Genomic DNA, 126,349 nt, shown 5'->3' on the forward strand with positions numbered 1-126,349 from the left:
AAGCTCTTGCTTCCTTATTCCGATAAGCAATAAGGTGGTTTTTTCTGTAGCCGGAGTAGGGTAGAGTTCAGTTCCTGGTCAGAGTGGCCTGGTCACAGTGGCCTGAGATGGCTGCCAAAGCTACAATGGCAATAGTTGTGCCAATGTTAAACTTGAATGGCCCTAATTTTCTCAGCCTCCATTCTCATGACTTAAGTCTTAGTGTTCAATGTGATACTATTTGGAGGTGGTGGCCTTGGTAAGTGATTGTCATGAAGGTGGAGCCCTCATGATGGAGATTAGTGCCCTTATAAAGGAGGTTGGAGGGAGCTCCCTTGGCCCTGTGCCTTATGAAGACAGAGGAGGAAGACGAACACTCATGAACCAGGAAGCAGGCCCTCACTGGACACTGAATCTGCCAGTGCCTTGACTTTGGACTTCCCAGACTCCAGAACTATAAGAAATAGTAAGACAATTTATCAAGATAGCTGATGCTATGCTCAATATGCAATATAATTTTATTTCTATAAGCTATAAACAGGAAATGAAATTGATTTTTAAAAATAACATTTAAAATAGATAGAAAGTACCAAATAACTGGAAATCAATCTAATATATATCTTGTAGGACCTTGATAGGAAAATTTTTAAAATACTGAGTTAATCAATTAAAATATCATTTGGAAAACTCAGTGTTATAAATGTCTCTTCCCTACAAACTATTTATAGATTCAATGCAATTCCAATCCAAATCTTTGTGTTGTAAAGCTTGATAAGTTGATTATAAAAGACCCATGGAGCCCTTTCCCCTTTATTCTTTCTCTTCCCAAAGATTCCAGTTCAAAAGCGTAGAAACAGAAACAAGGAGCAGTGGTGTCCCAGAGTGAGGTGTTGGAGCCTGGCATAGAATGGGGAAAGTATAAATGTAGGAGGGTCACCCTACACAGTGTTAGAGCTCAAGACACAGCATCCCTGAAAGGTGAGTAACTTCAAATGAGGTATCACAGACTTCACAGGGTCAGGAGGCATCTGCACAGGGAAAGAACAGACCAGCATGGGTTTTCAGAGCCTGTGAGTGTGGCATGTCATCTGCAGAAGTGGCCTGGCACAGAGTGTCTCAGAAAGGAGGTATTTATTTTTAATTTTTTTTAATTTATTTTTTATTGGTGTTCAATTTACTAACATACAGAATAACCCCCAGTGCCTGTCACCCATTCACTCCCACCCCCCGCCCTTCTCCCCTTCTACCACCCCTAGTTCATTTCCCAGAGTTAGCAGTCTTTACGTTCTGTCTCCCTTTCTGATATTTCCTACACATTTCTTCGAAAGGAGGTATTTAGATGCCTCAAAATACTTCTCCCTAAAATGCTAATTAATTGTAAAGTACAACGTTAACATTATGGAGGAGAAAACTGAAGATACTACTCCAGCAATCAACATCACCAACAATGGGACAAATCAAAATTGTAGGTCACATGATACAATGCAATGAGAAGAGTAGAGGACCAGTTCAGTCATGCTCTTGCTAAAATATATGATCTGAATTTTATCATAAGGAAATATAAGAAAAACCCACATTGAAAGACATTCTAGGGCAGCCCGGGTGGCTCAGTGGCTTACAGTGGCTTACCACTGCCTTTGGCCCAGGGCACAATCCTGGGGACCAAGGATTGAGTCCCACATCAGGTATGGAGCCTGCTTCTCCCTCTGTCTGTCTCTGCCTCTCTCTCTCTCTCTGTCTCTCATGAATAAATAAATAAATAAAATCTTGCTATAAAGGATACTACAGACAAATGTCAAAGCTTTAAAAGAATATGAGGTTTGAATGATAGAGGGTATAGTTCATATAGCAATTGCACAACTGGGTATTTATCCCAAAGATACAAATGTGTGAAATGAAGGGGCACCTGCACCCCAATGTTTATAGTAGTAATGTCCATAATAGCCATTCTGTAGAAGGAGTCAGGATGTCTTTCAACAGAGGAGTGGATAAAGAAGATGTGGTATATATACACAATGGAATATTACTTAGCCACCAGAAGGGATGAATACCTACCATTTACATCAACGTAGATGGAACTGGAGGGTATTATGCTGAGCGAAACAAGTCAATTGGAGAAAGACAATTATTGTATGGTCTCACTCATAGGCAGAATATAAGAAATAGTGCAAACTGAATGGGGAATAATCAGAAAGGAAGACAAACCATGAGAGACTTAAGTCTGGAAAATATATTGAAGGTTGCTCAAGGGGAGGTGAATGGGGGGCTGGGGTAACTCAGTGATGGCATGGAGAAGGGCACGTGACTTGATGAACACTGGGTGTTATACACAACTGATGAGTTATTGAAAACTACATCTGAAACTAATGACCCTTCTAAATGTTGACAAATTGAATTTAAATTAAAAAAAAATGAAAAAAATAAGAAAGGAATGTATACTTAACATACTTTGAATGGGTGTACATACATGCAGATTTTTAAAAATACAGTACTGTAAATGCATTTTATCTTCTTTCTGATTTTTCTAAATAACATTTTCTTTTCTCTAGCTTACTTTATTGTAAGAATATAGTATGGAATATATATAACACACAAAACATAGGTTAATTGATTGTTTTGGTACTGATAAGTTTTCTGGTCAACAGCAGATTATTAGTAGTTAAGTGCTTGGGGAGTGAAAAGCTCACAGATTTCTGACTACAGAGGATCAGTGCCCCTAAGCTCCACATTATTCAAGGGTCAATTCTATTAGTGTTGATTTTCTGATTGGCAGGGTTGTACGGTAGCTATGTGGAATGTACTGACTTGCAGGATAAAAATGCTACAGGAGTTGGGCATAATTTAACAATTTACTTCCAAAGGTTTTTGGGGAAAAGTTCTTTTTCTTTATTTTTACTTTTCTCTAATTTTAAGACTGTTCTCAAAAAGTAAATAAAAAATAAACAGAAAAGGTAAAAAGCCTTAGGCAAATCTTATCTCACCATGAGGAAAGAGCTATGAATAATATTTAAAATTAAAATTATACACAGGATTTATGGCATTATAAAAATTGTATTACATGTACCATTGGTGATAGCCTTAGCAGCAATATATCAAAATGATGTCTGTCTAAAGCCATAGGTACAGTAATAGAAACTGTAAAATACAAAAAAGCTATCAGTTAACACCACTGAAATATTGACAACTTGGTTGTTTAGGTGCTATTTAAAAGGCTGGTACTTGGGCAGACTGAAGCATGCTAGTTTCCACGTACAAAATATGCTTAAAAGTTAATTAGATGCCAAGAAACAGCTTAAAATAGTATATAAACTTTTATTACACACGATACAAAAAACATTTTCCTTTAATAAAGATTTTCGTACATCAGATATTTACTGGGAAACAATTAAAATGTTATATTAAATATCTAGGTAATAAACTTTTATTATAGATCTTTCAGATCATATAATTTTTCTTTAAAATCTCTACATATTCTTGTGATGCTTGCAGTACTAGATGTTGATTTAGATTTGATTCATCAGTAGATCCTAAAGAAAAGGATCTACAGGATCCTGATTCAAGTTCACCAGCAGCTGAAAAGAAAAAGGAAGATTTATATTCTTTATCTGAAATACTTTGTAGTTAACCACAAGTTAGTATAAAAAAGTTGGAATCTTATGAATGTTAAAAATGAAAAATATCTACATAAACTACAATATAAAATACAAGATTACTATTAAATATAGTTTGCTCACGATTGCCCACTGAATTAATTACTACTGTGGATAAACACTAGAGCTTCTGGTTTTCTCATTACAAGATGAAATTGCAAGACGATGACACAGTCCACCCCTGAATAATCATATACTATAAACTGAAAAATCAAACAGGCAATTTCTAGAGTCAAATATACCATGACAGGTTTAAAACAAGACATTATAAGAACACATAGAAGGGACATCCTGGTTTTCTATCAATGTTGTCTGCTTTTCAGTGAAGGGAATAGGTAAGCTGATACCTGAAAGATTACTCTCTGCAAAGCAGCAGAGTAGGGTAATAGCGAGAGAAGGCTCAACAATGTGGCAAGAACCAAATTGATTTGGGTGTTTGTATTCCACGCTAAGGAACTTGGAATTTTACCCAATGGCAAAACAAGTGGCTGGAGATTGAAATGTCACCTGTCAAGGGACAGCTATATGAACTATATAATTGCTTAATTAAGTATTACTAAGACAAGTCTGGTCTTTTTGGTCTTCTACCACTAGCAGAAACAAGAATTTGAGAACACCCACATTCAGATTGACAGTTCCATAGCGATGGCACAAGTGAAGGAAGATTACAGCCAAAAGTGAGAACAGGCACATAGACTTTGCAGATTTTTAAAAAGGTGTGAAACATGATGACCAAATGAAGAATAAATCTGTTATTCATTATGTTCATGTTTGACATTTTTTATTAGATATATACAAAAATTTTAACATAGAACCTATTACCTAAATAATGGAAAGGGATGCCATTTACTATTTGTAGTTTATTTCAGAAATTAATGACTATCTAAATTCGTAAATTTGGCAACATACCTTCTTTTAGTTCTCTAGTTATATTTTCTTCCAACATCTGCTGCATCTGAAATGTCAAATATTACTTATAATGTGCAAGTTAAACAAGAGATATTATTGTAGGAATTATATTTTGCTTATGAAATGTGGTCTGGAAATAATACTTTTAGAGAGTAAAAGTTACAGATTGCTTAAATAGAAAGATAATCACATAAATAAAATAAATCCCTACTTATTTTAATCTGGATAACTGAGAAGAGACATGTAATGCTATTTAGAGGAATAATAAAAAGTACAATTAATATTGATCAAACTGAATATACAAAATTTCTGGAAGAAGAGGACGATGGTGGAGGAGTAGGAGACTCTAGTTTAGTCTGGTGCCTGGAATTCAGCTACATAGCTATCAAATCATTCTGAACACCTGTCAACTCAGAGAACCAAGAAAAGAATTATTGCAATTCTACAAATAGAACAGTGACTTCTTTCTGCAAGGTAGGAGGTGTGGAGAAATGAATCCCAGGCATATATCAGAAGATAAACCATGTGGGCAGGGAGCCTTTGGAAGCCAGAAGCCAAGTCCTAGAAAGTGATATAGCAGCAGAGTGCACAATCAAAACTTTTAAGAAGTCTGTTCCAGTGAGGACATCCCTGTCTGAGAGGTGCTCAGGTGCCAACAGGGGGCAGCATCCTAGGTGGGACAGACAGTGTGGTCTCAGGATCCCCGGGTCACAGAAAGAATGGGGGCACCTGAGTATGGCAGTTTCCAAGGCATCTGAGTGGGGAAGCCAGCTGCAATCAGTGAGCTCAGGAGTGGGCATTCAGCTCAGTGTTGCCATAAATCTCAAACCGAGGAAGAGTCAGGTGACCACTTTCCAAGCAGGGGTCCAGAAATCAGCAAAACTGGGGGAAGACCTCCTCCTCCCCACTGGAGGAAAAGTGTGAATGGGGGCTACAGGAGTCTGCAAAGTTTGGAAAATTGAAAAGGGCTCATGTGCTTGAGACACAAATTCTGGTGCACAGGCTAGGTGAATACAGAGTGCAGACAGAAACCAGGGAGACACAGTAGGGAGAATAGGGAGTGAGATCTTTCAACTCCAGAGCTGGAGATTAGGAGGCTGCCATTTTCATTTTCATCCTCTAAAGCTGCCCAGAAAGCCTTCAGGGAACAAAAGCCACAGAGAGCAATCTGGAGCTGCTTACCTGGCTTGGCCCCCAGGCAAGGGTGGTGCAATCCCACCCTAAGCAAAGACACCTAAGAATCAGTGCAACAGGCCTCTCCCCCAGGAGGTCAGCAACAACATCCAGCTAAGACCAACTTTACTCATCATAGAGAGCTGCAGAACTCCAGTGCTAGGGGCAAAGAGTATATAGAATTCATGGCTATTTCTCATGACTCCTTAGTCTTTCTATTTTAATTTTCTTTTTCCTTTTCAACCAATTTTTTAATTTATCAACTCTTTTACTTATTTTTTAATTTACCTTTCTTATGGTTACATTCGATCCTTTCACTGCATTCAATATTATTCTTAAATATACAGAATTTTTTTTTTCTGTACCATTTTGGGAAGTAGTTTCATTCTAACAAATAGACTAACAATAGCCAAACTGTGGAAGGAGCCTCGGTGTCCATCGAAAGATGAATGGATAAAGAAGATGTGGTCTATGTATACAATGGAATATTACTCAGCTATTAGAAACGACAAATACCCACCATTTGCTTCAACATGGATGGAACTGGAGGGTATTATGCTGAGTGAAGTAAGTCAATCGGAGAAGGACAAACATCGTATGTTCTCATTCACTTGGGGAATATAAATAATAGTGAAAGGGAATATAAGGGAAGGGAGAAGAAATGTGAGGGAAATATCATAAAGGGAGACAGAACATAAAGACTCCTAACTCTGGGAAAGAAACTAGGGGTGGTGGAAGGGGAGGAGGGCGGGGGGTGGGGGTGAATGGGTGACCGGCACTGAGGGAGGCACTTGACGGGATGAGCACTGGGTGTTATTCTGTATGTTGGTAAATTGAACACCAATAAAAAATATATTTATTATTAAAAAAAAACAAAAAAACCCCCAAAAAACCAAATACACTAAAATACACCCAGAATCTAGTATAGTGCTCTATTCTTATCTGTCTGATTATATTCTTTTTAAAATCATTCTTAATTTTCATATTTACAGTTACATTCTAACCTTTCATTGCATTTAATTTTATTTTTGCATATATACAAGTTTTTCAAGCTTTACAATCTTGGGATGCAGTTTCTTTTAACAAACAGACCAAAATATACCTAGTATATAGTATATTGCTCTGTTCTGTTCAACTGGCAGATAATATCTTTTTATTTTGTCTTTTAATTTCCATTTTTACACTTACATTCTATCCTTTGGTTGTATCTAATTTTATTTTTGTATATATACAAGGTTTTCTTTCTGTACCATTTTGGGATGCAATTTCCTAACAAACAGACAAAAATATACATAGGATCCAGTGTACTGTTCTGCTCTGTTCAGCTATCTAATTACATTATCTCCTTTTAAAATCTTTTTATCGGTTTTGGGTCTCTTCTGAGTTGTTTAGTGTACATTTCTCTGGGGTTCTTGTTGCTATTTTAGTAGTTTGTTCTCTTGTTCATCTATTCTTCTCTGGACAGAAAGATAAGATGGAAAAACTCACTGCAACAAATGGAACAAGAGGCAGTACTGACTGCCAGGAACCTAATCAGTATGGACATAAGTAAGAGGCTGGAGCTAGAGTTCAGAATAATGACAATAAAGATAATAGCTGGGCTTAAAAACACACAGAAGGCACTAAAGAATGCCTTCTGGAGAAATAAAATAACTAGCATCTGATCAAGTTGAAATAAAAAAGGCTATTATTAGTGAGATGCAATAAAAAATGAAGGCCCTAACTGCTAGGATAAATGAGGCAGAACATAAAAATAGGGAAATAGAAGACAAAATAATGGAGAATAAAGAAGCTAAGAAACAGAGAGAAGAAACCACCGGATCATGACAGGAGAAATTGAGGGATGAGTGGTACCATAAAGCAAAAACAATATTAGGATAATTGGGATCCCAGAAAAAGGAAGTAGGGGGCAGAAGGCATATTTGAACAAATGAAAACAGAGAGACCTTCCCTAGTTTGGGGAAAGAAACAGGCATTCAAGTGCCAGGAGGCACAGAGAACCTTCTTCAAAATCAATATAAAACAGGTCAATACTTCAACATGTAATAGCAAAACTTGCACGTTTCAGAGACAAAGAGAAAATCCCAAACAGGGCTTGGAACAAGAGGACCTGAACTGACAAGGAGAGAAACATTAGACTGGCAGCAGATGTATCCAAAGAGACCTAACAGGCCAGAGAGAGCTGGCATGATATATTCAGGGTGCTAAATGAGAAGAATATGCAGCCAAGAATACTTTCTTTATCCAGCAAGGCTCTCATTCAAAATAGAAGGAGAGATAAAAAGCTTCCAGGACAAACAGAAACTAAAATAATTTGTTATCACTAAACCAGCCCTGCAAGCAGTAGTAAAGGGGGAACTTTAAGCAAACAGAGAGACCAAAAGTAACACAGACTAGAAAGGAGCAGAGACAATACAGTGAAACAGGGACTTTATAGGTAATACAACGGCACTACATTCATATCTTTCAAGTTACTCTGAATCTAAACAAGCCAGATATCCCAACCAAAAGTCACATGGTATCAGAGTGGAAAAAAAGCAAGAGCCATCAATATGTTATCTGCAAGGGACTCATTTTAGACACAAGACAACACCAGATTGAAAGTAGTGAGTGGAAAACCACTTTTCATACTAATGTATATATATATATATATATATATAAGCTCTGCTTTTTTTTTTTTTTTTTTTTTTTACCATTTTGGGAGGATGAATGGGAATGAATGGGAATGGGAATGAATCCTCCCTGCTAGTTGGGAGGATTCAACAATACATTAAAAAGATTATATCCAGTCTCAAAGACTGGCAATCTTTATATCAGATAAATTAGATTTTAAACCAAAGACTGCAATAAGAGATGAAGAAGGACACTATAAAATAATTAAAGGGCCTATTCAACAAGGAAATAAAATAATTATAAATATTAATGCCTCTAAACTGGGAGCAGCCAATTATAGAAACAAATTTTCCTTTAAGATTTAAAAGACAGAGACAGAGGTGGGGGACACAAGCAGGGGGAGCAGGAGAGGGAGAAGCAGACTCCCCATTGAACAGGGAGCCCAGTCAGGGCTCAATCCGAGGACCCTGGGATCATGACCTGAGCCAAAGGCAGACGCTCATCCGACAGAGCCACCCAGGCCATTTTATAGACCAATTAATAACAAAATTAAAGGAATACACTGATAGTCATACAATAATAGTAGGGACTTTAACACACCACTCACTGCAATGGCCAGATCATCTAAGCAGAAGATCCACAAGGACACAAGGGCTTTGAATGACACACTGCACAAAATGGACTTCACAGATATCTTCAGAGCATTCCATCCTACAGCAACAGAATACACATTCTTCTCGAGTGCACATGGAACATTCTCCACAGCAGATCACATACTGGATCACAAATGAGGCCTCAACTGGTACCAAAAGATTAGGATCGTCCCCTGCATACTTTCAGACCATAATGCTTTGAAACTGGAACTTGATCACAACAGGAAATTTGGCAAGAATTCAAATACACAGAGGTTAAAGAATCAAACTAGGGAATTAAAGCACAATTTTAAAAACTCATAGAAAGAAATGAAAATGGGGATCCCTGGGTGGCGCAGCAGTTTGGCGCCTGCCTTTGGCCCAGGGAGAGATCCTGGAGACCTGGGATCGAACCCACGTCAGGCTCCCAGTGCATGGAGCCTGCTTCTCCCTCTGCCTGTGTCTCTGCCTCTCTCTCTCACTGTGTGCCTATCATAAATAAATAATAAAAAAAAAATAAAATAAAAAATAAAAAAAAAAAGAAAGAAATGAAAATGGAAACATAACTGCTCAAAACTTTTGGGATGCAGCAAAGTTCATCCTAAGAGGAAAGTATATAGCAATACAAGCTTTTCTTAAGAAACAAGAAAGGTCCTAAATACACAACTTAACCTTACACCTAAAGGAGCTGGAGAAAAAACAGCAGATAAAGCTTAAATCCAGTAGGAGAAGAGAATAAAGATCAGAGCAGAAATCAATGAAATAGAAAAGAAAGGAACAGTAGAACAGATCAATGAAATCAGGAGCTGGTTCTTTGACAGAATTAATAAGATAGATAAACCCCTGGCCAGACTTCTCAAAAAGAGAACGAACCCAAAGAAGATTGTGAATGAAAGAAGACAGATCACAACCAACACCAGAGAAATACAAACAACTATAAGAACACATTCTGAACAACTGTATGCCAACAAACTAGGCAATCTAGAAGAAATGGATCCCTTCCTATCAAAACTGAAACAGGAAGACACAGAAAACCTGAACAGACCCATAACCAGCAAGGAAATGGAAGCAGTCATCAAAAATCTTCCAACAAACAAGAGTCCAAGACCGGGTGGCTTCCCAGGAGAATTCTACCACACATTCCAGGAAGAATTAATCTATTCTTTGGAAGCTGTTTATAAAAAATAGTAATGGAAGGGAAACCTTCCAATGCTCTCTGTGAGGCCAGCATTACTCTGATCGCAAAACCAGACCAAGACCCCACCCAAAAGGAGAATTACAGTCCAGTATCCCTGATGAACATGGATGCCAAAATTCTCACCAAGACGCTAGCTGGGAGGATTCAACAGTACATGAAAAGGATTATTCACCATATCCAAGTGGGATTTATGCCTGGGCTGTAAGGGTGGTTCAACATCTACATATCAATCAATGTGATACACTACAGTAATAAAAGAAAGGACAAGAACCATAGGATCCTCTCAAAAGATGCAGAAAAAAACATTTGCCAAAGTACAGCATTCTTTCTGGATCAAAACTCTTCACAGTGCAGGGATGGTGGAGCATATCTCAATATCTTAAAAGCCATCTACAAAAAGCCCACACTCAATGTCATTGTTAATGGGGAAAAACCAAGAGCTTTGCTGCTAAGGTCAGAAACACGACAGGGAGGTCCACTCTTACCAGTGTTGTTCAGCATAGTACTACCAGAAGTCCTAGCTTCAGCAATTAGACAACAAAAAGAAATAAAAAGGCATATGAATCAGAAAAGAAGTCAAACTCTCACTCTTCACAGAGGACATTAGATATCCCATGTGGAAAACCCAAAAGATTCCACCCCAACATTGCTAGGACTCAGACAGGAATTCAGCAAAGCAGCCAGATATGAAATCCATGCACAGAAATCAGTTGCATTTCTATACAGTAACAATGAGATGGAAGAAAGAGAATCTGAGGAGTCAATTCCATTTACCATTGCACCAAACACCATAAGATACTTAGGAACAAACCTACCCAAAGATGCAAAGGATCTGTACTCTGAAGACGATAGGACATTTAGGAAAGAAATTGAGAAAGATGTAAAAAACTGGAAAACCATTCCATGCTCATGGATTGGATGGACAATTATTATTAAAATGCTATGCTAGCTCAAGTAATCTATACATACATTCAATGCAATCCTTATCAAAATACCAGCAACTTTTTTTCATAGAGCTGGAGTAAATAATACTAGTATTTGTTTGGAACCCAAAAGACTCCAAATACCTAAAGGAATGTTGAAAAAGAAAGCCAAAGCTGGTGGCATCATAAGCTGGTCTTCAAGCTCTATTGCAAAGCTGTGATCAAGAGGAGATGGTCCTGGCACAAAAGCAGACACGTCGATCAATGGACCAGAAGAGAAAACCTAGAAATGGACCCTCAACTCTATGGTCATCTTCAATGAAGCAGGAAAGAAGATCTAATGAAGAAAAGACAATCCCTTCAGCAAATGGTGTGTGAAAATCAGACAGCCACATGTAGAAGAATGAAACTGGACATTTTCTTACACTGTACACAAAAGTAGACTCAAATGGATGAAGCCTCCAATTGTGAGACAGGAATCCATCAAAATCCTAGAGGAGAATGCAGGCAGCAACCTCTGTGACCGCGGCTGAAGCAACTTACTTGACATTTCACCAGATGCAAAAATGACCTACTGGGACTTCATCAAGATAAAAAGCTTTTGCACAGCAAGGAAACAGTTGAGAAAGCCAAAAGACAACTGACAGAATGGGAGAAGATATTTGCAAATGCCTTAGTAAATAAAGGGCTGATATACAAAATTTATAAAGAACTACTCAAACTCAACACTCAAAGAAAAATAATCCAATTAGGAAATGGGTAGAACAGATGTCTCCAAATACGATATACAAATTGCCAACAGACACATGAAAACATGCTCAACATCACTTGGCATCAGAGAAATACAAATTAAAATCACAATGAGATATCCTCTCACACCCTTCAGAATGGCCAAAATGAACAAGTCTGGAAATGACAGATGTTGACAGGGATGCAGAGAAAGGGGAACCCTATTTTGCTATGGTGGGAATGCAAGCTGGTGCAGCCATTTGGAAAGCAGTACCAGATGTTCCTCATAAAGTTGAAAACAGAGCTACCTATGTATGACCCAGCACTAGTAGGCATTTATCCCAAAGATCACTTTGTCAGTGATCTAAAGGGGCAAATGCACCCCTATGTTTATAGCAGCAATATTGACAATAGCCAAACTATAGAAAGAGATCCAGATGCCCATCGACAGAAGACTTGATAAAGAAGATGTGGTATACATAGAATGGAATATTACTCTCCTGCAAAAATAGAATGAAATCTTGCCATTTACAATAATGTGGATGGAACTAGAAGATATTATGCTAAGCAAAATAAGTCAATCATAGACAATCATCATGTTTTTTTGTCATGACACATTATCATATCATATGCAGACTTTAAAAACAAGACAGAGTAGCATAGGGGAAGAGATGGAAAAATAACAGATGACAGCAGAGAGGGAAACAAACCAGAAGACACTCTTTTTTTTTTTAATGGAAGCATTTTATTTTATTTTTTAAATAAATTTATTTTTTATTGGTGTTCAATTTGCCAACATACAGAATAACACCCAGTGCTCATCGCATCAAGTGCCCCCCTCAGTGCCCGCCACCCAGTCACCCCCACCCCCACCCTCCTCCCCTTGTACCACCCCTAGTTCGTTTCCCAGAGTTAGGAATCTTCCATGTTCTGTCTCCTTTTCTGGTATTTCCTACCCATCAGAAGACACTCTTAATCATAGGAAACTGTAGGTTGCTGTAGGGGAAAGAGTTGGGTTGGGTGGGTAAGTGGGTGATGGGCATTAAGGAGGGCATGTGATGGAATGAGCACTGGGTATAAGACGGATAAATCAATGAACTCTACCTCTGAAACTAAGAATATATTATAAGCTAATTAATTGAATTTAAATAAAAATCAGTAAATAAACAAATGGAATTAGGAATGTCAAATAATAGACATAACTTCTGAAGAATATTGTTTGATCTTATTGTTACAAAAAGTTTATCTTTTTATTTTTTAAAAGATTTCATTTATTTATTCATGAGAGACACAGAGAGAGAGAGAGAGGCAGAGGCACAGGCAGAGGGAGAAGGCTCCATGCAGGGAGCCTGATGTGGGATTCGATCCCGGGTCTCCAGGATCAGGCCCTGGCCAAAGACAAAAAGTTTAAACAAGAGTCATTTTACACTTAATGTAATACTTTATGATTTTCAGGAATAAGTGCCCTTTATGAAAGTTTGATCAGTTATTTGCTTTAATAAATTATTCCTCAGAATGAGCTTTCCACTTCTAGAAAAATAAAATCTTAAGGTATGTTGTATGCTCTATTTTCCAGCACAGACTCTTAAATACATAAAATGAAGAAAGTGGTACTATCATAAAATCATGTGGAAATTATACTGGCAATATTGAGTAAAAATATTTTGTTATCTATATGATGACTGATAGATTTCACGTGGACACAGATTTCAGAAAATCTGTTTGAGGACAGGAAAGAATATAAGCTAGGACCAGTTTTCAAACTTAGCTTCTCATTGATAAGTTTCTAGAATTAGAAAAAAGGAAAAGAAATTTTAATTGTAACTTTGTTTCCTTTCTATAAATTAGGACCAATTCTTGAAACATTTGACTTACTATACTTATAATTATCTACTTAATTATGAAATAATTGGGAATATTTAAAACTACTGTTGACCCTTGAACAACACAGGGATTAGGGGCACTTACGCCTTTGCAGTGAAAACTCTGTATGATTTCTGATTCTCCCAAACTTAATTACTAATAGCCTACTGGTGATGGGAAGCCTTACTGATAACACCATTCATTAACACATGGTGAGTACATTACATGTATTTTACAATATATTCTTAAAATAAAATGATCTGGACAAAAAAATGTTGTTGAGCAAAACATAAGAGAAAATACAGTACAATACACAAAGAAAGTCCATGTGTAGGCAAACTAGACGTGCACAGTTCAATTTCATGTTGGCCAAAGATCAACTGTATATTACAAATATTCCTGTCTAGAATGTTCTTGCTTAGACTTTTCTTATAAAAGGTATCCTGTCATTGAATGCCCAAAATAGTGTCTAAATACGGTACTAAGTGGTACCTAGGTGGCTCAATCAGTAAAGTGCCTGCCTTCATTTGCTTAAGGAACTACCAATGTAATGTAATTATCTTTTTCCCAAAAGCACCTTTTCTAAATATTTACTTCTTTTTTTTAAAAGATTTTATTTATTTATTCATAGAGACAGAGAGAGAGAGAGAGAGAGAGAGAGAGAGAGAGAGAGAGAGGCAGAGACACAGGCAGAGGGAGAAGCAGGTTCCACACCAGGAGCCCGACACGGGACTTGTCCCGGGTCTCCAGGATCACACTCCAGACCGCAGGCGGCGGTAAACTGCTGCACCACCGGGGCTGCCTTAAATATTTACTTCTGTGACCTTTGTTTATTTCCAAGTGAGAATTGAGTTAGATGGTAGAAATAGCTTGAAATCCACTAATAGAACATATTTGCAATTTTATTTATATTTTTCCATTTGCCAAAAACATAGGGGGGTAAGAAAATTATACACATAAAAACAACATACCAGTAAATTTTAATTCAAAGATTTATTAATTAAAAGGATTTTCTCATAGCAGTTAGTTTTCAAACTACCAATCATAGAAATCTAAGGTTCCATTGGGGACACTGTAGGATTGAGGCACAAAAAGTCTACAGCTATAGTCTCATCTCTCTTTTAGCTACACAGCTCCACTTGTCTCTGCTTTATATAATACAGTTTAATGCCAAAAAAAAAAATTATGTTCCATTCTTTGGAAAAAAAATTTTCCCAAAGGCATCAAAGACACTAATTTAGTCAAAGTCCCTAATTTTACATAAGAGATAAAAAGGGCCTCATAGAGATTGCAGTTTGCCTCAGGTCAAAAAAGCAGAGCTGCAGGCCAGGAATGTGCTTTCGGTCTTCCCAGGGCCTAGAGTTTTATGCCAGTTACTTCATCACCTTCAGGAAAAATACCTACATTTTTAACCATAACTGACAGTAAATGAACACATAAAAGTTTGGCATGTGGGTCAATAATGTCTAGGCATGAGGCACAAAACAGCTTTCTAATTAAATTATAAATTTTAAAGTCATGAATAAAAATAAAGCCATAGAAATGATCTTAACTCCTATTAGTAACAGTTAATATACTCCATTTATAAGCACAAATTTTTTAAAGCATAAGACAGGGAACCTGAAGGAGAAAATCTTTAGTTGAAACAAAGAAGCTGAAATGGAGAATATTCTTCCTTTAAAGAATTATTCATTTCCTCCAAATAAAACTTGGTTTACCAAAATCAATCAACAAATGAGTTATCTATGTTGTGGATTATTAAACACAAAGCAGGGATCCCTGGGTGGTGCAGCAGTTTGGTGCCTGCCTTTGGCCCAGGGTGCGATCCTGGAGACCCAGGATCGAATCCCACGTCAGGCTCCTGGTGCATGGAGCCTGCTTCTCCCTCTGCCTATGTCTCTGCCTCTCTCTCTCTCTCTCTGTATGACTATCATAAATAAAATACAAAATAAATAAAAAAATAAATAAACACAAAGCAGATTTCTCTTTACCATCTAATATACTCTGTCCAACTTCTCATCATTATGAGATTTGGTATGTACAAAAGACATGACTAACTTTAATTTAAATCCAGTCAGAAATCCAGGTAAACCATCATGACCCACAAGTGGACTTATCTCTACCTTCCTCAGAATAGGAAGGGAGATTTACCTAATGGGTGAATTGGGGAGAAGGCACTAAGCAGTACTTATGAGACTCCAAATCCCTTTTTGGAAAAGATGTGCTCACGCATGGTAACATGAATTCAGGTCTGCTCTCTTCTTTGTGGGATGGGCATCAAACATTTGTTTCCTCCATTAATGACTGTGTGGGGAAGTGCCTAATTTGGGATAAAGAATTGGGAAGCCCACTGTGGCTACATACCCACCCAAACCACATTCTCCAATCTGTTAGTATGTATTAGTAACAAAGCTAAGTTTAACTCCATCTGCCTGACTCCTGTGCTCTGAACTCAGAAAAAGAAGAGCACTGTCATCTGTCACCTACCCCACCACAGCTCCAATGAGAAAAATGACCACACAACACTTATAAAAATGTTTTCTAAAAAAAAAAAGTTTTCTTCTTGCTTGACTTTATAACTAACATTCATTGTTGAAAGCAATGTATTTTAAAGAGGGAAAATTTGGAAAGAACAATTTTAGAATAAAACAGAGAAAGTCAGACAAAATGAGGAGACAGAGGAGTATGTTACAAATGAAAAAATAAGGCCACGAGACAAAACCTCACAAAAATAACTAAATGAAACAGAGATAAATAGTCTACCTGATAAAGAGTTCAAAGTAATGGTCATAAAGATGCTCAGCAAACTTGGAAGAATGGACGGATTCAGTGAGAACTTCAACAAAGAGAAAATATAGAAGAGAACCAATTAGAGGAAAAGAATACAATAACTGAAATGAAAAATACACCAGACACAACATACAGCAGATTAAAAGATGTGAAGAACAGATCAGCAATCTGCAAGATAAGGTAGTAAAAATCATCTAAGCTGAAAAGCAAAAAGAAAAAAGAATTTGAAGAACTAAGATAAGGCAACCTCTGGGACAGCATCAAGTGTAATAATATTCACATTAGAGAGGTCCCAGAAAAAGAAGAGAGAAAAGGATGAAGAACTTATTTGAAGAAATAATAGCTAAAAACTTCCCTAACCTGGGGGAGAAATCAGGCCTCCAGGCCCAGGAAGCATTGACAGTCCCAAATAAAAGGAACTCAAAGAGGATCACATCAAGACACATAATTAAAGAGAAAAGGAGAATCTTAAAAGCAGAAAAAAGAGAAAAAAGAAAAGCAACTAGTTATATAAAAGCGAACCACCACAGGGATATCAGCTGATTTTTCAGCAGAAATTGTGGCATGATATTTTCCAAGTGCTAAGAGGAAAAAACCTAGGATATTCTTGGCAAGGTTTATAACAAGAACTGAAAGAAAGATAGAGTTTCCCAGACAAATAAAACTTAAAGGAGTTCATCACAACTAAATAGGCCTTATAAGAAATGTTAAAAGGACTCCTTTAATCAGAAAACAAAAGGCCAGGGTACCTGGGTGGCTCAGTGAGTGAAGAATCTCCCAGGACCCTGGGATCAAGCTCTGCAAGGGACTCCCTGCTCAGAGGGGAGTCTGCTTCTCCCTCTCCCTCATCCTTTACTTGTGTTCTCTCACTCACTCTGCTCTCAAAAAAAAATAAAATAAAATAAAATAAAAGAGAAGAAAGAAAGAAAGAAAAAGAAAGAAAGAAAGAAAGAAAGAAAGAAAGAAAGAAAGAAAAAAAAAACCACCATAACCAGAAATAAGAAAATTATAAGAGACAGTTTTATAGTAAAAGCAAACATAGAGTAAAGGTAATAGAGCAATCATTTTTATAAAGCCAGTATGAAGGTTACAAGACAAAAGCAATAATATCAATTACATCTACAGTAACTAGTTAAGGGATACACAAAATACAAAGGTGTAAACTATGACATCAAATATATAAAACAAGGCAGGGTGTAAAAATTCAGTGTTTTCAAAATCTGTTTGAGCTGAAGTAACCATCAACTTAAAAGAGATTGCTATACATACATAGGATGTTTTATATGAACTTCATGGTAATCACAAACCAAATATTTATAATAGATACACAATAAAGAAGAAAGGCACCCAAACATAATACTAAAAGTCATCAGAAGAGAAGAGAGCAAGAAGACAAGGAAGCCGAATGAAAGATCAAGACTGAGGCCTCATTTAACATGAGCCTATGCTACCTTTCTCTACATTAATAAAACTATGAATATACTATCGAAATCATAAGCCTATGTACATTGATTGAAATGGGTATTTTAATAACAATGATACACCATGGAAATGAGTTGCTATTTAAAGACTCCCTATCACTGTCATCTTAGTCATCAATCATTCAAGTGATGGCATCAAGGTAAATATACGTGAATTTCATTTTAAATATCCAAATATTTGTGGGGTGCCTGGGTGGCTCAGTCAGTGAAGTGTCAGACTCTTGATTTTGGCTCAGGCAATGAGACCGGGCTCCACTCTGAGCATGGAGCCTGCCTAAGATTCTCTCTTCTCTCTTTCCCTTTACCACCTGTTCCCTTTCTCTCTCTCAATAAAATAAAATAAAATAAAATAAAATAAAATAAAATAAAATAAAATAAAATAAATAAAATAAAATATTTGCTTGACTTACTTATTTAGAAAATATCTACATTTGCTCAACAAGCCATTTTGTAAAAATTGAAATAGAATATAAGTTAAAAAAAAAGTGTTATAAGAAAGCAATTAAGGATGTACTCTCATGTAAGAAAATGCTTTTATTTATTTATTCATGAGAAACACAGAGAGAGAAGCAGAGACATAGGCAGAGGGAGAAGTAGGTTCCCTACAGGGAGCCTGATGCAGGACTCAATCCCAGGATCCCTGGATCACGACCTGAGTCAAAGGCAGATGCTCAACCACTGAGTCACACAGGTGCCCCCAAAACATATAACATAAAAAGAAAAATCAATCTTTTTAGTGTTACAAGTTTATTTAATTCATAAAAAGGACTTACCATGGAATTGTTAAAATAATAAACATCCCTACATGGTTAAGCATTTGGATTCTAATCATTCACTATGTACAGGGGTGGAAAATTTGGGTTACAACAAGCTTTGAACTTCTTATAAACTATTGCTAATCAGAAAATAAGTTAAAGCATCTAAGTGTACTTCTGGTTAGTATGTAATAATATTTACTTTCCAAAATCCAATTTAACATAGCATTTCAAGAAATTTAAAATGGGTCCATTTGGAGGTGCCTGGGTGGTTCAGTTGGTTAAGCATTCAACTCTTGATTCCAGCTCAGATCATCATCTTGGAGTCATGGGATCAAGCCCCGAGTCAGGCTCCATGCTCAGTGGGGAGTCTGCTTGAGATTCTCCCCCTCTCTCTGCCTCTCTCCCTGCCTGGCCTGTGAGCACAGTCTCTTCTCTCTCATATACATAAAATCTTTTAAAAATAATAAGATAGACTGTGTTAGTTTAGTTGTATTTATTGAATAAAATTAATAATTGGTATCTCTTGAAAATAAGAGCTCCAGGAACTAAAAAAATACCATAAAATTTCTGTCCTATTTCCTTATTAGCACAAACAAGTATCACTTTTACTTACTGAGCATTATTCAGTTAACTCAGAATTTCACCAAAGTAAAAACAAAAATTTTATTGGAAATCTGAAACTCAAGAAAAGAAAAGATAATATAACTGACCTTGGTCAAGTAAGTATCAATGCTGTTATTTGAAGGGCGCGAGCTTGAGGTAGGAATCACTACATTTTCTCTTGGAGTAACATTTCTATCCAGCAGTAAACTACTAGTCAGATTTCCAACATAAGGCAGTTCCAAGACGGGTCTCATAGTAAGAGTGCTGTGGAAAGGTCTGTTCTGCTGTTTCTCCACCAGATATTTGGTAGTGATATCTGCCAGCCTCTCACTAGTCCTGTGAAGATTACACAACACAAATGCTTAGTGTTTCATTTTTCTCCAAATCATTCCTAAATGACCTGCATTTTTTTAAGTTTCCAGATAGTAAACAGAATGTGCCATTAAACAGTGTTTTAATGCTGAAAATGTGACAGAGCAGAGCTACTATATATAACCATAGGTTTAAAACTGTTCCAAAGGAGTATATATGATTCTAGGGATTCCTAACTAACAAGAAATTCAAATTAGGGGAGGGAAAGAAATGGCTGTCCGTGATGTACATGGATTGACAGGTAATACTTGCTACCTTCTGGAATGGCTGTAATTACAAGATTCTGGAGGATGCCATTACACATATTTATATCTAGTAAACCAGTTTAGAGACATAAAAATAAACCATCCCTCAAAGACATTTTCAAGATTGTGCTTTCACCACTCTTGTACATTTCACTCATTACCTCAGAGAAATTGAGTATTTGGCACCGAGGAATACCTCAGACCAATAATCTCTAGGGGCCAGGTTGATCACAGAGCTGTGATCAGAAAGGACTGAAACAGCTCCAGAGGCAATTAGCTGATAATAGTTACCAAGACCCTGGAGGTAGAATCTGCCCTTTTTGTCTTCCACACGCCCCCTCATGCCCACCATGATGCTATTTTTATCCACGTTGGGATTTATTTTTATTTATTTATTTATTTATTTATTTATTTATTTTTTAACATTTTATTTATTTATTCATGAGACACAGAGGCAGAGACACAGGCAGAGGGAGAAGCAGGCTCCCTGCAGGGAGCCTGATGCGGGACTTGATCCCTGGACCAGGATCACGCCCTGAGCCAAAGGCAGACACCCAACCTCTGAGCCACCCAGGTATCACCACTTTGGGATTTATACTGCCTTTCACCCGTATGTGAATCTTTCTGTATTTCACATGTACACCTTTATATAAATTAGAAAAGCTACAAAGGATAGTTTCCCTCCCCCCACCCCCAAGGCTCTCTAGTAATAATACCAAAGATACAATCAAGAAAGTTAATTTACCAATCTGCCAGGATGTGCAGTATTGGCACTTGATCTTTTGGGTTAAAGATGTAATCTTCTAAAAATAAACTCACTAATATTTCTATTTAGGGTAATTCTGACAATTTTATAATAGTATGCTGTCTAAATTATAAAGCTTTAAACAATTAGTTTGTAAAGACGATGAGACCAGATTAACTGAGAATATTAAGGGGGAAAAATAAAGTCATATAAAACCAAAAAAAAAAAAAAAATGGAGGAGAGAGGCTAACTGTCCTGGATGAATATATAAAGGTAAGTTTATTTACAAACATTATTTTCCAAAATTATACTATTCAGTTGGTTTTCACTTCCTCACTTCCTACTCATCTCATAAACCCATCTCCATAAAAATTATGCTTTAGAGACAAATTAATAAGCTAAATCTATTTTCTATGATTCTGTTTTAACTTACTTGCTCAGTTTATTTGTCAATGACATTCGAATTTTTGATTCTTCTAGGTAGAGTTGCCTGTATTTTTCCAATTCTGCTTTATCTTCTTGAGAATTTTTGATTTTGGATATTTCAGATTCTAGCTCTTTAATTCTGAGTTCCAGTTGACCTCTTATTGAAGCATTATTACTTTCTCTTAACTGTTCTAAGTTTTCTTGAGATGCTGCTTGTGTCTAAAGCAAATTAAAAGCACAGTTTTAAAACAGCTATAACCTGGAAAATTATAGTATATTTCTTTCCTTTAGCTGTGAGTCAATGATTCAGAGAGGAATTTGAAAAAAAAAAAAAAAAGTTAAGTGTAAAATATTTATCATCAATGTCACCTGAATTAAATCTGAATGATAAAAATAAAGTTCAATCATTCTTATATTAGTACTAGTGTGATCTGATAATTCAAAGAACAAGAGAATCAATTAAAAATTTTAAAAAGTGCATAATACAACCTAAGAATAACCCGATTCTTGATTTCTTCTCAGAGCATGTTCTCAGGGGTCCTGAGGCCAAGCCCAATGTCACAACCAGTATGGAATCTGCCCAGGATTCTTTCTCTCCCTCTGCCAATCCCCCTGCTCATGCTCAATAAATAAATAAGTAAATTAAAAAAATAAATAGAATCTTAAAAAAAGAAGAATAACCCAGGAATGGAATACGGAGCCCAGTGCAGGGCTTGATTTCACAAGCATGAGACCAAGACCTGAGCTGAGATCAAGAGTCTGCTGCTTAACCAACTGAGCCACCCAGACACTCCATGGTAAAAGTTTTAAATCACAATTTTTTTCTTTTCCTCTTAATAGTCTTGATTCATACAAACTGGTCTTAAAAATAAAGTGATTCTCAGGAGATCAATTTAGTGAGAATAATGATGAAAACAGAAATCTTTACAGGGAGGAACGAATGCCTCCAGAAATCTACCAAACAGATTGCTATAAAGGAAGCAGAGGCAGCATACACAATGCATATAACCAAAGTGTAATTTGTAGTGAAATAAATGCAAGCATATCACATACAGATTAATAAATTAATAAATTAACCTGTAAAAATAGATTGACTTCTTTTAATTTTTCTACTATAACCAATCTTGCTCTCTCTTCAATCTCCCGTTTATACTTTTCTACTTGACTGCGTTCTACCACATTGACTTCTAAATGACTTCTGAGGTTTACTACTTTTTGTTCCAACTTCTTTTTATTCTTTTCTAGTTTTTCACATTTCCTCTCTGTTGCTTTCATAGATAATAACTCTTGTTGAAGAACTTGATTTTTTGCGTCCAGGTGTAGACACCTTGAAGATTCAGTTTCCAGTTTTGCTGTAAGATCATCAATCTGCATGAATAAAACAATACAGTTTGGAAGTGGAGTGAAAATAGTTTAATTAAAAACTATAACCAACATTATTTTTAAACATTTTATTTTTAAGTCTCTGTACTGAACCGTAGGCTCAAATTCATAATGCCGAGATCAAGAGTCACATGCTCAGGCAGCCCTGGTGGCTCAGTGGCTTAGTGCCACCATCAGCCTGGGGCATGATCCTGGAGACCCGTGATCGAGTCCCACATCAGGCTCCCTGCATGGGGCCACTTCTCCCTCTGCCTGTGTCTCTGCCTCTCTCTGTGTCTCTGTGCCTCCCATGAACAAATAAATAAAATCTTAAAAAAAGAGAGTCACATGCTCTAAAGTGTAAGTCAGCCAGGTGCTCCCATTTTAAAAATAAACTCATTTGCAATAAAATATAATCTATATTGTAGTAGAGTCTTAAAATGTGAAACCTTGAAGAACTTAGAAAATTAAGAACAAAGTTAAAACCACTAGGAGTTACTAAAATAGATTTCTGCTATCATTGTCTTTGCCACACAACATTTGTACTTCATTTTATGCTTTTATTTTTCTATGACTGCTTTGGATATTTCCTCCATAAAATACCTGTAAGTCACCTCTTAGTAGAAACTCTCTTATACAGGCATTTAATTTAAATAAATTTTTTTTTAAATTTTTATTTATTTATGATAGTCACACAGAGAGAGAGAGAGGCAGAGACACAGGCAGAGGGAGAAGCAGGCTCCATGCACCAGGAGCCCGACGTGGGATTTGATCCCGGGTCTCCAGGATCGCGCCCTGGGCCAAAGGCAGGCACTAAACCGCTGCACCACCCAGGGATCCCTTAAATAAAATTTTAAAAAAGAAAAGAAAGTCTCTTACCCTTTCCCCCATCCTAACATGCCATACTTTTTAAAAATTTATTTATTCATGAGAGACATAGAGAAAGAGAGAGAGAGGCAGAGATACAAGCTCCACAGGGAGCCCGATGAAGGACTCGATCCCAAGACCCCAGGATCATGCCCTGAACCGAAGACAGATATTCAAACCACTGAGCCACTCGGTTGTCTCAATACTCCATTAATTTTTAAGAAGTTTTAGTAATATCATATTGACTTATGTAGGTCTGAGAAAATAAATGCTTCCTAAGAGAAGCCTTTGAAAATAAGACTCTAATTATTGAATCTATAATTACTGATTCTAATGCCACAAGCTTTTTTCTGAATTACAAATGATTTACACTAATTTGAATTGCACTCCCAGGAGAAATGATTCTCAGGGTTAAGAAATCACACCTCTCAGTATAAAAATTTAGTGAGATGAATCATATACTTTTGGACAAAAAAAAAAAAAAAAAAAGAATACCTAATTGAATAGTGTTATCTTATAATCCTCTGTTACTTCCCACAAAACAAGAGAACATACTAAGCAACAAAAACAACCAAAAACCTGACAGATTTTCACTGATGCTGAGTTGGGAAGAACTTCTTTCTTCTGGATATGATTGATAAGACAAGGTGAGTGGATGTGGCGGTTTTATAAATTTTTTGACACTTCTCCCATGATAATCCCACCCCTTAAAATGTGCTGACCTTAGTAACTGGTTTCCAGTGAATAGAATTCAGCAGAACTGCTGTGTAATTTTTAAGACTAGGTTAAAAAGTGTGATATAGCTTCCATTGACATTCTTTTTCTAGGGAAACTAACCCTTAGAATCTAGCTGCTGTGGGGAAGCCCAGGCCACCTGGTGTGTCTTCATGTAGACATTTCAGCTGAGACTGACTCAGCTAACATCCTAGCAAAAGCCAGCCTCAACGGCCAAACATTTATATGAACATGGTTTTAGATGATTCTAGTCCCCAGCTTCCAATCATCTCAGGTGATACCAAATGAAGAAGAAATGAGTTGGCCTTATTCAGCTTTGCCTAAACTAAACACTTGTGAACCAAATAAATGCTGTTTTGAGCAACTAGGTTTTGAGGTGGTTTATTATGCAGCAATAAATAACTGGCACAGATAACTGATATTAAAAATAGGGTGCTGCCATTAAAAAAAATTAAACCTAAACCTCCTTTGAACCAAGAGGTAGGTGGAACCTGAAAGGATGTAGAGAAAAGTAAGAATGAAAACCAAAAGAGCTTCCAAGAGACTGTTAGTGGAAACCTGATGGCCCTTGAAGAGGCTGACAGCAAGGGTTCTAGGTAATTGAAGAAAATGACACTAGAGGAAAAGTAACTCGTGCCACAAACCATTTGAAAGTAAAATTGATATGAAAGATAAACTAAAGAAGGTCTATTCAGTATGAAAGAACCAGGACTAACTGGGTTCAAATATTTTTTCCACATTTATAGCCTTTCCATATGCTGAATTGTCAAATAATGCTAAAATAAAGAAATGGATTCTAGGTCAAGAACAAATCCAGGAAAACATGGCCTATGGATGAAGCCAAGACTATAAAATGTTTTGTTAAGACCTCAGAAGGACTTAAGGTATGCCTCAAATTTCTTTAAGGATCTTAAGAGTATGAGCTTCACAGGAGACCTCAGGTGAAAAGTTTATCTCAAAAAGACCTGGGGGAGTGGCTTTTCTACTGACATAAAGTCCATTGATAGTCACAGAAAAACTCAAAAAGTTAAGAAAATTACAGCATCAAAAACACTGTTTGTGAGTCTGGACTAAAAGAGACCTAGATAGCACAGATTGAAAATAGGCCTTTGGGTCTTAGAAGTCCCACAGGGAGGAAGCAGGCTGAAAACACAGCTGCAAACACAAGTAATTTCTTAAGGACAGACAGCAAAGAGCCATGAAGAAAAATTTCCATAGTTAAGACTAAGTCCTAACTGAAGAACTGATAGCATGCATTAGGCTGCATTTCAAACCTGCTATGGTCTAGTGTGACTTCCATCTTCTTTCTGAATGTAAGAGTCTTTAGCAAGTTACCAGAATGTTGTGTTTTCAATAGTAGAGAACTGTCTCTTTAATTCTCAAGTCTTCATTCCTATTGAGAAGACTTGCACTCAAGGGACTACACAACCCCGGCACCTTATCCCTGCTGCATCTGATTAAGATGGCAAGATCTTGGACTCCATCCTGAACCCGATGCCATGATAACTGAGATTTGTCGGAGGTACTAGGAGGAGATGAGTGTATTTTTCATGTGAAAGGAATAATGAAAATTATGGCCGGTGGGTAAATTACACTAAAAATTTGGTTCTTTAAAGGTGTCCATAGGTTTTAAAATACTCCATTAAAAAAAAAAAAAAAAAAGACTGTGGGCTAACCTTAGTGACTGGCTACTAACGAACCAAATATGGTCAATGTGATGTTGTGTGCTAGACTACAAAAGGCAACACAGCTTCTGCCTTGTTCTGTATCTCAGGCTGCTTACTTGGAATTTAGCCCCTCCTCTTGTGAGAAAGCTCAGGCCACAAAGAGAGTCCAGGTGAGCCAATGTAAGCATTTTGGCTTGCTTGCCCTAACTAAAATTCTAGGCAATAGTCAGCATCAACAATACCAGACAGGAAGTTTTTCTCTTGGTTTTTCCCCACTTATGATATTATCTGTGATTTTTTCATATATTCCCTTTATTATTGAGGTATGTTCCCTCTAAACCTACTTTGTGGAGGGTTTTTATCATGAATGGATGTTGTATTTCATCAAATGCTTTTCCTACATCTATTGAAATGATTATGATTCTTCTCCTTTCTTTAATTAAGATGGTGCATTACACTGATTGATTTACAGATATTGAATCACCCGTGTAACCCAGAATAAGTCCCATTTGATCATGGTGGTGATTTTCTTAATGTATTGTTAGATTCAGTTTGCTACTATTTTGTTAAGGATTTTTACACTAGAATATTGGCCTGTAATTCTCTTTGTGGTGTCTTTATCTGGTCTTGGTATCAGGGTAATGCTGGCCTCATAACATGAATTTGGAAATTTTCCTTCCTTTTCTGTATTTTGGAATGGATTGAAAAGAATGTGTACTAACTCTTTCTTTAAACACTTGGTAGAATTTGCCTCTGAAGCCATCTGGTCCTGGACTTGTGTTTGTTCTGAGTTTTTGGATTAGTGATTTAAGTCGTCTGCTGGTTATTGGTCTGCTCTAATTTCTTCCGGCTTCAGTTTTCATAATTTATGTTTCTAGGAATTTCTCCATTTCTTCTAGGTTGTCCAATTTGTTGGCATATATTTTTCATAATATTCCCTTATAATTGTTTGCATTTCTGCATTATTGGTATTTCTCCTGTGTCATTTGTGATTCTAATTGGGTCTTTCCCTTTTCTTTTTGGTAACTATGGTAGAGCCTTGTCAATTTTATTAATCTTTTCAAAGAACCAGCTACCGTTGATCTGTTCTATTTTTATCTTTGTATAGTTTATATATAATTTATTTCTGTCCTAATATTTTTTAAAGATAGAAGGCGGGGGGCGGGGGAGGGGACCGGGCAAAGGAAAAGGGAGAGAGAGAATCCTCCAGTAGATTCCTTGCTGAGGTTGGAGTCTGAAGCAGGGCTCAACTCCAGGACCCTGAGAATATGACCTGAGCCAAAATCAAGAGTTGGCTGCTTAACTAACTCAGGCACCCAGACACCCCTATTTTTGCTCTAATTTTTATTATTTTCTTCCTCTGCTGGCTTTAGGCTTTGTTTGTTGTTCTTTTTCTAGCTGCTTTAGGTGTAAGGTCAGGTGGTTTGAGATTTCTCTTGTGGCTTGAGGTAGGCCTGTATTGCTATATAGTTCCATCTTAGAATCACTTAGGCTGCATCTTAAAGGTTTTGGAAAATTGAATTTTCATTTTCACTTGTTTCCATATATTTTGAAATTCCTTCTTTTTTTTCCTGGTTGGCCCACTCATTGATAGATGGATGTTATTTCACCTCCATGTTTTTGTGGTCTTTCCAGACTGTTTTTTGTAGTTTACTTCTAGTTTCATAGTATTGTGGTCAGGAAAGGTGCATGGTAGGACTTCAATCTTCTTGCACTTATTAAGGCCTGTTTTGTGGCCTAATACATGATCTATTCTAGAGAATATTCCAGATCTGTATTCTGCTGCTTAAGGATGGAACATTCTGAATATCTCTTTAGTCCATCACCCATGGCCCAGTGTGTCATTTAAAGCCACTGTTTCCTTGTTGACTTTCTGCCTATTCATATAAATGGGGTGTTAAAGTACTGAATTAGGGATTTCTATGCCTTCCTAAAATATCCAAATTGTACACTGTGTTCATGGATACTTTTGTGATTAGGAATAAAAGCAACTAATTCCAATTAAAATATACATATAAAATAAAAATAACATGCATACAATTTTCTTGTATTATTACCAATTAGTTCTTTCATGTTTGTCATTAATTGTTTTATGTATTTGGGTGCTCCCATGTTAGGTACATAAATATTTACAATTGATAGATCTCCTGTTTGTCCACTTTGTTGGCCCTTCTTTATCTCTTGTTACAGCTTTGTTTTGAAATCTATTTTCTCTGATATAAGTATTGCTATTCTTTCTTTTGACATCTATTGGCATGATAAATGTTTCTTCATCTCACTTTCTTTTTTTTTTTTTTTTTTAAATTTTTATTTATTTATGATAGTCACAGAGAGAGAGGCAGAGACACAGGCAGAGGGAGAAGCAGGCTCCATGCACTGGGAGCCCGACGTGGGATTCGATCCCGGGTCTCCAGGATCGTGCCCTGGGCCAAAGGCAGGCGCTAAACCTCTGCGCCACCCAGGGGTCCCTTCATCTCACTTTCAATCTGCAGGTATCTTTAAGTCTAAAAGGAGTCTCTTATAGGCAGAATATAGAGTTGTTTTTTAATCCATTCTGACACCCTATGTCTTTTGATTGGAGCATTTAGTCCATTTACATCCAAAGCAATTATTGATAGATATGTATGTGTCATTTTGCAACTTGTTTTGTGGTTGTTTCTGGAAATTTTCTCTGATTCTTTTTTGTGTCTTTGATGTTTTGCTGATTTTCTTTAGTGATATATTTGGATTTTGTTCTCTTCTTTGCATGTTTATTAGTGGTTTTGCCTTTGGTTTTGGGGTGTGTGTGTATGTGTGTGTTTAATATTTCTTGCAGGGCTAGTTTCACAAACTCCTTTAGTTTTTGTTTGTCTGGAAAACTCCATCTGTCCTTCTATTCTAGGTAATAGGCTTGCTCAATAGAGTACTCTTGGCTGCAGATTTTTCCCACCACATTGAATATATCATGCCACTCTCTTCTGGCTTACAAAGTTTCTGTTGAAAAAACTCCCACTAACCTTAAGAGATTACCCATGGAAGCTTCTGATTTGTTTTCCTGCTTTTGTTTTCTTGATTGGTGTATTTTGCAAATTTAATTATAATGTGTTTTGATGTGGGCCTGCTTTTGTTGATTTTGATGGGAGTTTTTTTCTGTGCCTCTTAGATCTTGGTATCTGTTGCCATCCCCAGATTAGAGAAGTTTTCAGCTATTCTTGCTTCAAATAAATTTTCTTACCCTTTCTCTCTCTCTTCTTTTACTGGGACTCTTATAATATGAATATTACTACATTTGATGGAGTCACTGATTTCCCTAGGTCAAATCTCATTTTGCATAATTCTTTCTCACTCTTATTCAGCTTCCTCGCTTTCCATTACTTTGTCTTCTATGTCATTAATTGGTTCCTCTGCTTCCTCCAGTCTGATGTTCACTGCATCAGGTGTGTTTCTAATTGCATTTATTGTACTCTTCATCTCGGATTTTTTTTTAACTCTTTTATCTCTGTTGTAAGGGTCTCACTGATATCTTCCATTCTTTACTCAAGTCCACTGAACATCCTTATGGTCACTGCTTTAAATCCTCCATCAGGCATGTTATTTATATCAGTCTCACTTTAATCTCTGGTACTGTGGCCTTATCGTGTTCTTTCATTTGAGATAAATTCCTCTGTCTTCTCATTTTGTCTAGGTCTCTGTCAGTTCCTCTGGGTTAGAAAAGCCAGTTATGTCACCTGTTCCTAAAGTAATGGACCACTGAAAATGGTCACATAGTGCCCAGGGCCTGGTGCTTCAGGGAGGGTCTCTAGGGTGTGCGGCATGCACTCTGCTACTGGGTTCTGGCTCCTCTATCCCTCAGGCCAGTCATCTGAGAGATAGGCTCTCAGTATCTGCTGCGGGCAGTGTTTGGTACTTGGCCTGAATCTAGCAGGTTTGAACTAGCTTGTGAAATGAGACCTGTCACACTCCACTGGAACTGAGACCCTGCAAAACTCTGGTCGGGACACATGGTGTCCGCAGGGGTTTGTACTGGTCTTCTGGGGGAAGGGCTTGCTGTGCTGGAACTGAGGCAAGCATGATTGAAAAGGGCAGTTCCCCTGGAGTGCAAACGGGTGGTGGCTGGTGTAAGCAAGTTAGGCAGCTGGTGTCAGAGTGGCACTGATTCCCACAGGTGGCTCTGTGTTTGTGCTCAGGGTCAGGGGAGGGAAATGGCACCAGCCAGCTGGTTCCTTTGTTCCCAGAGACGTGTCTCCATGAACACTGCCTCTCAGGGACATGGTCTGAGAAGAGTGAGTAACTTCTCCACTCTGTGCCCCTGGTACTCTTCAGATCACTATTTCCATGCTGTATGCTCCGAGGTAGATTGCCTGCTGCCTCTCTCCAAGCATAGTGCCCTACAGATTCTATCCCAGCCAAGCCCAATAACCTTTAAAATTCTAGGCTTTAAGCCCCCTTTGTTGCAAGAACTGCCAAAATTCAGCCGCTCTCCTTTTCCAAGGCAGTGGCTATGTGCATTCCCAGGTGTTCCTCTCTCCTGCCCTTCACCATGACCACTACTCCCTCCCATCGGCAGCAAATAGGATCCAAGTCAGTGGCTATGTGCATTCCCAGGTGTTCCTCTCTCCTGCCCTTCACCATGACCACTACTCCCTCCCATTGGCAGCAAATAGGATCCAAGTCAGTGGCTATGTGCATTCCCAGGTGCTCCTCTCTCCTGCCCTTCACTATGACCACTATTCCCTTCCATCGGCAGCAAATAGGATCTGTTTCTCTCCTAAACTATGTCTCTATACTTCCTACTTTCTTTGAAGTGGCCTCTTCTCTCTCTTTAGTTATGGCCTTTGTTTTTTCAGTCTTCAGGTAGGTTTCTGAGGCATTTAGTATGACTTGATAGGTATCTAGTTGTATTAGTGGGACAAGGTGAGCCTAGGCTCCTCCTACCCTGCCACCATCTTCCTTTCTCTATGATATTTTTTCTAAGATTCTCTTCAAATTACAAATTATTAAAACTAAGCAGGAACATTTCTTTTGAATTTCCCTTTAAGTTAAGGGAGAACAAAGACTGACAAGCAGAGAGACATATGATTTGAAGTGTAACAACTGAACTAGAAAGAGTTTAATAAGCAAAATGGAACCTTTTACCTGATTTCAATTAACTGCAATTCTAAAAGAAATAGGCAGCTTTGAGGGTTTCTAAATCAATAATCTTCATTCTACCTTCATCAGTGATGAAATAAAGAGAACATTAGGGAATAATTTATAATCTTTTCATTAACAAAACAAATGTATTGTTCTTTGGCACATTTAAGTTAAATACAAATTCTCCTTTATCTTACTGCAAGCTTATTTTTGTGGGGAGGTAAGACTGTCTCATCTTTATATTGTACTACAATGCTTCTCCATATCATACAAATTGGCTTTGAAATTCTTTTGTAATTCAAATTGCTAACCTAATATTTGTCTCTGATAATTCAATTAGATGCAACCTGATATTTTACAGGTGTATTCTTGAAATAATGTAATGAAATGTTTATTCCATTAATTATGCATTGAGCTATCAAACTATGCTATGCATATCTCTCTATTTCAGTAAAATAAGATGGATGTGGGCAACTGCATTTTCCAAGAATTTAAGATCTGTGCCAAGAACAGGATCAGCACCAGTGTTGTATGCACAAGAACCAGGTCAAAAGAGTATCTAATTGTGAACTTTAAAGATGATGGATGGATCAGCAAGACTTCCAAACAGGAAGGCTGATAGCCCAGAGTTAACCTTTTATATAAATGGTACTGAGACAAATGGATATCCGCACACAAAGTAATAAAATCAGACCTCTACCTCATAACATATATACAAAATTAACACGAAATATTAAGAGCTAGAATTATAAAACAGAAAAAAATATAGGTGTGTATGTTTGTGATTGGATTTGGCAACAGTTTCTTAAATATGGCATCAAAAGACAGAAACAGATTAAATATTTCTCAAAATTTAAAAAATAAAACCTTTTTTTTTTTAAATAAAAACTTTTATGCTTTAAATGTAACCATCAAGAAAAAGTGAAAAGGCAAGGTAACGAATAAAATATTTGAAAATCCTATATCTGATAAGGGATAAGTAGTTAGAATATATAAATAACTCTTACAATAATGAAAAAACAATCCAATATAAAAATGGGCAAAAGAAATGATTAGTTCTTTAAGGAAGATATAGAAATGAATAATGACCACATGTAAAGATGCGATACTCAACATGACCAATTCTAAGAAAAATGCAAATTAAAACCACAAGATAGATGAAACTCAACAAGTGTATTATGCTAAGTGAAATAAGTCAGAGAAAGACAAATACCATATAATTTCACTCATATGTGGAATTAAAAAAAAAAAACAGATGAACATAGGGGAAGGGGAAAAAGAAAGAGGCAAACCAAAAAAGACTCTCAACTATAGAGAATAAATTTAGTGTTGCTGTAGAGGTGGGAGGAGTTTGGGCTAGATGAGTGATGGGTATTAAGGAAGACACTTGTTCTGATGAGCACTGGGTATTTTTTTTTATTCAAGAGAGACACAGAGAGAGGGGGTGGGGCAGAGACACAGGCAGAGGGAGAAGCAGGCTCCATGCAGGGAACCTGACATGGGACTCGATCCTAGGCCTCCAGGATCATGCCCTAGGCTGAAGGTGGTGCTAAACCGCTGAGCCACCAGGGCTGCCCAGCACTGGGTATTTAAATGAGTAATCACTAAATTCTACTCCTGACATCAATATTACATGATATGTTAACTAACCAGAATTTAAATAAAAAATTGAAGCAAATGAAAATACCCCCACAACATGTCATTTTATACCCAATAGGATAGTTATAATAAAAAATAACAGATAACGACAAACATTGACAAGAATCAGCAAAAATGAGAACCCTCAAACACTGGTGATAAAAATGTAAAATGGTGCAGCCAGTTTGGAAAATAGTCTGGCAGTTCCTCAAAGGTTTAAAAAAAATGTTAAAGACAGTTACCATATGAACTAACAATTCCATTTATAAGTATATACCGAAGAGAAATAAAATGTTCATGCAAAAACTTGTACATGAAAAAAAAAAACTTGTACATGAGTATTCACAATAGCATTGTTAACGACAGCCTAAAAGCAAAACAATCCAAATATCCACCAAATGATAAATACATAAATAAAATGTGGGTTGTCCATACAGTGGGATATTATCCAGCAATAAAAATAATAAAGCACTGACACATACAAAATAATCTAAAGATGTGCTAAAGGAAAGAAGGCAGTCAGAAAAGATAAAATATTTTGTGATTCCATTGATACGAAATGTCCAAAATCAGCAACAAATCTATAGAGACAGAGAGTAGAGTAACAACTCCCTATGGCTAAGAAGAATAGGGAAGGGGAAACTAGCATGAGGTGACAGTTAAAGGGTGTAGGGTTTCTTTTTAGGGTGACAAAATGTTCTAAAATGGATTGTGGTAATCTTATGTTCATTATATCTCAATAAAGTTATTGCCAAAAAAATATATCAAGTATGCAAAATTAACATACAAATCAGTATTTCACTGCTCAAAGCATGGAGTGATTTATTTCTCAATGATTTTAGAGTCCAAAAACTAATTAAAAATTACCTTATGTTTTAGCATATTAATCTGAATATCCATTTCCGTTTGACTGGTTTTTAAATCTCCATAGAAAGGAAGCTCTCCATTTTCATATTTACTTAACATCCTTCTTGTCATGTTTAAGAGGTTCTTAAATCTGCAGAAGGTATAGAATGAGTAAGTCAGGTCCTTTAAGAGAAAATATTTAATATTTATTTATTTATTTAAATATTTATTTAAATAGATAATATGTTCTATCATATAAACAAATCTATTAATTATGATATCTCATTTGTTCTAATCTCACGTTGTTTGAGAAAATACCAACTAAATTATATTCCTAGGTAAAAAAAATATGAAAAAGATTTTTACGACACATATGGCAGTTAAAGAGTTAATAGGGTCACTATATTAAGAGTTCTTGTAAGTTATTTTTAATATCTATTTTCAGTATTTAATATAAAAACTGATCTATTATTAAGTGGCTATCAACCAGAGACTAGCAATCCACGGTGAAGAGGAAAAGCATCCTCATCTATTAATGTTTTAAAAAGACACAAAAAATACATTTTGGTACCTACCTACCTGTCTACAAGAAGAAAAGAAAATACAGACAAAAAACATCAAAGGAGATCATTCAACAGAAAGAGAAAGAGGAAAGAAAAATATTTAAAGTCTGAGTTCAGAGGAAGAAGAAAGAGGCAGAGCTTTAGAAGAAAAGAAATCAGCAGAACGATAATGTAATAGTCTATGAGACTGTTTTAAAAAGAAATCTAATATCTTGGCTAGCAGACTCTTAGTAAAGTGAGGGGATGCAAAACAATGCAGAGAACACAGTTAAATGAGAAAGTATTGACGAATCAGAGCACAAGTTAAGCACTCAGCAAATAAACAGAAAGGAAGCCAAGTGGGAGCTTCAGAACATCAGAAAGACATTTTTTTTTATCTGAGTGGTAAAAATGCAATTGTTCATTTTATTCTTAAGTCAGACATATATTTTTGTATGAATGATATATTTTATAACTAAAAAATGCAGGAAGAAAATGTAAGCCACTTGAGTCAGAGATGGCAGAGCAAGAGGAGAACATAGTTTTGTCTGATCCCAGAAATTCAGCCAGAGAGCTATCAAATCATTCTGAACACCCTGTGAAATCAACCAGAGATCTAAGGGAAGAATTGCAGGACTTCTACAAATAGAAAAGTGTCCACTTTCTGCAAATCTTTTTTAACTTTCATTTTTACAGTTACATTCTATTCTTTCATTTTACCTAATTTTAATTCTGTATACATGTAAGTCATTCTATCTTCTCTTTCCTTTGGATAAATTACTCTAAAAACAGACCAAAATGTACCTTGGATATAGAATATTGCTCTCTTCTGTTCAACTGGCTGATAATATTGTTCTCATTTTGTCTTTTAATTTCCATTTTTACACTTACATTCTATCCTTCGGTTGTATCTAATTTTATTTTTGTATATATACAAGGTTTCCTTTCCTTATCATTCTGGGATGCAATTTCCTAACAAACAGACAAAAATACACATAAGATCCAGTGTACTGCTCTGCTCTGTTCAGCTCTCTAATTATATTATCTCCTTTTTTAACCTTTTTATCTTTTTTGGGTCTCTTCTGATTTGTTTAGTGTATTTCTCTGGGGTCATTTTTGCTATTTTTATATTTTGCTCTCTCATTCATCTATTCTTCTCTGGACAGAATGACAAGATGGAAAATCTCACTGCAACAAAGAGAACAAGAGGCAGTACTGACTGCCAGGAACCTAATCAGTATGGACATAAGTAAGAGGCTGGAGCTAGTGTTCAGAATAATGACTATAAAGATAATAGCTGAGCTTAAAAACACACAGAAGATGCTAGAGAATGCCTTTCTGGAGAAATAAAACAACTAGTATCTAATCAAGTTGAAATAAAAAAGGCTATTATTAGTGAGATGCAATAAAAAAATGTAGGCTCCAACTGCTAGGATAAGTGAGGCCTCAGTGGTTGAGCATCTGCCTGTAGCTCAGGGCGTGATCCCGGAATCCAGGATGGAGTCCCATATCGGGCTCTCTGCATCGAGCCTGCTTCTCCTCCTTCTTGCCTCTGTCTCTGCGTCTCTGTGTGTGTGTGTGTCTTGTGAATAAATAAATAAAATCTTTAAAATATTCTAAAAAGAAAAATGAAATCTTGCCATTTGCAATGATGTGATGGAACCAGAAAGACAATCAGAGTAAGACAATTATCATATGATTTCACTCATATGTGGAATTTAAGAAACAAAACAGGGCAGCCTGGGTGGCTCAGCGGGTTAGCGCCTGCCTTCTCCAGAGCCTGGTCCTGGAGACCCGGGATCGAGTCCCACGTCTGGCTCCCTACATGGAGCCTGCTTCTTCCTCTGCCTCTCTCTCTCTCTCTCTCTCTCTCTCTCTCTCCCTCTGTGTCTCTCATGAATAAATTTAAAAAAAAATCTTTAAAATGAAAAGAAACAAAACAGAGTAGCATAGGTGGAGGGAAGGAAAAGTAAAACAAGATGAAATCAGAAAGGGAAACAAACTGGAAGACACTCTTAATAGAAAACAAACTGCAGGTTGCTGGAAGGGAAGGTGATTGGGGAATGGGGTAAGTGGGTGATGGGGATTAAGGAAGGCACGTGATGGAATGAGTACTTGGTGTTATATAAGACGCATGAATCACTGAACTCTACCTCTGAAACTAATAATTCACTGTAAGTTAATTAATTTAAATTCAAATTATAAAATAAAAAGAAATAGAAGTCAAACCAAGATAATTTTTGATATTGTTACATGATGACAGGTAGGTTTTTAGATATTAGAATATCTGTTTTAAGAACACTACTAAAAGGAAAGATTATCTAAGAACAAAGATATCTTGCAGAAATAATTCAAGGTGGACAATGAAAAGTGCAGTTGACTACCTATGTTAAAGGCATTGTTGTTATTATTTAAGGAATCACTGAACAGTAAATCTAGTATTTTGCAAAAATTTCTATTTCTGATTTATAAAATAAAATTACAATTAAATCAATTAATTAATGGTTAAAGTGGTGTGAAATATTATAGTCTTACCCAGTATTCTCTTTTTCTAATTCATAATTTTTCTTCACCTCTTGATCCAAACTGAATTCCAGAGATTGTTTTAACTCCATACATTTCTTTAGACTTTCCTTTTCATCGATAGGCTTTGAAAAAAATTTTTCAAGAAAATTAGTTTCAAAAATCTAGAGACTCCTTTTATAAAATATTATTTCTCATGAATTCATGAGTAATATGTATTTAGACAGGTTTATAAAATACATATAAAATATAGTTTATGAACCAAATGTCAATAAAAACAGATTTCAAAAATAAGGACATTTCTTAAAACAGCTTAAACTGATTCTATATTTTCATCATTTTTTCCTAGAATTTAAATTGCCAAAATTTACTCATGAAATACAGAGGTTTTTATCCATATTAATACTAAGTATTAATGAAAAAAATTAAAGTGGTTATACTTATATTTTAGTTTCTAAAGATGCCCTAGAAACATTTTCATCAATATCTTAAGATACTCTTGGTTTTGTGAGATCATACCTTATTAAGATAATATCTGAAAAATTCCCATGCAGTACCCATTATAATTTTGAAGATCATCTAACTTTAGGATACTCTCATTCTCTGGAAGCATTTCAAACATTCTCTGCAAAATTTCAATTTCTTTTTTTCCATTAACCACTTTTCTCTTTAAATAAAATTTAAGTCTTCCCAATATTATATAAAAACATTTTCTTACTCTTGTGGCATTTTTTTATCATCTTGCTTTTCCCCTTTCACTGGACTTGAACATTCTTTAATGTGTCATCTCAGCCACAGATTCATCTTTTCATTGCTTCTTTTACACTAAAATCTGGCTTTCAATCCTGGAATTCCACTAAAAAATCTTGAGGGCCATCAAGGATCTTCTTTTAATTTTTTTAAATTTATTTATTTATGATAGTCACAGAGAGAGAGAGAGAGAGAGAGGCAGAGGGAGAAGCAGGCTCCATGCACCGGGAACCCGACGTGGGATTCAATCCCGGGTCTCCAGGATCGAGCCCTGGGCCAAAGGCAGGTGCCAAACTGCTGCGCCACCCAGGGATCCCAAGGATCTTTTGTTGAAAGTCCTTATCCTGCTTTACTACTCAGCAGCAGCTGAAAACAATGACCATACCCTCCCTCTGCTCTTCTAATCCTATTTAATTTCTAAATGACACCAACTGCTGACATTTACTCCCTGACCCTTGCTATTCCTCTTTTGACATGCTCTCAGAGTTCTCCAAATCTCAAGGCTTCAAAATCAGAATCTCTAATCTACATTTTCAGCCTTGACCCATTTACTGAGGTCATCTGTCCTTTTCAATCTTCCTTCTAGTTCTTCATAGACATTATTTTCAACCACTCACTCAAAAGCTGTTACCTGATGTGGATTACCTTTGTAGTTAGCTAATCTGTTATTTTTATATTTTTAAAATTTATGTACTTGAGAGAGAGAGCACAAATGGGGAGAAGAGCAGAGAGAGGGAGAAGCAGACTCCCCGCTGAGGAGGGAGCCTCATGCAGGACTCAATTCTGGGACCCTGAGATCATGACCTGAGCCACAGCAGACACTTAACCCACTGAGCCACCCAGACACCTCAACACATCTAATCTTGTACATTTTATGTTGACCCTTTTTGATATTACTTTGAGTGTATTTTTTTTAAGATTTTATTTATTTATTCATGAGAGACACACACACACACACACAGAGAGAGAGAGAGAGAGAGAGAGAGAGAGAGAGAGAGAGAGGCAGAGACAGGCAGAGGGAGAAGCAGGCTCCATGCAGTGAGCCCCATTTGGGACTCGATCCCAGGACTCCAGGATCATGCCCTGAGCCGAAGGCAGAAGCTTAACCACTGAGCCACCCAGGCATCCTGAGTGTATTATTTTTTAATCTCAGGGGGCACCCTTACCCTCAGGATGCTGACCATTGTACTTTGTCTTGCCTTTTTGTTATATTGCAAAAGTTCTTCCCAAGGGTCAGATTATGAATGGTTTGTCTTTGTTTCCTTTTGAATACTTTCCTATTCCATAGAGATTTGGACTTAAGGAAGTTTTCTTCTAAATTCTTTTCAGATACACACTTGACTATATTGTTCAGAAGCTTAAGTCGGCTAGAGCTATCTCTTCTTCTCAATCCAGATTTCTTCACCTCAAAATTGTGTCCATCAAATATCTTAACACAGGCAGTCTCTGTCCTGGGGATTTATGAGGTAAGAACCTTCTACAGAAATTAGGGCTATGAATGAAGTTGGTGGAAAGCTATTTAAGTTTCTGTTTTAAAGGGTAAGCTTAAAGTGGCTAATGTTGGGCTGGCAGGATCAAGGGGGAATTGGGAGGCACCAATAAAATGGTGGTGGGCCTTCCATTTTGTTACCCCCGCCTCAGAACTTTCCTGCCATCAGCAGACCACCCAAGCACACGTCATCAGGGGTACACAGGACCTATGTAGGAAACCTGAACCGTACCTTACCCAACCTCCATATAAGGGCATAAGCAGTTATTGCCCCATACCAATTCTACCAGTAATATGCCCTAATACCTATCACCCCATACAGACATAACCCCTTACCTCTTCCCTTAGAAAGCTCACATGTACTCCTTTTGGGTGTGACTTCCCTGGCTTCACTCCCTTGTGGGGCCATGGAACCTTGCCCCAGAGCGTGTTCCATTAAAAGCCTGCCTCAACCAACTTTTGCCTGGACTCTATTTCATTTCACTACCAATCGGATGAAACCTGACAGCTAATAATTTTATACCATTACTCTAATTCATTTCTCTAGGAATCTACAGAATATCTATGGATATTCTTACAAAGTCTGTAACATGTGATGGCTTCCCTAATAGATTCCTGTATGACATTGTAGGGGGACAACTCATGGCACTCTCAGTCACAGAGATAAGACTCCTTACCAACATTTTGTCATGTTAACTGCATGAAAAGTACAGTAAAACAATTTGAGTAGTTTATATGAAGTCATGAAAAAAATTTTTCTTTCGATGTTTCTTTGGCCACAAAAAGGACCAATCAATAGAATGTGCTCATTCTAATGAAATTTGCATGTACATAAACTTGGTGACTGAAAGAAACTAGTTGTAGGTCCTTCTACCTCACTGTTCCAACTTAGAAGTCACAATGCAATCTTCTCATTGGTAACCACTCCTATAAAGGAGGGTATGAATGGCATGATAATCCTGTACTGCTTGGTAAATAGTTATATAGTTTTCACTACCTATCAATGAGCTGGTATCCTGGATTGCACATTAATCTTTTCTGAGATTGAATTGTTAAATCTCTGAAAGCCAGATTAACTCGAGGGAATAGAAAATAATTAGTTGCAATGAATGCTAGGAGCACTGTGTTACTATGTAAGGTCCTGACTGAGCAGTCATTTCTACTTTTTCACTGGCATTTCTTTTCTTTTCAAAATCCAACAAAGACAAAACTACGTTCCTTTGAGAAAAATGTTTGTATAATTACCTAGTAGTCATTCTTTTTTTTTTCCTAGTAGTCATTCTTAATGAAGACAAGTTACAAGTTTGTAATTACAAATCACTACAAATTATTAGTAAAGTAATCCATTCTCAAAATCTCAGTAAAGGGTTTAGATTATAAGAGAAATTCAGAATTCAAGATCAAATTATTTACTTAAAGTTTGGGGAATTTTTAAACATATTGAAAAATATTAACAGGGACGCAGACATTAGTATACCAATATTCACAGCAGCATTACTAACAACAGCTAAGAGGAGAAAAACCCAAATGTACACTGACAGGTAAACAAAATGTGATATATATAAAATGTTGCTTTGTTTAGGCTATCACAGTCTATTTTATTAAAGTCTTAACTACAAAAATTATTGATTTATGAATTCAGTGAACTTTATCTATAAAGAGGAATTATACCAATAGTAGTTAAGTAGCAACAATATGAATATTTTTATGAGTGAGAATGTTCATATTATCCAAAATGTTCTTATACACTACTACTAGAGAAATAAAACTCCTTCTCAGTAGGACAGAAATTAAGAGACTGACTTACCGAACTTGGACTTAACAGGTCTTCCTGAAGCTGTTCAATTTGGCCTGCTTGCTTCTTGATTGTAACTTTTAACTTGGCATTTTCAACTTCAAGCCTAAAATGCATATTTTAAAATATTTATTCTCAGACACAAATTTTAAACATACCACATAATTTCTAAACAAACATCTAAAGGTCTTACATAAATTTTTTAATTTTTATTTATTTATTTATTTATGATAGTCACACAGAGAGAGGGAGAGGCAGAGACACAGGCAGAGGGAAAAGCAGGCTCCATGCACTGGGAGCCTGACATGGGATTCGATCCCGGGTCTCCAGGATCGCACCCTGGGCCAAAGGCAGGCACCAAACTGCTGCGCCACCCAGGGATCCCGGTCTTACATAATTTCTTAAAAATTTAAAAAGTAGATTTGGCAATTGTGCCATTTTTCTGGATGTATTTCATAATTAATGTACAAAATTTAAAGATCATAAGCAAAAATTATGCATTTCAATATCACGCAAAGCTGAAATTTTTACCCAGCTAAACAATGATGTATTTATCATAATGGATATATTTCTTATACTATACTACTTATCTGCTTTATAAATACTCAAGTTATTTTCTGTGCTGCTTTAAATTATCTCTGCCTCTCTGTGTGTCTCTTATGAATAAAGAAATAATCTTTTTTTAAAAAAAATTATACTTTTGTATGTGATCTTGTGACTTCTCAATACATCCTACAGCCTCTGTATATCGATCCTGTGCTTCACGTAACTAAAAGAGAAAAGAAATACTTTTAACTACTGACAATCTAGTATAAATCATAACCTGTTAAACAAAATTTCACTGGACATAGACACTCTACATACTGATTTATGGTTACAGCAGAATTGTACTGCTACAATAGAGACCTATATCTACAAAGCCCAAAATATTTACAATCCCTTTACAGAAAAGCTTACTGACCACTCTTCTAGTATTAAAACATAACATTTTTAATGTTTTTAAATTATGTTTTATCAGTAGATATACATATTTATATATTGTTCAAAGGAGGAAAGACAGGAAATTACCTTATAGTAAATATTTCTAATTTTCTATTCCCAGCACCACAATTATAATTTTAAATATTCACATTTATAAATGACCATGGTTATCCCAGTGATTATAAAAGTTAACATGCTACTTTCAGTGACAATCAGATATTTCAAGTAATAGTATAAGAGGCAGTATCTTAGTAGGAAGCAGAATATGCCTGGATCTGAATTCCCAACTCCTCTGGGTATTAGCTGTGTGACCTTAAACAAATTATTTCAAATTTCTGCATCTCACTTTCTTCATCTGTAAAATGAAGATAATAATAGTATCTACCTCATTGTGATGCTGGTAAGATTAAATTAGGGAATATACATGAACTACTTAGAAGAGTATGTGGCACATACCAAATTCTAAGTGTCTGCAATTAGCATTATTGTTGTTGCTGTATTTTATGTTTTAACAATACTTGATATTTTAGGCAGATAGCAGGCCAATGGAAGTACTCTCTTACACAAGTTATATTGAAATCATTCTTCATACTACTTACTGAAAGTGGTAGCAAATGGGGAGCATGAGGCCCAGGATGTAGCCTCAGAACTCCATAAAAAATTTCACTAGGGATGCTTAGGTGGCTCAGTCAGGCATCTGCCTTGGGCTCAGATCATGATTTCGAGGTCCTGGGATTGAGCCCCCCCACATTGGGTTCCCTGCTCAGCAGGGAGCCTGCTTCTCCCTTTCTCTCTGCCCCTCCCCCTGCTTGTGCACTCAGGCACCTTTACTGTCTCTCACAAATAAAATCTTTAAAAAAAAAAAAACCTTTTACCAATTCCACTAGCCAATGGTACTTTCTTCCACTTACAATAATTTTAACTTACTTCCTCTCTATACTACTCAATGAACAATACTCATGGACTATGGTGCAAACAGTAACTCCTAGACTGATTGTTAAATAACTTACATGACCATCAGAGGCAAGGTAAAGCCACTGACATGGAAATAATGGACTCTTGCTAAACCAATGTTCCCAAATTGTTTCATGTTCATATTGTTTATCTTAGCAACTGTTTATGTTAGAGGGCTTTAGCAAGTACTCTGATGAGTAGAGATTTAGGCTCTGTGGTGTGGCATATCAGAAAAACTGTCCCTAGAGGCACCTGGTTGGCTCAGTTAAAAGAACACCTGACTGTTAACATTCAGGTCTTGTTCAAGCCCCACAGTGGATGTAGCAATTACATAAACAAATAAACTTAAAAGAAAAGAAAACCTGTCCCCAGAACTTTATAGTTGGTAAAGTGCTGTAAATCTGTAAATCTCAGTTCTGGCTGCATAATGAAGGAAGGCATATTTAGACTGTTTTTCCATAATGAAGGCGGGAAAAACAAGCATCTGTTTGAATACATTGCCTTATCAGATTAAATGCTTTTAGTTTTACATTTAATTGCTTAAAATACATTTAGGATACAGCTTTGTTATGTCAATGTTTTTCTATCAGAAATTACGCTATGTATAAAGTACTTAATTTTATCCTAAAAACTAAGTTAAAATATTCTTAAATTTATACAAGGATAGGTGTCATACATATAAATATAAAATATTTTCCCTCTTAGATACGTTTGTACATAGACAAAATTGTCATTCATGAAAAAAATAAAAACAATGTAAAATAAAGGACTAAACTGGTCTGTACAGACTGGATAACAAGAGTGAAAAAAGTATGTTCAAGGGGAGTTAGAATAGTTAAAGAAAGCCTCTTGGAGAATAAGAGACAATGAGCCAGGTCTCAATAGTGTAGGATTAGGCAAGAGAAAGGGAGACTAAAAAAACAGAAAGGGTAAAATGAATAAAAGGCTAAGAGATGGTAAAATCAACCTAATTAACTCAGAGGATAAAATCTGATGGCAGAGAAATACAAACAGATGTCCAGACAACAACTAAATCAATGTTCACTGCAGCATTATTAATGGCCACAAAGTGGAAATAACCCAAAGGTGCATCAAATGATGAATGAACAAGGGCTTTAGCCTACAATGGAGGACTGTCTGACCATCAAAAGATGAAGCACTGACATATGCTAGAACACAGGTGAACCCCAAAAACAGGAAGTGAAAGAAGCAAGTCACAAAGGACCACACATTGTGTGACTCTCTTTATATGAAATATTCACAATAGGCAACTCTATAGAGACAGGAAGTAGACTCTTGGTTGCTGCAGGTCAGGGGCAGCAGCTAAGGGTTTCTTTCTTTTTTTTTTATTTAAAAGAATAGTTTTATTGGTGTTCAATTTGCCAACATATAGAATAACACCCAGTGCTCATCCCGTCAAGTGCCCACCTCAGCTAAGTGTTTCTTTTCAGGGTGATGAAAATGCTCTGATGGCAGTGAGAGTCGCACAACTCTATAAATGTACTCAGAGACAACTACACATGTTAAATTGGTAAAGTGTATGGTAGATGTATTATATCTCAGTAAAGTTTTAAAAAAATCCAATGGCACCACCTAGATAATTTTCTTAATTCTCTCTTTTGGGTGTATATACTATACATCATCTGAAATTTTCCATGCATTTATAATATATCTAAAAGGAAAAGAAAACGATGGAAATGCCTCAGTTGCATTAGTCATAAAGTAACCTTTCTGTAAAAGTTATCCTGAAATCAGTACAGAGTCTATATCTATCCATAAAAGTGAAGATGAGAAATAAGATGATTTTCCGAAACATTCCATTAATATCTTCTGATTTTAGCTAGCTCGCCTCATCATGGTAATAGAGATATTATTAAAAAGCATTGTTTAGGGCACCTGGGTGGCTCAGTTGGTTAAGCATCCACCTCATGATTTCAGCTCAGGTCATTGTCTCATTGGTGGTGGGATTAAGCTGGCCTGGGGCTCTGTACTCAGCAAGGAATCTGCTGGAGAGTCTCTCCTTTTCCCTGTGACCCCTTCCCACTACACATGAGTGTGCATGTATGTGCATTCTCTCTCAAATAAATAAATCTTTTAAAAAATTTGTTTAGCAGGAAAAAAAGTCCCTCAATTTGTGTGAATAATAATTGCATAAGTCTCAACTTTCCTAGTAAATGCTATAAGCAAAAACATATAACACAGATAGCAGAATGGAAAGTCAGAATTTAATAAATAAGTGCATGGTGAAGACACTAAAATTATGCTAAATTAAAATGAAAATACAAAACAAAGTGGTCCATGGAAATTAGCATTCTACAACACTTTATATTATTTAACAGCTACAGACAAACTGTTGACATGTTATATTTAATACATACCTGACTTTTGATTTGATCTAATTTCTTCTTTAAATCCTGTACCTCATCTTCTAAATTAATACGATAATGCGATGTAACCTCCAATGAAGCCTCTGACATAGATTGTTTTTTCAGGGCATCAGCCAGTTCTTGTTGAAATTGTCTCATAACTACCTAATAAGACACTTCTGTTACTGATTTTATAAATGATCTTATTATTATGTTAATAATATGTAATTCTAACATATGTACTTTATCACCACATACATCAACTCACCTTCTTTTCCTAAAATGTACACACTGCTGTTTATTGAATTTGGCTAAAGATACAAAAAGTGTTACCCTCCTGCTTAGTCAGTGTTATGTTACTTAGATAATTATTTCAACCTCACTACCCATTCTTTGTTGATGAATTTGCAAAGCTTCCCAGCCTGCTGAAGTCTCAAAAAGAAATCAGTATATAAGTGAGACTAGCAGTGGTAAATTCTACATTAATGAAATGTTTTCTCTCTTTTTTATTAGAGGCTTAAATTAACTTCCAAGTTCTTCACATAGTCAACCCTTTGCTCAAAACCTTCCAATAGGTTACTATCTCAGAACAAAAGTGAAGTCATTCTAATGGCCTTCAAGCCCCCTACATAACCTGGCTTCTACCTCCCTCCTTGACCTCAGCTCCTAGGGCTCCCTTCCCTGCTCATGCTCATTCCACTCCTGCTACACAAGAATCCTGCCACCCCTCAGTAGCTGGAAATGGAGATCCAGGGACAAATCAATAAATCACAAAAGTATAATTTTCTTTGTATTGGAAAAATTTATGCCCAAATGATAGTTAATTGAGTTTTGAAATGAGCAAATTATTTGAGTTATTTGAGTTTTGCTAAAACTCACCACAGTTATCCCAAATTATGATTTGATGAAAAATAGATGCCTTCAAAGAGTCAAAAGGTCATAAGAATAAATGATTTGAGAGTAAAAAATTAAATTTATATAAATAAAGATAAAAGTATGCTAACCAAAAATGTATAAAAGGCTACCAAAAGAAAAGTACTGAGATACAGTATCTACACTTCAGTTCATGTGACAAATCTGGAATTAGCTGTCAAATTAATCCACTTAATTGAACTTCAATTTCAAAATACTCATTTAGGTATGAGCCTTTCCAGTTTTCTGTTCATCATGGTATTAAAATGTGGTGACAATAACTACAATTATTTTAGTAGTATTAACACTAAATTATTTTTTTAACACTCAATTACTAATATCAGCCTACTTTTTTAAAAAATTTATAACTTAACCTCTTGAAGTTTCATACATGACATGGCATTTTTAATCAAATTAAAGCACCTCTTAGGTCTAATTTTTATTTGCTGGATACAAGTACGCTGACTTACACTCTCTATATTTTTTATGCTCAACTAGATTCAAAATTGAGCCATAATCAATCAGGTCATGAACTCAGGGTCATGAGTTGGAGCTCTGCACTGGGCATAGAGCCCACTTTGGATTCTCTCTCCCCACTCCCACTTAGGTGCAGGCACATTCTTTATCTTCAAAAAAAAAAAAAAAAAAAAAAAAGAAGAAGAAGAAGAAGCCATAATCAAGCATTACTTTGAATTTTCTCTCAGGAAGCTTGAAAAATATTTGTCTTTCTGAATACTTACTTCCCTTTCTTCTTTCTCCTTCTCATACTTATATATTCTTTCTTTTAAATGGTTACATTCAGTGATTAACTCCTTATTTCTTTCTTGCAGTATAACACTTTGTTTTTCACTTTCAGCTTGAAGATTTCTTACAATAACCTGAAACTGGTCTTGGATATCAATTACAGTCTTTTCTTTACAGTCAACTTTGCTGTAGGCATCATCTATTTGCTGTCGGAGCAACATATTTTCACTTTGTAGTTGAGATAATCTCTCTTCTAAGGATCCCTGCTTTCCAAAGTATTTATTCACTTTACTTTGCTCATTTTGATACTTCTGTTCAATTTCCTTCTTCTGACACTGGGTTTGTTTTAGGTTTCTTTGTACATGTTCTAAAGCCAAAGTCTTTTCTCTGAGAGCATCTCTTGTGTGATGCAGCTCAATTTCTAGGGTATTGAATTTACTTTCAGCTTTAGAAAGTTGCTGAGAAAGCACCTCATTGTTATCTTTTAGGTTAGACACATCAAAGTTCATTTTGTCCTGTAAACGAAACCACTCATCTTTTGCTCTCTGGAAAGCAAGTTCTAGGTCTCTTTTTGATGCCTGACTTTGATCATGATCTTGTATAGCAGTAGCAAGTCTAGCTCGGTATGATTGAATTTTTGCTTCTAGTCTTTCTTTGTTTTGCTTTTCATTGTCCAGTTGAGAGTGTAGCATTGTATTCTCAGTTGTCAGAACATTGAGCTGTCCAGTATATTGGAATACTGTATTTGTTAATGTTACCTCATTCAGTTTTATGGTCTTTTGAAGACTGTCATTCTTTTCTTTTTCAATTTCAATGTCTTCACAATATTTCTTTTCCTTTTCCTGATTCTGGTTCCTTATTGTGTCTATTTCCAGTCTTAGCATGGCAATTTCATCCTGCAACATGCGGTTTTTATGTAACAGATCTTTTGCTTTTTCATGAGTAGGAGAAGCCTAAGTAAAATGAGAGTCTTTTAGTTGGAACTCAATAAAATGACATCATGATTTTCTCTGAAATTAAAAAATAATCTCTGTTTATACAATGAATAGGTTGCAGTAAGTGGATATCCAACTAGAAAAACATAAAGTTGGATTCAAGCCTCAAACCTTTATACAAGCATAAATTCCCCAAAGTTCAAAAATGTAATTGAAGACAATGAATGCATGAAAGGAAAAAAGAAATCATGACAAAATTCTAAGAATCTCAGAATTGGAAAGGTCTTTCTCTGATTTACAACAAACTCAGAAGGCCTAAAAAAAAAAAAAAAAAGACTAATATATCTGACTACACTAAAATTGAGTTTACTCTCTGATATCGAACACAGTCCACAGGAAAATACTTAGCTCTGCATATATTTGGACAGATTAATTTCCTAAAATTATTTTTTCCTGAGAATATTCCATAGATGTTCTACTTTTGTAACATTTCTATAGTCAGTTATAAGAATTATATCTACTGATAAATGACAAATCTAGGCATCATACTATAAACACTTCTGCATACATTAATGATCTCTTTTAGTTATCATAATTCCAGAATGGGGAGGTTAAAAATACTAAGTGAGCTGCAGGACTTTCCCCAGGTCTTCGTACTCCATTACTAGTGTTTTGCACCAAACTGCAGCTACTTCTCTAATGTAAAACATAAATACAAAAGAAGCCTTATATTTCAGGAGTGGCTGGGTGGCTCAGTCAGTTAAGCCTCTTCCTTCAGCTCAGGTCATGAAAAGGTCTTGGGGTCCTGAGATTGAGCTTCATGTCAGGCTCCCTGCTTGGCAGAAAGCATCCTTTTCCCTTTCCCTCTGCCTGCCACTTCCCCTGCTTGTACTCTCTCTGTCAAATGAATAAACAAAATCCTTTAAAAAGAAGCCTTATATTTCAAAATACCAATGCCAAACAAGGTAAAATTTATACAGCTCCTAAAATATCACGAGATTATCTGTGGCTGCAATAAATTTTATTTCCTCTTCAGATGTTTACACTGGCAATAAATGCAAAATAGGGGAAAATACACTGAGCTATTTTATTAAGAACAAAATACTAATCAGTAAATTTTCATTAAGTATATATTACAGCATTTGATTGTTTCAAAAGCTCCTTGTAATGAAATTGGATACTACTTGGAGCAAATTGTTAACTTTTCACAAAAGTACGAGCCTAACATCCAAAGTAAGGTCTCTGAACAGGCTATACTTTTCCTCCTGTTCATCAGTGGAAGTGTGAAACTAACCTCTCTATGAATATAGAGGTGGTGAAGTAATTGCCAAAACTAAAACCTATGTTGTTAATAGCAAGAGTTTTGAGCTTATGGAAAGCTCATCAATTCCTATGGAAAATAATAAAAACCTCTTCTTCAGATAAGGATATTATGAATGTCACTATTTGACCCTTGTAGACAAATGCATTTAAATTAACTAATGAAAAATAAGGGCAGCCTTGGGTGGCTCAGCGGTTTAGCGCCACCTTCAGCCCAGGGCATGATCCTGTAGACCCGGGATGGAGTCCCAAGTCAGGCATCCAGCATGGAGCCTGCTTCTCCCTCTGCCTGTGTCTCTGTCTCTCTCTGTGTCTCTAATAAATAAAAATTTAAAATTAATTAAGTAATTAACTAATGGATCAAAATGCAACTCCCCTCACTTCACTCCCCAATATATATATACTTTATATATACTGTATATGTATAAAAAATATTATATATTTATTAAATATTGTATTAATATATATTTATCGGGATCCCTGGGTGGCGCAGCGGTTTGGCGCCTGCCTTTGGCCCAGGGCGCGATCCTGGAGACCTGGGGTCGAATCCCACGTCGGGCTCCCGGTGCATGGAGCCCGCTTCTCCCTCTGTGTCTCTGCCTCTCTCTCTCTCTCTCTGTGACTATCATAAATAAATAAAAATTAGAAAAATATATATATATTAAATATAAATTAAAAATATATTTTAGAAATATATTTATATATTATATATATACAAATATATACACATACTTTATATTTTCCTCTATACTTCCCATGATGTACAGTGTTGTTTTTTAAAATAAATATACATATATGGAGAAAAATAATAATTCCAATATACAGATATATACATACAAATACACACACACATGTACTTCAAAATAACTAAAGAAAATACCTCAGAATTCATTTTTGTATGAGATATTTCTATTTCCTTTCGTTTGCAAAGGTGATTGTTTAGAATTCCATCTTGTAATATTCTGGCATTCTGTTCTTGAGAGAGTTGCCTCTGAATGTCATTTCGCTCTTCTATAACCTAGAAACACATTTTCATTAGGAGTTTGGATCATATGATTAAAATAAAGTCAAAAGCCTTAAGAAAACTTAAAAAAAGTCTTCAAAAGTAGTCTTTTAAAACAAGGATTTTTATCCTGCATGAATAATTCAAATTTTAATTGAAATGACAGCTAAATGTGTCATAGAGTAAAAATATAAGTAGACATAGTATTGTGAAATAAAATTTCTTTATAAAACATTTAACTAGTTTCATCATGGTCTCAAAGCAATTTAGCCTCTATTTTAACATAAAAAAAATCCAAAACTGGGGCACCTTGGTGGGGCTCAGTGGGTGAAACATCCGACTCTTTTTTTGGCTCCGGTCATGATCTCATAATATCAGGGTTGTGAGATTCAGCCCCAAGTGAGGCTCTGTGCTCAGACCAGAGTCTGCTGGAGATTCTTTTCCCTCCCTCTTGCTCTACTCTGTCCCCCTGCCCATGCTCTGTCTAAAAATAAATAAAATTCATTTTAAAAACAAAGAAAACGAAAGCCAATATTTATTGGCTTTTATCTCAATTTACATTCAATCCCTTCATTGAGAAAATATACATACAACATATATGAGAAACCAAGAATTCCAATAAGGTAATAATTTTAGCTATAAATATAATGGTTGTTCCTATTAGGATAAAATTAAATTTTTAATCTATTTCAAACCTAATAATATATATTAAGTCAAAAGGATATTATAAGAAATATTGATGGAAATATAAAATTCTTGTCAAAAATTTACCTGATTCAAATTGTTTTTTACACTCTTCAATTCCAGGTCTAGTGTTCTAAGATTAAGCTCAAGTTGTTGTTTCATTTCGACTTCTTTACTATATTGCTCTTCTTTATTTCTTAATTGCTCCCTAATTTTTTCATATAACATATCAGCACTTTTTCTCTTTTCTTTTTCCTGTTTTAAGGTAAATCTGCAAATAAATGTGTTCATTTTAAAATGTGTTTTGTTAGCAATAAAAAGTTTATTTTATAATCTGGTTCCAAACATGTTGTTTCATTATCCAAATGAAATTTTTATGTTCTCAATTTTTTTCCTTTCTAGGGCTCATGTTTTTAATTTCTCACTTCAATCTCTTCCAAAGGATAGACATAGATATATATACAGTTGAAAAGAAAGAATGAGAAAGCATTATACCATTTAGTAACTTTTAGTCAGTAATAACTCTGGTAGTTGTTGTAAGGAAAGGAATTCTGAAATTATTCAGGAAAGATAGAGTTGAAGATTACCATTTTCCCCACATAGTCATAATTACTCTTCAAATAGGATAGATAATTTAGTTACTAACTAAAAAGAGAAGTTACTGTTTATCAACAACTTTATAAATTCACTAGAAATAAATTTTTACTTCATAAAACATCAAAGGTACCTCTAAAAATAATCTACAGTGTAAGACAGCATCTGCACATGTTGTTTACACAACATACACCTGCAGATTACTGTGATCCAGCAGTAGACTAGGGAGTCTAATATTTATTGCCCCATACTTTTTATGGTTCTTCTTTTGCAATATTCTCAACCTTATTGATTATTATAAATTTTATAAATCATTTGAAAACTCCTTTTAGAACACAGGATCCATATTAATTAAGAATAAAGAGTAATATGTGCTTTCAGCATAGACTTTTGAAATAATTTTCTTTACATGAGAGAAATGTTGAAAACACTTAACCATTAATCATTTTCCATTTTACTTAATAGCCCCTGCATATGTTAAGAATAAACCCAAGTTTAAAAATTTTTTCTGTCTTGAGAAAAATTGACCATTTTACACTGTTGGTGGGCATATAAATTATTATTTTTTTAATTTATTTATTTATGATAGTCACAGAGAGAGAGAGAAAGAGGCAGAGACACAGGCAGAGGGAGAAGCAGGCTCCATGCACCAGGAGCTCGATGTGGGATTCAATCCTGAGTCTCCAGGATCACGCCCTGGGCCAAAGGCAGGTGCTAAACCGCTGCGCCACCCAGGGATCGCATATAAATTAATATAAACTTTCCTGAAAACAATTTTAAAATATGGATCAGAGACCTTCATTAAAAAATTTATACTTTAACCAAACAATACTACATTAAAGAACTTATTCCAAGTAACCAAAACTGTAGAAACAGAATTAAATAAGACATTCCTTATAGCATTAAAATATAGAGAAATGAAAAAAAAATAGAGAGAAATGTAAAACAACCAAAATTCAATTTGTTAAATAATGAGGTCTCCATATGGTGAATTTCTATATGGTCATTAAAATTATGATTTGGAATATACATTAAATTGTTAGAAGTATTCACTGTTAAGAACTTGCTATATTATTTCAAAGAAACTCATACTTCACATTACTAAAGAAGTTTTCTTCCCTATAAAATCCCAGAAGGCAAATTAACAATTACAAAACTTCTCCTACACAACTATAGTATAAAAGTAAATATTTTAAGGGGTTCCTGGCTGGCTCAGTTGGTAGAGCATGTGACTCTTGATCTCATAGCTGTGAGTTTAAGCCCCATGTTGACTGTGGAGCCTATTATATATATATAAAAAAAGTAAATAGTTGAAATATTTCCAATATTTCCTTAAAACCAGGATGTCATACCTCAAACTGCAGAGTTCTTGTTCCCATTCCACTTTTTGATGCTCTAACTGTGATTTCATTTCTTTTGTTTCTGATAGCTCCTTTTGTAGTCCATTAATCTTATATCCCATTTTTTTAATTCTTCTTATAAGTTGTTCACAGTCATTTTTTTTAAGTTCTATTAATCTTTCATATGAAAGAATTGCATCCTGGATTTTCAATAGACTAACAGAATCTACATCAGAGGGAAAACAAAACCAGAAACAAAATATATGAGGTATCTGGGTGGGTCAGTTGTTAAAGCATCCAACTCTTGGTTTTGGCTCAGGTCATGATCTCACGGTTTTGGGATTGAGCCCAGCATTGGACTCTGCATTCAGCACAGTGTCTGCTTAAGATTCTTTACTCCCTCTCTCCTTCCCCTTCTGTTTCTCTCCCTCACCCCCTGCTCATTCTCTCTCACAAATTCATTATTTAATAAAATAAAATATATGAGTACTTTTTGCATATAAAGGACTGTGTATTTTCACATTCATTCATTCATACATTAAACAAATATATATTAAGTAACTTCAACATAAAGATATTATAGGGGCACCTGGGTGTCATGGGATTAAGCTCCATGTTGGGCTCCCTGCTTAGTAGGGAGTCTACTTCTCCCTCTCCCTCTGCCTCTCTCCCTGCTCATGCTCTCTCTCTCTCTAATAAATGAATAAAATCTTAAAGAAAAGAAAACATAATCAAAACCTTTCTAAACTTAATGAAAACTATAATCTCACAGATCCACAAAAGATCTGGCTAGGAGAGAAGAAATGGAACTAAACTATTGTAATTTTTTAAAAGATTTTTTTAATTTATTCATGAGAGACATGGAGAAAGGCAAAGACACAGGCAGAGGGAGAAGCAGGCTCCCCGAGGTAGCCTGATGTGGGACTTGATCCCAGGACCTTGGGATCACAACCTGAGCCTAAGGTAAAGGCTCAACCACTGAGCCACCCACATGTTCCCTATTGTAATTTTCTTAAACTACATATGATGTGGTATAACATTACAAGAAGGTGGACTGTGATACTGGAGTCATATGCTTTAAACTCTAAAGCAATCACTAAAATAACATTACAAGAAGGTGGACTGTGATACTGGAGTCATATGCTTTAAACTCTAAAGCAATCACTAAAATAACATTACAAGAAGGTGGACTGTGATACTGGAGTCATATGCTTTAAACTCTAAAGCAATCACTAAAATAGCAAAACTAAAGAATTATAGTTATGTAAGCAAAGCACATCCATATGTATGTATGTATGTATACGTATAAATTAACTCATAAAAATTAGTTGATTAATCTAAAAGAAAGCAGAAAATGAAGAAAATGGGAACAAAGTAGATAAGGCAAATGGAAATCAAACAGGATGAGAAATTCATATCAACTGTATCAATAATCACATTAAATGAAAATGGTCAAAAAAAAGAAAGAAAATGGTCTAAAAGCCTCAATTAAAAGGCAGACTGTCAGAATGGATAAAAACAGTAAAAGCCAACTATATGCTGCCTATAAAAAACTCACTTTAAAGGTAAAGACACAAATTTGTTACAAGGACAGAAATATGATATACCACATTCACACTTGACAAAAGAAGGCTGAGCTTGAGTAGCAATATTAATACCAGACAAAATAGGTTTCAAAGCAATATATATTATCAGTAATATTTAAGGTCATTTTTTAATGATAAAGGATCAATAAATAAGCATAACAAACCTAAATGTTTATTAATCTATTAATAAGGTCAAAATACATAAGGCAAATATCAACAGAACTACAAAGAGAAACAGGCAAATTCACAAATATGGTCTAGGATTTCAACAGGCAGAAAACCAGCAAGGATATAGTAGACTTGACCACCACCATCTTTCTCAAGTATCCCATGGAACATTTCCCAAAAGAGATTATATTCTGGGTCATAAAATAAACCTTAATAAAAGGGTAGTCAAAAGGACTGAAGTCATGAAAGTGTGTTCTGTGACCACAAAGTAATCAAATTACAAATCAAGAACAAACATATCTCTGGAAAACACTCAAATATTTGCAAACTAATTAATGCACATCTAAATAACCCCTGCATCGGGGTACTGAGGTGGCTCAGTTGGTTAAGTGTCTGCCTTCAGCTCAGGTCATGATCTCAGGGTCCTGGAATCAAGCCCCATGTTGGGCTTCCTGCTCAGGGGAAGAGGGCTTTCCACTGCCACTCTTGCCCACCTATGCTCTCTCTGTCTCTCTGTCTCTCTCTCTCAAACAAATAAAATCTTTAAACAACCCTTGGGTCAAAGAAGTAATGAAAAAAAGAAATTAGTATTCTGTACTGAATGAAAATAAAAACACAATATGCTACAAATTTCTGGAATCCTCCTAGAGTAGCACTTATCTCAACATTTATAGCACTGAATGTATCTATTAAAAAACAAGAAGGTGCCTGTGTGACTCAGTCAGAAGTGGCTGCCTTTGGCTCAGTCATGGTCCTGGAGTCCTGAGATCGAGTCCCACATCAGGCTCCCTCCTCAGCAGGAACTCTGCATTTCCTTCTCCCTCTGCTCTTCCCCTCCCTATTGCTCATGTTTTCCCTCTCTCAAATAATAAAATCTTTTTTTTAAGTTCTCAAATCAATGACCTTTAGCTCCACCTTAAGAAACCAGTAAAATAGTAGTTAAAAAAAAAAAAAAAGTTTGAAACGTATGGTTATATAGAAATCTGACAGAATTTTTTTAAAAACTACTAGAACTAATAAATGAACTCATCAAGGTTGGAGGATATAAAATCATTACACAAAAATCAACCATATTTCTAATATACCAGCAAAAAAACCAAAAAATTTAAAATATATTATTACAACTTCTTTGAAAAATAAATAATCACAGGTAATATCATAAAAGATAGGCTTATACACACTAAAAACTATAAAATATTGCCAAGAAAATTAAAGAACACTTCTATAAATGAAGAGATACACTCTGTTCAAGAGTTGAAAAGTTCAGTATTGTCAAAAAGCCAATTCTCTCCAATTAATCTGTAGATTCAACATAATCCAAACCTGATTTCCAGACCACCAGTGGTTTTGTTTCTGTTTTTGTTTTTCTTAGAGAATGACAAGCTGATTCTAAAATTCATATGGAAACACAAAGTATGAAAGGATCTAGAATAGCAAAACAACCCTGAAAAGAAAACTGGAGGACTAACACCACCTGATTTCAAAAATTATTACCAACTGGTAGTAATTAAAACAACATGATTTTGGTGTAGATAGGGCCAGAGAGATCAATGGGAAAGAACAAAGTCCATAAATAAACTCATACATATATGGCCAACTGATGCAGACAAAGATGCAATGGCATGAATTGGAGAAAATAGAGCCTTTTCAATGAATACAACTGGATATTCACAAAAGAATGAACTTGGGTCCATACTTTGCATCATAAATAAAAAAGAATACAAAACAGATCACAGATCTAAATTTAAGACCTAAAACTATAAAACTTTGTTTTTAAACTGCAAAGATTCTAATATAAAGCATGAGATAAGACCTTTGATGTTGTGCTAAGCAAAGATTTCTTAGATCGAAAGCAAAAATCCATAAAACAACAAATGGATTAACCAAACTTCATCAATAAGAAAAACGGCTCTTCAAAAGACACTGTGAAGAGAATGAAGAGTTACAGACTGCAAAAAAATCTTTGCAAAAACAATATAGGTGATAAAGGAACTGTATGTAGAATACACAAATAATTCTGAAAACTCATCAAATAAGAAAACAAGCAACCTAATTTTTAAAATGACAAAAGATTTGGACAGTTCAAAGAAGATATACAGATGGTAAATAAGCACATGAAAGTATGCTCCACATTATCAGTTATTAGGGAAATGTATATTACAACCATAATTATATATTATATATATATATCATATATATATATATATATATATAACATACCCATCAGAATGGCTAAGATTTAAAAAACTGATAAGACTAAGTGCTCATGAATATATATGGAGGAATTAAAAGCCCTCATACGCTGCTGGTGGGTTTAGAAAAAGTACAATTATTTTAGTAAATAATTTGGCAGTTTCATAAGGGAATATAAAGGGACATGAGACTAAAGAGTGATGGATATGTTAACTGTCTAAATTATGATTATGTGTATACATGTCAAAACTATCAAATTGTACACTTCATACATGTGCAATTTAACTAAAGCTGTTGGAAAAAGAAAACCTCTATTATATGAAAAAACATCTAAAACAGTAGCTGAGACAGAAATGGAAAGACAGATAGGAACCAATACAAGATGATGCTAGCAGACTATGATCTTTCACCTCATAGCATTAGTAATAGCTAAGCTTTAAGCAAGGGAGTAACACAATGAAATGTAAATGTTTAAAAATGTGTGGTAATTATGGTTGCAGTGTACACCAAGATCCTGAGAGGTGGAATGGCAGGGAAAACAGTCCTGAGGTTAGCTCAGTAAACTAGGAGAAAAATAATGGTAACCTGACCTTGGGTGAAGGCACAGAAGAGAAGCAGAGTTCACTAACACATCAAGTGTGCCATTCCCACATAGACAACTACAGTGGAAATTATAGTTCTTTGGCTGAGAGTATTCAACAGGTCTCTATTTTAATAAAAAACATATTTCTGAGATGAGTAGCTCTATAACACATCAGTGTTGTGTGGCACAGCGCTAGATGAGATGTGCACATATTACTACAATCATATACACAGAAAAAGGCTTTATATTTATACAACAATCCTACCTGTACAATCCATGCCAAGTTGTTCAATGAGCAACAGGGAACTCTTAAAATCAGAGTAATGCAACTTACAATCCTCTGAAGGTGCTTCAGATGACTGAGTTAAGTCATCAAGGTGTTCCACAGAATTCATTTGCTTTTTGACCTATAAATAAATAATACTATATCAAAATGTCATCCAAATATTTATAAAATATACTAAGTGTACAGAGATGATAAATATCCATCTTTTTATAAAAACAAAAGCATAGGTAGTTTTTAAGTGAACTGATTTTTATCAAAAAGACATTTATCAATAATTAGTGTTTCTGAATTTTTTGACAGTAAATGTCTATACAACAAAGGAAGATTTTCTATTTTTTTTCACTATGTCTTTCATAAAGTAACTTTTTGCCATGGAATAATATTTCTGATAAATATGAAATATCAAATAATAAAATATATCATAAATGAAATAAAATTATACATATATATTTTTTTTTACCTTGTTCTTTTCCTTAGACATTTTCTTTGCAGGTCTAGAAAAACAAATGATTCTTTTCAGGCAAATATTAAATATTTAAAATACAAAAAATATTTAAAGCATATCTAAGTAATATTAATGGTAATATTAACAAAGTATTAAATTTAGATCAAGGTGGAAAAAGTAAAGGAAAATCATATTACTTGCATTATTTGATGGGGTAAATATATTACATTTTTTGTTGTCATTTTCAATAAAAAAGTTTTTACTGGCACTAAATCAATTTGAAAAGTGCAAATTAACTTTTTTTATGAAAGAAACCCTTTTTAAATAATCATGATATTAGTGTTTTGAGGTTTTATTCTGTAACTTCTATGCATTATTTTGAACACTTTACATATCCTAAAGGTATTTTAAGCCTTGCACCAGTCCTATGAAGTAGGTAATTATATGAGGTATTTTACACAGGAAGAATATGAGGCACAGAAAATCTAAAGAACCTCCCCAAGCCCGTACAGCTGGCAGGAGCAAACCACCCAGAACTCAAGTGCAGGAAATGTCTTAACAGATACCCAAAGATTGGGATTGTCCCCTGCATATTTTTCAGACCATGATGCTTTGAAACTAGAACTAAATCACAAGAAGAAATTTGGAAAAATTCAAACACATGGAGGTTAAAGACCATCCTGCTAAAAGATGAAAAGGGTCATCCAGGAAATTAGAGAAGAATTAAAAAGATTCATGGAAACTAATGGGAATGAAGACACAACCATTCAAAATCTTTGGGATAGAGCAAAAGTGGTCCTGAGGGGGGAAATAAATTGCAATATAAGCATCCATCCAAAAACTGGAAAGAACTCAAATACAAAAGCTAACCTTGCACCTAAAGGAGCTGGAAAAGGAACAGCAAATAAAACCTTCACCCAGCAGAAGAAGAGAGTTAATAAAGATTCAAACAGAACTCAATGAAATAGAGACCAGAATAACTGTGGAACAGATCAACAAAACCAGGAATTGGTTCTTTGAAAGAATTAATAAGATAGATAAACCATTAGCCAGCCTTATTAAAAAGAAGAAAAGACTCAAATTAATAAAATCATGAATGAGAAAGGAGAGATCACACCAATGATTCACTATGACCAAGTGGGATTTATCTCCGGGATACAAGGCTGGTTCAACACTCATAAAACAATGTGATAGATCATATCAGCAAGAGAAAAAATAAGGACCATATGATCCTCTCAATAGATGAAAGAAAGCATTTGACAAAATACAGCATCCATTCCTGATCAAAACTCTTCAGAGTGTAGGGATAGAGGGAACATTCCTCAGCATCTTAAAAGCCATCTACAAAAGGCCCAAGGTAAATATCATTCTCAATGGGGAAACACTGGGAGCCTTTCCCCTAAGATCAGGAACAAGACAGGGATGTCCACTCTCACCACTGCTATTCACCACAGTACTAGAAATCCAAGCCTCAGCAATCAGGAAACAAAACGAAATAAAAGACATTCAAATTGGCAAAGAAGAAGTCAAACGCTCCCTATTCACAGGTGACATGATACTGTACATAGAAAATTCAAAAGACTCCACCCCAAGATTGCCAGAACTCATACAGCAATTCGGTAGTGTGGCAGGATACAAAATCAATGCCCAGAAATCAGGGGCATTTCTATACACTAACAATGAGACTGAAGAAAAAGAAATTAAGGAGTCAATCCTATTGACAACTGCACCCAAAAGCATAAGATACCTAGGAATAAACCTCACCAAAGAGGTAAAGGATCTATACCCTAAAAACTATAGAACACTTCTGAAAGAAATTGAGGAAGTCACAAAGAGATGCAAAAATATTCCATGCTCATGGATTGCAAGAATGAATATTGTGAAAATGTCAATGGTACCCAGGGCAATTTACACATTTAATGCAATCCCTATCAAAATACCATGGACTTTCTTCAGAGAGTTGGAACAAATTATCTTAAGATTTGTGTGGAATCAGAAAAGACCGTGAATAGCCAGGGGAATCTTAAAAAAGAAAACCATAGCTGGGGGCATCACAATGCCAGATTTCAGGTTGCACTACAAAGCTGTGGTCATCAAGACAGTGTGGTACTGGCACAAAAACAGACACAGAGATCAATGGAACAGAATAGAGAATCCAGAAGTGGACCCTCAACTTTATGGTCAACTAATATTCGACAGGGGAGGAAAGACTATCCATTGGAAGAAAGACAGTCTCTTCAATAAATGGTGCTGGGAAAATTGGACATCCTCATGCATAAGAATGAAACTAGACCACTCTCTTGCACCATACACAAAGATAAACTCAAAATGGATGAAAGTTCTAAATGTGAGACAAGATTCCATCAAAATCCTAGAGGAGAACACAGGCAACACCTTTTTTGAACTTGGCCACAGCAACTTCTTGCAAGATACATCCATGAAGGCAAGGGAAACAAAAGCAAAAATGAATTATTGGAACTTCCTCAAGATTAAAAGCTTCTGCACAGCAAAAGAAACAGTCAACAAAACTAAAAGACAACCTACAGAATGGGAGAAGGTATTTGCAAATAACCTATCAGATAAAGGGCTAGTGTCCAAGATCTATAAAGAACTTAGTAAACTTAACAGCAAAGAAACAAACAATCCAATCATGAAATGAGAAAAAGATATGAACAGAAATTTCACAGAGGAAGACATAGACATGGCCAAGAAGTGCATGAGAAAATGTTCCGCATCACTGGCCATCAGGGAAATACAAATCAAAAGCACAATGAGATACCACCTCACACCAGTGAGAATGGGGAAAATTAACAAGGCAGGAAACAACAAATGTTGGAGGGGATGTGGAGAAAGGGGAACCCTCTTGCACTGTTGGTGGGAATGTGAACTGCTACAGCCACTCTGGAAAACTGTGGAGGTTCCTCAAAGAGTTAAAAATAGACCTGCCCTATGACCCAGCAATTACACTGCTGGGGATTTACCCCAAAGATATAGATGTAGTGAAACGCCGAGACACCTGCACCCCGATGTTTCTAGCAGCAATGTCCACAATAGCCAAACTGTGGAAGGAGCCTTGGTGTCCATCGAAAGGTGAATGGATAAAGAAGATGTGGTCTATGTATACAATGGAATATTACTCAGCCATTAGAAACGACAAATACCCACTATTTGCTTTGACATGGATGGAACTGGAGGGTATTACACTGAGTGAAATAAGTCAATTGGAGAAGGACAAACATTATATGGTCTCATTCATTTGGGGAATATCAAAATTAGTGAAAGGGAATAAAGGGGAAAGGAGAGAAAATGAGTGGGAAATATTAGTGAGGGTGGCAAAACATGAGAGACACCTAACTCTGGGAAATGAACAAGGGTTGGTGGAAAGGGAGGTGGGTGGGTTTTGGGGTGACTGGGTGATGGGCACTGAGGGGGGCACTTGGCGGGATGAGCACTGGGTGTTATGCTATATGTTGGCAAATTGAACTCCAATAAAGAAAAATTTAAAAAAAAAATGCTGAGAGTGAGAACCACACACCAAGAATACTTTACTCAGCAAAATTATCATTCAGAAATCAATAAAATCAAATCGATTAATTTGATAAATAATAGAATGAAAAAAATTATATGATCATTATATGTGTAGAAAAAACATTTGACAAATTCAATTTCTTTTCATGATTAAAAACTCCAAATAAATTGGGTACCAAAATGTCACACCTGAACATATATGAGAAGCCATAGCTAACACCATATTCAGTGGTTAAAAAAAACTTAAGGTTTTTCTTCTAAGTTCAGAACAAATCAAAGCTGCCCACTTTAACACTCCTAGATTCAACATGGTCCTCGAAGTCATAGCCAGAGTAGTCAGGCAAGAAAAGGAATAAAAGGCATCCATATCAAAAAAGAAGAAATAAAACTGTCTTTGTTTGCAGAGGATATGATTCTATATGTAGAAAATCCTGAAGACATCACCAAAAAGCTGTTAGAACTATTAAAGATGAAGGATATAAAATCAATATACGCAAATCAGTTATATTTCGATACACTAAGAACAAAATATCTGGAAAAGAAAGAAAAAGATCCCATTCACAAAAGCATCAAAAAAACCAAAATACTCAGGAATAAATTTAACCAAGGAGGTGAAAGATTTGTACACTAAAAACTAGAAGACATTGATAAAAGAGACACAAATAGGAAGAGGTCCTGTTGTTTATGGATTGGGAAAATTAATATTTTTAAATACCCACATCATTCAAAGCCATCTACAGATTCAATGCAATCCCTGTCAAAATTCTAGTGACAATTTTTTCAGAGAAATAGAAAAACTATTCTTTAATTTGTATGAGACAAAAAAGACCCCAAATAGTCAAAGTATTCCTGAGAAAGAACAACAAAACTGGAAGCACCACACTTCCTTTTTTCTGTCACAAAGCTATAGTAAGTCAAAACAGTATGGAACTTGCATAAAAGCAAACATAAAGACCAATGAAATAAGGATGCCTGGGTGGCTCAGTGGTTGAGTGTCTGCCTTCGGCTCAGGTAATGATCCCAGGGCCCTGGGATTGAGTCCCACATCAGCCTCCCTACAGGGAGCCTGCCTCTCCCTCTGCCAATGTCTCTGCCTCTCTCTGTATCTCTCCTGAATAAAAAAAAATCTTTAAAAAAAAGACCAATGAAACAGAATCAAGAACCTAGAAATAAATCCATGCATATAGTCAACTACAAGTTGATAAGGGAGCCAAGAATATTCAAAGGCAAAAAGATAATCTCTTCAATAAATGATGCTAAGAAAACTGGATATTCACATGCAAAAGAATGAACCTGAATTCCTAACTTACACCACTCACAAAAATTAACCCAAATTGGATTAAAGATTTTAAATGTACAGCTTTAAACCATAAAGCTTCTAGAAGAAAAGAGTGAAAAAGCTCTCTGACATTGATCTTAGCAATGATTTCAGAAATGGCATCCAAAGTACAAGCAACAAAAGTAAAAACCGTGGAACAACCAATGTTTCTTTCTGCACAGCAAAAGAAACAAGCAACACTCCAATTCCATTCACACTGAGCATAGGGGAAGGGCAGGAAAAATAAGATAAAAACAGAGAGGGAAGCAGACTGTAAGAGACTTTTATTAACTGGGTCACTCAGTCAGTTAAAATTGCATCTGCCTTTGGTTCCAGTCATGACCTGGGTCACTCAGTCAGTTAAAATTACATCTGCCTTTGGTTCCAGTCATGACCCCACGGTCTTGGGAACTAGCCCTGCATAGGGGCTTCCTGCTTAGCAGGGAGTCTGCTTCTCCCTCTCCCTCTGCACCTCCCCCTGCTTATCCTCTCTGGCTCTCTCCCTCTCTCTGTCAAATAAATAAAATCTTAAAAAAGAAAAAGAGAGAGAGACTTAACTATAGGAAACAAACTGAGGGTTGCTGGAGAGGAGGCAGGTAGAGAAGATGGGGTAAATGGGTGATGGACATTAAGGAGAGCTGTTGTGATGAGCACTTAGTGTGCTTATATGCAAGTGATGAATCACTACATTCTACCCCTGAAACTGATAAAACAATATATGTTAACTAACTTGAATTAAAATAAAATCTAAAAAAAAAAAAAAGAAAAAAAGAAAAAAAAAGCAACATAATTAAAAGGCAACTTACAGAATGGATGAAAATATTTGCAAACCACATATATAAAAAACGGTTAATATCTAAAATATAAAAGGAATTCATACAATTCAATAGCAAAAAACAAATACTTCAATTAAAAACTAGGGAAGGCACCTTAATAGACATTTCCTCAGTAGATATTCAAATGGCCCATGGTACTGTTGTTGGTACACTTTCGTATAAATTGGTATAGCCCCTATGCAAAGCAGTGTGGAGGTTCCTCAGAAACTAAAAATAGAACTATCTTATGATCCAATAATCCCATTTCTAGGAACATAGCTGAAGGAAATGAAATCATTATCTCAAAGAGATATCTGCACCCTATGTTTATTGCAGCACTTTTTACAATACCCAAGACATGGAAACAACCTAAGTGTCCACCAGTGGATCCATGGATTTAAAAAATGTGATATATATTTACAAAGGAATATTTTTATCCACAAAAAAGAAGGAAACTCAGCCATTTGTGACATAAATGAACCTCGAAGGAATTAGGCTAAGTGAAATAAGCCACACAGAAATACAAATACTCTATGATCAGACTTGCATGCAGAATCTTAAAAAAAAAAAAAAAAAAAAAAAATCACAGAAACAGACTGGTGGTTGCCAGGAGTAGGAAGCTGTGGGAAATAGGTAGATACTGGCAAAGAGTACAAACTTCCCCTTACAAGATTATTAAGTTCTGAGGGTCCAAAGTACAGGACTGTGATTACAGTTAACAAAACTATATCATATATTTGAAAGTTGCTAAGAAAATAGATCTAAATGTTGTCATCACAAAAAAGAAATGATAACTATATGAAGTGACAGAATTAACACTATTATCATTTTACAATATAAAAGTGCATCAAATTAATACAGGCATACCTTACACCTACACTGTTTTATGTCACTTATAATTCAATTTGGAAAAATTCAAAAATACTCATATGTAGTTATATGTCATTTGAAAATAGCAATAATCTGATTATTTTATTTTAATTTTGTTTGAAAATAAAATGATTTGGGGGCACCTAAGTGGCTCAGTCGGTTAAGTGACTGCCTTCAGCTCAGGTCATGATCTCAGGGTCCTGGGACTGAGCCCCCTATCAGGCTTCCAGCTGAGTGGGAAGTAGGCTTCTCCTTCTGCCTCTGCCCCTCCTTCCTGCTCCTGCACCCTTGTTCTCAATCTCTCCCTCTCTCTTCAAAATAAATAAATAAATAAATAATTTAAATAATATTTTAAAGGGAAAAAAGAAAAGAAAATGGTTTGGTAACTTTTGCATACTTTTACCCTAGTATCTAATCCTAATACGAAAAAGCTAGATTTAAGGGATGCCTTGGTGGCTCAGCGGTTGAGCGTCTGTCTTTGGCTCAGGGCATGAGCCTGGTCCCAGATTGAGTCCCATGTTAGGCTCCTTGAGAGGAACCTGCTTCTCCCTCTGTCTGTGTTTCTGTCTTTCTCTATGTGTAATGGATCAATGCCATCTGGCCTCACTCACCAACCAAACAATGTCAGCTTCTCCCTCCTGAAAGATAGCCAATATGGGACAAAATCACTCTGATACACATGCCTTGAGTGCTAACCAATCAACAACAGTTTTACTCACATTATCATTTGCTTCAGATGATGACAAACCATTTAATTCTCTGAAAGTCTCCCAAATCTTAAACTCTACTTTTCCTGAAACCCTATATAAGAATTGAAGACTAAAAAAAAAAAAAAAAAGAATTGAAGACTACTCTGTCAGAAAAGACAGTAAGTGATCAGCATAGTTCCCTCTTATTAAGCAATAAATTCCAACTTCATCTTTTTATTTCAGATATTGAGGGCTCAGAATCCTTTGGAAAGTTTTTAAAAGTCCTACAATAATTTACCACCATATTTCATTTTCCTTAATGAAACATAAATGAAGTTTGCTCTTCCTTTGTTCAATTCTACTATAATTAAGACTAACATAAATACCAGTAAAAGAATAAGTAGCAAGTAACCATAACATTAAACCCCCCCAAATCCAAAAAATGCAGATAGCTGACAGGTTAAATTGTCAGAATGGACCCATGTTAAACTTTCTTTTTGTTTAAGTGAGAATTGGTATTATGTTAAAAACAAGACACACGGGTTAAACTCCATTCACTCAACATTTATTGAATAGCATTATATATGCTAAAATGTTCTCTAAGCACTGAAGACACAGCCATGAACAGAAAAATCCTACTCATGAGTAAAGTAAACATAATAACAATAGACTACCCAGGCAAAATACACAGTATGAGAGGAGAAAAACTAAAGCAGAGAAATCAAATTTCGATGTGTTGCAGGGAAAGGGGTGGTTGAAATACTAGTCAGGATAAACCAAGAAGGGCCTTGCTGAGAAAGTGACCTTTAAGCAAAAACCAGGGAGAAAAGGAGGGAGCAAGGAGTAAGCCATGAGGATACCTGAGAGAAAAGCACTCCAGAGAGAATTACTGGCAAGTACAGAGGTATCCCTGAAGTGTTTATAATTTGAAGCAGGGTGGAGAGGGGGTGTGGGTGGGGGGGGGAAATAGTGAGAAATTCAAGTGTGGCTGGACAGAATGAAAGGGATAGAAAGTAGTTCAAATCAGAGAGAGAGAGAGGGAGGAAAGGATAGGGAGAGACCTGAGATGAATAAGTCATATAAGGCCTTGTAGGTATTAGAAAGAACTTCAGCATGTACTCTGAGGAATGGGAAGCAATTAGGTTTTGAGCAGAGGAGGACATAATCTGACTTATGTTTTAATAGATCCACTGTGTTTAGAATTAGTGGAAGCAGAGAAAAAAGAAAAAAACAAGAAGACAAATTAGTTGTTACAATAATATAGACAACAGATGATAGTGGCTTGGTCATGGAAGATGTGTTTGGCTTTTGGATATATTTTGAGAAAAGACCTGACAAGATTTGCTGACAGATTAGATGTGACATGTGTGAAAAAGAAAAAAGACAGGAGTCAAAGACGATACCAATTTTTTTGGCTGAGCAACTGGAAGAACTGTCATTAACTCAATTAGGAAAGACAGGAAGGGCAGTATAAGAAAGAATATTAGTAGTTCAATTTTGGACATGTTAAGTTTGCCATACCCAATAGCTATCCCAAAGAGATATCAAGTAGGCAGTTTCATACAAAGGTCTGGAATTATGCAGAGAGATTTGGGCCAGAGACATAAACTTGAGGAGCATTAGAATATACAAAATAGTAAAAAACAAGAGAAAGAAGATCAAGGATTGATTCCTAAGACTTCAAGGTGTAAGAGGTGAGGGATGAGGTGAAAGAAGCAAATCAGGATGAGATATACAGACTAGAAAGGCAGGAGGAATCCAGGTGAGTGAATGATATCCTGAAAGCAAAATGAAGACAGAATTTTGGAGAAGAGAGTTTTCTATTGGGGCAAATATTGCTGATAGATTCAATAAAATGAGATCTAAGAAATTATGTCTAGAGTTATTAAAGTGAAAATCAAATGGTAACCTTTTTATTAAAGTGAAAATCAAATGGTAACCTTTTTATTAAAATGAAAATCAAATGGTAATCTAAAAAATCAATTCTGGAGTAGTGGGAGTGAAAATTAATAGAGTGAATTCAAGAATGGATGGGAGGGAAATGAGGATCACTGAGTACATGATTCTTTTAAGGATTTCATAGCTAAGTGGAACAAGCATGGGTGATTTAATTATCTTGTTTAGCTGTAGTTTTCAATCCTTATACAATGATGTAGAATTTTTGTAATATTTTGGAGTTTTTAAAATTATATACATGTAGCACTAATTTTTTTTCTTAATGCCAGACCAAGGGACAACTGGATGGCTCAGTCAGTTAAGCCTCCAACTCTTGATTTTGGCTCAGGATATGATCTCACAGTTGTGGGATCAAGTCTTGCATTGTGCTCTGCTCTCAGTGCCAAGTTTGCTTGTTACCCCCATGCCTCCCTAACATAAATAAATAAAATCTTGAAAAAAAAAGCCAGACCAAGACATCAAATAATTCACAAAATTATACAACCAAAACACTCCTCAAAACTTTTCTAGATATATAAGAGTATATAACCTGATTATCATTTTTCTCATGCTTAGAAAGACTATGGAAAAACTAAGTTTCAATAGCAGTATTATACATTTGATAAAAATCATTTAACTCTAAATTATCTTATACTATCTAAAATAATTAGTCATATTAAAATTCTATAAGTATAAGGGGTTTGGAATGCAGAAAGTATTGCTATTTTGTAAACTGAATTTTCATAAATTATATAATATGTAGTCACTATTGAAAAATTTGGTGTGGTGCATGTTGAAATATATTCTGTTTTAAAAGGATGGATAAGGGGCACCTGGGTGGCTCAGTCTGTTAAGCATCTGCCTTCAGCTTAGGTCATGATCCTGAAGTCCCAGAATCAAGCCCTGCTTCAGGCTCCCTGCTTAACAGGGAGCCTGCTTCTCCCTCTGCCTCTGCTGCTCTCTGCACTCATACTCTCTCTCTCTCAAATAAATAATCCTAAAAAATTTTTCAAAGGAAAAATAATAGCATGTATGCAAGGTACCTTAAAAAGAAGACTCACTGCATTAGCAACCTCTTGGTTTATAGCGCAGGGAACAAATGTTTATATAGAATATGGGACAAGTTGCCAGGTGAAATCTCTTGGGAATGTTCAGATCAATTTGAGAGTCCAACATTTGAGCACTCATGCATTGGGAACCAAAACCAAAAACCTAATAATTAGCAATTTTGTTGGTAATAAGGTAGAGTGCTAGCAGGCAATTTCCTTTTGCAACTCAGCAGATATTAACAGTATCCTAAAGTTTCTGTTAAGATATCAAACTAAACACTTTAAATATATTTTGTTAATCAATCAAAACCCTGTAGACCTAAATTCATTTTTTCAAATCATCACATACTGCAGTTTTATAGGTGTGAAAATTTACTTCCTTATGGATGGATAGTTGGAGTACTTCCCACTTTTTGATAAGTGAATGCTGTAATAAATAATCTTAACATATATGTATATATACATATATAACATGTTTATGTAAGTATTCTTAACATATCTGTCATATTTTATATATATATACTAATATATAATAAATTTGCTTAAAATGTGAGTGTCTAAGTGTTGACACAAGTCATGTTTTCCTCTAGGATCTACTCCTGGCAATGAAACTGTTGGGATAAAGGGACAGCATATTTGAAATTTTGAAATGCACTGCTACATTGCCCTTCAGAAAGGATTTGTCAATTTCTTTTCTTTTTTTTAAAGATTTTTGTTTATTTATTCACAAGAGACACACAGAGAGGCAGAGACATGGGCTGAGGGAGGAGCAGGCTCCCCATGGGAAATCTAATGCAAGACTCGATCCCATGACCCCAGGATCACAACCCGAGCCAAAGGCAGACATTCAACCACTGGACCACTTAGGTGCCCCAGATTTGCCAATTTCATTTAACAACAGTGTATGAGAATGACTTTTTCCTCACATTTGCTAACCTAGGTTATTATTTTTTTAATTAAATATTGATCACTATGCCTGCAAAAAAAAATGGTATCTTGTTGGTCTTCGCATTTTTCTAACACCCAGAGTGGAATATCTCTACTAAAAATATAAAATGTGTTAATTATGAACATTAGATCCAACTAGAATTTGCTTTGTAGAAAAATGATAATTATCTACTGTTTTAATATTGCTATAGGCTTACGCATCAGAATCTTCATTCTTCATAGTAGGAAACAGGTGGTTATCAGTTTTGCCATTCTTTCTTTGTTGAATTAGTCCAGCAGCAGCAGCAGCATATATGTTTTCTGCTCCTTCCATTTTACTACTCTTCTGCTTCTTCCTTTTTTTTTCAATCTTCAATGGAAATTTGATACTAAGGATAATTGTTACTACTTTATTCATTAAAAAGAATTTTCTTCATTAATTATATCATTTGACTCAGTTCATCATAATTTTAATCAATAAAAATATTTTGCACTTCATCATTACATGTGATTGCAATTTTTGTAAATTCTGCTTCATTCCTGTTTGAATAAAAACAGAATTTTCTAAAATTTCAAAAAGGGCATTCTTAATTTTATATTCATATCTATACTTTGCCACCTAATATTCCCAACTTCACCACATCTGATCAGCAAATTTCAAAGAAATAAAAAGACAAAGACACAAAAATTTGTCCTCTTCTGTCTTTACCACCTGGGTTTGCCTAAACAGACAGATTTAAAGGATGTGACATTGTGGTGCTCCAGGAACAAATAGAAAGGTTTCCATTTTTGCATTGAGCTGTTCTTTCCCCAACTGCTTCTTATAATTCTTTTTTTCATTTGGATCCTAGGGCTATCAAAAGTCACTGTTCATTAAAATATGTGAAGCAAAGTTCACCATAAAACAAAGCAGAGCAAAACTGATATTAGTGTAGAATTTTGGGAAATGAGTAATGCTCCCCAAATTTCATATTTGATAACCATAAAATTTTATAGCTAGAGGGTATTAAAAGTAATTATCAACTTTAATTCCATTTCCTACTGATAATGGGAGTAAAACCAAAAAAGGTTACATGATTTGTCCAAAGTTCCTAAAGTGGCATTACCTAGCATCAAAAGAGATGAAACAATTCCTTAATGCTGAATGAAATAAATTACCAAACAAATTCATTAAATTAATTAGCTACACTAAAAGTGTGACTTTGGCACAGTTATTAAATACCTTATTTGAGGATGAGGCACTTAGCTAATTTTTATTTTAAAGGAGGATATCTCTAGATTTTTGTTTATTTTTACCTCTAAAGTCAGTTGTCTCCATTAGAGTCAAATACTGAAGGTTTGCTGTAAATCTATGCTACCTACATGATAAAAATCATATATGCCAAAATATACCATACTTTATTAAACATAATGTAAAGGTTTGACTCAACAGAAATACCTGAGAATGGTGATTAAATAAACATATATATATGGGCATCTGGGTGGCTCAGTTGGTTAAGCATCTGCCTTTGGCTCAGGTCATGATCCCCAGGTCCTGGGATCAAGCCCCATGCATCAGGTTTCCTGCTCTGCTGGGAGCCTGCTTCTCCCTTTCCCTTCTACAGGTGCCCCCCCCACCCAGTTGTGCTCTCTCTCTCTCTTTGTCAAATAAGTGAACCTTAAAAAAATATTTTTAAATGTGGAGGAGATGCCTGGGTGGCTCAGTCTGTTGGGCCTCCAGTTCTTGATGACTCAGAGCTGACTGAGGTCATGATCTTGTGGTCATAGGATCGAGCCCAGCCTCAGGCTCCTCACTCACTGGGGAGCCTGCTTCTCTCTTTAGCTCTCTCTCTGGCTGCCCCTCACCCTGCTCACACTCTAAATAAATAAATAAATAAATAAATAAATAAATAAATAAATAAATAAATAAACAAATTAATTAATTAATTAATTGATTAAATTCTGTAAGGAAAAAAGTCTGTTTTTAAAGACACGTAGAAAAAACTGTTGATAATGCAAATATTTGTTACTAAAAATATCTCAAAGTAGTCATGTTGGAATTCTACGTTCAAAGGATTTGAGGAAAGCAGAGAGGATTGCACATACTGAAGCAATAAATAGACTGGTTTAGCTGAAATATTTGTTTATATCCCTTCTCTTAGTTATTGCTTCTTTTCCATTGTATTGTTTATGGAAATGCAATTTATATTTAAGCCAATAGATAAAAACCCTAGACATTGTGATATATTTTTTAAAGATATATGTATTTTAGAGAACAAAAACAATAGCATGAGAAAGGCACAGAGGGAGAGAGAAACTCCAGCAGACTCCATGCTGAGCACAGAGTCCAATGTGGGGCTCTATTTCACAACCCTGAGATCACAACCCAAGCCAAAAACAAGACTTGGACTCTCGACTGACTGTGCCCCCCAGGCACCCCAAGATAATCACATTTTTTACAGCAATATTCTCTATGGTTATTTTGGTTCATGAAGTCACAGGGTGCATAGCTAAATCAGCTTCCCAGTTCATACACCACTTGGGAAACTGAAAGAAACTTAAGGAAAACAAATATATTTTCTTGCATTCCTATCATTTAGATAGCAGAAATAATCTATTTCCAAACACAATTATATATTGAGACAACCCATTTTATACATGAGCTTTCTTCATAAGTGGAAAATCAAATTGGCTCAGATAATTGATAAAGAGGAAAAAACAAAAGAGCAGCAGCTCTTTTGGAAGTTGAACTTTCAGGAGTTCTACTTGTAACATGCTTTTCTCATTCTTAAACCTTTGCATATCTTGCTGTCATTCTTCTTTTAGATATACTTCTGATGTTCTGAAACTATGAGGTAAAGAACTCATGTTTTCTAATTCAGGTTCCATACTTTTATAGTTTTATAGCCTGCATATAATGGCTTCTAGAACAAGTCTTGTATTGGTTTTGTTTTCTTGTGTTTGTAATAGCAGAAGTATCATGCCTTTTCATTTGAATCATTTGTTTCATCACATTGGAGTGAGCAAGCCACAAATCAAAAAGGCTTTCTGGGTCACTATACAGAGGGATATACCCAGTGTCTAATTTACAAATAGTAGTATTTTGGTTCATATTTTCGGCCATCTGCATGTCAAACTCTTGGTCTTCTTTCATTTCACATGTAACTAGTGGGTTCCTTACTTTTTTATTTTCAGTATCATTATAAAAACTCTTATTTTTGTTACAAACATGCTCAATTGGTTTGTTATCATTTTTAAAGTCTGATTTATTTTCATGTAAAGAAAGCTTAGATGACTGGCAAGCACAGTCCAGGGACCCAAAGTGAATGAGAGAGAATGACATTTTTGAGACTAGACTCTTTTTATTCAGGGAAGGCCTGAGATACTACAGAGACAGACACTCCAAATTCATCTTTTTCCTCACAATCAAGTGTAATATTTGACAAATTAGATGGTATTGCCTTTAAGTCTGCTCCTACTTTAGAGTCAGCATGTAGTGGCTCTTCCTCAGGATAAGTAGTAATTTGTTATTTTTCACAAATTTAAACCAAACTTCTGCTTTAAATCTCTGCTAATGAGTTTTACATTATTTTTCCAATCTAATTACCCTTGTTTCATCCACATTTCCTCATACTTTTACACACAAGGATGTTCTGAGTGTACAGATCTATCATCCTCTCTATCACATTCCTTATTCATTTCTGGTTCTTGAGCCATTTTTTGCAGTTGCAAAAATGGAATCCTAATTTGCTTGGTTTGACTTTCAGATGTCTCTTCTGCCAGGATATATGTTTGTAAAATAACTTTATCCTTAAGTAATCAAGTATGGACAAAGGAAAATTAGAAAATAATTAAAATTTTGTTATTTGCTGCTCCCAAGTCACTGGATTATAACTAAGAAGTGAAGACAGAAGAAAACCACAAATCCATACACTTAAATTTTCTCAGGTTTTTTTTTTTTTAACTAAATAATTCATTACATGTTACATCCACCAAGAAATGAATTAGATGATTTTTAATGTTACAAACTTAAAAACATTTTATCTCATCATATCTTAAACAGTGAGCTCCTACAATGCATTTTAGGGTTTTTGTTTTTGTTTTTTTAAAGATTTTATTTATTTATTCATGATAGTCGCAGAGAGACAGAGGCAGAAACACAGGCAGAGGGAGAAGCAGGCTCCATGCAGGGAGCCCGACGTGGGCTTCGATCCTGGGTCTCCAGGATCGTGCCCCAGGCCAAAGGCAGGCGCTAAACCACTGCACCAGCCAGGGATCCAATTTTAGGGTTTTTAAAAAGATTAATGACTAGAGAATAGGCAAACTAAATTATTAGGAGCCAACATCAATTAACATCAATCAAAGAAAAGTAAATTTCTACATTTTAATTCAAATTATGTACTATGAGAGTGTTAAACATTGCTATACATTATGTGCTTGTATCCAGCTCTAATATCTTGTAATGTCCACTGAGAGTGGATAAGAAAAATATTAATAATACTTACTGATTTCCTATGCTGAAATAAAATAACTGAAAAAGTTATTGTGTATAATCCAACTATAAAGGTCCCATCCAGGAAGGTGTGATTCTACAATAGGCAATTGTGTTGATTTTGTGACTCCATTCTCTGAAGTCAACTACACAGAGATCACAAGGCAGAATAAATCTTTAATCTTGGCATTTGTAACTGGCAATAGAGAACTAACACACTTTGAACTACTGAGAATTACTCCTTGTACATGAATCTAAGTCCGTAGTCATCACTGTTATACTGCTCATAATTTCAACTGCTTAAACATATGATTCAATATTTGAAGCTACCTTCTTTATCATGTAAAGAAGTTACAAAAATGAGAGAGGCTAAGAATATTTAGAAATTTTTTTGCCTCAAAAAAAATGTTTTTGCCTCAATTCCAAGGATGAAGTTTAGGTAACCGTTACTAAAAATTACAACAATATTTTAAGTTTTGTAACTTGTAAAGTTTTATTAAAACTAAATATTAAATTATAATATGTTGATTTCAATATGTCTGCTCAAAGATAATTTCACTTGAACCATGTTACATTAGTAAAGCAGGGAAAACAATATAAAATCAGAAATTTAAATTTAAATTTTTACATACCTGTGGGTGGTTATTTTCACTTTCATCGGGTCTTTCTTGCTCTTCCTCTGATGCCACTTCTAAATCTAGTTCTGCTGACAAATCTATAGATTTAATTAAAACAGGCTACTTAGAATGGTTAGATAAAAGTTTTACCTCTATAAAAATAGAAAATAATATTTTATCAATTAAGAGTTTAAATTAATCTTTAGTTGAAAGTTTACTTTAAGAAATACTTCTAATTATCTAAAATTTCAACAAACCATTTGAGAAATACTAAATGTCACCAGGTTAAAGGCACACAAACATCTCCAAGATTCATTCAGAAATTCATCCACTTAACATCAATGAATAAAACAATCAGAAAGAAAACAAAAATTTAAAATACAGTAGAAACATATAAAATCACAAGAGATTATTTTCTACTTTGTAACAGTAACTCTTAACACCCTAAGCTTCAACCACAGCATTATTCATCATTTCCAAAATTACTAGTACTTTTCATGCCTTTATTAGTGTACCTCGTCCCTATGGGTGTATGTCCCTGAGGAGCAAACATTATGAAATGTTTTCCTCTACTACTTAGCAAATTTATTTGCATCTTTTAGGACTAAGACTGCTATGTAAAGTCATCCTTGATTATGAGTATCCTTCCCCAGATAAAAATGATTCTGTTTCTTTGGGGTTACCTTAGTACTGTACAGATTTTTCTAGTGTACCTTTATCACCTGAACTGTAAACTACTTCTTTATGTATCTAGTTCTTTTGCTCCTACACTGTATGGGACAATCTCAACCTCTCTGAGAGAAGGGGAGGAGCAGAAGAATAGAGAGAATTTTGAGTGGGTTCCACTCCCAGTGCTGAGCCCCACGTAGGGCTCCATCTCACAAGTCTGAGATATGACCTGAACTGAAATCAAGAGCTGGACGCTCAACCAACTGAACCAACCAGGTGTCCCTGTAGGGGACATTCTCTTAAATCATCTTTGTGTAAACAGTCTTTATGTTACTTAGTAATTATTTACGGAGTTCCCACTAAGTGCTAGGGTACCAGATTTAAAAAAGCATGTATATATAAGGTGTCAGGAATAGCTTTTTTAGAGATAATGCCTAAACTGAGACTGCAACAGTGACATCAGACAGATTCAAAGGGATTAGAGGGCAGAAAATGGGGAGAGCATGCAAGGCTGTAGTAAGACAAGGGAGAGAAGCACACAACAGGGTAAACATTTGCCTAAAATACAGGGATCAAAGAGGAAAACATCACTAGCAGTTCAGGATGTCAGAGATAAGGGCAGACAGTATAAAGGGCAAAAGATGGAGAGTTAGGCAGAAGTCAAGATTATGAAAGCTTTGTATGTAATTTTAAGATGCCTGGACACAAATATGTTTTCAACAGTGGTTCATGGTCATATATACATTTGAGACAGATCACTGTAAATGCGGTGGGGAGGGATGAATTTGAGGGGCACTGTAATAAAAGACAGGAGATGAATTAGAAGGCAGGAATGCAAAACAAAGATGATACACACCTGAACTGACAGAATGGTTCCAGAAATATTCAGAATATAAAATTATCAGGGCTCAGTACAGAATAAACCTCTATTAAGTGAATCAACAACAATCCTGGGTCCCTGGGGAATTGTGTTCATGACTTTATAAAAGGCATCAAGTGAAAAGAAATAATTTACATGAGCTGTTTTAAATTGCTTGTATTTATTTTGTGATTTTTCTATTTCACATTTTCTTGTGGTACAGGAGCCTATAGGTGTTTTGTTTTTAAAGTCCTGCTTCTTGGATCTACCAAGCTCATGAAGAAGTAACAGCAAACAAGTCACTTGTATAGGTCAACAACTTTGGATTTACAGCATATACTCACTACTCTAGGAGATAATTGAAAATCTTTAGAAAATAAGTTAATTCTAGAAGAAAGAAAATAACATAAAACTATAAGAGTGAAAAAATATTGTATGACTTATTAGTACAGACATGATCATATGACTGATAAAGGACACTGGATTAACTGGTACAATAATTAGAATTAGAACACATGTTAGATGTGGTTAATCAACTGAGAATCTTAGTAGAATTACAATTGACTTTCTATATATTATTTTTGAATGATACAGTGCCTTAAAACCAATATTCCTTGTGAACTCTTTACTCATTTAAAATAATAAAACAGCACCTGGGTGGCTCAGCCAGTTAAGTATCCAACTCTTGATTTCAGCTCAGGTCACAATCTCATGGTTGTGAGACTGAGTCCCGCAGTGGGCTCCATGCTGAGTGTGGAGCCTACTTAGGATTCTCTCTCTCCTTCTGCTTCTCCCTTCCTCCTCACTTTCTCATTCTTTTCAAAAAAGTAAAATAAAAATAATCAAACAAAGAGATGGACTATACCAACATAGCTGAGAAGAGAATACTATGTAGTAAATTCTCAACAATTCCCGTTACTGCTGGGAAAGTCAACTCCAAAATAAAGTCATAGAGAATATAGGAAATATTTTAATATTCTGTTTGAGAAGGTGCTTTTTTTTGTTGTTGTTACAGTGAATATAGTATGACCAATACTTATGAATTTAGAGCTAAAAAATTAAACTAAGAAACTGTTTTGCATAAACAATCTTTACATCTCTATCTAGTTTTCCCAACTGGTCCCCAAATTCTAAATATAATCCTGCTACCCACTCTCAAGTGAAAGCTGAATACGAGCCTAAAAGAAATTATTTTCTTCTAATTCTCTTTCTTATTTATATGTATCTTCGGTTAGAGGAAGAATGCAAAATGTCTTGCTAAAAGATGCTCTCTTTGGTAGTATGTTGCATGAAAGGAGTCAACACAAAGTAAATTTTGCCACAAAATTAGTTTTGAAAAATCAGAACTATGGTAAAGTCATGAAGAGTCTGAATTCTCTATGATTCTTTACCTTTTTTGCTCTCTCTGTTTTCTGGTAGCTCTGATTCACACAGGTCATGGAGTGTAGAATTCTCTAACAGAAACACAGCTCCAATATTAATATTTTCTTTATCCATTAAGGTCGTCTGTCCAAATTCTCCGGATGTGGACTCAATTTTTGTCATTGGTTGTGATACAAATGGGCATTTATCATCAACTTTCAAATCCCCAGTTCTTTGACAAGTCTCATTACCGAGGGATAAACTAGAATCCCAATCGGAAAAATCTGAAAACAAAGTTTCATTTATTAGAATGTAAATAACAATACAAACTTAACTAATTTGTATAAATTCTTTTCTTAGAGAAACAGTCCCAAGTCCTGCTCTTCTCCCAGACACACTGCTTACCACTCATTCGCAGCTAATTATATTTTACATGTCCTATACTTGGCATTCACACAGATGAATTTAACTCTCATTTTTTCTTTTTTATTCTCTAGTATTACATAGTTTAATTCACTCACCAAGCTCTATTACATACTCTATATTCCATAAAAGCTCTGTGCATTGATAATTAGGATTCTTCAAGGTCTGAATGTTTTTAGTTCCAAACTGATGTCTAACCATTTATTTTATGTTTAAGTATGGCATTTTGCATTCTAAAGACATGAGTTTTATTTATTTATTTATTTATTTATTTATTTATTTATTTATTTATTAGTTTTATTTATTTATTTATTCTATTTATTTATTTTTAAAGATTTTATTTATTTACCCATGACAGACAGACAGAGAGAGAGAGAGAGAGAGGCAGAGACATAGGAGAAGGGAGAAGCAGGCTCCATGCAGGGAGACCCACACAGGACTCGATCCTGGGTCTCCAGGATCATGCCCTGGACTGAAGGTGGCGCTAAACTGCCAAGCCACCAGGGCTGCCCAAGACATGAGTTTTAAAAAACTTTTAATGAAAGGTACTACTTTAATTATAATGAGATGGTCTTTCCTCGATGAACCAAAATTCTCAGAATTTAATTTTTGGACAAATATATTTATATGAGAAATGAAAGTCTTGGGTAATATAATCATTTCCATGTAAAAACAAAATAAGTCTCAATCCACACTGAGATCCAAAAACTACAGTGCCATGAAACAGAAAATGAATATATAACAAAACTACTGTCCCTTGTTTTAAACAAGATTGGTCTGATTTAAACCTCTTAAGGGAGGGGATCCCTGGGTGATGCAGCGGTTTGGCGCCTGCCTTTGGCCCAGGGCGCGATCCTGGAGACCCGGGATCGAATCCCACGTCGGGCTCCCGGTGCATGGAGCCTGCTTCTCCCTCTGCCTATGTCTCTGCCTCTCTCTCTCTCTCTCTCTCTGTGACTATCATAAATAAATAAAATTTAAAAAAAAAACACAATTAAACCTCTTAAGGGAAAGAAAAAAGCAAGAAATGCAGAAATGAAACTTTAATGCCCATTTCATCACAAAGACCCCTTTATCATTTTAGGTCCATGAACCCTGTACATGGTTCTCCCAAATCAGTTCTCCCATGTCATCTGAAAATCCCCAAAGTCCCAAGATCCATCAATTCACAAAATCCAAGAGGTCAAAACTATCTTCATAATAATACCAAATGTTATTTGACATTTTCACTCTCATTCTCTTATTTACAGTAAAGTTTTCTGAAGATAAAATGTGTGATAGCATCACAACTCGCATGATTAGTGGATCACAGCTCTAATGGCTAACAACATGAGATTGTGCATGCTTGTGTTTTAAATGTCTAACTTCTAAGATTGTAAATATCAACAGATACAATCCACTTAAACAGACATTCTTTGGAATTCCCAATAATTTTTTTAAAGATTTTTATTTATTCATGACAGACAGAGAGAGAGAGAGAGAGAGAGAGAGTCAGAGACCCAGGCAGAGGTAGAAGCAGGCTCCATGCAGGGAGCCCAATCTTGGGACTCCAGGATCACATCCTGAGCTGAAGGCGGTGCTACACCACTGAGCCACCCAGGCTGCCCTCCCAATAATTTTTAAATAGTACAAAAGGACTCTAGGCCAAAAAGGTTCAGAATTACTGTTTTAAGATTGTGTCTACCAAATATTAAGATACAACTAATTCTTTCCCACATTTTTAATAATCAAAGTCACCATACATACCTGCACGTGCATGCACACACAAACACAGAGTCTGCTAATCAGAACAAGTGTTTCACTTAAAATGATTAATATAATACAAAGATGAAATGAAGTTCAAACACAACTGACATGTTAGCAAGTGAAGCTTTGCTTTAGGTAATAGAATTCAAATAAGTATGGTGAACAGTGGAAAAGTCTTAGAGTCTAATAATTAACTTCTGGGAATCCCAAAGAAGTAAAGGAATTCCAAACTGGGAACATTAGGATTTCAAAACTTAAAAGTAGAAACTTGAGCTAAAGCTTACATTTTTAAAATCTCTTTCTCTTATGTTTGTAAATATCTTTTGTTCAAACATGGATATCAGCAATGACACCTACCTTATTTATGTCAAATCCTTCAATTAAATTTGCCACACACACACACACAAGAATTTGGTATAAGAAGATTATGGGCATTCCAAATATTTTAGTGTACTTCTTCCCACAGTTAAATTTGTACTGTAAAATTTACCTGATCTGGACATTTGTTGATCTTTCCCTGCTACTGCTTCATTAGTAACAGAATCTTTCACTTCAGTGGTAGACTGGAAGGGTATTGAAACAATATGATTAAGACAATGTATATTTCATACAATCTGTAGTTAGAAATTCAAAATAAAAATACATAAGCTTTACCTTCCAATGAAGATCTTTTCCAGGAGATTCTAAAATGCAAAAGGGACATGTAGTTTATACGTAAATATGAAAGGCAACTATACATTCCTGCAGTTAATATTAAGGTGAATGAATCCTCATGCTTGGCTTTGAAAGTGATTACATTTGGTTTTGATCTTTTGTTTCTAGAGATAGGAAAGTGGGTTAAGACAGCACAAGAAAGAAATAAGAACCCATTATAAATATTGGAAAAAACAGAAATATATGTTCAACATAACATGCAGTTAGGATTTCAAAAGTAAGATGATGTTTCAAATGAAATCACTAAATGTTGCACATATACCAACGTGAACATGCTGATTGATGGGGGAGAAAAGCAATCTTTAATCAGAGGAACAAATGATGACTGAGAGGATAAATGTGAAAGCTGATGGTAGAATGCAACAGTACATCCTGATTGCAGTATGGCAGAATCATTGATACCATTCTACTACAAGTATTTGCCATGTTCTTCAATTTGTCCCATAATTTAAGCAGTACACAGTTATGATGACAGTTCAATTGAATGCATAATTTATTTTTCATTGGAGAAAGTGTTATGAATTGATCAGCCTGGATATACTTGTAGGATAATAGTTAATAAAAGTATTCATTTTTGTCTATACCCATGTGGGCCACTGGTATGCCTACATTTCTTGTATCCTCTAATTTAGCCATCTTAAAGTTTCTTGACCCATGCACGCAAGAAGGTATATAAAACACATTAAGAAATAATGTATAATAAGCTTTCAATATGGAACTATGACTACCAAAATGAGAAAAATCAATTTAATTGCCACCAAATTTTTAGATACTAGAAATCTGTATTTCAAAATCAGTGTCATATTTACTGATAGTAACAATTTTAGCATTTAATGAATGGCCTCTATCATTTCTTGTGTTTCCAAAATCAGTCTGATTTGGTAGACCATGTCAGTCTTGAAGAGGTTTGTTTGAAACAGCTGTCACCCCCCAAAATTAGCTATCTTAAAAAAACACCCATGCTTCCATATTCAAATTAATCTCACTTGAATAATGATTATCAATGTAACATATATCTTTGAGATCCAGTAGATTTGAGAAAGATGAATGGTGGCTATGTTTATCCCAAGTCTAGCTCCATTTGCTCTCAGTATTCTTTGTTGAGCAGCTGTGATCTAACCTGTTTCAGTACAAATAAACTCAAGCTATCTAAAATGAATGCTCTAGAGTTTCCTCACCAACTTCAAAACTCCCTAACTAACATAACTTTCTTTTTTCCTCTCTTTCCCTTCACTATCCCCTGTCTTCAAAAGTAATTTCTGGGGGCACCTGTGTGGCCCAGTCAGTTGGGTGTCCAGCTCTTGATTTCAGCTCAGGTCATGATCTCAGGGTTCTGGGATTTAGTCCCATGGTAGGCTCCTCACTCATCAGGGGTCTGCTTAAGGATTCTCTCTCTCTCTCTCTCCCCATCTCCCTTTGCCCCCTCCCTGCTCGTTGACTCTCTCTAACATAAATAAATAAATCTTTTTAAAAGGTAATTTCTGGTCTATGGTCTTGATTCTTTTTGCTTTTACTATCTTTTTATGGATATTCTCCACCACTTCTTTCCTCTTTGTTTAGCAATAATACCTTGCATTTATACCTTCTATTTCTGTATCTCCATGTTGAGAAATAAAAAGAAAATAATGCTTTTCCTTGATCCTGTTATGTCTTGAAATATCCAAGAGCCTTTCCAGATTTCTCTACAGGGAAGTCTACTTCCATGCTACTGAGCACATGACCCAAGGACCACCGACACTGGCATCATCTGAGAGGTCAAAACACAGAATTCCAGACCTGCTGTTCATGGTGTGCATTTTTAACAAGGTCTCAGGTGATTCACTACAATTTGCAAAATTCTGGTCCACACTGAATCTGCTGCCGCATTCCTTTACCTTAACCTTCAAATATCAAGCCTCAAGTTCATCACTAACAATTCTCCAAAACTGAAAATGTATTAAAAGTCACAAATGTTCTAATGGACTTTTTATCAGGGCTAAAGCTTCCTTGATCTCCCCCTAATTGACCCTGCTCTCTTTTTCCTTCCAATTCTCTTTTTTTGCACTAAATGATACTAACTTATGAAGTACCACCATTTTATATGACATTAAGGTACACATAATTATTTATTTGAAAGGTGTGTTCATTTATTTGACACAGAGAGAGCATGCACAAGCAGGCAGAGCAGCAGACAAAGGGAGAGGGAAAAGCAGGCTCCCAGCTCAGCACGGCTCCATCCCAGGTCCCGGGGATCATGGCCCAAGCCAAAAGCAGACCTTCAACTGACTAAGCCACCCAGGCACCCCTAACATATATACATTTATAGTTGACTAGGACATAGCTCTGCATAATCAGCTAAGTCAATCCTTAATGTCTTCCCAACAGTGAGAAAAACTGTTAAGGGTGGGAAAATTTTGGTTTACTACTCTGACAAGTTTTGGTACTGGAAACTCACTTGATATTATCCCCACATTTCAAATAGTTTGCTTCTCCTTTTAAAAGAATTCTTTTATTTTACCACCTTCCATTATAAAGTGTTACTTATTTTCATCCATTTACTCCCTGTACACTCAGCCTTTCTCATCATTCCCTCTTTGCTCTTTTCCAACTATTTCCAGACATTCCTTAGGTCTTGGAATACCTGGAAATGGAACCAGTAATTTAGCTCCTTTAGTGGTACTCTCAATTTAATCTGTAGCTGACACCTGATAAAATATAGAACTTACCTCCTTTTCACATCTTTCTCCTTTCTACACATTTAATAGGTGATTTTCTTTGGATATTAGGATACATCAGAATTTCTGTTTTGAATCAACATTCTATCAAATGACTTTTTATAAAATACAATTCTTACCTTCTACTTGTTCATTTAATATACTTTGCCCTTGTTGATCTGCACCTCCAGGTAAACAATCAACAGATTTCTTTGGAAGACTTGCAGAAATACTCTGTTAAAATTAACATCAATAATGAGTTGCATAAAAATTTCCTAGTCCTTTTCTAAGAAAATATTTGAATGCTCTGCTTTAATAGCAATCAGACTTACAAATAGGAAAAGCATGTATTGAAAACCAACACATTTAAAAACCTCATCTATGCTCTCTAGATTAAGTGTGCCTTTTAGTTTTCATTTGGCCATTAACTCTAAAATGAACATGGAAGGCCAGAGTAAATACTTTCACAGACAAGAAGACTGACTTATACGTACATTTCAACAAGGAAATAACAAAACACCTGACTCTACTTTGCATTCTCCACCAGAACAAAAGGACAGTAAAACTATGTATTGAAACAAATTCTTTAATAAGTATATTTGCTATAAATCTAAACTGTTCCTAATGGCAGAAAGTTTTTTAGTGTTAAAATAAGATACTTGGCATGATAATAAACCTTGGAGTACACCATGTTGAGTAGAAATAGAACACTGTGGAAGCTGGTGCTTCATTTAGATAAACAAAGGCTTGGAATTTTTATTGGTAGGAAAAATGGTTGAATGAAATGGCAAAGTAGGAAGAAAAACTTTTCTTGAAATTATGTTTAAATAGTAGCAAAAAATTTTAGATATAGGTATGAAATGTTTCAAAAAGTATAGTAAGCTTTCAGAAGGGAAGAATAAGAACATTTATTGAGGCCAAACCTGTTGGGACCCCTCTCACTCCTAAGAGCTTTCTCTATATCTTTACTTAATAAACTTCTTTCATTTTACTCACACACAGAAAAAGAACATTTATTGATTAATCACCTAAAAGGTACCAGGCATTTGTTTTAGTATGCACATTTTCTTTTCTACACTCAAAAATATCAATTGTTATAACAACGGGGTGGGTCTTCCTGCTTCCTGGTTATTCTAAGACATTAGAGTGAAATGATGAACAGATGTGCTCCATGGTTCTCTCTGTCCAGAATGTCCTTCTCCAAGACATTCTTGTGACTGGTCCTTCCCATCCTTCACTTGGCAGCTCTGGCCATACTCAGAGAGATTTTTTTCTGACTACCAAGATTCCACTCCCATTCTCATCCCCATCCTAAATACAAACGCCTCCAAAATTCCTAAACTAACGTTTCCATTTTTTTATATGAAACACTGATAGTGACTTAAAATGGATCATTGTTTCCTAATTTTTCTGCTCCTACCACTACACCCTGTACAGCCTGGTCATAGTTAGTATTCAGTAACAGAAATGTATTTGTGAAACAGTGAAAATCATGTCACTGAGGGGGTGCCAGGGTGGCCAGTCAGTTGAGCATCCAAATCTTGATTTCAACTCAGGTCATGGTCTCAGGGTCATGAGATCAAATCCCACATTGGGGCTCTGTGTTGAGCTTGAAGCCAACATAGGATTCTCTCTCTCCCTCTCCCTCTGCTCCCCCTCCCCACCTGATCACACATGTGCTCTCTCTCTCTCTCTAAAAAATAATCATCATCCTCATCTCACTGAGAAGGTCTAAGTACCAAATCACTATGCTTGAAGAATGCAAGGGCTGAGGGTGTTGAAGGCCACACAGTCAAATATTCACAAATGACTTGATTCCCCAAAAACTTAACTACTCATCTCCTATTGAATTTCCTACTTTAAGAGCAATTAGACTTAAAAATAGGAAACGTATATATGAAAAACCAAAACATTTAAATAAAAGACTCATATATATGTTCTCTAGATCTAAGTTACTTTTTAACCCTCATTTGGCCACTGACTGTAAACTGAGCATGGAAGTCAAGTAAATTATAAATTAATGTTGACCTTACCAATAACATGAAGTCAATGAACAAACTTTGTATATGATAGGTATTATACAATGTATTCTTAAATATAAACTAAAGAACAGGTTATTAAGAAAATCATAAGGAAGGGAAGCTACATTAAGAAAGTACTGTATCGAAAAGCATCTGTAAGTGGACAGACAGTTCAAGCCCATCTTGCTCAAGGGCCAACTCAACGTCTCTAATCACAGGCTATTGAAACTTAACATACCCCAAATTACAAATCCACCTGTCCACTCTAACTTTCCCATTCTTTTCTTAACACTTGCCATTTTACTGTCCTCAGAAATTTCACATTTATAAAACATGCCCTCTATATTTAGTAAGTCACTAAAATACTGCTGTGATCACTTTTGCCTTATATTTCTAGAGCATTCTTTACAGCTTTACAAAGTGCTTTCACCTTTGTTACCACATTTGGTTATGACACATACCTGAGAGGTAGGTATTAGTACCATTTTTATGAATGAGGTCACTGACATTCAAACAGGTTAAACAAGTTTTTCTGAGATCCTACAGCTAATAAGTAACAGAACCAAGATGGTAGCACATCTTTTGACTTCAAATACAGTGCTCATGCCACTGTAGAGCAGCTGCCTCTACTAAGACATAGATAGGCCCTTTTTACCTTCTTCCATAGTTGTCACCTTAGAATAGGTCATCATTACTTTATAGTTATGTTACTCTAAGTAGGGCTGCCACAAAGATATGAAGTGCATGCTATTTTAACTATCCAAAATGTTTTTACCTTTTAAAATACCACTAAACCAGGGAGGGCTTGATGGCTGAGTCAGTTCTGGGATCAAGCCCCAAGTCATCAGCCTCACTGCTCAGTGGGGAGCCTGCTTCTCCCTTTCCCTTTACCCCTTTTCCCACTCATGCTCACCCCCCCCTCAAATAAATAAATAAATAAATAAAATCTTTACAAAAATAAATGAATAAAGCACCACTAAACCACATTGTTATTATACTCCCAATGCTCCTTGTAGATCTACCTGACAATCCAAATATAATACTTTTAGGGTGCCTGGATGGCTTAGTTGGTTGAGCATCCAACCCTTGGTATCAGCTCAGGTCATAATCTCATGGTCATGGAATCAAGCCCTGTGATGGGCTCTGTGCTCAGAGTGGTGTCTGCTTCAGATTGTGTCTCCTTCTCCCTCCCACTTGCTCACTCTCTCTCAATAAATAAATAAATACATAAAATCTTTAAATAAATCTTTAAATAAATCTTTAAATATATATTTGATAAATAAAATGTGATATAATATATATTACACATAATACACAAACTATATATAAATATATATGCCTTATATAAAAGGATATAGAAATTATATAAAATATAAAAATATATTAATATAATATATTTAATATATAAACATAATGTATATTATATATATTTTTATATATTTATATAAAACTATAATCCAAACTCTCTCTAGATCTCATTAGAAGTTTTGCACATCCATATACACCACAGAATCATACATTTCACCATAGGTTGACCTAGAGTAATTCTTTAGCTTTTTAGATAACTTCAAAACCCAAACTTGGGATGCTTGGGTGGCTCAGGGATTGAGCATCTCCCTTCAGTTTGGGGTGTGATCCCAGAGTCCCCGGATTGGGTTCTCCATGGGGCTCCCTGTGGGGAGATTGCTTCTCCCTCTGCCTGTGTCTCTACCTCTCTGTGTGTGTGTCTCTCATGAGTAACTGGATGGAATATTTTTAGAAAGGATTCCTTAACACATTTTTAAAAAAGATTTTATTTATTCATGAGAGACACAGAGAGAGGCAGAGACACAGGCGGAGGGAGAAGCAGGCTCACCACAGAGACCCTGATGTGGGACTCAATCCCTGGACTCCAGGACCATGCCCAGAGCATAAGGCAGATGCTCAATCACTGAGCCACCCAGGCATCCCGATTCCTTAACACTTCTAAGCTCAGTTTTCTGCAATACTACTACACACCTTTCACTAAGTTAAGCTTGCAAATTAGCAGAACTGTAGTATTATATTTAGCACATAATTATCAAATACAGGTAAAAAGTATAAGGAATTAGTTTTTATTGGCAAATGCAGAGATGAGAGTGTAAAGTCTAAGCATTGGTTTTATAACATCACTCAATGCTTATATTTTAAAATAATAAGAAGACAGTACCTCAGAATCCCAAGGTGAACTATCTTCTCGCTCTAAAGCTGACATCCTATCTGTAAAATATAGTCACAAATACATTAATGAGAACATGTATTACTATGAATTCTAAACACATATACAAGCCTATCCCCATTCACAAATATTTTAATAAAATAAAAGTATTAGGAGATAAGATTTTTCAGAGGGTGGAAGCATTTTCAGGAAGAAAAAGTTGGTAGTAGTTGGGATACTTAGAAAGATAGCAAAAGAAAATTCACTTAATGAAATGAAATGGATAACATATTTGGATCTACATACTTTCATATTGTTTTATACAAGCATGTAAGCATAGAAAAAAACTCATAGATTTTCACTGACTTACCACTTGTATTATTTTTGTGTGCTCTATCAGCAGAAGTCAAATTGTCATTAACTGTTTGCTTTTGTGGAGCACTTTCAATAATATCAATACCATTGTCCTTTTTTTCAATTGCTGGCTTCGTTGCTCCTTCCTATATGAACACCACCAAAAACAAAACAAAACAAAACAAAAAACAAAAAAAACCACTCCAACATCAAAAAACATCACATTAATTCACTTACTCACTCCTCAGAAAGACAAATACATACCATATCTGTCAAGTCATAGGCACTATCATGGAGTCTGCCCTATAGGCTAGTAGGGGTACAGATGGATGAAAACAAATAAGAACAGAAGAGGATCATTCACTAGTTCTACAAGTGAAGTGAATAAAGTACAGTGAAGGCACAAGGAGAAAAAAAATGCATATGGGAAATCAAGAAATGCTGCGAAGATAAGGCTGTATCTTGAAAGACAAAGTATAAAGGAGTGTGTGAAGGGCATTCTAGCAAAGGTAGAATGATCAAAAGGAGAAGCAGGAAATAACATAGTAAGTGACAATAGCTCAGAATGTGGCAAAACTAGGACACAATTATTGGGAATGGGGTAAAGAGATATAATTGGAAAATCAGGATTGAACCAAAAAAGACAGGGGTCATGTTAGGATATGAACTTTCTCCTTCAGGTAATGGGGAATCCACTAAATAAGCAGAGGAGTTACATCATCACAAATATATTTTAGAAATATAACTCCAGTATCAATGTAAAGATGAACATAAAGGAACCAAAAGAGAAGAGTATTTCAAAATTATAGGTGAGAAAGTGAATTACAGTAATAAGATGTGAAAAATTATAAGCAGGTACAAGATACTGAATGTGGTGGGGTGACTGGATGTGGTGATTTTTTAAAAAGATTTATTCATTTATTTATTTTTTGAGAGAAAGAGAGAGTGTGTGTCCATGCAGGGGGAGAGGCAGAGGAAGAGGAAGAGAGAAAATCCTCTTCCCATTCAGCCTCCCCACTCAGTACAGAGCCCAACACAGGGCTCAATGCCAGGATCCTGAGATCATGACCTGAGCCACCATTAAGAGTCAGATGCTTAACCAAGTGAGCCACTCCAGTCACCTGGATGTGATGTCACCTAATTTTAGGGAAGCTTGGAGTGCAGGATTTTTTTTGCTTCAGTATTCCAATGGTGCTATATACTAGGATGGCGAAAACAAAGGACAAGCAGATTACAAAGTCAGGAAAAGGAAAGGGTCAGAAATAATATCTTCAGTCTGGGACTTCACCAAATTTGAAGCACCCAGGGGACTTACAAAGTAAGTTTTAGATAAATACATTTGGAGTAGGAAAAAAATGACAATACTAAGGAAAACCACATGATGTTAAAAAGATAGTTATCTATAAAATATACTAACCTGATATAATTAATGTCAACCTACACAAAACTCTGAAATTTTCAAAATAAAAATAAAGGAAGGGGGGAAAAACCATGGGATTCAATATTTCAATTATATACTTCAACATTACTTTCTAGGACAGAAAATACACTTTTATTAATATAGGCAAGTAATGAGCACCTGGATGGCTCAGTTAGCTAAACATTCAACTCTTGATTTCAGCTTAGGTTATGATGTCAGGGTTGTGACACTGAGCTTTATTTACATCAGGCTCCACGCTGAGAAGGATGTCTGCTTCTCTCCTTCTCTCTGCCCTTCTCCCCTTTCTTAAATAAATAAATCTTTAGAAAAATGCATATATACATATATATGTATATATACATATGAACAAGTATTCATTTCTGTAACGAATACCATTTTTTAAATAATAAATTTCTTTTTTATTGGTGTTCAACTTGCCAACATACAGAATAACACCCAGTGCTCATCCCATCAAGTGCTCCCCTCAGAGCCTGTCACCCATTCATCCCCACCCCCCACCCTCCTCCCCTTCCACCACCCCTAGTTCGTTTCCCAGAGTTAGGAGTGTTTATATTCTGTCTCCCTTTCTGATATTTCCTACCCATTTCTTCTCCCTTCCATTCTATTCCCTTTCACTATTATTTATATTCCCCAAATGAACGAGAACATATAATGTTTGTCCTTCTCCGATTGACTTATTTCCCACAGCATAACACCCTCCAGTTCCATCCACATCAAAGCAAATGGTGGGTATTTGTCGTTTCTAATGGCTGAGTTAATATTCCATTGGATACATAAACCACATCTTCTTTATCCATTCATCTTTCGATGGACACAGAGCCTCCTTCCACAGTTTGGCTATTGTCGACATTGCTGCTATAAACATCGGTGTGCAGGTGTCCCATCGTTTCACTGCATCTGTATCTTTGGGGTAAATCCCCAACAGTGCAATTGCTGGGTCATAGGGCAGGTCTATTTTTAACTCTGAGGAACCTCCACACAGTTTTCCAGAGTGGCTGCACCAGTTCACATTCCCACCAACAGTGCAGGAGGGTTCCCCTTTATCCACATCCTCTCCAACATTTGTGGTTTCCTGCCTTAATTTGCCCCATTCTCACTGGCGTGAGGTGCTATCTCATTGTGGTTTTGATTTGTATTTCCCTGATGGCAAGTGATGCGAAGCATTTTCTCATGTGCGTGTTGGTCATGTGTATGTCTTCCTCTGTGAGATTTCTGTTCATGTCCTTGCCCATTTCATGATTGGATTGTTTGTTTCTTTGGTGTTGAGTTTAATAAGTTCTTTATAGATCTTGGAAACTAGCCCTTTATCTGATACGTCATTTGCAAATATCTTCTCCCATTCTGTAGGTTGTCTTTTAGTTTTGTTTTAAGAGTCTTGAAGCTTAAAATTTTTTTTTTCATTTAATGGATAGAGATTAAGAACCTAACTTAGCTAAGAAAAAATTTCAGTTTTAATTAATAAAAAGACTAAATAAAATGCTTATTTATGTCCTCTCTTTATTCTCAAAAGATCTAAAATCAGCCAAGATTATACTACACAGTAAGTTTCATTAGAAACCACAAGAAAGACACTGGCCAAAACTCAAAATTCATAATAAATCTGATTACAGCTTAAAACAGATTTCACTATGCATTATCTATAAACTCAAGTTTTGCTAAATTAAATACAGGCTATCATACTTTATTAAACTTAAAAGGATAAAATTTCCTTTCAGTTCTTCATAAAAACCAGCTGTCATTCAGAAGAGTCTGAGCATTTTTTTTATCTGACTTTCTTTTCTTAATTTGCATTTAAAATAGTTTCTATCATATTTTATAATATACAGTATCTGTTCTCCCTTAGCCTCACTACTGCTGGTTTTTTTTTTTTTTATAATAATCTCTCTAAATTATTCTATCTTTACATTCATCTTGTCCTTCTTAAATGAATTCTTCCCCCACACTCCCTCCTTCATCTTCACATCCATCTAGCTATTCTTTCCAGTTGCTTTCTAATTCTTTCTTTCTTTCCATAATGGCATACCTAAGATTTGTTTATTCCCACCAACTGTTACAAATCTCAACCCAGTACTTACTTCTCTGTTGTTATTACACTGTTTTCTCTTATATTCTTGAGGGCTTCCATTTCTTCCTAAGATTCTTTTCATTATAAGGATATCAAGAGGATGGTATGTGAAAAAACATGGGGGAAAAATTCAAAACAACTTACCTTTGTAACACCAAGCATTGCTAAAGACGTTTGAGGAGTTCCAGGTGATACAAAAGCAAGAGGAGAATAGTCAGAGACATTGACTGATGGTTTCCAAAGAGTTTCAGTCTTATCTTCACTTGCAAAATTGTTCTCAGCAAATAAAGGTCTATCTTCTAGGCTCACAATGCCACATTTTGCCCCTATTTAGTGAAAAACAAAGTAAAGAGTACATGAAGGTATCTGTAACTTCAAATTACTAAATAACACAAAAATGGACAAAACTCAGTGAATAACACAAATCTTCAAATAGCTTACTCTTGGCTCGCAGAAAAGCAGCCATTAGCTCTCTTAAGTTTGGTTTCGGGACAGCCTAGAAAAAAATTGATAGTTTTCAGGATTACAAGTATCACATTTCATAAAAATAACTGTAATATTCACCATTACCAAATGAACACCATTACAAAAAGAACACAGGTTTTGGAGATCATTCAAATACAGATTCAAATCTCAGTTGTGCCATTTACTAACCTACATTTTCTCATGGGGTGAAGATTATAAGAGATTTAATAGTCCCAAAATGTTACTTTTCTTACCCCAACTGATTATTATACAAAGTCTTCCTCAAAAAGTTAAAAATAGAGCCATCCTATGACCCAGCAATTGCAGTACTGAGTATTTATCTAAAGGATACAAACATAGTGATTTGAAAGGACACCAGCACCCCAACATTTAAAGCAGCAATGACCACAATAGCTAAACTACAAAAAAAGCCCAGATGCCCATTGACAGATGAATGGATAAAGAAGATACGGTGTGTATAAATACAATGGAATATTACTCAGCCATCAAAAAGAATGAAATCTTGCCATTTGCAACAACATGGATGGGACTAAAGAGTATTATACTAAGTGAAATGTTAGTTAGAGAAAGACAAATACCATATGATTTCAATCCTATGTGGAATTTAAGAAACAAAACAGAGGTGCATAGGGGAAGGGAGGAAAAATAAGATAAAAATCAGAGAGAGAGACAAACCATAAGAGACTCTTAATCATAGGAAATAAACTGAGGGTTTTGGAGGGGAGAGGGTTGGAGCAATTGGGTAATTAAGTGATGGGCATTAAGCAGGGCACTTGAAATAGTAAGCACTGGGTGTTGTATGCAACTGATGGATCACTGAATTCTACCTCTGAAACTAATAATACACCATTTATTAATTAAAATGAATTTAAAATTTTTAAAAATACTTTCTTTACAAAAATAACCTAAAATAAAAATTTATCCCTAGGTAATTGAAATTCAAAAAAACTAACATTAAGAAATGTCATTATTGGGATGCCTGTATGGCTCAGTGGTTGAACATCTATCTGCCTTTGGCTCAGGGTGTGATCCCAGAGTCCCACATCAGGCTCCCTGCATGGAGCTTGCTTCTCCTCCCTCTGCCTCTGTCTCTGTCTCTTTCTGTCTCTCTCATGGATAGATAAATAAAATCTTTTTTTTTAAATTAATTATTTTATTATATTTTAAAAATACATGATTTATAGTTGCATGACTATCTCTTAGAAAATATTAAAATTTAGTTTTATTTTATTTAGGCAAGTTGGAATTACAAACAGTTTACGTTGCTTTTGTTTGTCAAAATGCTAAGGGAAAATGACTGTTTAAAGTCAGCTCCTTCAGGAAAGAGAAAAAAAAATAAGCCTTGTGGGGTAATGATTCAGGAATGAAAACCACAGACACACACAGACAAGAGAAAGCCATAACCAAAAATATTGACAATGGACATAGAAAGAGATGGACAGAAAGAACAGACTAAAGAAATGGTATTTTTTTCTGTAAGGAAAAATTAGGGTAGGGGAAAATCATTAAAAAAAAAAAACGTGGAGGGAGAAGAAGAAAAAAGGAAAAACATAAGACACGACCATTCAATCAAACATGAGCTTAAGGCAAGGAAAAATATAAGTAATAAAAGGCCTGTGGGAAAAAAAAAAGGCTGTGGAAAAAATGTAGGTATTTTTCAGTATATATATATACACACATATACAATACAGATGAATGGATACACTATATAGAAATATACAATATAAAGAAAAGCCTCTATATATAACATACATATAATATACATATTTATAACATGTAATTGAAAAAAGTTTGAGACTTTTGTTTATACTATATACTATATCCCTAATAATACTGACTTGTCTCACTCTACAGTTATTTGTTTATAAATATTGTAATAAAGAATTTAGTTTTGGGATGCCTGGATGGCTCAGTGGTTGTGCATCTGCCTTCAGCCCAGGGTGTGATCCTGGAGTTCCAGGATAGAATGCCACATCGGGCTCCCTGCATGGAGCCTGATTCTCTCTCTGCCTATGTCTATGCTTCTGTGTGTGTGTATCTTTCACAAATAAAAAATAAAATCTTAAAAAAAAAAAAAACCTTAGTTTTTTAACTATAGAGTAAATTTTTCAATTAGTGGTCATCTAGCACAACCTGGAAGCTACAAATTATCACTAGAGAGAGAAAAAAAATTGAAAAAGAAATGTTTCTAACACATCAACTTTCCACATGGAAAAAGAATTGGTAGTGAGAATTCTAAGAAGAAATGTATACCTTGAAAGCCTATATCTAATGGAATATAGATGGGGTTAAAAAAACAAAAAGGTAAGGAAGTTTTATCTAAAATTCCAAGCTGACAATTGGAGGGTACTAAAATACATAACTTTCTTTCTTAATTATTTATTTATTTCCTCAACATAATTCATTTAGCTTGTAAATCCTAAATGTGAAAAGGAAATATAAATTTGAGCTACAATTTTTAAATTTATATATTTATGACTTAGTATGCATAATACTTATAACATCCTATTATGCAGAATTCCATCTGTCTGCAAACTTACTCACATTAAAAAATTATTAAATTGCTTCTTCCAAGCAAGATCTTATTCTAGGTATTTCAGGAGATGCACAATTATGTTTCCTAATATAATCTATTACTGTAAAATGATGCAGGAGCTTATTCATTTTAGAATATGTAAATAAGTATAAAGCATCTGAAATTTTAAAATCTGACACAAGGACTATGAGTAGATATTTTTAACACTGTAATATAAAAGATTTCTGAAAATGGACATTTTACATGTGGTTATAAAAAGCCTCTGCTTGTAGAGCCGATTATTATTTTAGGCAAAACTTGTACTCTTCACTTAGATAAAGAGTGTTAACAACACCCTTAATGGAATTATTTCAAAAACACAGTGGAATACTTTTGCAATATAAATAGTGAGAAACAATCTCTGAATTTCCACAATTTCTATTATTTTAGTCTAAATGTAACACAAAGGATAGAAATAGAGAAATCAGTCCTCTTTGGTAAAATTATATGCTACTAAGATAAAAAATATCCAACAAAAAAGGTATCCAAGAAAAAAAACTACAATAATTGGATCCACTAAAGATTTCAGTTAGGCATGAGTATTATAAAAGTAATGTTAGAAATAAATAAATAAATAAACAAACAAATATTAGTATAATTTAAAACTCACAACAGTAAGAATTCTGATCCTTGACCAAATGTCATTTTTCCGCCATTATGGGAAAGCTTTTCCCAATAATAGTTTGCTGTCATTATACATTTCGAGCATATATTTTTTCACCGATTTACAAAAATAAAAAAAAGAAAAATTTTCAGCTTGCCAGATTTCTCTAAAATGTTCTGAACAACCTTCCATTACAAACATAAAATGACAAGAGGCAAGCCACTGTTATATTTTAAGAGTAAATAATATGCAACACTAAATTCAGAGCAGCAAAATTAATTTTACAAGAGAGTACTTTACCTTGGTACCAAAACTTAAGTCTCCATCTGATGAAGGCCACGAATCATCAGTATCTGGTTTACTGGAAAGACTTTAGAGCAAAAATATAAAACAAATACAAGTTCATTTCTTTTTTAAAAAAATTAAGTAAAAGTTCAGCTGTTAATTAAATGAAGTTTCTTGATATAATTAAAATTTTGCCTCACTTTTGTTAAGCTTTTATTTTAATTCCAGTATCCTTAACATATAGTGTTACATTAGTTTCATATATACAATATAAGGATTCAGTAATTCCATATATCACCCAGTGCTCATCATGACAAGTGCATTCCTTAATTCCCATCTCCTATTTCACCCATTCCCCTACCAACCCCCCCTGGTAACCATCAGTTTCTTCTCTACAGTAGTCTGCTTCTTGGCTTGTCTGTCATTTTTTTCTCCTTCACTCATTTTAATTTTGTTTCTTACATTTTACTTAGGAGTGAAATCATATGTTATTTGTCTTTCTCTGACTTATTTCACTTAGTATAATACGCTCTAGCTCCACCATGTCATTACAAATGACAAGATTTCATTCTTTTCTATGGCTGAACAATATTCCATTGTGTATATATATACCACTTCTTTATCCACTAATCTATCAACACACACACTTGGGTGGTTTATTGCAAATAATGCTGTAGTAAAAACATGGGGTGCATGTATCCCTTTGAATTGGTGTGTTTGTCACATTTGGGTAAATATGCAGTAGTGCAATTACTGGATTGTAGGATAGTTCTGTTTTTAACTTTTTGAGGAACCTCCATATGGTTTCCCACAGTGGCTGTACAAGTTTGCACTCCCACCAACAGTGCAACAGGGTTCCTTTTTCCTCCACATACTCATCTACACTTCTTGTGTTTTTTATTTTAGCCATTCTGACAGGTGTGCAGTGCTCTCTCACTGTAGTTTTAATATGCATTTCCCTGATGATGTGTGATGCTGATGATCTTTTTATATGTCTGTTGGCCAACTGTACATCTTCTTTGGAAACGTATAATGTCTTCTGGTCATTTATTATCTGGGTTGTGTTTTGGGTGTTGAGATGTATCAGTTCTTTATATTCTTATACTAACCCTTTATCAGATATGTCATATGCAAATTTCTTCTCCCATTCTGTAGGTTGCCTTTAGTTTTGTGGATTGATTCCTTCACTCTGCAAAAGCTTTTGATTTTGATGTGGTCCCAAAAGTTATTTTGCTTTTATTGCTCTTGCTTCAGGAGACATAACTCCCCCCAAAAAAAAATTTTTTTTAGCAAAAAAAATGTTGTTACAGCTAATACCAGAGAGATCATTCTCTGTGCTCTCTTCAAGGATAAAATGGTTTCATGTGACATATTTATATCTTTAAACCATTGTGAGTTTATTTTTGTAAATGGTGAAAGAAAATGATCCTGTTTCATTCTTTTCATACACCTATTCAGTTTTCCCAGCATCATTTATTGAAGACACAGCCTCTTCAAACCACTGGATATTCTTTCCTGCTTTGTCAAAGATTAACGACATAGTTATGGGCTTATTTCTGGATTTTCTATACTATTATACTGATTTTTGCATCTATTTTTATGCCAATACAATAGTGTTTATATTACCACAGGTTTGTAATATAACTTGAAATCTAGCATAGTGAGACCTCCAGTTATCTTTTTCTTTTTCCAAAATAGCTTTGGGTATTTGAGGTGTTCAGTGGTTCCATAGAAATTTTAGGCTTGTTTGCCCTAGTTATGTGAAACATGTTGTTGGATTTTAATAGGCATTGCACTAAATTTGTAGATTGCTGTGGGTACTATACACATTTTAACAATAGGTGTTCTTCCAATCCATGAGCATAGAATGTCGTTCCCCTTCTTTGTGTCATCTTCAATTTCTTTCACCAAAGTTTTATAGTTTGTCAGAGTACAGGTCTCTCAAAATTTGGCTTGTTATTTTTTAAAAGATTTTATTTATTTATTTATTTATTGGAGAGAGAGAGAGAAAGAGTGTGCAAGTAGGCAGAGAGGCAGGCAGAGGGAGAAAAAGAAGCAGGTGCCCCACTGAGCAGAGAGCCACATGATGTGGGGCTCCATCCCAGGACCCTGAGATCATGACCCAAGCCAAAGGCAGATACTTAACTGACTGAGCCAGCCAGGCGCCCTTTGGCCTCAGTGTTTTTTGTTTTTTGTTTTTTTTTAGGTTTTACTTGTGTATTCATTAGAGACACAGAGAAAGAGACAGAGACACAGATAGAGGGAGAAGCAGGCTCCATGGAGGGAGCCATTCAATGTGGAACTCGATCCTGGGACCCCGGGACCATGCCCTGAGCCAAAGTCAGATGTTCAACCGCTGAGCCAGCCAGGTGCCCCTTGGCCTCTGTTTTTAAAAAAGTTTTAGTTATCTATTTTGCTTTCACCTCTCCTATCCTGTGAAATATCCAGTAAAGGCCCCATATCTTAGTTCCCATAACTAAGTGTGACAGGTAAAGAATTCTCTGAAATGTTTGAAAGCTAATTATACAAAAGTTAACCACTGTGAATTATCACCTTAAACCTGTCAGAATGGCTAGAATCAAAAACACAAAAAAACAAGTGTTGGTGAAGATGCAGAGAAAAAGGAACCCTCGTGTGCTGGGGATGCGGATAGAAATTGGTGCAGCCACTGTGAAAAACGGCATGGAGTTCCCTGAAGAAGTACAAATAGGAATACCACATGATCCAGTAATTCTACTGCTGGGTACTTACTTACCCAAGGAAAAAGAGAACACTAATTTGAAAAGATATATGTACCCCAATGTTTATTGCAGCATTATTTACAACAGCCAAGATACGAAAGCAACCTGTGTCCATCAACAGATGTATAACACACACACACATACACACACACACACACACACAGAGGAGTATTACTAAGTGATAAAAAGAATTAAATCTTGCCATTTGCAACAATGTGGATTACCTGGAGGGTAAATGAAATAAGTCAGACAGAAGTAGACCAATACTATATGATTTCACTTATATGTAGAATCAAAAAAGCAGAACAAATGAACAAACAAAAAGCAAAAACAGACCCATAAATACAGAGAATTCTGTATTGCCAGAAAGGAAGTGGGTGGGAGACTGACAAAATGGGTGAAGGGAAGTGGGAGGTTCAGAATTCCAGTTATAGTAAGTCACAGGGATAAAAGTACAGCATAGGGAATATAGTCAATAGTATTGTAATAGCATTATGCAGTAACACATAGTAACTGCACTTGTGGTAAGCATGGGGTAACAATATGGACCTGCTGAATCACTATGCTGTACACCTGAAACTAACATAACATTGTGTCAACTATACTTAAATTTTAAATAAACAAACAAACAAATGTTAAAGAACAAATGTATATGTTATTAGTGGGAATATTACTCCCGGAGCGATTGAAAGATTAAAAATTATAAAATTCAACTTTTTCCCCTCCACAAGTCCTGCTTTATTTACATAGTTTATTTACATAAACTAGCAAGACGTTAAAAATCGTCAAGGGCACTCAGATACCCAGGAAGAGAAACTGCTATAAAAACAGTCCTGATAGCTGTGCCTCTATTTCGCTACACAATGCCTAATATTTTCTTTTTGTGAGCTCCCACTCCTGGACACTCCTCTGCAGGGCTCCGTGGCACTCTCCAACGTTTAAGTCTTTAGCCTGCCAAGGCACAGACTCCCAAAACAAGGAAAGGCCTAAATGACCAAGAATAGGAGCTATCTCCTGCCCCTGGAGAACCAGCTAAATGGAGTCTGAGTCATCCAAGCAGTCATCTCAATGCAGGCATCTTACCAACTACCCAGATGAAGCTCTGTTATTGATCTGACAGCCAGTCCTACTCCACCAAACCCTACACATACATGGGATGGGCAACCAAGAATTAGGAAAAGAGGTGGAGCGATGACAAGACCACTATCTTGGGCCATTCATCTATATACTTCAGAATCTCCCTTTCCCCTATTATTTGAGAGGATCTAAGCCACCTTCTGTAAGTTGGGGTAGAAGTCGGTGATATCCCATTCCTATTTGCTGTAAACACTCTTGCCAGTGGCTCAAATGATTTTAATGTTTCTCAACAGAAACCCTGAAGTATGCTAGTTCCTTCAATTAAACCAACAAATAAAAAAGCTGCTCAGGACTCTCTGGAACCCTCTATTTTAATATACCTTTCTAAACAACACCCAATATCTTGTGTCCTTCGTTCTTGTAATTCATCTGTATCTATCTTGTCATAAACCCCAATATTCTGACATCTTTTCTAACACTCTTATTCCTATTCAACCAGTGTGGTTCTTCTTGAAACGTGCCCTCCCCTGCTAATTCCCAGTAGACCCACTCCCTATCTTTCTATGGTTAAAACATTCACCTACAAGATGAGAAAAAGAGGGGGAAAAATCTAAACTTAAACCTCATTTCTGTCACGGTATCAAATCCAAGCAAGTCACTTTAATCCCTTTTGAGTTTCAAATTTTCCACTCCAACAACCACTTGGTAAGGATGTTAAACATGGGTTACTGTGCCAGGGGGTATTTTGATTAACGCATCTCTAAATTCTTTAAAACCCTGAAATTCTATCTGCTTTTCTTTTTGTCTGTAGAAAAATGCAGAATACTTAGCTGGCAGAAATGGAAAAAAGTAATGGAATAAAATAAACACCAAGAAAATTGGAGAAGAAAATTAACAAAAAAATCAAGTAAAGCCTATAGAAAAGTCATGGAGAAAAAGAAAAAATTCTACAAAAAAAAGAAAGAAAGAAAGAAAGAAAGAAAGAAAGAAAGAAAGAAAGAAAGAAAGAAAGAAAGAAAGAAAGAAAAAGCTTCACAGAATTTATCAAATGTGCCAGCCTAAAGGGGGAAATTAGACTGAGAAGTCAGTAAATAGACAATTGCTTAGAAATATCTGCTAAATAGATGATACATTTAATTAATGTAACATGGTCTATACCTAGATTACGTATCCTTCACTCTCAGAAAAATCATTCATCTCAAGGGGAGCAGACGGCACTAAATCTAAGAACTCGCCACACTAGGGCTTGCTTATGTAAAAGGGCTTGCTTACTGTGGCCATAGGTAACTGAGATCCACTCCAAAATCTTTGACAGTAAAAACAAGAAACTAGTTACCACTGCAATAATTACCTCTAGTTATTACTAGTTGTGTCCAATATATTAGGAAAATGCTTGGACTAGCCTGGTTCTTAGGAAAACTCTAAATCAGAGTTAACACATAGTGAAATTCGACTTTCTGAGTTGATCTAAGATCTGTATCCTAATTCCAGTGCTGCTGAGGACAAAGGAATGGATGTGGGAGCCACACAGGCTAACAGTCAAATCATGGGTCTGCTACTCATTAACTATGGAATCCTGGGTCAATTAATCCACCTCCCTGAACCACAGCTGACTAGTTAATAAAAAGTAGGCTATAACAGCACAGCTACTTGGTGAAACTATTGCAATGACTATATAACACATATTAAGCACATAATATAGTGTCTAGCCCAGAAGAGAACACTCAACAAATGCTTTTCTCTGCACTCCCTTAGTTAACACATAATTTTTAAAAATCCATAAAAATCCTACCTGCTTAAAGAGTCTTCTTCAGAATTCTTATCCACTAGTAAAGAAAGCAGCAAAAAACATTTTAAATCAACAGTAGAAAAATACAGAATATTAAAAGTGTAAGACCGATGATGACTTGTTGAAAAGTATTCCTTTGGACCATACCTGGAAACCACACCACAGTGGATATTAATTGTACTATTGGTAGGCAGTTAATGCATTAAGAAATCTCATTTTCTCCTCTATATTTACCAAATTCAAGAAAAGAATTCTAGTTATCAGAATGTGATACCTACAAGTGAATGTTTCTAATGACCATTATTGTAACCAAACCCCATGAGACTGACAGGAAATGGTATCATTAGCAGAGTCATTATCATAAAGTGACAATGGCAAACTTAAACAGTATGAGTTTTCTGGACTTCCACTACTAGGAGCAGTTAAAACAGACTATACATATTTGGCTGGAACACAGCGGAACTTCTCCAGCTTTTCAGTAGAGACTGTTAAGTTCAGGATGAAACACCTCATCACAAAGTTCAGCTCAGCTGAGGCCATGCTCCTGGGGTCCTGGGTGGAGACCCTCAGGGAGTCTGCTTTTCTCTCTCCCTCTGCCCTCCCACCTCACTTCTGCTGTCTGTCTATCTCTCTCTCAAATAAATAAATAAACTATTTTTAAAATATTTTCTTGGGGATCCCTGGGTGGCTCAGCGGTTCAGCACCTGCCTTCCGCCTAGGGCGTGATCCTATAGTCCCGGGATTGAGTCCCACATCAGGCTCCCTGCATGGAGCCTGCTTCTCCCTCTGCCTGTGTCTCTACCTCTCTCTCTCTGTGTCCCTCATGAATAAATAAATAAAATCTAAAAACAAAAAACAAAAAACAAGAAACAAAAAAAAAAAAAAAAAAGGAAAGGAAAGGAGAGAAAAAATACTGCCAACCGAAAGCTGAAAAGGATACAACTGGAATACTGATGACATCACTGAACCATCAAAACAATTCTGGTCCCTATTGTTTTAGTGCCTATTTGGTTTTTTTAAAAAGATTTATTTATTTATTTTAGTGATAGCATGCATGCAAGTGAGGGTATAAGAGTGGAGGGGAGGGGCAAAGAAAGAGAATCTTCAAGCCAACTCCCCAGTGAGCACAGAATCCAATGCCCAACACAATGTGTGTCTTCATCTCATGAGATCATACCTGACCCACCAAGGGTTGATGCCTAACTGACTAAGCCACCCAGGTATCGCCATTATAGTCACTATTAGAAGTCACCTGCTAGGGGATCCCTGGGTGGCTCAGCAGTTTAGCACCTGCCTTCGGCCTAGGGCATGATCCTATAATCCTGGGATTGAGTCCCACATCAGGGTCCCTGCGGGAGCCTGCTTCTCCCTCTGCCTGTGTCTCTACCTCTTTCTCTCTCTCCCTCATGAATAAATAAATAAAAATCTTACAAAAAAAACCAACAACAACACAAAGATAGCTCTATTCTATTATGAGCACCTTTAAAGACCAAAACTCTATTTCATCTTTGTTTCCTATAACACGCAAAACCAAAGCCAACCTACAGAATTTCTGTGATAGAGATCCACTAACTTAAAGGTTTCTTCCCACATTTCAAACCATTCAATGTACTAGGCCCCACATCTAGGAAGCAATGTTAACATCTTTGTTACTGGGAACCATTTTTGTGCTTTGATTATAATTTGTTGAGCCCAAGTTGCCCTATTTGAATATTTATGATGATAATCTTTTAACTAATGGCAGTAGAGTATCTTATTCCTACAAAATTATGGTATTATTCAACAAACAGGAGAAAACATTGTCTTTATTAAGTCAACAATTCACATTTTGACTTAAGAGAAATGAAGTTACTAATAGTGAGATTGTGTTGATATAACATGTAAAATAATGTACTCTTCTCACTTCTCAACAGGCTTCCGTACTATAGTTACATTTTAAAAAAACAACCTCATTGGTACTGCTGCACACTAAGTTTTGCAGTTCTTATTGTTTGCCATTTCTATAAAGTACCAGCAGGGTATTGCAGAGTTCCAGTTTTAAGGATAGTTCCTTTTTAATGAGACAAATCACTATGTAATAATATTTGCGAAGTGAAATCTACTTGTAAAAATTAAAAGATCCATTTTTATAAGAAGTATAATTTTTTATAATGTTTATAGAGGAAACATAAAACATACTAACTTAAAAATCTTTTTTTCCTTATTTACACAAAGATACTATGTGGGATTTTAGGTATCAAAACTAATAATAAGGGACCTGGGTGGGTCAGTGGTTGAGCAACTGCCTTTGGCTCAAGTTGTGATCCAAGGTTCTGGGATTGAGTACCACATCGGGCTTCTGCACGGAGCCTGCTTCTCCCTCTGCCTATGTCTCTGCCTCTTTTTGTGTGTCTCTTATGCATAAATCAATAAAATCTTTAAAAAACTAAAATAACGAATTTTTTTCAGACAATATTGCCTCATATCTTATATTTCCTACAATTAACTTCTTAAATAATTCTGAATCCTAGACTATTAAGAAAGAAATTAAGAAAAAAATACCCATGCAATTTACACATTGGATTTCTTTTCTTTTTTTCATTGCTCTTTCATTATCAAAACTTCCTTACTCTGACTTCATCTATGTTAGGACCACCATATGTAATTCACTCTAAAAAGTCATACCTAGATTGTGACTTTGTGAAGAATTTTCAGGTTTCATTTCTTCTTTATGTTCAGAAATTAGTTGGTGACTGCTACATATAACAAAGAGTGATAAACAATGTTACTCTTTTAATACTGATATGAAAGACATTTACCAAATGTACCAAATTCTTGAGTATTTCAAACAATATCAGAGTTAACATCAAAACTTAAATTACCCAATAGATACTTAAAATTTATAAGTTCTAAAAACTTTTATTAAGTATGTAATTATAATTAAAGGAGAATCAAAAGTAAGATCAACTAGTCATGAATTGAGGGCATTATAGCTCAGTAAACTAAGAGCTTGCCATAATGGAAAGTGTCTCAAACCCTGAAGTCCTAGCTCTATAACCAACAGCTATTTGTTCTTGGACCAGGCACTTCTCTTCCAGTCAAAGTCTTCCTCTAAAATAGGAATCTTATTGTCTTAGTTTACAAGGTTGTTAGAGGAGGATTTAATGAGATATTATACCCAAAACATGGCCTCTCAGGAAAGGTGATGCCCACTACTCTGGGAAGGGCAATATGAGACCTTCCATGACCTAATAAGAAAAGGCACTCCACAGGATTTAAAGCAGGCTTGGGGTATAGATCTAGGAACAAGGGGGAAAGCAAAGTCCAGTCTCTTCCTGTAGCATTATTTGAATGTCTTTAACAGCTTAGAATGGTCACAACTAAAATCTGCTAGCAGAAAAGACGAACAAAATCCTCAAAGGATAATTCATCATGAAGGTCTGGGCTAACATATGGTTTCCACATAAGGTTTTTGAGTGTGAAGGAAAGGGTGTATGGGGCTAAAGCCAGGAGTCCCAGCTGCCAGAACAGCACGCCGGTGCTTTGGAATAGCAGCGGAGCACATAATCATATGTAATAAACTAAAAAAGGTTGTAAGTTTGAAGTCTAAGTGTGGATCACCATGAGGACTGAGGAATGAAGATCAGCAAGGGCATCCTGGGAGTAAAAGTCAATCATGATCAGAGTGCAGAACCAGTTTCAATAGTGATGCTGCAGGAACAGAATCAAAGGAAACCACAGAATGATGAGCATGTCCTTTTTTCCATCCAAATGGCTTATGAAGGAGGAATGTCTCTCTGGTATTAGGGAAGCCCTTATGTTCTTGGAAAATTCAAGGGGGGAAGTATAGGCCATAACCCTCAAGGAAAAGTATAGAGTTTTCTACTGAACTGAACATCTTAAGACACAGGTAACTAGTTAGAAAAAACAGATAATGAGGTGCCTGGGTGGCTCAGTAGATTAAGCATCTGCCTTTGGCTCAGGTCATGGTCTCAGGATCTAGCCCTGTGTCAGGCTCCCAGCTCAGCAGTGTTGGCTTCTCCCTCTCTCTCCGCTGCACCTCCTCACTTGTGCTCTCTCTCAAATAAATAAATAAAATCTTTTTTAAAAGCACCCAGATGTAACATTATGTGTACCCCACGCAGAAGGGTTATAGTTGGAATGAAACAGATACAGTGAGGATCCCTAAGGATAAAGGTCTCAAGAGTCCTGACATAAAGAATCCTGCACCCATTGCTACTCCTAACTAGTCTAGCCTTTTGCTTTGTTTCTGGGTGATGATAGGCTCTAACTCACTGCCATCCCCAAACTACCTGAATCAAATTATAACTTCTCAGCTGTTACATAGAAAGTAACAGTATTTTACCATATTTTAAACCCTGGTATAGTAATAACTAGCATTTTTAAGTCATTTTCACTTTATTTTAAAATTTTATTTACTGAATCATGACAGACTTACAGAGAGAGAGGAGGCAGAGACATCGGCAGAGGGAGAACCAGGCTCCTTGCAGGGAGCCAGATGTGGGACTCAATCCTCAGACCCCGGGATCACGCCCCGAGTCCAAGTCAGATGCTCAACAGCTGAGCCACGCAGGTAGCACAGTAATGACTAGCATTTAATGTAAACACTTATATATTAAAACTATTAATAATAGCATATTCTTCTGCAGTCCATCCATATACATCTTAAGGAAACCTTTCTAAAGAGAAGCCTGAGTATATTTCATGGTTCATCTTTTACATCATATTTTATAGCAAGCTTGAGGACCGTTCTAAAATAACAGAAAGATAACTTCATCCTTAAGAACTCAGAGTATTTAAGCACCTAATTTGATATATTTTATCAGGGTAACATCTCACTTGTTGCTACAGAATTGACCACTAACATGTTCAAGTGTTCATCTTTGAAAATTACCCCCATGGCTAAGATGAAGGAACAATAAAGAAGCCTATTGTTCCACATGAGTATTATATTAGAAGTTGCTAATTTAAAATCCTTTGATGAACAAGAAACTATGCTGAGATCACTTGTCTCAATAGGTGAGGGTTTTTAAAAAGAATTCTCCATTTTGCAACACCTAGGTGGCTCAAAGGTTGAGCGTCTCTGCCTTTGGCTCAGGGCCTGAGTCCCACATCGAGCTCCCTGCATGGAGCCTGCTTCTCCCTCTCTGCCTGTGTCTCTAGCTCTCTCTGTGTGTCTCTCATGAATAAATAAAGTCATTTTAAAAATATTCCCCATTTCTTCCTTAAACTGATACAGTGTACCTCCAAGCCACCTGGAGGCCAGGTCAGTGTAAAAGCTATTTACAGGTTTAAAACAATAATATTAATACTACTACTAATAAAACAGTCATAGTTGCAGTTAATGATGCTAAGTTAAGCATGTAGTAGGCACTAAATTAAATGCTATATATATAAAATATTGTTTATACACAACCAGCCTTGAAGAATATATTATTATCCTCTTCTTCATATCTGGAAATGAATGCATCTGGTGATGGTAAATAATGTTTCCAAGGTCACATATCCAGCAAGGAGGCAAGCTAGGAATTAAACCTAGTCTTCTGTGAATCTAAAGCCCATCTCTTTTCTCTTTATCACCCAACTATGATTTCTCCTCATTAAAGTAAAAGTCTATTCAAATAAAGTTCTCTTTCATCCTTCTACTGATACCAATTAAAAATGAAAATAATAAAACATACAGGACATGAAAAATAAAAACTGATGAACCCATAGTAGCTGGTAATGGTAATTAACCACTTCAGGATCATCTAACAACATCAGTATTCTTCCACAAAAAGTAATAATGCAAAGAGTCATCCAAGAAACAAAACAACTCCTATTAATGCTTAATATGCATCTTTTAAGGAAAAGTACGAAGTAGGAACTTAAAAAACATTAATAAAAGGGTTAAGAGGTCCAAAATTGTGTTATAAAATAACTAAAAGTTGGGAGTCTACACTATAAAACTAATATTAATATGAAACCCTTTTAGCTAATATAAAATCATAGGGCAAAAAAACTACTGCAAATGACATCGATCAATTTTACAAAGGATTCTGAATTCTGCTATACACTGTTCTTCATGTTGGCCTGTCAGAATAATTGCTTTCTACCTAACTGATCTCATGCCGACATTTTTACCACATAATTATAAATTAATCCTCTTGCTACCAAGCTAACCTTTCCAACTTGAGAAATTGTTAAGGTTTAAAGAAAAAAACATAACAAAAAATACTGTACCTTTTAACCTTATCAACTGCAAGTATATTTGCTCCTTTTCCTACTAAAAATTTCACCATTTGCTCTTTGTTTTCATTTACAGCAACTAAAAGTGGTGTCAGGTCATCCTGTAAAAGTGCAAAAACAACTTATAATTTACAAAATTACATATTTGCATACTGAATTGTAAAACTTCTAAATGATCCTCTAAACTTAAACATATAGAAAGAAATAAAAATAGCCCCTTCCTTCTCATCCCTCTGTGATTTTGCTAGCTTCTCCTTCTTTTTAGAACACTCCTTTCTCAGGGAGCCTGGGTGGCTCAGTTGGTCAAGTGTCTGCCTTCAGCTCATGAGCTCAGGTCATGATCCCAGGGTCTCAGGATGGAGCCCCACCTTGGACTCCCTCTGCAGCAAGGAGCCAGCTTCTCCCTCTCCCTCTGTCCCTCCCCTCCACTTGTGCTCTCTCTTCTGCTCGCTCATTTTCTCTCAAAAAAATAAAAATTTTAAAAAGTAAAATTAAAAAAATAAAATAGACCTCTACCTCTTCAACAGATGAACGGCAGTCATTCTACAAACTCACTTCAAACGTTGCCTGGTTCCAAGAATCTTTGCTTCTATCACAATATAGATCATGGTATACTCTAGTTATTTTATTTCACCCCATTTAACCAAGAGCTTCTCAAAGGAAGGGGTTATTTTTTTTTTATCTCTGTATCCCCAATCTCTAAAACATAGTAGTAAATACTTAAAGTATTTTATTGATTTTAATGAATATCTCTGGAGTTGTGTTTCTTATATTCCAAAGAATATATACTTGCAAGAAGGTACATACTGTGCCCCAAAAGAAAGATTCAGTGATCATTTGTGTTTGAGAAATATTACAAAACTGCACTATATATCTAGCAGAAAAGAAGTCCTAAATTTGCTTATCCCCATTTGACAATACCTTTTTGTAGCAAACCTTAATATTTGAGAAATAAGAGTTCCCAGGGGTATAGTTTTAAGAACTTTCCAATAAAAGTGAAGGTTTTCTCCAGGTTGTACAAACTTGCTTGATTCTGTTCTATCAGTGGTATGGGGAGCTCAGATGTCAACATAAATCACTTCTGCTCCAAATAAGTCACTAAGGAGATGGACTCTGAATGAAAAGAGAGAGGTTTCAGGGCACCTGGTTGGCGCAGCTAATTGAGGGACTCTTGGTTTTGTTTCAGGTGGTGATCTCAGGATCGTGGGATCAAACCCTGCATTGGGTTCTGGGCTCCCCTGGGTGCTCAGCACCAGGTTTGTTTAAGATACTCTCTCCCTCTGCCCCTCCTCCACCCCCACAAGACTGTGCATGTGTGCGCTCTCTCTCTGAAATACATAAATCTTTGTAAAAATTAAAAATAAAAATAAATAAAAATAAAAGAAACAAGATTCAAATGAACTTTGATTGCTTAATACTAAATAAAATAATCCTTGGTTAAGGAAGGCACATGATGAGATGAGCACTGGGTTTTATACTTTATGTTGGCAAATTGAAATTATTTATTTTTTTAAAGATTTATTTATTTATTTATGATAGACATAGAGAGAGTGACAGAGAGACGCAGAGACACAGGAGGAGGGAGAAGCAGGCTCCTTGCTGGGAGCCTGACGTGGGACTTGATCCAGGGACTCCACGATCGCGCCCTGGGCCAAAGGCAGGCACTAAACTGCTGAGCCATCCAGGGATCCCCTGGCAAATTGAATTTAAATAAAATTTTAAAAATAAATCAATAGATCCATAAATAAGTAGTCCCTGAAATTTCTATTATAAAATGATTAATTTTTATCTTAGCTGTTATAAAGCTCAATATGAGATTTTAAAATTTTACCTTTTTAATTTAAATTCAGTTAATAACATATAGTGTATTATTAGTTTCAGAGGTAGAGGTCAGTGATTCATCAGTCTTATGTAACACCCAGTGCTCCTTCCATCATGTGTCCTCCGAATGTCCATCACCCGGTTAACCCATTTTCCCACCCTACTCCCTCCAGTGACCCTCAGTTTGGTTCCTATAATTAAGAGTCTCTTATGCTTTGTCCCTCACTCCATCTTTTTTTATTTTTTCATCTCTTCCTCTATGATCCTGTTTTGTTTCTTAAATTCCACATGTGAATGAGATTATATAATTGTCTTTCTATGACTGACTTAGGATATTACGCTAAGGAAAATAAGTCGATATGAGATTTTATTCTCAATTATAATAATTCTGGGACGCTAATGCATATCTACTTCTAAAAAAAACCTGTTTGTATTCTAGTTTCCACTATGATTGCTATTTATAATTATTTTATATTATAGGCAAAATGTAAATCAGAAATAAAAATATAATGGCTTATCAATAAAAATTCCTTTTTTTTTAATCAATAAAAATTCTAATACTGGATGAGCACTGGGTGTTTATATACTGGCAAATTGAATTTAAATAAAATATTTTAATAAAGCAAAAAATTCTAATACTGATTTATACAGATTATTTTTAGCATAATCAAAGCTACTAAATTATTTGCATTTTTGGGGAATAATACCAAGGAGGAAGATAATACTATCTGCAATATGCATAATCTAGCCAACTAGAACCAGGATTAACCACAAATGGCTTGCAGATATTCCAAAAGGAATATAAAAAACAACTTATAAAGTCTAATTTGGAAAATTCATTCCTGAGGGACCTGGGTGGCTCAGTGGTCGAATATCATGATCCTGGGGTCTTGGGATCAAGTCCTGCATCAGGGTCCCCACAGAGAGCCTGCTTCCCCTCCCTGTCTAGGTCTCTGCCTCTCTCTGTGTCGCTCATGAATAAATAAATAAAGTATTGAAATAAAAAAGAAAAAGAAAAAGAAAATTCTATTTCTAAGAAATTAACATAAATACATAATATATATTATAAATTAATATGGATTATCCTGAAAATCTTGAAATCTTTATCAACATATACCATAAACAAACACTTGTAAAACAATCAATGTGATTCATCATATCAGCAAGAGAAAAACCAAGAACATATGATCCTCTCATTAGATGCAGAGAAAGCATTTGACAAAATACAGCATCCATTCCTGATCAAAACTCTTCAGAGTGTAGGGATAGAGGGAATATTCCTCAACATCTTAAAAGCCATCTACGAAAAGCCCACAGCAAATATCATTCTCAATGGGGAAGCACTGGAAGCCTTTCCCCTAAGATCAGGAACAAGACAGGGATGTCCACTCTCACCACTGCTATTCAACATAGTACTGGAAGTCCTAGCCTCAGCAATCAGACAACAAAAAGACATTAAAGGCATTCAAATTGGCAAAGAAGAAGTCAAACTCTCCCTCTTCGCCGATGACATGATACTCTACATAGAAAACCCAAAAGCCTCCACCCCAAGACTGCTAGAACTCATACAGCAATTTGGTAGCATGGCAGGATACAAAATCAATGCCCAGAAATCAATGGCATTTCTATACACGAACAATGAGACTGAAGAAAGAGAAATTAAGGAGTCAATCCCATTTACAATTGCACCCAAAAGCATAAGATACCTAGGAATAAACCTAACCAAAGAGGTAAAGGATCTATACCCTAAACACTATAGAACACTTCTGAAAGAAATTGAGGAAGACACAAAGAGATGGAAAAATATTCCATGCTCATGGATTGCAAGAATGAATATTGTGAAAATGTCAATGTTACCCAGGGCAATTTACACGTTTAATGAAATCCCTATCAAAATACTTTCTTCAGAGAGTTAGAACAAATTATTTTAAGATTTGTGTGGAATCAGAAAAGACCCCGAATAGCCAGGGGAATTTTAAAAAAGAAAACCATATCTGGGGGCATCACAATGCCAGAGTTCAGGTTGTACTACAAAGCTGTGGTCATCAAGACAGTGTGGTACTGGCACAAAAACAGACACATAGATCAATGGAACAGAATAGAGAACCCAGAAGTAGACCCTGAACTTTATGGTCAGCTAATATTTGATAAAGGAGGAAAGACTATCCATTGGAAGACAGTCTCTTCAATAAATGGTGCTGGGAAAATTGCACATCCACATGCAGAAGAATGAAACTAGACCACTCTCTTTCACCATTCACAAAGATAAACTCAAAATGGATGAAAGATCTAAATGTGAGACAAGATTCCATCAAAATCCTAGAGGAGAACACAGGCAACACCCTTTTTGAACTTGGCCACAGTAACTTCTTGCAAGATACATCCATGAAGACAAGAGAAACAAAAGCAAAAATGAACTATTGGGACTTCATCAAGATAAGAAGCTTTTGCACAGCAAAGGATACAGTCAACAAAACTAAAAGACAACCTACAGAATGGGAGAAGATATTGGCAAATGACGTATCAGATAAAGGGCTAGTTTCCAAGATCTATAAAGAACTTATTAAGCTCAACACCAAAGAAACAAACAATCCAATCATGAAATGGGCAAAAGACATAAACAGAAATCTCACAGAGGAAGACATACACATGGCCAACATGCACATGAGAAAATGCTCTGCATCACTTGCCATCAGGGAAATACAAATCAAAACCACAATGAGATACCACCTCACACCAGTGAGAATGGGGAAAAGTAACAAGGCAGGAAACCAGAAATGTTGGAGAGGATGTGGAGAAAAGGGAACCCTCTTACACTGTTGGTGGGAATGTGAACTGGTGCAGCCACTCTGGAAAACTGTGTGGAGGTTCCTCAAAGAGTTAAAAATAGACCTGCCCTACGACCCAGCAATTGCACTGCTGGGGATTTACCCCAAAGATACAGATGCAACAAAACGCCGGGACACCTGCACCCCGATGTTTATAGCAACAATGTCCACAATAGCCAAACTGTGGAAGGAGCTTCGGCGTCCATCGAAAGATGAATGGATAAAGAAGACGTGGTTTATGTATCCAATGGAATATTACTCAGCCATTAGAAACGACAAATACCCACCATTTGCTTCCAGGTGGATGGAACTGGAGGGTATTATGCTGAATGAAGTAAGTCAATCAGAGGAGGACAAACATTGTATGTTCTCATTCATTTGGGGAATATAAATAATAGTGAAAGGGAATATAAGGGAAAGGAGAAGAAATGTGTGGGAAATATCAGAAAGGGAGACAGAACATAAAGACTCCTAACTCTGGGACACGAACTAGGGGTGGTGGAAGGGGAGGAGGGCGGGGGGTGGGGGTGAATGGGTGACAGGCACCGAGGGGGGCACTTGACAGGATGAGCACTACAGAACGGGATGAGAACTACAGAAGTGTTCTGTAGTTTTTAGGGTATAGATCCTTTACCTCTTTGGTTAGGTTTATTCCTATGTATCTTAAAAGCCATCTACGAAAAGCCCACAGCAAATATCATTCTCAATGGGGAAGCACTGGAAGCCTTTCCCCTAAGATCAGGAACAAGACAGGGATGTCCACTCTCACCACTGCTATTCAACATAGTACTAGAAGTCCTAGCCTCAGCAATCAGGCAACAAAAAGAAATAAAAGGCATTCAAATTGGCAAAGAAGTTAAACTCTCCCTCTTCACTGATGACATGATACTCTACATAGAAAACCCAGAAGACTCCACCCCAAGATTGCTAGAACTCACACAGCAATTTGGCAGTGTGGCAGGATACAAAATCAATGCACAGAAGTCAGTGGCATTTCTTACACACTAACAATGAGACTGAAGAAAGAGAAATTAAGGAGTCAGTCCCATTTACAATTGCACCCAAAAGTATATGATTCTTGGTCTTGATTCAGGTGATGATCTGAGTCATAAGATCCAGCCCTGAGTCAGGCTCAGTGCAGAGTCTACTTCAGATTCTCCCTCACCACCTCCTGCTTGCATATCCCCACTCACTCCCTCTAAAACAAATAAAATCTTTAAAAAGAAAAAAAAAGGAAGGATGAGGATCATTGTGAGCCTGGGTGGCTCAGAGGGTTAAGCATCTACCTTTGGCTTAGGTCATGATCCTAATCCTGGGATCAAGCCCGGTGCTTCAGGCTACCTGCTCAGTGGGAAGGCCTCTTCTTCCCTCCATCTGCCTTTCCTCCTTACTCATGTTTGCTCTCTCTCATGCTCTCTTTCTCTCAAATAAATAAAATATTTAAAAATAAAAAGTATCATTATTTAAAGTGAAACCCTAGACAGTTATTTCCAAATATTATCATTCAGTAAATGCTTGAGCTTCCAAATATGAGAAATTGACCCTATCTATGGCACACAACAGTGTTTCCGCAAGGGCAGCCACTGAAGGCAATGCACGTCAATGAAAACACAGGGAGACTAGCAAGTGTGGTCATCACCAGCTCCCCATGGCCACCTACCACCCAACTGAGGAACTACATAGGCTGAGCAGGAGCTACTCTCTGGAATGGGAGGCCTCACCGTGGTACATGGCTGGCAGAGTGGCTACCAGCACAAGTAGATACCACCTGTAGGATGTCATGACCTGATTCCCTTGCTCTCATCTTCTGAACCTCAGGGCCTAGAGTGCCCACGGCCTATTACAACCTGCTGCTTTCTCCTCGCATTTACACTCACCCAAGCTACTCCTCTGGGTCACGGTCTCCTACTCATCCCCAGAAGCACCCATTTCCTAAGCCTCTGCACAGTACTCAGCCTCCATCATCACCTCACTCCCCTCTAGGCCTTCAATCCTGGGCTCTGAGGGCACCATCTACTCCCAGGCCCTAACGGGAAGATTTCCTTCCTGGGGTAGAAGGGGGGCTGGGAGATGGAACTTTGCCTTTTACATATGCATCACTTTTTTCTAGGCCTCCCTGCCTTGGTTTTGGAGTTGTTTCCATGATGACAGGACCTGATGTATTAAATTCAGCATCTGTGTGTACATATATATATGTGTATGTGTGTGTGTATGTTTGTGTGTGTGTGTGTATATAAAATAAAATCTTTTACAGCTAAATATATAATATATTCATAGTGTCAAATACTTTGTAAATAAAGTTGATCTGTACCTTGTTTTTTGCCTCTATATCTGCATTCTGTAAAAGCAGCTTCTCTGCTATTGATACATTGTCACCAAAGGCTGCATAATGGAGAGCGGTGTTACCCTTGTTGTCCTTAAGATTTGGATCAGCACCGTGTTCCAGCAGAATAGTTGCACATGCCTCTTCTTGGCATTGTACAGCCTGTCAGTATTACACCAAGAAACAGAATATAATTTGGGGGAATTTAAATTAAACATGCCACAGGTTTACCAACAACTTATGTTTAAATGCAACAAATGTTCATTCCAAGTAATTAAATCTAATCTATCTCAGGCAGACTTAGCTGTGACCACATACCTTCATTAGAGCTGTCCTACTTTCATCATCACGGAGGTTGAGCTGGCATTTCCTCTCTACCAGGATAGTCACCACATCAACATGGCCATTGGCACAGGCCAAGTGGAGAGCAGTCCTGTGAAAGTGAAAGGGCTTGTCAGGAAATTACAGTGTACTATTTCAAAACATGCAATTAATTAATGTAATTGTAAATGTTAAATAGCATGTTTTTCTTATGACTTCAAAACAAAGATTTAGTTTTCTTTTGAAGAAAGTACAATATTTATTAGTGATTATTCACCACTCTATTAAAAGAGCAGCCTATCTGATTAGGAAGAGCATGACCTCAGGAGGCAGCTCAACCTGGGTTTGATTCCTACTTGAACTCTGTCACTTAATAGTTATCACTTAGCTTTTTCACAATTTCCTCATCCACAAAATGGGCATAGAAATACTTATGTTGAGTCTCCTGTTTGGCTCACTATGAAGAGCATGTGACTCAATCTCAGGGGCCAGAGGTTCGAGCCCCATGTTGGTTATAGACATTATTAAACAATAATAATAAATAAAATAAAGCATAGTTATCTCACAAGACCTCATCATGATCCTTAAATGGGGAACTATGTACAGCGTTTAGAATACTTCCTAGGAGAAATATTATAACTACTACTACAACTTACAAAGACAACATTCAATTAGGTAAAGTGATCCAATTATGCCTTCTTTGCAGCTGTGTTTTAAGGATGAGCAAGAATACTATATTTCAATGATTCCAAGATGCTCATTTTGTCACCTTTTAATATCTCTGACGTTGCAATGCAATTTATAATTCAAAATGTCTTACAACTATAAATGGCAGTATTTTAAAAAATTTCTCCTTGGTACATAATGTAGTGGGGCATCATACAATCTATGGTGCCTTAAATGAAATAATGGCATATACAACAGGTCTATTGCACTTCTAGTCATATGGTCAGCATTTTATTTTTCAAGAACTAAAAAAAGTTCTAGTTCTTGAAAGCTTAATGGGAAAAGAGGACTAAAATAACAAAAGAATTTTTTTTTTTTTAAGAATTTTTTTAAAGTAATTCTTATTTTGATTTTCAAAGAACTTTAAGCCAAAAGAAACTGAGGATTCATGACCAGGGACAGCTCATTTTATTAAACATTTAAATTAATGGAAAATATTTAGATTTATAGAAATCAAGTATTTCCAATTATAAATATTCATATTTAATACTATTATAAATTTCAAAAAGGCAGGTAAAGGTTATCTTCTACAATTTCCTATCTTCAGAAATGTTTTCATTTGACAGGAAGTTCCAAGGAAAAGCTTCAGTTGAGATTAAGTCCTAATACTTCAATTTTAAATTTCTTATCTTAGGGGCACCTGGGTGCCTCAGCTGGTTTAATGTCTAACTTTGGTTTTGGCTCAGGATGATCTCAAGGTTATAAGATGGAGTCCCACATTAGGCTCCATGCTCAGTGTGGAGTTTGCTTGAGATCCTCTCTCTTCTCTGTCCCTCCACTCTCCCACGACCCTCTCTCTCTTTTTAAAATAAATAAATCTTTAAACGTTACAAAATAAAGTAAAATTTCTCTTAGCAGTGCCTGGCTGTCTCAGTCAGTAGAGCATGTGTCCTTAATTTCTCTATACAAAGATTACTTAAAAATAAAAGTTTTTAAAAAATAAAAAAAAAATTTCTCATCTTGCTCATACTGGGCAACATGAAGTCTTTTTAAGAATGAAAAGATCTGAGTAGATTATGTCTGCTACATAACCTGTGTTTAGGTTCTGTTTGATAAATAGATGGACTAAAAGGGTAGATACAAACATTTGGGGAGTTCAATATTTTTAAAAGATTTATCTATTTGAGAAAGAGAGAATGCATGAGTGGGGTGAAGGGCAGAGGTAGAGGGAGACAATCTCAAGCAGTCTCCCACTGAACATGGAGCCCAACAGGGGATTCAACCCCACAAACCTGAGATCATGACCAGAGTCAAAATCAAGAGTCTGATTGATGTTCAACTGATTGAGCCAACCAGGCACTAGGAGAGTTCAATATTTTTAAAGAAAACTTTTAAAAGTAAAGTAATATTTTGAAATAGGAATAATCATTTATATTTGCTATTTTTTATTTTTTCAGAAGACGGATACTACTAAAATTCTATAAGCTTTTGCAATATCATTTATATTTACTAGTTTTTATTTGCATAAGGATTTAACTAAAATAAAATTATCATTTACTTATTACATGTTATAAAGCTGCACATAACAAAAACCATGTGGATATATTTAATGTATGCATAATAAAATCTACAGGTACAGATAAAAACATTCCCCTTACTCCCGAAGAGGCTAAAAGTTGTCAGAAAATACCATTCCCCCACCTCTCAAATAATTTTAACTAGAAAGAGGGACACCTGAGTGGCTCAGTTAGGCATCTGCCATTGGTTCAAGTCATGGCTTAAGTTAAGGCAACTTAACTTTAAACAGTAGTATAAGTACCATCATTCTTTATCTTCACAAAGCTTGTAGATGGAAAATGGGACTTTATTCCTTTTTTTTTTTTTTTTTTTAGATTTTATTTATTTATTTGAGAAAGAGAGAGAGAGCGAGAGCACACCAGCAGAGGGGAGAGGCCGAGGGAAAAGCAGACACCCACTGGGCAGGAAGCCTGACCCAGGGCTAAATTCCAGGACCCAGAAATCATGACCTGATAAGAAGTCAAAAGAAGCCAACTGACTGAGCCATCCAGGGGCCCCTATTTCATTCCTTTAATATTCCCTGTAAAATGAATATATATAAATATATATGTATTTTAATAGTTTTATTTATTCATGAGAGACACAGAGAGAGAGGCAGAGACACAGGCAGAGAGGGAAGAAGGCTCCATGCAGGGAGCCCAATGTGGGACTTGATCCCAGGACCTCAGGTTCACGCCCTGGTCCGTAGGCAGATGCTCAATCGCTGAACCACCCAGGCATCCCTGAAGATATATTTTTTTATCTGATACACATATGTCGTAAATATTTTGCAAGTACATTCACATTTATTTTGTTAGTATTATTTTATGATATACAGAGGGTTTTAATTTTTTATGTGGCTAAATCAACCTCCAGAATTCTTGCTTTTAAAGTCATTCTTAGGATGGTCTTCACCAACATAAGAAATGGGCATATAAGAATTTGTGTTTTCTTCTTTTGTACTTTATTTTGCATATTTAACATTTTTAATCTGCATTCCATCTGGAACTTATTTTTATGAGATAAAATTCTAGCTAGTTTTCTTCAAATAGCAGATATATCATCAACACTATGAATGATTCACCTTTTCACCAGCATCAAGTTATAAAGTCTTAACATATATTTAGATGTTTGGCATTTTCTATTCTGTTCCATTCATTCATCCGGCTTTTCAGCTATTAGTAAACGAATAATTTGTGGAAATTTAAGCTACATTTTTAATATCTAGAAGGGAAAATCTGTCTATTCTATAAAATTTTTCTCTTTTTAAGTTTTTCTTTTAGTTCCAGTTCGTTGACATATTGTGTTACATTAGGTTCAGGTGTACAATACAGTGAATAATTCCAAAATTTTTTAATTTGATCACAATGAAAAAAGAGAGACAGCATGTATAAGCTCAAAATTTAAAACCATAACGTTTTTATTGCATTGTGGAATACTGATAAACACGGGAAAAGTACACATTTTCAGAAAAATGAGTCTTCCTATTCACGGACAGAACCATCTTCCCAATTCAAAATCTCCTTCCAAGGTCTCTCATAAAATAATATAGGTATGAACTGTATACAGATATAAGTCAGATATTGCCCTGTATTCAAATAATTCTCAGTCTATATGTTGAGCAATTCTGGGAATTACTTCTCTCAACATGCACTTTTTAATAACATTGGTATAAGAAGATGTCCATTAAAAATAAATTACTATATACAGTTAATTTCATTTCTTTTCTCTTTTAGGATTTTATTTATTCATGAGAGACAGAGAGAGAGAGGCAGAGACATAGGCAGAGGGAGACGCAGGCTAGGAACCCGACTGGGGTTCTCAGGACCCAGGATCACGACCTGAACCAAAGGCAGATGCTCACCCACACAGCCACCCAGGTGTCCCCTTAATTTTGTTTCTACTACTATGAAAATCCGTTAAATCATGGCAAAACTGTCTGTAACGTGCTCCCTACGGAGGCAGCTCAACCTGGGTTTGATTCCTACTTGAACTCTGTCACTTAATAGTTATCATAACTTAATAGTTATGAACGGGTCCGAAGGCAGCTGAAGACGTTTTGTTGCTCCGTGGGCCGGAGTAGACCCCAGGTAAGGTTCCACGACCTAGGTACGTGCTGCGGGGCCACCAGAAGAAAGACGGCCAAGCGCCCTGGGTGGTCACCCAGGGCTCAGCTCTCCAGACTCAGGCCAGCAAGGTGAGCGCCTCTCCCCGTCCGCCCTGCCTCCTCCCCGCCAGCTGCGAAGTCCCTATTACCTGTTCATCTTGTCTCTATCATTCAAGTCATTTATCCCCAGCAACAGAATCCGCTGCACTTTCGCTGCGTTGCCCCCACTGGCAGCTTTGTGGATCTTTCTGAGATCTCCGACTCGGATGTGGTACCCGGGGCCCGGGTTGGCGAGTTTGGTACCATTCAGGCGCCGCGAGCCGGCCCTCCGCGGGCTGATGTTGAAGCCCAAGGGCAGCTCGCCCCTCTTACCCCTGAAGCTAAACATTTTCTTCATCGCAAAGCTTTCAGGCTTCACAGACACAGGTTTTAGCCGCCTCTACAGCTCAACACTTAGCGCTAGAAATAAGGCAAGCCGGCCTCGCGGCAACGTCCCAACAACTGAGCTCAAGGATTTAGAATCTTCCTACACAGAACAAATGTAACCCAGCAACGCTACTAAACACAAATGCGCCTGCGCGCCTCAGAAACTGCGTCACTGCGCCTGCGCACAGAGGGCCGGTGGCCAAGGGTGCCCAAAGCGCATGTGCAAAGCCCAAGCTCTCAAATCCCCGGATTCCTCGTGGGCTGAGCTGGCTTCCCTTCAGACGTTGCCAGGGCGGCTGAGCGTTATGGGACATTTACAAAAGACTCTGGGGTGTGGAAAAGTAGTCTTCCGGGCCCTGAGTGGCTCGGGGTTTGAGTGCCCTGAGCCCGGATTCTGGGATCAAGTCCCACCTCAGGCTCCCTGCAGGGAGCCTGCTTCTCCCTCTGCTTGTGTTTCTGCCTCTGTCTCTCTCGTGAATACGGAAATAAAATAAAATCTTTTTTTAAAAAAGGAGTCTTTATATACGACTAGGGCTAGAGTGCATGAAAGCACGTTCCCCCAGAATACTTCCCTAACGAATGCTCTCCCTCAGTTTATTCCTCTTCCACATCCCTCGGGACCCCTGTCAGTCTCCATGGAATGGAGCGGATGCAGCCAACAGAAAACTGTTCTCATTGTCAGACGTGGCAATGTGTATCATCAAGCGCAAGCTCACAAGGGGAGAACAATTCACATTCCCTAGATGAAATGAAAACCCGTTTCTGCATGCCTCATAACCCTCCCATTTGGCCCTTTTGGCCCAGCTTTACGTTTACATTTTATTTTTATTTTTTTGCTGTAATTCGCCAATTTAATCTTTAACTTCAATCCAAGTTTTAGTTTGGAGTGTGGTGCAACATTTAAGATTTTTTTTTTTTCTTTTTGAGAGAGAGAGAGTGGGAGAGAGAGAGAGAGAGACAGAGGAATATGAGCTGAAAAAATAAAAATAAACAGAGGCTTAACCAACTGAGACACACAGGTGCCCCAACATTTAAGAACTGTTTTTAAAAAATAGTTATTTGCTTCTTCTAAATAATACATCTTTTCTCACCTAGCTTAAAATGCCACTTTATCATAAATTCTGCTATGTTTTTCTGATTCTGTGTTTTACATCGGGTTCAATTGACCAGTCGTCTTGTCTCAGTACTCTACTATTTTAACTTCTTTATAGAATATGTTTTAGTATCCATTACAGGTGCATAGTTCCCTTCTTAATCTTCTTTTCCTGTATTCTCGTGGCGATATTTACCTCTACGTTATTTGAAATGAATTTTTAATCACTATGCCAAATTTAAAGAATTCATGGTGAGAATTTGTAACTACATTAAAAGAATTAATATTAACAGAATCAATCTCCTTGAATCAGTGTATTTAGATGCATGTCGTGTCTTTGAGTTCAAGTCTTATTTGACATCCCTCCTTAGCTTCCAGAAGGTTTTTCCCCTATGTAAATCCTGAATACTTCTTGATGTATTTATATCTGGGCTTTTTCATTTTTCTACTGCAATGATATATTTTTCAATTATAACTTGTAAATGTAATTCTTTTTATGTCTGTGTAATTATTTGGCGAAAAGTGAAGAACTTTTAAGCTACATATTTGTTAATAGAATTTGGCAGATTTTGGTAGGTACTTAAGGAAGGCACAAATTGGACGGTAAAGATTTCACCAGAAAGATCTAGTATTGAAGAATCATATGATGCAGTTGACACAAAATCAAGTAAAATGCAAACAGGATGGGTTGTTCATATATACGTGTATGTGGCATACATGTATACTTATATGCTGTATACTGACTGTCTACAGAATCTCCTTTTAATTTGGTAATTGATCCTCTAATTACAATGGGACTATAGGTGACATTGTGGGTGACACAGATAGAAAAAAAGCAGGAGCACACCCATGACAACAGTTAATAAAAAACCTACCTCCAAACTCACAAGATTCCTACTACATTTTTTAATGACTTTAAGAATTAACCAAAGTAGGAGCCCCTGACTGGCTCAGTTAGTAGAATATGCAACTCTGGATCTTTGGGTTGTGATTTTAAGGCTCATGTTGGGTGGGGAGCCTACTTTTAAAAGGGAGAAAGTGGGGGCTCAGTTGGTTATGCATCTGCCTTCAGCTCACATCATGATCTGAGCGTTCCTGAGATCAAGCCCCTTGTCAGGCTATGTGGTCAGTGGTCAGTGGGAGCCTGCTTCTCCCTCTCCCATTGCTGCTCCCTATGCTTGTTCTCTCTCTCTCTCTCCTCTCCCAAATAGATAAATAAACTCTTTTTTTAAAGGAATTAACCAAAAAACCTAATGGCAACTACTGTTGCATAAGATGCACCAGCAAAATTGGGAACTGTCTATTTTTACAGAAAGACAAATGCATAGATATAAATGTAGGCACTTATTTTAGAGGCCATTTAATGTCATTTTGTGTGTATAGGTTGCATGATTTGACAATAAGTTGTTTGGAATGAGCAACCTAGAAACTAAGGGGGTAGGCATCTTCAGAAATTGCTGCTGGAATGACCTACAGAACTCTGGAGAGCACTAGGGTCCCGGTTAGGAGGTGGCTAGTTCCAGGACAGTTGTCTTCATTGGTGGAAGAACAATGAACAAAAACAAAGAAACAACATTTCTTGGACCTATTCAGCTTAGCCGGAACAAATGGTTTTGGTGTGTGTGAGTGATTTCAACTATGATCATCAAGCATTGGTCTCCTACAGATGCCAGCTAGAAAATTATCTTTTTGTCCTTAGAATTCCCCAGGGTGACTTATGAGACCAGTAAAGGCTCTCTGCAGTGACAATTGAATAGAAGACTCTGACATTTCCTAATGCAGCCTGCAATGAGAGGCAACAACATTACCAGGCTATAAGGAGATAAGAACTCCACACCAGGACTCCAGGTATGTTGAAGAATTTGGTTGACTGTAGTGTTTTTGTATAGATCAGAGATACTCAAAGGGAATATGGTAGTCCAACTCTGAGATTCTGTGCTCCTTGGTCAAATGCTATGTGGATCTCCCAAAGACTTTCTCACAATCACCTGAAATCTAAGATATCCATTCCCAGACTTCTGTGGAAAATAATTTTAGATCTAGAACAGACATCCTCTGGAAAGTTCTTGATTAGAACTCCCATCCCCATCCAAGTCTCATGTATGCCCTGGTTCAACTTTGCTGCATACTGATTTGGTAGTTATACCAATGAAAATAACAAAGTGTTAGAGTAATATTTGTTTTATGACAAAACAACTGAGATATGAATGCCTTAACAAATCCCTTAGCTCAGGTTTTCCAATTCAAATTCAGGACTGTCACGAATGTTTTCTCCTTTTAAGTGTTGCCAAGAAATTCACCACACACTTTGCATAGGGGCACCTGGATGGCTCAGTCAGTTAAAAGGCTTCTTTAGCTCAGGTCAGGACTCAGGGGCCTTGGGGTTGCCTGCCTTGAGCTCCCTGCTCAGCGGGGAGTCTACTCCTCCCCCTCCCTCTGTCCCCACACCCACTTGTGTTCCTCACTCTCAAATAAATGAAAATATTTAAACAAAAAAACCCCACTTTTTCATAACTGGTTATTCATTCTTTTGGACATCTCTTCCCTTGCAGTCCACTGTATCTACTTAGGAAAACTGAAACTATATCATAATTAAACCTTGATGTGAATATGAGGGCTCCAGTGTGCTGATGGTGACCTGGACCACTGTATACTGGAGATCCCTGACCTGGGTGAACCACCTCAAAGGGTCTGTAAAGTTAAATCAGAAACACATAATGAAAACCTTTATTCTGGCATTGTGAGAGTCAGTGAGGGAACAACAAACATGACATTGCGGTATTCACGGAGTGAGGTGAGATTTAGTGCCACATTAAGGTGAGCACAAAGGGCCTATGGAGTAATGTAAAAATGAGGGTAGTGAGTCAAGGATGGATGCACAGGAAGAAGCAATATCAAAGCTAAAACTTAAAGAATGAATAGGGGTTAGCCAGTGGGAGGGAGAGAAGCACATTCCAAAAAGAAGGGATAGTGTATCAGTGAGGGTCCAAATAAGAGACAAACCACTTAGTAATTTGAACAGGGAATCTTTAACACAAAAAATGATGAACTTTAACAGGATCAACTATAAAGGTGAGAAAAGAAATCCAAATATCCTAGGGTGCAAGATTACCCAAGAAAGATTACCCAAAAGAGAGATTCCCAAGACTGGGATTTAGAGCTCCTTGAAGGAGATGTCTGAACTGCAACCACTGAGTTGCCTTGGCCAAAGCTGGTCCACGCTACTCATCATGCAAGCAGAAAATATCCTTCAGGAGTGCAGGGAGCCCCGTCTGATAAATGGATGTGTAGAGAGTGTCAGGGCACAATGATCCCACCAACCGCCAGAGCAGTGCAAGGCCTCCAGTGTATCATATGCACATGCAGAAGGATGCAACAAACCCCTTAGGGATACAGCAGAGTGAAGGCTAAGGACTGGAGGCACAGAGAGAGAGTAGGGTGTCAAGAGCATTTGCTGGGGGCATGGTATCCTTCTTAGGAGGGCCATTGTCTGGAGTAGGGACTGCATGCTCTGGAGTGCACAGCTGGGAAGAGTACTTCTGATGCTGGTGAAGGAGGAGGAGGAGGAGGAAAAGAAGGAGGAGAAGGGAAGGAGAAAGAGAAGAAGGGAAGAAGGAAAGGAGGAAGAGAAGGAAAGACAAAGAAGACAAAGATGAAGATGAAGACAAAGATGAAGAAGAAGGGAAACAAACCAGAACATGGGCCAGGGCCAGTGCTCAATCTCCAGGCAAACAGGAACAACCCTCTGGGACACAAATGAGTTGAGGTTGGTAATTGGATGCACAGAGGCAGGACTCAAAATTCTCTGCCATTTGCTTTGCTATAATCACTTCTTTAGCAACTTGAACCCTCCTTCCAGTTAGTACTTTTGTGGTACACTCTTCAGACTTCTCTTTCCATCTTTTAATTACTATCTCATCATAATTTATTAATTCTTTGTATAAAACTTTTACTGTTTAAAATACTATGTTATATCTGTCTTCTGATTGCACCCAGACTAATATAGAGGCCAGGGAGTCGCACTATTCAGATTTGTCTTCAAGAGCATCTAACATACTGAGCACAGTTGAGTTGTAGGTCAAAAAGTAGACAGCTGCTACATTTTCATATTCACTGTAGCACTCACACCAAGGCCTTGTGTCTCTGCTAGGCTGTGTCCAGCCAGTGACTGAGCACAGAAGGTTTACTAAAACCAAGTCATTTCTGTCTCCTATAGGGCTTCTCTACAAGAAAGTTTCTGATGGAGACTCAATATCAGAAAACTCCAAGGGCCTGCACTCTGATTCTACAACAGGGACTTGCCCTAAGATCCACAGTAAAACTTTTCTCCACCACTGACACCATGGATATCATAGGGTCTACTGCAACCTATGACAAAACAGTGGCGCTCCTTAAGCACAGCCTGCACCTGCTGCACAATTCATCTGCTCTGAGACCACTGAAGTCTTGCATTCTTTAGTTTCACCAAGGTGTATGGATGAAAGGAGTACTCAGTGTAGGACAAGGTTAAAAACCCTTGTACCATGGACATGGTGGATTGTTGTGGAGGCCTCTCTTGGGTATATTTAGCAGCACTCCTGACACTGACCCACTAGATGCCAGCAATATCCTCAGTTGTGAGGATCAAAAATGTCTCCAGATGAATCTATTGTTAGCATAGTGTCTATAGCTAATAATAATGCATTGTATACTTCAAATTTGCTTAGTAGACTTTATGTTAATTGTTATTACCAATTAATTAATTAATAAGGGTGGGAGGAAACTTTGGGAGGTGATGGGTAGGTCTATGGCCTTAAGGTAGTGGTCGTTTCACACAGGTATATACTTATCCACAAACTCACTGAATTCTATACATTACATATGTACAGTTTTCTACATGTCAAAAAAACGTCTCCAGACACTGCCAAATGCCCGCTGAGGTGTAGAATTATTCTACCACCACCCCACCCCCAACTCATTGAAAATTAGTGGTGTAAAATATGCTACCTCCTGAACCAAAAGAGGTCTTCCAGTTTCTGCCTTTGTGAAAAGGTATTCAAAATGTGGCCATTTTTCTTTCACTCCTGTGTGAATATCCTGGCATGCCCACTAGATGCCTCAAAACCTCCCTGAAATGTCAATTCATGTGGTCTTGCCAAGAGCACAAAGCATTATAGCTACTTACTACTTATCATGTCAAATTAGCATGGTGTCAATATGATAGGCCAATGAGATATTCTGGGGATGTTCAAATGGTCTAGTTATAGGAGTTAATATAGCCCTGAGACAAATGAAATGACCGGACACTGTCTATTCTACAAAAATATGAACTATTTCTGATTCACTAGCGGAATAGAAAAGAATGCATTTGCCATGGTGAGATACCATGTACCTGATGTCTTATTAATCTTTTCTGGTGGCGATAAGAGGTGCACGATAACTATGACTGGAACTTCTATTTGATTAAGTTTATAGTAACTACAGATACTTGCCACAATCTCTCTAGTCTCTGAATGGGCCAGACTAGTGAATCAAGCAGAAATGTGATAGAGCTCACCAGCCTTTCATCCTTTATCACTATTCCACTGCATCTCTCCTAGCACTATCACTTTGAATCTCTCCCAGCATTCAGGGTTGTTTTGGTTTACTCTTTCAAATGAAGGGTTGGAGACAGTTTCAGAGGTTTCTGTTTGAACTTTTTAAATTTTTGAAAAAATATTTTATTTCCTTATTCATGACATACACAGAGAGAAAGGCAGAGACACAGGCAGGGGGAGAAGCAGGGACCCTGTGGGGAACCTGATGTAGGGTTCAATCCTGGCTCTGGAATCATGCCCTGAGCCAAAGGCAGACGCTCAGTCAATGAGCTACTCAGGTGCCCCTCTGCTTAAACTTTTATACTATGATAGCTCTGATGACACAGGTCAAATATGTAATGTGGGGGTCACTCCCACTGCCATGCATATTAGTTCTAATCATGCACTCAGAGACCTGGGAAATGAGCACTGCAGTGTAAGTGTGCAGACCTTATGAGTAAAACTTTAAATTTTTATTTGCTTTACTTCAAGGTATTCATTAGTTCCATAGAAATTTTAGGCTTGTTTGCCCTAGTTATGTGAAACATGTTGTTGGATTTTAATAGGCATTGCACTAAATTTGTAGATTGCTGTGGGTACTATACACATTTTAACAATAGGTGTTCTTCCAATCCATGAGCATAGAATGTCGTTCCCCTTCTTTGTGTCATCTTCAATTTCTTTCACCAAAGTTTTATAGTTTGTCAGAGTACAGGTCTCTCAAAATTTGGCTTGTTATTTTTTAAAAGATTTTATTTATTCATTTATTTATTTATTTATTGGAGAGAGAGAGAGAGAAAGAGTGTGCAAGTAGGCAGAGAGGCAGGCAGAGGGAGAAAAAGAAGCAGGTGCCCCACTGAGCAGAGAGCCACATGATGTGGGGCTCCATCCCAGGACCCTGAGATCATGACCCAAGCCAAAGGCAGATACTTAACTGACTGAGCCAGCCAGGCGCCCTTTGGCCTCAGTGTTTTTTGTTTTTTGTTTTTTTTTAGGTTTTACTTGTGTATTCATTAGAGACACAGAGAAAGAGACAGAGACACAGATAGAGGGAGAAGCAGGCTCCATGGAGGGAGCCATTCAATGTGGAACTCGATCCTGGGACCCCGGGACCATGCCCTGAGCCAAAGTCAGATGTTCAACCGCTGAGCCAGCCAGGTGCCCCTTGGCCTCTGTTTTTAAAAAAGTTTTAGTTATCTATTTTGCTTTCACCTCTCCTATCCTGTGAAATATCCAGTAAAGGCCCCATATCTTAGTTCCCATAACTAAGTGTGACAGGTAAAGAATTCTCTGAAATGTTTGAAAGCTAATTATACAAAAGTTAACCACTGTGAATTATCACCTTAAACCTGTCAGAATGGCTAGAATCAAAAACACAAAAAAACAAGTGTTGGTGAAGATGCAGAGAAAAAGGAACCCTCGTGTGCTGGGGATGCGGATAGAAATTGGTGCAGCCACTGTGAAAAACGGCATGGAGTTCCCTGAAGAAGTACAAATAGGAATACCACATGATCCAGTAATTCTACTGCTGGGTACTTACTTACCCAAGGAAAAAGAGAACACTAATTTGAAAAGATATATGTACCCCAATGTTTATTGCAGCATTATTTACAACA

The 126,349-nt window shown here is 36.2% G+C and overlaps 1 protein-coding gene across 4 annotated transcripts; it reads right to left on the minus strand.

The window, feature by feature from the left end:
* Nucleotides 1–3,271: 3,271 nt before the first annotated feature.
* Nucleotides 3,272–118,234, minus strand: LOC140633284 (ankyrin repeat domain-containing protein 26-like). 4 transcript variants are annotated; one of them, XM_072825607.1, is made up of 33 exons: nt 117,809–118,234; nt 113,327–113,441; nt 112,997–113,170; nt 106,031–106,137; nt 102,473–102,543; nt 99,812–99,845; nt 94,217–94,286; nt 90,693–90,747; nt 90,396–90,577; nt 86,762–86,891; nt 86,404–86,453; nt 82,335–82,428; nt 79,442–79,470; nt 79,278–79,350; nt 76,648–76,902; nt 73,744–73,826; nt 68,859–69,010; nt 57,525–57,558; nt 57,044–57,185; nt 52,261–52,474; nt 50,402–50,585; nt 49,508–49,645; nt 46,369–47,325; nt 44,729–44,881; nt 41,114–41,184; nt 40,428–40,521; nt 36,394–36,506; nt 33,338–33,467; nt 22,167–22,457; nt 21,097–21,308; nt 19,409–19,637; nt 4,539–4,584; nt 3,272–3,551 (listed from the first exon to the last, which is right to left on the minus strand). In XM_072825607.1, exons 1-33 carry the CDS (start codon nt 118,054–118,056, stop codon nt 3,415–3,417), a joined length of 5,067 nt encoding a protein of 1,688 aa, XP_072681708.1. In that variant the 5' UTR covers nt 118,057–118,234; the 3' UTR covers nt 3,272–3,414. The 4 variants fall into 4 exon arrangements, with proteins under 4 accessions (XP_072681708.1, XP_072681711.1, XP_072681709.1 ...); XM_072825610.1 differs by lacking the exons at nt 113,327–113,441; nt 117,809–118,234 and adding an exon at nt 106,973–107,149 and having other exon boundaries at nt 112,997–113,128; XM_072825608.1 differs by lacking the exons at nt 113,327–113,441; nt 117,809–118,234 and adding an exon at nt 106,958–107,149 and having other exon boundaries at nt 112,997–113,128.
* Between the last annotated feature and the right edge of the window lie 8,115 nt (nt 118,235–126,349).

Source organism: Canis lupus, chromosome 5, assembly GCF_048164855.1.
Source record: "Canis lupus baileyi chromosome 5, mCanLup2.hap1, whole genome shotgun sequence".
Taxonomy (NCBI): Eukaryota; Metazoa; Chordata; class Mammalia; order Carnivora; family Canidae; genus Canis; species Canis lupus.

What these genes read in the sequence shown, in the direction of transcription:
- LOC140633284 (XM_072825607.1), bottom strand. Translation starts at nt 118,056, where the DNA reads ATGAAGAAAATGTTTAGCTTCAGGGGTAAGAGGGGCGAGCTGCCCTTG. An exon ending in ACACAAAAATAATACAAGTG is followed by an intron (nt 86,454 to 86,761) that starts GTAAGTCAGTGA and finishes TATATTTTACAG; the next exon opens with ATAGGATGTCAGCTTTAGAG. An exon ending in CAAGAACTCTGCAGTTTGAG is followed by an intron (nt 50,586 to 52,260) that starts GTATGACATCCT and finishes ATTTATTTGCAG; the next exon opens with ATTTACCTTAAAACAGGAAA.